Source organism: Chiloscyllium plagiosum, chromosome 39 (genome assembly GCF_004010195.1).
Source record: "Chiloscyllium plagiosum isolate BGI_BamShark_2017 chromosome 39, ASM401019v2, whole genome shotgun sequence".
NCBI lineage: Eukaryota > Metazoa > Chordata > Chondrichthyes > Orectolobiformes > Hemiscylliidae > Chiloscyllium > Chiloscyllium plagiosum.
Window position 1 is genome coordinate 22,132,685 of NC_057748.1, and position 109,886 is coordinate 22,242,570.

A 109,886-nucleotide genomic window follows, 5' to 3' on the forward strand; every position below is an offset into this window, starting at 1 on the left:
GCCACACCTCCCCCTCTTTTACCCCCACCTCTGACCCTACTAAAACATTTAAACCCTGGAACCTGCAACAGCCAATCCTGTCCCTGTTCTACCCATGTCTCCGTAATAGTCACAACATCGAAGTCCCAGGTACCAACCCATGCTGCAAGTTCAAAATCTCTCACCCGTACTTGCCTTATGCCAAAGCTCAATGGTCCAAATATTCTCTTTGCTAAACTTTCTGTATTGCTGAATATGAACTCCAAACTGACCAAAGACTTGCCGCCCATGATCATCCCACACAGTTGTGCTTATCCATCTTCACCCACTGTCACTGATTCCATCTCCAAAAGCATCAAATCCAGTTTGCTTCCCCGTAGTTTAGAGTCATTAAGATGTACAGCACGGAAACAGACCTTTTGGTCCAACTCGTTCATGCCAAGTAGATATCCTAACCTAATCTCGTCTCGTTTGCCAGCACCCGGCCCATATCCCTCCAAACCCTTCCTATTCATATACCCATCCAGATGCCTTTTAAATGTTGCAATTATATTAGCCGCCACCACTTCTTCTGGCAGCTCATTCCATAAACGCACCACCCTCTGCGTGAAAATATTGCCCCTTAGGTCTCATATCTTTCCACTCTCATCTAAACCTATGCCCTCTAGTTCTGGATTCCCCCACCCCAGGGAAAAGACCTTGTCTATTTGGATGTAGGATTGCTCACTGAGTGGAAGGTTTGTTTTCAGACATTTCATCACCCTACTCCGGAGGCTCATTAAGATGTTACCTAGTACGGTGACAAAACATCTGAAAGTGAACCTTCCAGCTCAACGAGCAAACCTACATCCAGAACCTCAACCTGAGCTACAAATCTTCGCAAAACCCGCTAACCTTGTCTATTTATCCTATCCATGCCCCTCATGATTTTATAAACATCTACAGCCACAATATGACCTCTCAACTCTATACTCAATGCTCTGACCAATAAAGGAAGGCATACCAAATGTCTTCTTCACTATCCTACCTACCTGTGACTCTACTTTCAACGAGTTATGAACCTGCACTCCAAGGTCTCTTTGTTCAGCAACACTCCCTACGACCTTACCATTAAGTGTATAAGTCCTGCTAAGACTTGCTTTTCCAAAATGAAGCACCTCACATTTATCTAAATTAAACTCCACTTGCCACTCCTCAGCCCATTGGCCCATCTGATCAAGATCCTGTTGTAAACTGAGGTAACCTTCTTCGCTGTCCACTACACCTCCAATTTTGGTGTTATTTGCAAACTTACGAACTACACCTCCTTTGTTTGCATCCAAATCATTTATATAAATGATGAAAATTAGTGGACCCAGCACCTATCCTTGTGGCACTCCACTGGTCACAGGCCTCCAGTCTGAAACACAACCCTCCACCACCAATGTCTGTCTTCTACCTTTGAGCCAGTTCTGTATCCAAATGGCTAGTTCTCCCTGTATCCCCTGGGATCTAACCTTGCTAATCAGTCTCCCATGGGGAACCTTGTCGAACACCATACTTAAGTCCATATAGATTATGTCCACTGCTCTGCCCTCATCAATCCTCTTTGTTACTTCTTCACAAAGCTCAATCAAATTTGTGAGACATGATTTCCCACGCACAAAGCTATGCTAACTATCCCTAACCAGTCCTTGCCTTTCCAAATACATGCAAGTCCTGTCCCTCAGGATTCCCTCCAACAACTTGCCCACCATCGATGTCAGGCTCACTGGTCTATACTTCCCCGGTTTGTCCTGAGCACCTTCCTTAAACAGTGGCACCATGTTAGCCAACCTCCAGCCTTTCAGCACGTTACCTGTGACTATCGATGATACAAATATCTCAGTAAGAGGTCCAGCAATCACTTCCCTAGCTTCCCAAGAGATCTAGGGTACACCTGATCAGATCCTGGGGATTTATCCACTTTTTAATGCATTTCAAGACATGCACCTCCTTCTCTGTAATATGGATATTTTCAACATGTCACCATCTATTTCCCCACATTTTATATCTTCCATGTTCTTCAGAAAATTTCCAAAAGTATTTACAACATGCAATTTGAAACTTATAGAAGGTGCAATAAAATTTAACTTTTACCTCCACAAACTGAGTTGTTTTCTAATGCCTCAATACATCTTGATATTCCATGTCATGCATACAGTCTGAGGACAAATCATCTCAAATTGAAAATTACAGGAAGCGCAATAGAATTAAACATTTTGTTATGCAACATGTTTCACTTTGGGGTGTCTCAACGTAATTTCAGAACACTTCATTCAATTTACATTCCTTCAAAGGCGCACAATCTGACAGGCTGTACAGTGTCCAGCCCCTCAGAATACCATAGCTGACAGGTCTTAGGAAGAGAACTTTCCCCATTGTGTTTATTATGTCCCAAGCTTCCATGCTTCCCTCAGCACGTAGTCCTGGACTTTGGAATGTGCCATGCTGCAACATTCAGCTGAGAACAAATCTTTGCAGTGTAAGATCAGCAAGGACCAAACAGCATCTTCCACTGAGTTAATGGACCTCCAATCAGAGGGGATGGTTATCGCTGCGCACACTATTCCTAAAGCATAGACGCTTACAGCACGCAGCCACTTGAGATAAACCTCAACTAAAAACTTTCATGGTTTTGTTCCATCTTTTATTCAGAGTTTCCTTTAACCTTATATCCCATCATGTGTCTTACAGTCTGGAACTCTAGTAACAATGTAACCCTTTAGTCCAACCTATCCTTACTGACCATGTTTCCCAAACGAATCTAGTCCCATTTGCCTCAGATCCCTCTAAACCTTTCCAGTACAACCTCAACATAATGTCCCAACTCCCATACTCATTGGTCTGAGCAATGTACCTGCCCAAATGTCTTTAAATGTTGTAATTGTACCTACATCTACCACTTCCTCTGACATTTTATTCCACGCACAAACCACAACCTGTGTGAAAAGCTTGCCCTTCAAGACCCTTTTAAATCTTTCTCCTCCTACCTTAAAAATATGCCCTCTAGTTTTGAACTCACCCACCCTTGGAAAAGGACATTTGCTATTCACCTTATTACACCCCTCATGGTTTTATAAACCTCTACAAGGTCATCCCTCAACCTTCTATGCTCCAGTGAAACAAAGTCCCAGTCTATCTAGTAACTCAAAGCCTTCAGTCCTGGCAACATCCTGAGAAATCTTTTCTGAATCTTCACCAATTTAATAATATCCTTCCTATAGCAAGGAGACCAGATCTGTACACAGAAGTCCAAAAATGGCCTCACCAATATCCTGTACAACCTCAACTTAATGTCCCAACTCCCATACTCATTGGTCTGAGCAATGAAGGCAAGTATGTTACATGCCTTTTTCACTATCCTGTTGACCTCTTAATATAATTTTCAAAGAACTATGTACTTGAACCCTTGCGTCTCTCTGTTCTACAACAGTACCTGGGGCACTATCATTAATGGTATAAGTTCTGCCTTAATTTGTTTTACTAAAAATACAATACCTCATATTTATCCAAATTAAACTCCATCTTGTCACTCCTCAATCTATTGGCCCAACTGATCAAAATTCCTTTGTAACCTTCTTCACTGTGCCACCAATTTTGGTGTCATCCATAAACTCACTAACCATGCCTGCTAAACTCTCAACCAAACAGTTGATATAAATGACACACAACAGTGGATCCAGCAATGCTCCCGCTGGTCACAGGCCTCTGGTCTGAGAAACAACACTCCACCACCAACCTTCATCTCCTACTGTAAGGATGTGGAGGTGCCGGTAGACTGGTGTAGACAAAGTCAGAAGTCGCACAACACCAGGTTGTAGTCCAACAGGTTTATTTGAAATCCCAAGCTATCAGAGCGCAGCTCCTTTGTCAGGTGAAGTGCTTCAAGATTAATTCTACTACAGGGACATTGTGTGTTTTTTTTTAAAATAAGGACTAACTTCTCAAGCCAGAATTCAGAAAGGAAGAATTATCATTTGTTCATAGCTAATGCATTTGTCTTGAGACACAAACCTCTAGAAAGTCAAGAAATATAAGCATATGGCGAAACATTTTCCAAAATAGCAGCTTTCCACTATCTTAAGTATCTAGGTACAATCTAGCAATTACCCATTCTTTCTCTATATCCTCAATTAACACAATATAGTGAAAAAGAAATCATGGAAACAGACACTCCAAAATAATTTCAGAATCAGCCGTAAGAAGAAGAGATACAGCTGTCTTTCATGTAAGGAGTGGAATTACTTAGTGCTCTTTGAATGCATGTTTGTCTTTTATTGACCTATTTATAACAAGCTACACTTCAGAACAAATCAAAATCAATGCATACAACCGACTGTTCAAAAGGGTCACCTCATTCATGGTTCCCGAAACCATTAAAGCAATCTGAAAGAGGATGAAAATTTAATGACGAGTTTTGAAATAAAGATTTTGTTTCAAAACACAATCTGAAATCGTTTTGCTTTATCTTTTATTACAGCTCTAACCCTTGTGGCCCAGCATGAAACACCAAGAGCGCTCACTGTAATTGAAATTTGCTGCTTTGAACCCAGGAAGAAATTGCTAAAATTTCAAGTGATACTCAGCATTATTTGGTGCAGTATTTGTTTTTGCATTTGTTCATCAGACGAATTTACTGGTCTTCCCTAATTGATAAGGTTGTGGTGGTAAGCTGCCTTCTTGAAGTGCTGCAACCCTTGGAGTGTAGAAGCTGCCCCCAGTGTTGTTTGGAAGGGCGTTCCAGAATTTTGACCCAGCAACAATGAAGGAATGACGATATAGTTCAAAGTCAGTATAATGTACAACTTGGAAAGAAACTGGGGTTTGGACTTAGCTGGCAAAGAAGCCTGGATGAATTACTACAGTGTGGAGTCAGTGAAGGAGATAAATGGGGCGGATGGTGGATGAGTGCCGACCAAGCAGTGTCAAACTTTGGATGATGGTCGAGTGTGGTGCTGGAAAAGCACAGCATCCAAGGTGCAGGAGTTTCGAGCACAAGCCCTTTCTGGTGAAATTCCAAGATAGCGATGACTTCCCCACAATTGTGGGAGTCCATTCTTTGATTACTTTGTTGCAGGTGGAGCATAACAATTAAAAATATGTTCTAGCACCAATCATCAGGTGTCATTACTTCACTGAATAAACACAAAGCACTAATGTATTTATGGAACTTTATATACCAACATTTGCAAAGAAACTTCCATAGAACGAAATTATTACCTATTTTCCCAACACATGTAGAAGACCCTACAGTAGCTCCCTGTATCTCAACCCCTGGAATTTAATGATTGATCTGTGATGGATGTGAACATGATCTTCACTTTGATGACAGCATGCATGGTCATCAATTCTTTATTCTCCCATCTCCCCCTGAAAAAAGGCAATGTATGCTGGCACACTCTCAGTTTGAATCTGGATGCTTCTTTTTCCAATACCTATCCAATTTATTTTCAATCTGTGGACCAGCACTGCCATCATTGATTTACTGTCATCCATAGGGCACTTCCAAGGGCATAATGGGGTCAACCATATTAGAGTGGGACTAAAGTCACACACAGGTCAAGCTCAATGGAAGGGAGAAATTAATGCCCATTCATAGAAGTCTTAGAATGTGGAAGCAGGCCATTCAGCCCATCTGACCCACACACTGACCCTCTGAAAAGCATCCCACCAAATCTCACCCTGTCACCCTACATTTCCCATGACCAACCCACCTAGCCTACACAGCCCTGGACACGATGGACAATTTAGCACGGCCAAGCCACCCTGCCCTGCACATCTTTGGATTTGAACAAGCTTATTTTAGTTCAATAATGCTAAATGAAAATACAGATCAAAATGACATGATTCAGTGATAGACAGAGAATGCGGGAGAGTCATGGCATCCTTTATCTCAATGCTAGTACTGGGTGCACTTTCAGGAGATGGGGAGCTCCCAACGCCAGTCGGGGAACCCTGAGGTAAGAAATGTATATCTGCATGCCTGAGAAATACTGAAGAAAGTAGTCAGTTTTTTAATATTAGCAGGCATGGATGAATTTGTTCACTGGGTCTGTTTCTGCGCTACATAACTCTATGACACTATTTAAAGTGTTTAAAAAAAAGCTCAATTCACCTTTTCCAGCTAGTGGAGTTGGTCATTCAAACTAACAAATTGGTAATTCAATTGTAAGGGAGAGGGAGAGACATTCTAGTTTGCAGCCAAGATCATGAGTCCCTCATGGTAGGTTGCCTCCCAGGTTTGAGGGTTTGGGTCATAATGAAACATCTGAGTAAACTTCAAGTGTCATAGAATCCCTACAGTGTGGAAACAGACCCTCCCATCCAATGAGTCCACACCTACCCTCCAAAATGTAACCCACCCAGACCCATTCCATTCCCCTATTGTTCAATATTTACTTCTGACTAATGCATCTAACCCATACATCCCTGAGCACGATGGACAATTTAGCATGGCCAATTCACCTAAGCTGCAAATCTTTGGCTTGTGAGGGGAAATCAGAGCACCCAGAGGAATCCCACACAGACACGGGGAGAATGTGCAAACTCCACACAGACAGTTGCCCGTGGTTGGAATCAAACCCGGGTCCCTGGTGCTGCAAGGCAGCAGTGCTAATCACTGAGCCCCCGTGGTGCTGTAAAGTATGATTCCAACCTGGTGACCACATTGAGCTATTCAAAATTATGAACCATTTTGAATGTAAAGGATATTCTGATCCCACTGGTTGGTACTTCAGTGAACAGCGTTCACAAATTTTAAGGCTGAGCTTAGGAGTGAGCGAAGAGAAACTGCTTTACTTCGAATTGTTCGGATTTGGAATGCACCGCCTGGGAGAATGGTGGAGACAGATTCCATAGGAAATTTAAAGAGAGAGCTGGATGTGTACTTGAAAGTGATGCATTTAGAGGGCCACAGAGATGGGGCTGGGAATGGGACTGACTGGGTCTGACTTACTTTGAGAAGTCAGTATAAGGCAGGTCAAATGGCCTCCTTCTGTACTGTAAATTTCTATAATTCTATAAACACAGCCCCACCTCATACACCATTTGCAACAGACAGCAATCATCATCACTGGGTAACCAACACTAGTGAATTTAACACCCACACGTTCCTTTCACAACCAGACCCAGCAAGATCAGTGGTTGTTACTGAGTGCATACAATAGGTGTTAATAAATGAATATTGTATTTATTGCAGGCTGAAGTGTACATTACTGCGTACTGTTACTGAATAATGTACGCAGAGTACCAATTACATTAATAAATGAAAGCAGAAAATAAGACAAGTACAAGTCTGATAGCATATGGAAGAAAACAGTGAGAATGTTGAGTCCTGCGTATATTGCTGTGTATCGTATTCAGTGCTTATTTCGGATTCAAAATATATCAGTAATAAATGCTGGCTTTGTCAGCAATACTAACATCTTATTTTTAAAATCGACTCATGAGATGAGGGCGACACTGGCTTTGCCAGCATTTATTACACATCTCCAATTGCCCTGGAGAACGTGATTGTGAGCTTTCATGAACTGTAGTCTGTGAGGTATAAGTATATGCACAGCACTATTAGGAAGGGAACTTCAGGATCTTGACCCAGTGACAGTGAATAAATGGCAATATATTTCCAAGTCAGGATGGTGAGTGGCTTGAAAGGGAACTTGCAGGTGGGTATGCTCTCATGCATCTACTGACCTAGTCCTTCTATAAAATTCCAAAGCCCTGGCCATGGTGGGCAAGCATTATGTAAGCCAAAGTGAGTTTTTTTTGGCCACATAATTCCTAGCCTCTTGTAGCCACAGCTTTTATATAGCTAGTTCAATTCATTTTCTGGGCAGTATCAATCCCAGGATGGTGGTAGTAGTAGATTCAGCACAATGAACATCAAGGGACAACAACTGGATTCTTTTTGGAGGTAGTTAGTGTCTGATACTCAAGGGGCAAGTAATATTGTGGCAACTGCCACATCATCAGCCCAACCTGAAAATGGTCTACGTTTTGCTGAATTTGAACATGGACTACTTTCGTACCTGAGGAGTCACAAATGGTGAACATTGTGCAATCATAGTCATATAGCATGGAAACAGGGCCTTTAGTCCAATGTGTTCATGCTGACCAAGTTTCCCAAACTAAACCAGTACCATTTGCCATCATTGGCAAATATCCCCATTTCTGACCTGATGATGGTTACTCATTGATGAAGTAGTTGAAGGTGGTTGGAGGAACTGCAACAACTATATCACCTTCCTTCGTGCAAGGTACAACTCCAAGGGAAGAGATTTTGTCTGATTCCCATTAACTCTAGTTTGCTAATGCTCCTTCATGCCACACCTGATCAAATGCTACCAAAGGCTGTCGCTCACCTCACCTCTGGAATTTAGCCCTTATGTCTATGTTTTGACCAAGGCTGTAACAAGATCAGGAAGAGTGGCCTTGGAAAAATCCAAACTGTGGGTGAGTTAACAAGTGCTGCTTGATAGCACCAATATCACCTCCCATCACTAATTGAGCGTAGACTGATGGGGCAGTAAATGTCTGGGACGATTTTGTCTTGCTTTTTGTGCGCAGGACATACCTGGGCATTTTTCAACATCGGCAGGTAGATGCTAGTATTGTGGCTGTGCTGGAACTGATTGGCAAGTGGTGCAGCAAGTTCTGGAGCCACAATGTTGTCAAGGGCCCACAGCCATTGCAGAATCCAGTACCTCCAACTTTTTGTTGATATCACAGAGTGAATCATATTGCTGAATACTGGCATCATGAAGCTGGAGACCACTGGAGGTGGGCAAGACAGATCCGATTGTTCAGAATGTTTCAGTCTTGTGGACTGCAATGCAGGCCTCACTATCACTGAGCTTCCCCCTCCAGTGAGTTATTTAATTGTCCACTACCATTTACAAATGGATCTGCCAAGACTGCAGACCTTAGATCTGATCTATTGGTTGTGGGATTGCTGCTTGACAATAAAAAGCAGTCCCGTTTCGGAACTTTACCAAGTTGACACCTCATTCTTAGGCATACCTGGTACTGCTGTTCCTCATTGAGCCAGGGTTGACCCCCTTACTTGATGCTGAAACTTTATTGCTGGAACAGCACAGCAGGTCAGGCAGCATCTAGGGAACAGAAGATTCGACGTTTCGGGCACATGGCGGAAGTATGCCATGAGGCTGTACATTGTGTTGAAGTATGATTTTGCTGATTAACATAAAGCCTCATGGATAGATTTGTTTGCGTCTGTCTCATTTAGCAGTAATTGTGCCACTGGAGGGCATGTGAGGACAGGAATTTGTCTCCAAAAGATTGGGCAGTGGCGACATTACAATTATGGAGCAACACATCTACAACAGGGAAGTTGATGAGGACAAGGACAGTCGTATTGCTTTCCTCACCAACTGCCAGAGACCCACTCTCACAGTTAAACCTCGCCGCCTTCTCCCCATCACAGTATATGTTGTGCCTTTGCCATCCTCAGTGCTTCTTCCAGTTGATGAATAACATGTAATATCAATTCATTAGTCAAGAGATGGCAGAAGTCTCCTTGCCTATTTTTGACTTGATGCCTCAAGACATCTTGAATTGATATTGAAGAGTCCTTTAAATCAGTCCCACCCACTGCCGCACAGATGAGACTGGTGATGGTGGTAACTAAGACATAGCCCTAGCTGTAGAATCAAAACACACATAGACAGACAGACAGACAGACAGACAGACAGACAATGTCAGGCTGCTTTGTTGCTTGACTGGTCTGTGAAATGCTGCCCTACTTTTGGAACTAGGCCCTTGCTGGTGGTGAGGAAGACGTTATAGGGTCAACACAGTTGTTGGTGCCTGCGACGTTTCCAGTGGGGGGGGGGGAGTGGGGGGGGGGGTGTCGATGCCAGATCTTGGTTCATCCAGTTTCACTGCTTTTCGACCCTGTAATGGCTTGATACAACAGAGTGCCATGCTCAGCCACCATCAGATGGTAGTTAAACAGAACAGATATAGATGGCAGAAGATTAGTGAAGGAAATAACATTTTATTTATTGTAAAATTCTAAATAGTCATCAGTACTAAGACTGACAACTCCGGCTTTATTAAATGAATTTAAAGTTCACCAACAACCTTGGTGGAATTTGAAGCTATGACTACAGATCACTTGCCTGGACCTTTGTGTTACATCCGTTATATCAGCTGCTCCTTTGAAGTATATTAAAACAGAAATGGTCAGCACCACTCATTTGCAACATACAGCTCTGACTGTAGATTATGTTTCTGAATGATATTCGAATGGTCAATGAGGCCTTTGCTTCAAGTAGGTCGGATAGATAGGGTCATGCATGACAAAGATACAATTCGATCATTTGGACACAAGATCATGGCTGGCCTTTGCTACTTTCCTACCCACTCCCTCCACACATCAATACTCTGTTAGAAATGGAGCCAATCTCAAACTACAGACAGTTATACAGCTATGACTCAACAAAGTCTGATATCATGGCAACAAGACATTTTTATTCTTAAACTGCATTAAAAGTTAACATATTCTATGGCATGCTAACTGCTTGCATGTTAGCCTCCTGTACATATTAGCTTATTCATCTTGCCTATCTTAAAATAATTCTGTCTGTCCAAGCTTTCCCCCAATTACAGTCTATCTTGCCTAGTCACTACCTTGTGTTGGGAATTTATATTCAAGAACTAAGAGAAACTAGAAGGTATTGAACTATTTGGATGCTTTCTCAATTAAACCAGGTTTTACAAGGAAAGGAGGTCAATAAGTTAATGTGAGCTGCAAACCATCTGATTACAAAAAGTCAAACAAAAATTATTAACCAGTTTTGCCACTTGTTATAACACATTCATTTCTAAAACATGTCAATTTCTTTAACTCAAAAGTAATCTGGTGATAGTCTCTTACTCTGGATAGCAGTACACAAGAGCAATAATTGGGCATTGTGCTGATTGAATTAAAACATTTCCACTAATGGCATAGAAGAGGGATACATTGCTTATGCTACAGTCATAAGAACACAAACATCCTGTATTACTTTGCAGCTTCTTTATGTCCTCCCAGTCTTTCCCACCAACCATGGTGAATTTTGTATTTGACTTGGATGAAGTATCAAGTTCTTGCTGGAATGTCAGTTATTTGAAGCATCTATATCATCAACTAGTTACATCCTGTCATTTCAAAAGAAAACCAATTCCTTCTGCTTTCTGTCCAGTTGGTGCAAACAGCAAGGAGCTGATATAGAACGAAGGAGCGCTTGAAGATCTCATGGCAGAAAGAATGACTTGTAATCTACAAGCTGAAAAATCTTGTTATGGCCCTGTCAGGCAATGAGTTCCTGATCCCAACCACCTTTTGGGGAAAATGTTTCTCTCTCCCCACCACTTTTACCTGGCAGAAAGATGAGAGAGCAGTTGCTTTAAATCAATGTCTGTAGTCATTATCCCTTTGCTGAAGTAAATAGACCCCTCACTATTGTTTACATCCCCATCGATCACCTCCCAATGTCCTCTATCCCTGGCAGAACAACCCCAAGCTGTGCAATCTTTCCTCATAGCTGCATTTTCCCAGTCCCAGCAATATCCTTCCAAATCTCCAATGTCCTCAAATGCAATTATATCCAGTGTACAGTTCTAGCATTACCTCCCAGCTTGTCTACTCAGAATCTGCACAATTTAAAAAAAAGGGTTCCTTATTCCTTAACCACCTCCCCAACCTGTCCTACTAACCTCACTTCCTCTTCACCTCTCAGTGCTCTCCAATAATTGCAGATACGTTTTGCCTTGTTTGACTTCCCCAAATGCATTGACTCACTTCTCCCAGTTGGAAAACAATTGACATTTTCTGCACACTTGACCCATCCATTGATATGGCACTGCTTCCTGCACACGATAGCTGGAACACGATGAACAGTTTTGGGCCCCGAATCTAAAGGAGGGAAACACACACCAGCATTGGTGTTGGGGGTGGGGGAGTCAATATCCAGAAAAGGCTCACTGGGGTGATGCGGAGGTGTTGTTGTTGGACTGGGTAGACAAAGTCGGAAGTCACATGACATTAAGTTATTGTTTAACAGGTTTATTGAAAGTCACAAGCTTTTGGAGCTTGATTTTGTTACCCTCCCATAACTGTTAAAGTTCACTTAAGAATGTAACTTTAAAAAAGTTCTGTGATTTACATATGAAAGAACTGAAACCAATATGGTCATTCTAAAAGATGAGACACTGAACAATCCGGGTCCTTTTCGAAATATAATTTCAGTTACATCACACTGTAAACTTTTGCTATAAATTCTGTCTTACGATCTTATACTCCACAACCACCTAATGAAGGAGCAACATTCCAAAAGCTCGTGCTTCCAAATAAACCTGTTGGATTATTACCTGGTGTTGTGATTTTTAACTTTGTACCTCCCACAACTCCTTTGCCATGACTTCTGACCTCTGCTGATTCCAGGTACAGGGTGACAATCTTATGGAGGAGAGATTGAGCAGATTGGACCTGTACTTGGAGATGTTTTCCCTTGTGGTAAAAGTCTAGAAGTAGAGGGCATAAATATGCTTCCCTTACTCTGAGATTAAGTCAGATGAAGGGGAATTTATTCTCAGAGGCTTGCAAATCTGTGAAATTCTTTACTAGAGGGCAATTGAGGCTGGGTCATTAACAATTTATAGGAGAAAGTGAGGCCTGCAGATGCTGGACGTCAGAGTGGAAGAGTGCGGTGCTGGAAAAACACAGCTGGTCAGGCAGCATCCAAGGAAAGATGAAGAGCTTATGCTCAAAATATCGACTCTCCCGTGCCTCAGATGCTGCCTAACTGGCTGTGCTTTTCCAGCACCACACTCTTCAACTCATTAACAATCTATCACAACCTTGAATGTACTTAATCACTAAAGGAGTCAAGGGTTGTAGAGAAAAGACAGGAAAGTAGAATGGAGGATGATCAGATCAGCCATTACCTCATTGAATGGCAGAGCAGACTCATTAGGCTGATCAGAGCTGAAAAATGCGTTGCTGGAAAAGCGCAGGTCAGGCAGCATCCAAGGAACAGGAGAATCTACGTTTCAGGCATAAGCCCTTCCAAAACGTCGATTCTCCTGTTCCCTGGATGCTGCCTGACCTGCTGCGCTTTTCCAGCAACACATTTTCAGTTCTGATCTCCAGCATCTGCAGTCCTCACTTTCTCCATTAGGCTGAACATCCTACTTGTGCTCGTCTTACGTCCCCCTCACCAACCCCACAGTCAATTTCCATGTTGACCATCCCGGTATTTACATCTGTAAAATTAATACGTAATACAAAAAAAAACAGAGGACCTTAGATTGCTTCCTGTAGAAAGCCACTGGAAACAGCCGTCCTGTCGCAAGAACACCCGTCAACAATTACCTGATTTCTTGTCATTGAGCCAAGATACTTAGTTAATATTATCATGTCGCATGGGATTTCATTGTTTTTGAAAAACATTCCACTTGATGAAGGAGCAGTGCTCCAAAAGGTAGTGCTTCCAAATAAACCTGTTGGACTACAACCAAGTGTTGTAATTTTTAACATTATCAAATGTCTTATCGAAATCCATGTAGATCATATCAACTCCACTGCTCTAATATATCATTTTCACTACGTCCTCACAAAATTCAATCAAGTTAATGAGACCTGATCTTTCCTTAACAAATCCACACTGATTATTTTTGATTAATCAGCACCTTGCTATGAGAAAACCTATGGCTCAAATTGATTCAAATAATTTTCTTGAGGTTAGACTGACCGGCTTATAATTGTTCAGTTTGTTTTCAAACCTGGGGGGCGAGGGCCAAAGTGGTAAAACATTCATAATGCTCTAATATTCCAGCATGGGTATACAGAGAGATTCAGAAAATGACTGACTGCAATTAGAACCCCTCCTACCCGGATTCAGAACGTGTTTGTTTGAGGTTGGATTAACTTACCAATCAATTCCTTGCATAGCCACTTGCTGTTCCCTTCTCTACTGAAAAGAAATCCTCAAACCTAAACCCTCTCACTTTAAACCCGAGTCATGTACCACAACACTGACAAACAAACACATGGCTAGACTTTAGTCTCAGTCAGAAAACAAAAAATCAATAACTTTATTCCATCCTTTACGCCTTTTCCTTACAATAAATCCCTCCCCCACCCAATTCTGATTCAGTCTGCATTTTCATTCCCTCAAACTGGCAGAGTTGAGCTGAATGTTGAATTTGGACTGTCCAGATATGGCAGAGATTTCGGGGCCCCTTGTTCCCCTGCCGAAAAACACCTGGCCTTGAACCCCCAGCTCAAGTTGGACACTCAGATCGTGAAACTCAGGCAGCAGCCCACTGCCTCAGTACACTGTTGTGGGAGTGTAACAAAATCATTCACTCACCTCTAAACAAAACAGTTCACCCTGGAAGTGCAGAGAATTTTGAAGGAGACCACACCTCCCCAACACCACCACCCCCTCCCCTCCCCGCCCTCATACAAACAGTATCCAAAACGGTATACTTGTTTTTGAGGGGAATAGCCACAGGGGATTCCTATACTCTCTGCCTACTTCCTAGCTCTCATTGTTTGGGAGTCTCAACACCCAGGCGTGTGGGGCATATCTGTCAGAGCACCTGGGTTTGCTAAGCCTCTGTTTATTCACTGAAGGCAGGCACAAGATCAAAGTGAGATTAAACCTCAGGGGTGAAGCAAGTTAACCTGAGAGTGAGCACAGTCCTCCTTTAGCTGGGTAGCTTTCACCTCTCCCTCCAGAGATAAACGAAACCTGGACCAACAGATTACTACACACATTTTAATTAAACATATTGGTAAGTGCTTAAAGCAATTTTTTTTATTAAAGGTACAGTTAGGATTTAATGAATTCAGCAACACCACATGTTCTGCATCCACAAAGGCCTCCTTTCTGTCTGCCCTCAAGTGGGAGAGAGATTGCCTGGGCTTTGGTGGGTGGAGGGAGGGAAGAGAAAGAGAGACAGACTATACAGGCGTCGGAAAGGGCTAGTGGGCATCTGGAAGGGCCGGGTGGCAGCAGTGCTATCAGGACATAGGGTGGACATTTACTGAGTCACAATCTGATGTCTAGGTTAGCTTTCCTATTCAGTACAACAGGAGATAGGTTTTGATTTCAAGCTGCTAGCTACTTCAGAAACCAAGGCTACAGAAAGTGAGCCCACCCATATCTGACAGGCAGATTCAGTGAACTTGGAATGGCACAAGACGGCAAAGCTTCAGGAGCTGCTCAGGGAGTCAAGTTCCCAACTCAGATTAGTGCAACTGCCATCGGTTATTACAAAGGCCTTCCCCACATCCTGCCATCTCACAGCTTTGCAGCACGACTTTTAGACCATGCCTACAGAGGAGGGTCTGAGGGACCAAACACTGCCAAGCTTGGTCAGACTCCATTCTCTTCCGCTGTCCAGTGTACTGAGTGAGAGAACATGGACCAAGTGTTGCAGCCTGTGCCAGGATGTGTTATAGGGAGGGCAGCTGGGTCAGTGGTTAGTTCCTTCAGTGCAGGAAAAATGGACAAACCAGGATAAAGTATTTGCATCGTCTTTGTGAACTGAATGCCAGTGGTTAATTCCAGAACAGTTAAAACAGAGTTTCACAGAAACTTCAATCTCCAAGACATTACACAGAGGAGAAAACTGCAAAAAAAAACACCTCCCCATTCAAAACACAGCAAAAATCAGCTGCAGTATACAACACTTCCAAACAAACCCAACAGACAAACTCCAGAAATCCAACAGTCGGAGCAAGTGGAAATGTGCACCCTCCTGGGGCACACCAAAGTGAGCAGGATTTTATCCTTTAAATAATTTACAAAAAAAGGGAGTGTCTAGATTTGTTCAGCTTCCTCCTGTTGGGAGGAGCCTTCCCTGGAGATAACTCCTTGGCCCGGGGATCAGCTCCTATCTGGACTCCAGTGCTGCATGCCTATGTCTCTGCGCTATTACCTCTATGTACTTGGCTCACCGTGGTCTTGCTCTGTGTTGACCAGTGAGAGACAGTCACTTGGCAGCTCATCACTGGTGCCACAGGGCGACCGAATGAGGAATAGCTGCAAGCACAGCCCTCAGCACAACGGCCCTCACTATCCTTACTAGTGATTGAAGAGCAAAACGTGGTTGAGATTTGAAAGGAGGTCTGGCCGATCCCAAACAGCTCCTGGCCACAAATGCTTTCATCAAGGCAAGGAGGTGCATCTCTCCAACACACCTCAACTTAGGATCAAGGGAGCTCTTGGTGACAGCAAAGACAAATCACAAATGGATGTCTACCTAGGGGAGGGCAGGGCAGCAGGCATGTGAATGCACCCCTGTCCTCCCATTTCCCTCTCACCCCATGTAGAAACACACTTCAGCAGGCTTGTGCAATCCAAGTGTAAGAGCCTTTGATCAGTGAGGTGGTTTCAGCGGGAACAAGCCACAGTGTGCCCCCACTCCTCACCAGTGAGTATTTCACACCCCTCTCTAACCCAGCAGCAATTGTATATACAACAAACAGACATTTGATTCCTTCACATGACACAGGGGCCAAGGTGCAGGTCAGTCGATCCAAACCCACCGACTGTCATTGGTCTCCACCTCAGCAGTGGACAGTTGGGGGTTCACACAGCCCTGCCAAACAGTGCACTGCACTTCATTCTCACAACTCCGTAGGAGGCAGGGAAGAGAACAGGAGTGAGTTTAGTACTCGAAAGAAATCTTAAAATCAGAATCCAAATAGAAACCATTTTTGCCCCAAACTGAAAATTCTGCAAGAAAAGAAAATCAAAATGGCAAATGGGGTGAGGAAAGGGGTGCTGGTGTCATAGCTGACTCAGTCAGAAACACAGCATGAGGGGTGCCAGTAGTGGTGACATCCCAGACAGTAGATGCTGCACACAGTCGCTCAGCCCCCCTGCTGGGCAGGTGGGGGGAATCACTGTCAGTGGTCACTATGTAATCTTCCCAGTCTGATTATACATCACAGCTCCCTGATCCCAGCTCTCCTTCCTGTACGGATTCTCCAACATGTATCGATACTTGTTAAGGTTTTGCAGCAGGTATTTGGGAGCATACATGTGTTCTTTGGGGTCTGCAGGAGGGTATTCTTGCTCAGTGCCATCAAACCAGCCACCCGTCTGGATTAATTCTCGAATGTAGCTCAGATCTCTTTTTTCTTGGTAATTCCCCCAGCGAGGGAAGTCTCCGTTCTGTGCAGACAGCAGCTTGTAGCGGATGCCTTCAGGTTTAAAGCACCAAGAACAGTGCCAGCCTGCAAAGTGAAGAGGACTACCTACCGCCCAGGGCACCAGGATGTGTCCCGTGCTGTTCTCATACAGCCGGAAGTTTGGCATCAGATAGTACTCCCTCCGCCGCAGTTTAATCCCATCTCCATTGTAAACCATGAACAGCATGGCCACAGTACAGCCCGATATCACTTCCAGGCTCCCTGGCTGCTTCCAGAAAAAGCCGTACAGTGACTTCCGCAGATGGAAGGCAAAGGGCTCGGTCCAACCATCAAAGAGTTTGAGGAACAGCACACCATCGTGAGCTGGGATTTCATCAGCGTCGTTGATGAGGAAGATATCATCATCCCGCAAGTTGATAATCCGGCTCATACCATTCTGGGTCAGGAAAGTCCGTAGGTAATCATCGGCGATCCAGCCATCCTGCCTCCCTCCGCTGGGGAAGTGGTCCAGGAAAACGTACAGGATCTTGTTTCCCATGTAACTGTATGTTCCATTCAGGAGCATCTCGATGAATTTTAAGGGCTTGGGCTCCCCAAAGGCAGTAAAGTTTGACTCACAGATAACGAAGACATCGACCACATCGCCCAGCTCGTGAAACCGGACGTCCAACAGATCAAACTCGTGGTTGATGTTAACGGCGTTGATCACTCTACGAGGCATTGGTCGTGGGCTCAGACGCTCTTTTGTTGGCAGATTGGAATACTGGACCATGGTTGGCACCCCACAATATGACCCATGCCATCCTGGGAGGCAAGGGCATCCCACCCACCTGCGCCTAGGCCTTCCACTGAAACCCTTGTTTGCCACCTTCTGCACCGACGGCTTGTCCATCACACTGCGGTCCCAGTCGACTGCACCCTCCACAGAGGGTGCTGCCATCTTGGTGCCCTGCTTAAAACAAATGGCTCCAGCCTTGGTTTGTATGAAGTACTTTGCCTCGTCATCCTTCAGCTCAAACAGGGCTCGGTGTAATGGTGGGCGGGCTCCGTTCTGAACTTTCACAGTGACCTGTAGCCCAGAGCCAGTATTTACATCCTCTGCTGCATTCTGCTTCCAGAAGAACTGCGAGTCGACAAAGATGGACCGGAGGGAAGGGCTGAAGGCAGACAGCTCATGGGAAAACGTGATGTAGGACAGGGCTTTGAGGAAGTGCATGAAGGAAATGAGACACAGTCCTGCCATACACAGAACCAGAACCAAACGGCGTCGGCGCATCTTCATCCTAAACCAGAGAGAAAACATCAGTCATTAAAAACCCTCCAAGAAACTGCCTTACTATAGCACCTTACACAAACAAACTACCTTTGAATGACAGGCACTCTTGGAATGTAGCTGACAAAATACACGCACTGTAAAGGTTCCAGATATTCTCTCTTTTGGAAGTAAAAACTAAAACGGAAGTCAGACTGCTATATAGCAGAATACCTGGGGAGTTTTGCAGCTTGGTAAAATCACATGGTACACATTTTTAGCTGTGAAAAACAAATGTTGCTTTTTGAAGTGTGGAATTGTTACTTTCAGACTGTGGCACAGAGTGTCTGAGTTAAGGAAATACTGCCAAACAGCCTCAAATTTGTAGCAAACTGCAGGTGCAAGACAGCCAGAGTCTCCAAAGTCAGCAACCTGATTAATCTCTCATTCTCTTTCAACCTTCCCTGTCTCTCCTCCTCCTGGCACAAATGAAAAGATTTAAAAAAGAAAATCTTAAAAAAGGTAGATTCACAACTCAACTATCAGTGAAGAATGACCAACACTGTACAGACAACAGCATGCCATCATTACTTAAATCAAAAGGAGCTGAGAGACAATTTAACTCTTCTCATCCACTCCTGCCAACATCTGCACTAGATCTTCCAAATTTTCTTCAGTCAATATTTTTTCACCCATTGTAATGGGTGTCAAGCTGTCTGTGATCCATCATAATCATGAAAGTTTGTATTTGAGGTAGAGGTTTCTAAAAAAAAAAGGTATATAGTTTAAGTCATCATTGATATGTACAGCACAGAAACAGGCCCTTCAGTCCAACTCATCTGTGCCGACCAGATATCCGAAACTGATCGAGTCCCATTTGCCAACATATGGCCCATATCCCTCTAAACCTTTCCTATATTCATATACCTATCCAGATGCCTTTTAATTGTTGTAATTGTCCTAGCCTCCACCACTTCCTCTGGCTGTTCATTCCATATACGCACCACCCTCTGCGTGAAAAAGTTACTCATTAGTCCCTTTTAAATCTTGCCTCTCACCATAAACCTATGCTCTATAGTTTTGGACTCCTCGACTCTGGGGAAAAGACCTGACTATTTACCCTCACCATGCCCACCATGATTTAATAAACCTCTACGAAAGGTCACAACTCAGTCTCTGAGGCGCTAAGGAAAAAAGACCAATCATACTCAGCCTCTCGCTATAGCTCAAACCCTCCAATTCCAGCAACATCCTTGGAATGTTTTTCTGAACCCTTTCAAGTTTGCCACCACCTTTCCAATAGCAGTACTTCTAACCTGGTCTGCCAACTCTCCAACAACTTGTCAAATGTTTTTCTGGGGTTTCACACTGTCCTCCTTGCAGTATACAATGCTTCCACATTTTATGTCTCCTGTAAACTCTGAAATTACCCTCTCCACACCAAAATTCTGATCATTAATATGTATCAGGAAAAGCAAGGGTCCCAATACTGCCCCCTGGTAGTTTAGTAATCCTCTCTTATCTCTGCCATTTATAAAAAAGTGTTAAAATGAATAGTTGTTTTCCGTTAAGGATGGAACGCAGTGTGCGCTGCTTTAGTTGGAGTCAGATATACACCACAGAAACAGACCCTTTGGTCCAACTCATCCATGCTGACCAGATACCCTAAATTAATCTTGTTCCATTTGCCAGCACTTGGCCCACATCCCTCTAAACCCTTCCTATTCATATACCCATCCAGATGCCTTTTAAATGTACCAGCCACCACCACTTCTGGCAGCTCATTCCATACACGCACCATCCTCTGTGTGAAAAGGTTACTCAAGGTTCCTTTTAACTCAGTGGTTAGCACTGCTGCCTCACAGTACCAGGGACCAGAGTTCAATTCCAGCCTCAGGCAACTGTCTGTGTGGAGTTTGCACATTCTTCCTGTGTCTGCGTGGGTTTCCTCCCACAGTCCAGAGATGCGCAGGTTAGGTGAATTGACCATGCTAAATTGCCCATAGTGTTCAAGGCTGAGAGAGTTAGGTGCACTAGTCTGGGGTAAGTATAGGGGAGGGTAATGGATCTGGGTGGGTTCCTCTTCAGAGGGTTGGTGTGGACTTGTTGGGCCAAATGGCCTGTTTGCTCCCTGTAGGGATTCTATGATTCAAAACCTACTTCCTCGAGTTTTGGACTTTCCCATCCCAGGGAAAAGACCTTGTCTATTTAGGTAAAAACAAGGACTGCAGATGCTGGAAACCAGAGTCTAGATCAGAGTGGTGCTATAAAAGCACAGCAGATCAGACAGCATCCAAGGAGCAGGAAAACCGACGTTTCGGGCAAAAGCCCTTCATCAGGAATAGAGGTAGGGTGCCTGCAGAGTGGAGCTTATCTATTTACCCTATCCATGCCTCTCATGATTTTATTAACTTCTAAGGTCAACCCTCAGCCTCTCTGATGCTCCAGGGAAAACAGCCCCAACCTATTCAGCCTCTCCCTGTAGGCCAAATCCTCCAACCCTGGTAACATTGTTGTAAATCTTTTCTGAAGATGGGAGCTGGGAGACCAGCTGGGAGACCAGAATTGCACACAGTATTCCAAAAGTGGCCTCACCAATATCCTGTACAACTGCAACATGACCTCCCAACTCCTACACTCAATGCACCGACCAATAAAAAACCATACTAAACATCATCTTCACTATCCTGTCTACCTGCGACTCCACTTTCAAGAGGCACTCTTGATCGAAACTTAATCTCCACATTGTACTAAACTACATGATTTCAGCGAGAGCTCCTTCATGCAATAAGTTGGATGAGGGAACAGGAGCAAAGATCAGATAAAGTTTAAAATTACAAGTGAAAGATTCAATAGGGAGAAACCGTTTCAAAGGAATTAATGGTCAGGAACCAGAGGATTCTGATTGAAGATAACTGGCAAAACAAAGAAGCTGGAAGCAGCATCACAGAAGTGTTCCAGCATCGCTGTCACCATGAATAATTTTGAACTTCAACATTATCTACTAGTGATCCCAGCTGGAATTCAAGTGGAGACTAGTTGATTGTAATGGCTATGGGGCAGTTTGGCCAAGCCCAGACCTACCCAATGGAGGGTTCGATGGGAACCTACCAAACAGCAAGCTCAAACACAAACACAAAGCCTCCACACCAAAAGACACACTAACATGAACCAGAAACTTAGCTCCACAACCCCACTCCTGAAGCCACTGTGAGAAGACAACGCCAATCCCGAGCTACACATCAGTCCGCATGTGAATGCGTCAAACAAACCAGTGCTGGAGTCTGCAGAGCTGAGCCAATGCAGACTCTCTAAGAACAAGCCAACTAGTCCCACTCATTGATCTTTTCATCAAACCAGGGTGGAACGGTGGCTCAGTGGTTAGCACTGTTGCTTCACAGCACCAGGGTCCCAGGTTCGATTCCAGCCTTGGGTGACTGTGTGGAGTTTGCACATTCTCCCTGTGTCTGCGTGGGTTTCCTCAGAGTGCTCTGGTTTCCTCCCAGAGTCCAAAGATGTGCAGGGCAGGTGAATTGGCCATGCTAAATTGCCCATAGTGTTAGGTGCATCATTCAGTGGGGAAATGGGTCTGGATGGGTTGCACTTCGGAGGGTCTGTGTGTACTGGTTGGGCTGAAGGGCCTGTTTCCACACTGTAGGGAATCTAATCAAAGAGTCACCAAGACGCCGTGTTAACACTGCTTTCTTGTTACAGATGCTGCTAGACTTGCTGAGTTCTGCTAGCAATTTGTGTTTTTTTTTCTCCTCACTCCCTGTACCTTGAATGTATTATTAAAGGATTTGTCATCATCATCCCAGCTGTGCTCTGGCAATGGGCAAACACACCAAATTACTAAAGCTGACTCTGTAAGATGAAAACTAAAAGACACCTTCATTTCATAGATAATCCAACTAGGGCTACATGTAAATCTAGGGAAGGAAAGAAAGCTTTTCTCCTAACTTTCATACTGTAATTCCAGAAATATGGATTGGATCGTATCAGCTTTGCAGGCTTCAGGAATAATCCCTGACACACTCACGCTTGGCTCATGTTTGGTGTCGTCCCCTCAGTTTTTGCTGGGGTATGGGCGTCGCTGGCTGGCTAGCATTTTTTACCTGTCCCTAATTGTCCTTGAAAAGGTGATGATGATGATAGTGGCCTCAGGAACAAGCACACAGAGATACAAATCCAGCCCACCCACAAATCTCCCACCTGTGCAGATACACCCACGTTCAGAGCCACTGTCCAGTGAAGCCTCCAGCAGCCCCCCCACCTAGGAGACATCAGGAGCAGGACCACTCACACTCACTTCAACATGGATGATAAGCAAACAATCTGATCTGCAGCTGAGGTATTTAAGGAGTAATGATGACTGCCAGTGTCTCTGGGGCTAGCAGCCAGAGATGAAGCACTCTTGTGGAACCTGGAGAATTTTTAAAAAGCAGGAAAATTAAAATTGCACGGCAAATCTCAATCAAAAACTTGCTCACCTTAGTTTAATTGTTGTTATATACATTTTGTGAAGTCTGATTTAAAAAAACCTCCCAGACAATAGATCAGGCTTCCCGTTTCATCCATTTAGAGAGTCATAGAGACGTACAGCATGGAAACAGACCCTTCGGTCCAACTTGGCCATACCGACCAGATATCCCAACCCAATCTAGTTCCACCTGCCAGCACCCGGCCCATATCCCTCCAAACCCTTCCTATTCATATATGCATCCAAATGTTGCAATTGTACCAGCCTCCACTTCCTCTGGCAGCTCATTCCATACCCATAACACCTTCTGAGTGAAAAGGTTACCCCTTGGGTCTCTTTTATATCTTTCCCCTCTCACCCTAAACCTATGCTCTCTTGCTCTGGACTCCCCGACCCCAGGGAAAAGACTGTGCCTCACCCCTCAGCCTCCGACGCTCCAGGGAAAACAGCCCCAGCCTGTTCAGCCGCTCCCTATAGCGCAGATCCTCCAACCCTGGCAACATCCTTTTAAATCTTTTCTGAACCCTTTCAAGTTTCACAACATCTTTCCAACAGGAAGGAGACCAGAAATGCATGCAATATTCCAACAGTAGCCTAACCAATGTCCTGTACAGCAGCAACATGACCTCCCAACTCCTGTACTCAATACTCTGACCACTCACTAGGACATTACCATTAAGTGTATAAGTCCTGCTAAGATTTGCTTTCCCAAAATGCAGCACCTCACATTTATCTGAATTAAATTCCATCTGCCAATTCTCAGCCCATTGGCCCATCTGGTTGGGCAGCTCCCTGGTGAATCCAACACCCTTAGCGAGGGGCGCCTGGGAGCTGACGTTACATCAATGCTAACACAGTAAGAACACTTTATAAATGTGTGTGGGTCATCCTTGTGCAGGAGCCATGCTAACCTTCTCTATATCATTCCAACTTTAGTATACGTGCTGCTGTAGCAAGCACAAGCTGATAGAACGGGAATGTTGCACTCAAAACATCTTCAAATGTTTAAATGCTTCAATACAGTACAACACAGCACAACAACAGGCCCCTCAGTCCACCAAGCATGCACAAAATCTCACCCTTATTTAGACACACTACTTATTGCCCGTGCATGATATCCATCCCTCTGTTTGTCTCCCTTTCACCTGTCTACGAAAATACACCCTAAATGTTGCTAATGTGCCTGCTTCCACCACCTCCACGGACAGTGCATACCAGGCATCCACCACCCTCTGAGCAACACTTTTCCTCACTTCCCTTAAACCTGTGCCCCCTTATTGTTGACCTTTCCATCCTGGGAAAAAGCCTCTCTGTGCCTTTCAGTTTTGTAGACTCTCTAGGTCACCCCTCAGTCTCTGTCTTGCCACTGAAAACAAAATCAGAGTTTATCCAACCTCTCCTCATAACTAAAGCCCTCCAGAGCAGTCAACATCCTGGTACTCCTTCTCTGCACCCTCTTCAAAACATCCACATTCTCCTGGTAGTGCAGCCACCAGAACTGCATGTAATAGTCCAAATGTGGCCTTACTGAAGTTTTGTACAACTGGTACATAACTTTCCAACTTTTATCCTCAATGCCCTGGCCAATGAAGGTATGCATTCTTGACCACCTTATCTACCTGTATTGCCACTTGCAGCGCTATGCGAACCTGCACATCCGGATCCTTGCACAACATGAGTTACTGATCTTCATTCTGAAGAGCACTCTAACACCGCTGCTCTGTCTTATACTGCCAAGGTAGTTTTGTAACCATCTAGCTAGCTCACCCCAGTTCCCATGAGACTCTATCTTCTGTATCAATCTGCCATGAGGTGCCTTATCAAATGCATTACTAAAGTGTATGTAGACCACATTCACTGCCCTCCCCTCAAATCATTCTTGTAACTCTTCAAAACAAAAGTCAATGAAGATGGCGAGACATGATCTTTCTGCACAAACTCATGCTGCCCATCACCAACAAGTCCATTTGCTTCCAAATAAGAATAAATCCTCCTAACTTTGCCAATAGCTTCCCCAACCACTGATATCAGGCTCACCAGTCTGTAATTACCTCGATTATCTCTGTTTCCTTTCCTAAACAAAGGAACAATCGGTCATGTTCTAGCCCTCTGAAATCTCACTGAAGCCAAAGGATACAAAGATATCTGTTCAGGCCCAGCTAATTTCTTCTTTGTCTCCCACAGTATCCTGGGAGAGATCCCATCTGGCCCTGGGAACTTGTTTATCTTGTATTTCAAGTTCCCCAACACTTTCTCCTTGATTATGTTGACCTGCCTGAGTATGTACACACCTTTCCCTAACCTCAATGTCCTACACATCACGCTCTTTGGTGAATTACCAAAGTAAAGTATTCTTTAAGGATCTTACCCAATCCCTCTGACTCCACATATAACCTCTCTCCTTTATCTCTGAGTGGACCTACTCTTTCCTTAGCTATCCCCTTGCTCCTAATACATGTATAAAATGTCTTGGGATTCTCCTTAAAACTACTAGCCAGGGACATTTCACAGTCCCTTTTAGCCCTCCTAACTTCTCATTTGAACTCTTTCCTACATTCTCTATATTCTTCAAGGATTTCATCTGTTTTTAGTTGTCTAGACCTTCAAAATGCTTCTTTTTTTTGACTAAGCTGATCATTTCTCCTGTCAAATAAAGGTTCCCGAATCCTGCCATTCCAGTCCTTCATTTTCACAGGAACGTGCCTGTCCTGCACTATAATCAACTGGTCCTTAAAAGACTTCCACGTCAAATGTGGCTTTACCTTCAAAATGCCACTCCCAATTCACATTCTCCAATTCTTGCCTAATTCTATTATAGTTGGCCTTCCCCCGATTTAACACCTTCATTTCAGGTCCACTTTTGGTGTTTCTCAATAAGTATATGAAAACATATGGAAAGATGGTCACTACTCCCAAAACTCTCCTGCATTGAAACTTCAATCACCTGGCCAGGCTCATTTCCCATACCAGGTCCAGTATGGCACCCTCCCTCATTGGACTATCCACATACTATTTTAAAAAAAAACTCTCCTGGACACATCTAACAAATTGCTCCCCACCCAAACCCCCAGCATGAAGGGAATCCCAGTCAACATGGGGAAAAGTTAAAAATCACACACCACAACCACCTTGTTATTTCACATCTTTCCAGAATCTGATGTATCCCTTCCTCGATCTCCCACTGGCAGCTGGGAGGTCCGTAGAAAAATCCCAGCATTGTGATTGCATCCTTCACATTCCTAAGCTCTACCTATAACGCCTCACTGCAAGATTCCCCAGCAAGTCCTCGCTTAACACAGCTGTGATATGCACAATAACCAGTAATGCAACTCTTCCCCACCTCTTTTGTTGCTTCCAATCTCGGCTGAAACATCAATACCTTGGAATGTTAAGCTGCCAATCCCGTCCTTCACTCATCTATGTCTCTGTGGTTGCAACATCATAATGTCAGGTGAGTCACCACAATAATAACTACCTCCAATGATGGCACATTTATGTATTTCACATTTTAAAGCTGAAGTCATATGTCCTTATTTTTTAAAGGAGAATCTTTCCTTGTCAGAAGCGGGTTCTTTACACAGAGTTGTGAGAGCATGGAATGCGTTGCCAGCAGCAGTTGTGGAAGCGAGGTCATTGGGGATATTTAAGAGACTGCTGGACATGCATATGGTCACGGAAATTTGAGGGTGCATACATGAGGATTAATGGTCGGCACAATATCATGGGCTGAAGGGCCTGTTCTGTGCTGTACTGTTCTATGTTCTATGAATTCCTTTAATGGTGCTCCAATCTGACCACTAGATGCTGATAAACTGTAATAAAATTCCTGTAAATGACTGATCTACATTAAGGTGGTTTCAAACCTAAAAGAACATGGTAAGATTACAAGATTACAGGGTCAGAGTTTTCTAATTTACAATCGGCTTGAAAACGAACTGGTTATAGCAGAACAAACTAGAATCATAGAATTCCTACAGTGTGGAAACAAACCATTCGGCCTGACAAATCTGCACCAACCCTCTGAAGAGTATCCCACTCAGACCTATTACTCTACATTTACCCCTGACTAATGCACCTAACCTACACATCCCTGAACGCTATAGACAATTCTAGCATGGCCAATTCAACTAACCTGCACATCTTTGGATTGTGGGAGCAAGCGGGAGCACCCGGCAGAAACCCACACAGACACAGTCATCTGAGGCTGGAATTAAACCTGGGTCCCTGGTGCTGTGAGGATGCAGTACTAACCACTGAGCCACTGTGCTGCCCTAAATATATTAATCACAGTAGTGTACTTTACGTGGTTTATATGGACTTCAGTAAGGCCTCTGACAACAACTCACATGGAATACTAGACCAAAATGCTAACACTCCACAGGATCCAAGGCAAGTTGGCAAACTGAACCCAAAATGGACTTCCCTTATTAGACCTCCAAAACTACATCATCTTGCTCTTATCAGGATTAAATTTCATCTGCAGTTACTCTGCTCAATTTACTAGCTGATCTACAGACTGTAACCTGAGACCATTCTCCGCACTATCAACAGCACCAATTTACATGGCATCTGCAAACGTATGAATTATACTTCAACATTCACATCAAGCTGCTAAATGTACACAACATCAGCAAGGGTCCCAGCATCAACCCTTGTAGTACCCTGCTGATCATAGGCTTCTAATCACAACCATCCACCAACCTTCATTAGCCAGGAAGTAGAATTTAGGAGTAAATTAATAAATAACATTGCTTAGGCCCCAGATGGAATAGTTCTGATCACCATACTATCAGAAGGACATGATCACACTGGATAGGGGGCAGAGGAGATTCACCAGGATGTTGCTGGTGCAGCATTGAAATGCAGAAGTGTCCTGTAAGTGGATCAGAGATGTTCCACTTGCTGAAAGCATAGAAGATCTTTCTCCAGAGGTATGTGTCGTAACATACCTGGGCAGGCTAACTGAAAATGTTTACAAATTATAAGATGCTCCCGATATCCAAGATAGACCTCACTGGATTTTTTTTTTATAAATAGAATACTGCCACAAATCCCTCCTGAGGCCATGTCACTCAGATCCCTATTAGATTCCACCCGGTCTCCACAGCTCTCTGTCAAAACCCAGAGAGAAGAAGAAGAAAAAAGAAACTTCTCATTGTATTTTCAATCTCTGCCTGATACACCTTATCCTTGAGGAATTAAAAAACAAAGAACCAGAGTGAGATCAAACAACAGAATGCTTGAGAATCTCAGTAGTCTAAGTATCCATGGAGATAGGAACAAAATTAACAGTGAATCTGAAATTACCATTGTTTTTAAAAAGCCGTGTCCCTTTATCCAAGTCTCTCCAACAAGAGGAGTATCTGTCCTGCATCTACCCTGTCGAAGTCCAATCAGCACCATAAACCATAAAAGGATCACCTTTCATCTTCAATGATGAAAGGTTGAACAGGCTCAACCTTTAAGGAATTGGATGACAATTTTAGACAGTGGATTTGGATTGGCACTGGCTTGGAGGGCCTCAGGGCCTGTTCCTGGGCTGTAAATTTTCTTTGTTCTTTTGTCACATAATAAGCCCATTATCTCAGGAGTGATAACAGCAGCACCAGAGCTTCCTAACAAAAGCCTGCAGCAAAACCCATATTGAGTAGCAGCTAAACCCTAACAGAAACCCCACCAAAAATTAATGAGGCTGAAGAAAGTGACAACAGTACCAAGCAGTGAACTCATTAGTATGTTGTGTTTGCCCACATGAAAGTTGCACTAAGAGTTACAGCTTCCTTTTAAAAGGACAGAATTTTCTACTCTACCTAAATTTCAGAAAAGAGATTTTTTTTTTGAAACAAAAGCTATGATATGCGTGCTCAGTCCCGTACGGCACTATGTCAGAAATCTTTGATTACTCCCAGCAGTCTGGATGACCACATCTGCAGGAAATGTCACTTGGCACTGCACTGTGTCTGCTAGGCAGAGTTACAAAGAGAAGGGCTAATGCCCTTCTCTTTGATTCCTGAAGAAGGGCTAATGCCAGAAACGTCGATTCTCCTGTTCCCTAGATGCTGCCTGACCTGCTGCGCTTTTCCAGCAACACATTTCCATCTCAGAGTTACAAAGAGAGCATGCTTTAAAGACGTGGTCACTTTGCAGTTAAAGGGACTGCAGTCAGGGAGAAAATAGGTGGAAGGTAAGCAAGCTGGTAATTGGGAAAGCCCAAGAGAGCATCTCATTTAGGAACAGAGACTGGAAGGTTTGAATTTAAAGTAGTGGCTGAATAGGCTGGGTTTTTTCCCTGGTGTGTATGAGGCTGAGGTTTATAAAATTATGCAGGCATAGATAGGGTGAATAGCCAAGACCTTTTCCCAAGGGTATAGGAGCTCAAAACTAGAGGTTTTAGGTGAGGAGAAAAGGGACCCAAGGGACAATCTTTTCACAAAATAGGCAGTGAATGTACAGAATGAGCTGCCAGAGGAAGTGGTAGAGGAGAGTACAATTATAACATTTAAAAAACATTTGGACAAGTACACAGATAGAAATGTTTAGAGAAACATGGGCCAAACATAGGCAAACGGGACTAGTTCAGTTTAGGAAACCTGGTCGGAATGGACAAGTTAGGCCATACTAAGGGCTTACACCCGCAACGTCGATTCTCCTGCTCCTCAGATGCTGCCTGACCAGCTGTACTTTTCCAGCACCATATTCTCAACTCTGTACACCTCCATGACTCTGAAAACATCTTTTGAAAACAGGAGAGCTACAGTTTCTCTAGAGAATGGAGATAGCCCCACTTCCTCATCTTTGAGGGGGTTGGGGAACACAGAGACACACAGGCAGACAGAGACATTGAGAATAGAAATGAATAGTAAATACAGCAGTAAGCAGGGAAAGGACAGACATTTCTCTGATTACAGACATGACCCTGGGTTGATGTGTTGGAGCCTGAGGCCAGAGTGAATGATGGCACTCTACAGCTGCAGGGCATACCCAATGTCAAACAAGCAAACAGTCAGGAGGTGTAGAACAAAACTTTAGGGAGTGAGGTTGCAGATTGAAAAGCTGGGTAAAAAGGTTGTAATCTCTGGACAGTAAATGTGGAGTAGGCCAATACAGCAGATGAATGCGTAACTGAAGAGTTGGAGTGGAATAGGAGTGAAGGCTTTAAATTCCTGGAGCACAGGTTCCGCTTCTGTTCAGGTCTCACTGTCCCAAGTCCAAAGGGTTGCAATGGAACCAGAAAGGGTGCATAGCATGCAAGAGCTGGTGACAGTATCAGGTAATTAATATGTTGGGAAATGGGATACAAAGAGAGGTACGATGACTAGTACAATAGTTGGCAATGCACAGATAAATGTAGATGAAAACAAAACTCAGTTGGGCCAGCAGTGTATATTATCAAGTTCAAGCATATGGGAGCTTGGCAAAGTTGGATGGAATTTATTTTAATGCAAGGAATACTGAGAGTATTGCAAAAGGGAGACACGCAGAGACAGATTTAAATAAGACAAGACAGGATCCGACCAAAGTGAACTGGGAGGAGGTACCTGCGGGAAAAAAACTGAGTGGACATCTTTCAAAATAGAATCAGAGTGCAGAGCAGGTTTGCAAAGGTAAAGGCTGGGACCAAAAATTCCAGAGAACCTTCAATATTGAGGAATGTACAGGATTAGATAAAGGAAAATTTAAAAAAGAGAAACTTAAAAGTAGATACCAAGGCCTTCAAAACCCAGAAGCCCTTGAGGCATACTGAAATTGCAAGGGGTTGCTTTACAACTTGGGAAAGCAAACAGAGGTCATGAGAAAACATTAGCAGGTACAGAGCAAAATTCATAGGGCAGCTTGTTAGGAAGGAGTAAGAGGATAAGCCGAGAAAAAATGGGGCCCATGCAAGACAGCACAGCCCATCGGGTCCTTTGGCTAACCACATCCATACTGATCACAATGCCAATCTCAACTAATCCCCCCTGCCTGTTCATGAGTCTGTCTAAACACCTCTTAAACATTGCTATCATATCTGCTTCTACCAACTCTCCGGGCAATGCATTCTAGGCCACCTATCAACCTGTCAATCTCCGTTAAACTTGCCACTCACACAAACCTGCACCCCCTTAAATGTGTGACATTTTCGACCTGGGGAAAAAAAATGCTCCATGCATCCACCCTATCAGTTTTATATACTTCCATCACAAGATTGTCCCTCAGCCCTCCAACACTCTTGGATAAACTTGGTTTGTTTTTCCAAACTGTCCACTCCAATCAGGCCACATCCTGGTAAATCTCTTTTGCAACCTCTCCAAAGCCTCCATATCCTTCCACACTGTGGTGACCAGAACTGCACACAATACTCCAAATCTGGCCTAACTAAAATCTTAGTAAGCATGACATTATCAGAGGAGATCACATCTGACAGGTTTGATTGAATTTTGAGAGATGGTGACTAGTTTGGTGTATGGGTAGAGTGCAGTGGATGTAATTTTTTTTATGATTAGATTACTTACAACGTGGAAACAGGCCCTTTGGCCCAACAAGTCCACACCGACCCACCAAAGCGCAACCCACCCAGACCCATTCCCCTACATTTACCCATTCATCTAACACTATGGGCAACTTAGCATGGCCAATTCACCTAACTTGCACATTTTTGGACTGTGAGAAGAAACCGGAGCACCCAGAGGAAACCCACGCAGACATGGGGAGAATGTGCAAACTCCACACCGAGTGTCGTTTGAAGTGGGAATTGAACCCGGGTCTCTGGCGCTGTGAGGCAGTAGTGCTAACCAGTGTACCACTGCGCCGCCCAATCTACCTGGATCTTGGCAGGACTGCTGACAAGGTCTTGCATCGGATATTGCTGAAGACAGTCCAACATTGGCTTAGTGGCTGATAGAGTGTGATGGTTGAAGGTTATTTTTGAGCCAAATGGCCTCTTTCTGCATCTTAACAATTCTGATTTTGTGACATAGTTAGCCAGTCACAGCAAGGAACATGGACTATGTAGTGAAATAGTTATAAACCTCATCCCTACCTGGCATTCACCCCTGCCAAGGCATTGGCTCACGCCATCCTCAGGGTCCTTGCTCTCTTACATTTCCAGGGTGCTCCCCTGTCACTGCCTCATGGATTCTGCCACTTCCCTGCTCCACCTCCCAACCAAACACCTCAAATGGTCAGTTAGATCCAGTCGATCACAGATGAAAGGAGAGTTCCCCATCTTGGGCTAATTGGAGAAATTTCTTTCCAATTGCCATCTCCCACAAGTAGTCTCTCCTCAAAATAACCAAAGCAGGTGAGCACCAAAGCCGATGGAAAGAGGTCACTAAGCCATCACACTTGTGCCATCTTCATCCTGACAGAGCTTTTGATTCAATCCTTACCAGACAGACATTGCCCAATTCTTTCCTTCTCCAAGTATTTATCCACCTTTGAGCTGTTTTGTACCTGCTTCCCTCCCTCCAAGATCATGACATCACGCTACATCATAATGTTCCTTCACTTCATCACATTCAGCCCGAGCCCTCTCATTATCAGCCACAGGGAAACCTTTCCTGCACTATGGAGCTTTTCAGGTGTCTCCACCATGTTTATAACATTAATTATCTGGACCATTCTAATAAATCTTTACATCGGCATGGTAGGGATTAAAAAAAATCTATTCAAACCCTGATCATTCTTCCTGGGCAGCAGAAATTAAAATGAGACAAACCAGCGAGATCCTTGGGTGGGCTGGGGGCATTGATGAGCAGGGAGATTTCAAGTGAAAAGAAGCTAGGGTCAGGCCTCCCCGATTTTGGAGGCCCTAAATAAATCCATACTTTTCTGCCCATCTACAGACCTAAGGAAGGAGCAGTGGAGGGGCTCCAAAAGCCTGCAGTCTCAAACAAACCTGTTGGACTATAACCCTGGTGTCGTGTGGTTTATGATTTTGTCCACCCTAGTCCAACACCGGCACCACCACACCATGCCCACAGACTAAAATTCCAAAGATGTGTCACATTCAATATTTCACAAAGGATTTAAATTTAAGAATTGTGGAAAAAAATGATTTTAAATTTTTCTAAAACTAGTAGGAATGTTTCTTTCAAAAAAGGTCACGATGGAAATTTTTGATATAACGAGACTTCTGATAATCACATGACTGATAAAAACTGCTAGCTTTACTATAGACCCATGCTGGGGCTATTTGAGACTAGTTGGAGTGTGTTTTGGTATCTAGGGATTAGTTGAGAGTCAAGGGGCCAGCCATGAAAGGCTGCCCAGTTGATCTCTCCTGTTTCCAAAAAAGTAAGGCCTAGAATTTATGAGGTGGTAGGGTGGCTCACTGGTTATCACTGTTGCTTCACCGCACCAGGGACCCGGGTTCAATACTATTCTCAGGTAACTGTGTGAAGGTTGCACATTCTCCCAGTGTCTGTGTGGGTTTCCTCTGGATGCTCCAGTTTCCTCCCATAATCCAAAGATGCGTGGGCTAGGTGGACTGACCATGCTAAATTGCCCATCATGTCCAGGGATATATAGGTTAGGTAGATTAGCAATGAGAAATGTAAGATTACAGGAGGAGTGTGGGTGGGATGCTCTTCAAAGGGCCAGTGTGGACTCAGTGGACTAAATGGCCTGCTTCCATACTGTAGGGATTCTCTAATTCTTGTTCAAGCTGAAACTTCTGTTCTTCTGAAAGATTTGACCTTTATTATATTCCCTGAGCAGGCTGTGCCTGCAAAGCTGCCAGAGACCATTATGTGATTAGTGACTTGACCACATGCTGCAGAACATTAGTGACAGACTTCAGGACAATCCACATTTTATCTTTTGCCTTCTAGAATAACCTGTTGGCTTTTTGAAAAAATAAACACTTTAGCCAATCTTTGCAGATAAATCAGAGTAGAGGTGCTCATTTACATGTATGGTTTGTGGATATTTAGAGGGATAAACACTTATGCTATATTACTAACTGTATGTAAACTGAATATTGTTTATTCATTGAACAAGTTTACTTTGATGATAAACCTACAATTGTGTTGATCAAGAAATCAGGTCGGTATGGACATGTGCTGCCTGCAAATACAGGGATTCTTGAAGGGTAACATCAAACCTGACAATAGGTGTGAATTCAGTCAGTCAGTCAGTCAGTCTAGTGATGACAACCAGGGTAATTAACAACCTTCAATATTAGGAGATACTGCACCTCTACTCCCCAGCCCATACCCAACTCTCAGATGCAGAAATAATCCTGTCCAAGCTCTACCCCTGACACTAACCCAAATGTGCCACCCAGCCCTGTGTGACTCCAGTCCCACTGGAGTTGCCAACCCTACAGGACTGGCCAGGGTTTCTAAGTGTTGAAGGTCACCTCCATCGTACTGCTGAGTAACTCAAGGGAAACAAAATATCACAGGTATATTATCAAAAAAATACAAATACAAAATTCGCAGCTGGCAAGCTTTAGAGCCACTCCTTCCTAGCAGGAGGAAGCTGCAGCCACCCATATGCATGGCTGACTCAGCTGTGAGCAGGACGACAGGTTTCCAAGGTCAATGCCTCTTTCAGGCAACGACTGTATCACCACCTCTACCTAGGATTCTGAATAGCATTCTGTTAAAGACTCACCAGTTTGAAATAGTTTCAGAATCTTTGGCTCATTTTATTTTCAAACAGCAACAAATATCTACTCTTGACAAAATTAACTTTCCAAAGTGAGTGAACAGATTAAAAAAGCACAGTCAGAAGGTAACCAGTAGTTACGCTGTAAAAGGGGTGACCAAAGGACAAAAAAAATCTCTAACAAGGACAGTATCCCAATTTAAGTAATATTTATGGGTTTAAATATTCAAACACATTCTACCTACTTAGTGAGATCCCTGAAACAACTCAGGCTAAAACACTATGCAGGAGCAAATTACTGCAGATGTTGGAACCTGTACTGAAAACAAATGCTGGATATCACAGCAGGTTGGACAGCATTCATGGAAGGAAAGCAAGCTCATGTTTCGCAACTAGATGGCTCAAATGGACTCTTGGTAGTGGCCATCTTATAACCCAAACTATTCTCTCAATCTGTGCTGAATTGCCCATTACAACCTCAATGTTTCTCTTATTGCTTACAATATTTGTTACGTTCCTCCCTTTCCCACAATGCACTGTAGATAACTCTCAAATTAGTTTCTACCTGGGCAGTTTCTTCTCGCTGTTCAACACTACACAACTCTCCCCATAGCTACAGCTGGCATCTCATGAACATCACCTGGGAGAAAGTGCAGAAGCTGGAGATCAGAGTCGAGAGTGTGGTGCTGGAAAAACACAGCCAGTCAGGCAGCATCTGAGGAGCAGGAGAATCAACGTTTCGAACATAAGCTCTTCAGCACCACACACTACTCTCATGAACATCACCCGCACCCTTCCCAAATTCCTCGTTAGCCAATGGCCTGTGCCAAATGCTGCCAAGTTACTGTATATACTTGACAGAACTAAACATGGGACAGAATGCTACAATCAAGTCATTTCAAGTCTGAGCAGCCTTTTGGCGAATGTTGATTAATACCAAACTAGCTTTAAAAATTTACCATGATCATGTGGAGTCTCACTCCCTCAGGCTTTAATTACAAATAAACAAATTAGGAGATGGAGTGGGATACTCAGTCCAACAAGCCTCTCCACCACCACCAACACACACAAAAATAAAATCACAGCTGACCTGATAACTCCAAATTTCTACCTAATCCCAAAAATCTTTCACCCTCTTGCTAATCAAAAAATCTACCTACCTCTGCCATAAAAAGATTCAAAGACACTCTTTTCCTCAAGACGGCAGAAGCATTGCTCCAAAGACTCATGACCATCTGAGGAAACAAAAACGGTTTCATCTGTTTTAAATAGACAATGCTGTGCTTTTAAAATAGTGACCCCTCATTATAGATACTCACATAAAATGAAACATTTTCTCCACATCTACCTCGCTCAGACCCCTCCAGGTCCTGTAGGTTTCAATTACTGTACATAGTCGAATAATCGCCAATTTTTTTGACTACTTTTTAAAAGGTTAAATTTATGGGATCAACCTCTACACGGGTATGACTTTTGAGGGACTGAAATTCATGCCTGTCAAAATTCTTACCTTACCAATTAGCAGAAAGCCAGTTGATCTTGAAAAGAAAAAAAATTTTGAATATGGTAATTCTGAAGACCAGGAGTGGAGTGAAGCAGGATGATCAGCACACACTGATTCATAAATGTTGATCTGTTATCTGTGAAGAACTAAGACCGACTTTTACACGAGATAATTGGAAAATTCCAGATCTTTTGGCCAAAATAGGGGTAGGTGAACACAGGTAGAGGGTACAATCTGGTTGGTCAACGGGAGGAATGGATCCGATTGGCAGCTGGGGGGTGGGGGTGCTGTATCCTGCACCCAGGTTGACCTGGAGCAGTTCATCAACTTCACCCACAACTTCCACCCAACCCTCACAATTCACTTGGCCCATTTAGGACAACTCCCTCCCCTTTCTTGACCTCTCCATTTCCATCTCCGGCATCAGTCGCCAGATGGAAGTTTTACTCACAGACTCCCATAACCACTTGGACTATACCTCCTCCCACCCAGTATCCTGCAAGAACTCCATCCCATTCTCCCAATCCTTCCACTCGGATGAGGAGACATTCCACTCCCAAACATCCCAGATGTCCACCTAATTTGAATGTTCTTCCCCATCCAGTCATCCCTCCACTGCACCACCTCCATTCCCCATTCCACTACTCTAAACTCCCCCTTCTCTAAACCCAAAGAAAGAGTCCCCCTTGTCCTCACCTACCACCCCACCAGTATCCGCGTACAATGCATCACCCTCAAACACTCTGCCAACTCCCACTAGACCCTACCCCAATAACATCTTCCCCTCCCCAACCCTCTCTGCCTTCCCCAAGGAAGTTCCCTCTGACAGTCCTTGGTTTGCATCACTCTCCCCACCAACATCCCCCCACCCTCCCAAACCCCAAGTTCCTTCCCCTGCAACCGGAAATGATGCAAAACCTGCCGGAACGCCAATCCCTTCACTTCCGTCCAGGGCCCCAAACAGTCCTTCCAGGTGAGACAGATGCCTCTCCTACACCGTGGGCAGCACAGTGGCAGTGGTTAGCACTGCTTCCTCACAGAGGCAGAGACCCAGGTTCAATTCCCCCCTCAGGTGACTGACTGTGTGGAGTTTGCACATTCTCCCCATGTCTGCGTGGGTTTCCTCCGGGTGCTCCGGTTTCCTCCCACAGTCGAAAGATGTGCAGGTCAGGTGAATTGGCCATGCTAAATTGCCCGTAGTGTTAGGTAAGGGGTAAATGTAGGGGTATGGGTGGGTTGTGCTTCGGCGGGGCGGTGTGGACTTGTTGTGCCGAAGGGCCTGTTTCCACACTGTAAGTAATCTAATCTAATCTAACCCAGTTTACTGTATCCCGATGTGGTCTTCGCCACATTGGGGAGACCAACGTAAACTTAGGGAACAGTTCACTGAGCATCTCAGCCAGGCCTGCAGGAGCTGACCTGACCTCCCAGTCACCATCCATTTCAATTCCCCCAACCACTCCCTTTCCGACATGACCATCCTTGGCCTCCTCCATTGCCACAGCAAATCAGACTGCAAATTGGAGTAACAAAGGCATGAGATCTTCAGATTGGGAGACCCACTCAAATAAGAAACCCAAGTATGACCTTCGCAGAGCTATTAAGACAGCCAAGGACCAATACCGATCCACACGAGATCCAGACAGACACCCGGTGACTATGGCAAGGATAGAATGACATCGCAGGTTCTAAAAAGAGACAGTGCAAGATAGTAGACAATGATACATCCCTCCCAGATCATCTCAATGCCTTCTATGCTCACTTTGAGCAAAATTTCAGCAGAGAAGTAACATCTATTCCGACAAGTTCTGATGAACCTATCCCAATAGTCACTGCATCAGAGGTCAGATCAGTTTTCCTTTGTGTGAATCCAAGGAAAGTGATAGGACCAGACAGAGTACCAGGCCATGCACGCAGAGCATGCACAGATCAACTGGTAGAGGTCTTCTCGGACATCTTCAACCTCTCCCTGCAGCAGGCCACTGTCCCTGCCTGTTTCAAGAGGCCAACATCATCCCTATGCCTAAGGCGGCTCATGCAGCAGGTCTCAATGACTACCGTCCAGCGGCCCTAACGTCGGTGCTCATGAAGAGCTTTGAAAGGCTGGTCATGGCATTAATCAGCTCCAGCCTCCCACTACTCTTAACCCACTCCAATCTGCCTATCAGACAAACAGATCTATGTCAGATGCCATATCACTTTGCCTTTCACTCCTCCCTGGATCATCCTGACATCAAGAACAGCTATGTAAGAATCTTACTCATTGACTACAGTTCAGCTTTCAACACTATTATCCCCTAGAGACTGATCACTAAACTTAGTGATCTCGGACTAAGCCCCACTCTCTGTAACTGGATCCTCCGTTTCCTGACCTACAGGCCACAATCAGTGAAGACTGGGGACAATATTTCATCCTCACTAACACTCAACATTGGAGCCCTCCAGGGGTGGGTACTCAGCCCCCTATTTACTCACTGTATACCCATGACTGTGTCGCCAAAAATCCCACTTACAAGTTCACTGATGATACCACCATAGTCAGTTGAATCTCAGATGGCGACGAAACAGACTAGAGATGGGAGGTGGAAAACCTGGAAAAATGGTGCACTGAGAACAACCTGGCTCTCAATGCCGGCAAAACCAAGGAACTCATTATTGACTTTTGGCGGGATGTTACTCATGTCCCCCTACACATCAACAGCACAGAGGTGGAATGAGTGGAGAATGTCAAGCTCCTGGGAGTGGTTACCCACAAGCTATCTTGGATTCTTCAAGTGGATGCACTGGTTACAAAAGGCCCAACATCTCTCCTTCTTCAGGCAGCTGAGGAAATTTGCCATGACAGCAAATCCCCTTGCCAACTTTTATAGGTGCGCCATCGAGAGCATTCTGTCTGGACATATCACTACCTGGTATGACAACTCTACCATTCAAGATGTTACAGAGAGTGGTGAACTCGGCCCAGACAATCACAAAGGCCAATCTCCCATCTATAGAATCCATCTACCAGGCCCGCTGTCAAGGAAAGGCCGCCAGCATTCTCAAAGATCTATCCCACCCTGGCAATATTTTTCTATAACCTCTACCATCTGGGAGAAGGTACAGAAGCCTGAATACACGCACCAGCCGGTTATGAAAGTTTCTACCCTACTGTTGCTAGAATACGGAATGGACTCGCAAACTCTTAACATTCGCCTGTACCTGTGTTTTAGTTTTTGCCGCTGTTTATCTATTATTTATTATCCATACTACTTAACTCTGATTTGCCTGTATTGCTCACAAGACAAAGCTTTTCACTGCATCGCGGTACACGTGACAGTAAATTCAATATCTCATCTTCCGCCTGGGCGACCTGCAGTCTGGAGGACTCAACATTGAGTTCTCCAAATTCAAAAAATCTCCCTTTCCAGCCCTCCCCTTCCCTTCCCAGCCCTCCCCTCCCTTCCATTCCATTCCAGCTACCAGCCGGGTTAATTTCTCCCATTGACCAACCAGGTCATATCCTCTACCTGCGTTCACTAAATCCTACCTCAAGTTCTCCTCCTTTCCCCACACCTACGCCCACATCTGACATCCAAAACGTCAACATCTCCATCTCCTGATGCTGCATGGCTTGCTGTGTTCTTCCAGCTTCCTGCCTGTCTACCTTGCAAAGTATTTACAGACAGTCCCAGGGTTGCGAATGGATTGTGTTCTGGAATACTTGCAAGTCCATTTGTATGCAAATCAGAACAACACAGGATAATAAAACAGAATCTCTCTGTAATTACAGGAAACATTCATTTTCCAGATCTTTAAAATTACATGCCTGTTTAAAACTGCATACATAGGTCAAACAGTCATAAGCTGGAGACCGCTGACACATTCTTCCTTTATTAAAAAGGTGATCATACTGTACACAGTACTCCAGGGTGTGGTCTCACTTGAATAGCAAACAGCTAAGGTAGTATTCAATTCTCCTGGTCAAAACAAAAGCTATTAACTTACCTAATTACTTATTACATATGCAGCTGCAATTCGTGCACAAATTTCTCAGCAGCTCACGGGCTCTGCAATTGCTCTTTATTTAAATGATACACCTCAAGATAAAAATCACACAACACCAAGTTTTGTCCAACAAGTTTAATTGGAAGCACTAGCTTTCGGAGCTTCCAATTAAACCTGTTCAACTGTAACCTGGTGTTGTGTGATTTTTAAACTTTGTACACCCCAGTCCAACACTGGCATTTCCAAATCAACACATCAAGATAAATCTTTTTTTTAAAAAGTTTTAGCTTTTTTATTTAAAAAAAAGTCATCTTACCCCGATTTTTCTTTAAATTTCTCTCTGTTTTGGTACCCAGTCTAGTCAGTAGCCTCTCTAGTGTTTTGCTTTTAAGTTCCTGACCCCTTCAGCTGCTGTAGTGAGGGACAGGGTAATCAGCAGGCTGTTTTCCTTGCTGATGTCTAAACAGGAGCTCATGAGACCCAAGTCCAGAAACAATTGAGGTCTCCTGGGACAGCTTCCTCCTGACTGTACGCCACTGTGCAGGCACCTGCCGAATGGTACCCAAGCAGTCATTCCTATGCAGTAATACCTTCCAGACAGGATGTACAGATGGCACAAAATCCTGGAACTCTGACCCAAACAATATAAGAGGTCTGCCAGGAACTACTGAAGTTCAAGGCGCAGCTCACCATCGCCTTCGCCAGGGTTTATAGGGATGGGCAACAAATGTTGGCTTAGTCAGTGGCATCATCATCCCACAAACAAAGCTTAATATAACTTTTGCCTAACAGTATCGATCAAAAATCTGTTCACCATAGAATGATCATTAATTAAGTCTCTTACATTTTGAGAGGGTGATCTGTATTTCTGCCATATGGTAAATATGCCATATTTATCTTTTAAATTGTAAAGAAAAACTGCCTGGCCACTTACGTATATTCTTATGTCATTAGATTTTAGATTAGATTACAGTGTGGAAACAGGCCCTTCGGCCCAACAAGTCCACTCCGACCCGCCGAAGCGCAACCCACCCATACCCCTACATTTACCCCTTACCTAACATTACGGACAATTTAGCCAATTCACCTGACCTGCACATCTTTGGACTGTGGGAGGAAACCGGAGCACCCGGAGGAAACCCACGCAGACACGGGGAGAACGTGCAAACTCCACACAGTCAGTCGCCTGAGGCGGGAATTGAACCCGGGTCTCCGGCGCTGTGAGGCAGCAGTGCTAACCACTGTGCCACCGTGCCACCCACACGATGTCGTGTGCATGTAGGTACACCCTGTTTATTGTTAAGGAAGTGATTTCTGATTGGTTGACTGGTTGAGAATCGCCCGCAATTGGAATAGAGCCTGAAGCATCTGAGAGGTGTGTGTGTCATCGTGTCTCATCAGTAGAAAAACTTACTGCCCCATAATGATCCACATGTGCACACTATTGCAGTTACAAACTAACCAGGACCCTGTTATTTGTTGTGGAAATTCTGTCCCTCTTGATTCTGGCCCTCTACTTATTACCTTAGAATGTGGGTTTTTTTTGTACCCAACTGATGCATTGCAATGATCGGTCTACATGGACTTGAAGCTCCACAGTCCAACCTTTCCACTAGTTAATTAACACACCGATCAAAAGGATGACATCACATTTCTAAACAGGGATTTTTCATTTGGCACAGTTTCGACTTGTAATGAAGTCAGCAAATTCTTGACATTTTCTGCTCTCATTCTCACTGCTTATTGTATCACCAACCATCGTTATTGTTAATACATAGACCAAAATAAAGGTCTGACAAAGTCCAGAGTGAATATAGCCAAGCGCCAGCACAGACTGTTCTCGGGCATCCGTCACATCATTCCAGTGCAAACAAACAGAAACCTGTGACTCCTACAATATTCTAAAGTTTCACCAATCTCCAATAAGGACCTGAAGAAACCCAGACCAGCAGAAACTATCAAAAGTGAATCAGTGCATTATTGGTGAGATGACAGTCATTACAACAGCCCTTCAAAGGCCTGAACTCCAATGGAGCTGACATTCCTGCATGTCCATGCGCCTCTCACACACACACCTCTCAGATGCTTCAGGCTCTATTCCAATTGCGGGCGATTCTCAACCAGTCAACCAATCAGAAATCACTTCCTTAACAATAAACAGGGCGTACCTACACGCACACGACAGGAGTGCTGGAAGAGAACAGGTAAAAGAAAAAAGTCAATAGGATGTAGAACAATAAACAGACAGCAGGTAAATATTGAATGGCTTTTGCCTGAAACGTCGATTTCAAAGTGCCTTGGATGCTGCCTGAACTGCTGTGCTTTTCCAGCACCACTAATCCAAAATATACATAGCATTCAGCTCTAAACAGATTCACCACAGTATCCGCTTTCCTGAGCTAAATCTAGCAAATTCCATAATTCTGACACTAACAACTTGCAATAAGATTGCTCTGTAAGCTATAGATGGAGACCAATACTAACTCAACAGCCTGCCTATTGCTGCAGCTTCAGTGACAATATCAAGCAGACTGTCTATTGGTGGCACCTGGAAAGCTGCACTCAATGCAAGTATTCAGATAGGCACACCTACTGAAAATACACAACACTGCAATTACATCTGCACTTAAAACCTTGTTTGGTGTTACTCTGGCTAAAATATTTGCAAGCAAAGAGTCCCAGCTCCAAGACACAGATTGTTCACAGCAGTTGAATGCCTGCCTCATCGTTTCCTATTTTTCTAATCAACCTGTTCAGAGGTATTACTACACATCTCTGGAACAGGTGAGACTCAAACTCAGGCCTCTTGATTCAGGTGCAGGAACATTACCACTGTGCCACAAGATGACAAAAAAAAGGATGGGAAGGCGAGTGCGAGGATGACAGAGTTGAGAGAAGGATACAGACAGATTACGTGAAGGGGAAAAACTTGGCAGAGAGAAGACAATGTGGGAAAACAGAAGATTGTGCACTTTGGCAGGAACAATAGTAGCTCTAAATATTATTTGAATGAAGACCACAAAAAGCTACAGCAAAGAAGGATTTGAGAGTCCTCATTCATGAATTAAAAAATGTTTGCATTCAAGTCAACGGGTAATGGGGAAAGCAAATCCAAAGGGAATGGAGTGTAAAAGTGGGGAACTTGCATTATACAATTCACTGGGTCAGACCAGAGCTGGAATACAATGAACAGATTTCATCCTTAAATCCAGGAAATATCAGCATTGGAGGTAGTCCAGAGAAGGGTTCACTAGGCTAGTCCTGGGTATGGAGGGGCTGTCTTATGAGGAAGGGTTGAAGGTTGGGCCTGTATTTGTTGGCAGTTTAGAAGATGAGGAGCGAGCTTATTAAAACATACAAGATTCTTCAGGGACTTAACAGGATTGATGGAGAAATGTTTATTACTCTTGTACCAGACAGGGGGTCTCAGAGTCAGGGTCACAGATTTAAAACAGAAATGAGGACGAGTTTCTTCTGTGGACAGTGAACCACTGGAATTCTTTAAGAGTTTTCAGAGGAACAGCGAGATCTTGGAGCTTGTCCATAGATTCCTGAAGGCAGAACAAGCTAGAGTAGAGTAATTGAGGCAGAAAGGACACTTTGTCTTGACCAGTCATGGCATAGATTATACAGAGTAGGGAGGTTACACTGGAGCTGTACAGAACTTTGGGTTTGGCAACAGCTGGAGTACTGTGTGTAATTCTGGCCACCACACTATAGGTGACTTCACTGGAGGAGTTACAGAGGAGATTCACAAGAGTGTTGCCTGGGATGGGGCATTTTAGCTATGAAGAGAGGCTGAGCACAGAAGGTGGAGGAGGAGCCAATAGAGGTACAAGACGATCAGGGGCATGGACAGGGTGGATAGGAAGCAGCTGGTCTCTTTAGCCAAAGGGTCAATTACAAGGGGGCATAATTTTAAGATAAAAAGGCAGAGGTCGAGAGGATTTAAGGACATTTCCCCCCCAACCCACCCCCACCAAAAAAGGTGGATGGAGTCTGGAATACACTGTCTGGGAGAGTAGAGGCAGCAGAAAACTTCAACTTTTAAAAAGCTACATGGACAAGCAATTGAAATGTTGTAACCTTCAAGATCACAGGCCAAGTGCTTTAAAGTGAGAAAGGTCAGTGCAGATTTGAAAGGGCAATGGGCCTCTTCAGTGGTGTATGACTATACAACTATGACCAAAGCGGGCTGTGTAGGCTAGGTATTTATAGGTAGGTTTTTAAACATCAGTAAGGAATTCAAGGGTTGTGGGGAAAAGGCAGGAAAATTAGGATTTTCGGATCATCGCAGTGGGTGTGGTGTTACATGCAGGACAGACTGGGTGAGGAAGGCGGTTTCCTTCCCCGAAGGAAATTGGTGAACCAAACAGAATTTTATAACAATGACAGATGCCATGGTAACCACCACTGATCCTAGCCTTTTATTTGAGATTTTATTAATTGAATTTCAATTCTACAATTGCTATTGTAGGATTTGAACCAACATTACAAAAGAGAGCCTAGACCTCAGGATTTCTCATCCAGTGACATCACTACCTAAAGAATTAAAGTAGGCCCATGTAAGTGAAAGAAATACTAGAGTCATAGAATGCCTACAGTGCAGAACCAGGCCATTTGGCGTGACAAGTCCACACCAACCCTCTGAAGAGTATCCCACTCAGACCCATTACTCTACATTTACCCCCGACTAATGCACCTAACCTACACATCCCTGAATGCTATGGACAACTTCAGCATGGTCAATTCAACTAGCTTGCACAAGTTTGGATTGTGGGAGGAAATTGGAGCACCTGGAGGAAACCCACACAGACATGAAGAGAATGTGCAAATGCCACACAGTCACCTGAGGCTGGAATTGAACCTGGGTCCCTGGTGCTGTGAGGATGCAGTGCTAACCACTGTAAGGATTGATGATTACATTTGTGGATGAAATAAAAGTTGGTGGAGTAGTAAATAGGACAGCCTGGAATACAAGAGGCAATCAATGGCAAATAGAATTCAATTTGGATAAATGTGAGATGATGCACTTGGACAGGATAAGCAAGGCAAGCAAATATGAATGAAAGGACCATGGGAAGTACTGAGGGACTTTGTCCTGAGACCTTAAACGGCCTGGTGGACAGGTGGATAAAGTGCTTAAGGCATATGGTATATTTGCCTTTAGTAGTTGAGGCATAGAGTGTACAGGAAGGGAGGTTGTGCTGGAACTGTGTAAAGTGTTAGTTAGGGCCACAGATACAGTTTGTGTGCAATTCTGGAATCCCCATTGATGTGATAGCACTGGAGTGTATGTAGAGGAGATTAACCCAGCTAACATTCTAATGAGAGAGTCTGTTATAAGAGATTGGACAGACTGAGATTGGTTTTCTTAATGGAGTAGAGGAGATTGAGAGGTGACATGATTGTGATCTATAAAATTAGAAGGGACATAAGGTAAATGGGAAGAAACTTATTCCCCACCTTGATCAACGATCAGGGTGCAGAGATTTGAGGGAATGAGCAGAAGGCTTAGAGGAGATGTGAAGAAAATCTCTCTCATCCAGAGGATGAGAGAGTCTGAAGCTCACTGCCTACACAGGCAGAAGCCCTCAGTATTTGAGAGCAGAGAGAGTTCTTAAAGACACGAGGGGCAATATCTTTTACACACAGAGTGTGGATAAGTACGTAAAAAGGAAGGGTTTGGAGGGGTATGGGCAAGAAGCAGGCAGGTGGGTCTAGTTTGGTTTGGGATTGTGTTTGTCATGGATTGTTTGGACTGAAGGGTCTGTTTCCGTGCTGTGTGACTCTATCTATCCTGTCTATGTAAGTATTTAGATGTGTGCTTGTGATGTCATGGCAAACAAGGCCATGGGTCATACTGGCTGTCATCCAGCACCTTTCCTATGGCCAGACAAGCATCTCTACTATTGCCTCCGTTCTTCACTCAACAAGTTTCATCTAGCCCTTGAGATTTACCAACTTTGAAGCTTGCCAGACCATTCAGAACCTCCTATGAATTTCTTGAATTACATCACAGACCTTCTCCCCGATTTCTATTCACACGTTTCCCACCCTCTTCCCCCCCCCCCCCGACATGGAGGGGGGACAACAACACAAAGCATTCATTGAGAACCCTACCTACAATCTCAGGCTCCACACACAAATTACTGCTGTTGCCCTTAATAGGCTATACTCTTTACGTAGTTATCTTTTTACCCTTAAATGTACCTGAAAAACAAACTTAATTTCCCTTTGTTCTACCTACCATTATAGCTCTCCTAATCTCCCTTTTAAGTTACCTCTTGCACATTCTTCTGTTTAAGCAACCTAGCCTACACATTCCCAGACACTACTGGCAATTTAGTATGGTCAAGCCACCCAACCTGCATATCTTTGGACTGTGGGAGGAAACTACAGTGCCCAGCTGAAACCCATGGCAGACACAGAGAATGTGTAAACTTTGAATAGGTCCTGGATCCCTGATGCTGTGAGGCATCAGTACTAACGACTGAGCCATCACGCCACTCCGATCCAATGGTTTGAGAGGGAAGGTATATAACAATAAAGCTAATCAGATGGACAACGTTGTAAGAAATGAATAGGTTGAAGTATTTACACAAAGGTTATTTAATATAATTGTTTTTACACTTTAAAATATAAAAAAAGTGAAGTGCGATTCTGAGAAATTAAGGCTAAAAAACCTCAGGGTCAGGTGGATGTCCCACCACCAGAAGCTGGAATCTCAAAGGGCCATTTCAGGCAGGAATAGGCTCCTGGGTTCAAAACGCTGCAGCGTTAACCTACGTGGAAACAGAGGAGTTGCCAACTCGGGTCCGTGGTTTCTGACGGGGTATGGAGTCGTTATTAGCAGCACAACAGCTTGGACGTGAAGGGCGCTATATCAACGCACGATCTTGCAGGCGGGAGGGTCCGCCCAGTGATTAATGGCGCAGTCCTCCTCCAGGCCTGGAGATCGCACGGATATCCGAGGGAAATGGCTAACTGAAGGAGGTTAGCCGTGTTCGTGTGGGTCGGGGCGCAGGGATGAACTGCTTCTTCGCTGGAATTCAACCGAACGATGCAGTGCTGTGGGTTGGGAAAAGACACAACAAGGAATTCCAATAAGACAGCAGCCAATGAGTGAAGAACACTCAGCCTCCATATCGCATTGCAGCAAGTCGCAGGAAAATGAAAAACAGAAAGCTTCCATCACAGGCACAAAGAATTCAGTTATTGTTCCTTCCGTGTTTTAACAGCGATTGGCTTCTCCGTCAAATTCAGTGCTACACACACACACAATGCAAGCTTTCACTCTGTCGGAGTTACACCCCTCACTTCTGCTGTGATTCCGTGTGAACACATACCCCCAAAACAAGTCAAACTCTAAACAACAGCACAGTGTGTAGCGAGTGAATCACTCACACACTGAGTGAGCAGGCTTGCTACAACGGGGGCGTAGAAATGTCGCCAAACGCGGCATTTGTACATATGTTAGAAAGCGCAGGGTGAACATGAAGTAGATTTCCAGTTAAAGAGGGAGGCACATTTCACCCTTCAGCTAGATAATAAGGCCCCAGCTTTACCTGAAAGGCGAGAGACAGTGAGAAGACTGCTGTGGGATATCAGAAACACAGCCACATTGCTAACAATCTATAAACGCGAATGCACAACTTAGGCAAGTGAAATATTGATTTAATTTTAAATCACTGACACCCCCCCCCCCCCAAATGACAGGTACTGTGCAACGATCATTAAAGACAGCAGCTACTCACACAATTTTCCCCGGTGCCTCAGCCTGCGGAACTTGTCCAGCACATCTCACAACCGGCAGACTCAGCATCGCCTTATCTTCTCTATCAAACTTCACAAGTTTGGACTCGCTCTCAGTGGCCAGCCTCAAATCATCCCCATCGTCACCGTTTGGGCAGGGACAGGAACCATGTTGAAATGGTTACTGTGGTTCAAGATGGGTGATAGAATATCAGTTTAGATCTTGACTTAAAGGCATGTGTTTTTTTAAAATTGTGTATGGGTGTGGGGGTTTAAATGATTAATTCTCAATATTTCTGGAACCATGATTTTTTAAAGTAGTAGTATAAGAGAGCGCGCCCCTGGGGTGATACTGGAATTTGTTTGCATTGGCAGTGTCTTGAGCAGACAGTAAATACGGAGTATTGGCTTGCTTTCAGTTAGAAAACATCAGGAATTGATTTTTTTTTGCTCTAGGGGGGAAAAAAAAGCTTGGAATGCTCTTGTTCTCAGTCTGCAGATGTTCTGCCTGAAATAGGATATACAAAACAGTAACAAAAACAGAAACTGCTGGAAAAGCTCAGCAGGTCTGGCAGCATCTGTGAAAGAACTCAGTTAATGCTTCAGGTCGGGTGACCCTTCTTCAGAACACTCATATGGAACAGTTTTGTCTAAAGAAAGGAGTTAATTTTGAAAAGATGGGAAATAGATTATCTCCATGTAACAGCTTAGTCGAATGTTCCAAACCAGAAGTGTTTGGGTAGAATCCTAAAGGGATTTTCTTTTAATTAGAAAGAACTTGGTTTTTTTAGATTAGATTCCCTACAGTGTGAAAACAGACCCTTTGGCCCAACACGTCCACACCGACCCTCCAAAGAGTAACCCACCCAGACCTATTCCCTTCTGACTAAAGGTGGTTTAAGCTCAGTTGTGAGACTAATCAAGAAAAAGGTTATCAATTTCAAGATGTGATAGAAAAGGAAGCCAACTCTGCTACTGCAGTATTGTAAATTAATATTATTGGGATAGATAGAATTGTATTTCAATTTTTAAATAGTGTCACATATAAATATTCTACTTTATCTACATTTCTTTTGGGAGAAACTTTTGTTTCATTGTTAAAACCAGATGTACAGCATTACAAGCTTACAGTTCAGTGGAAGACCACCACATTACATAACATACAGAAATATAAGACCCATCAAGCCAGGTTTCAGTCTGGGATCTGAGTTGTCGAGTCTAACATTAGATGGGATCGTAACAACACAGCCAGCACTCATTGAAGAGCAGGGAAGCCAAGCAAGTAGTTTCTGGATCCAGTTCACCTGCACAAGCAATTCCAAATTTTGTCACTCTCAGCTTGTACTCTCAATAAGAACATAAAAGACTCTGAAGCAGTACTATGCCTCCGACCATCAAGTTTGCTCTGCCATTTAATATGATTGTGATTGATCAGATGATGATCTCATCTCCAATTTTACATTTATCCTCCCATAAACCTTGACTCCCTTGTCTGTCATAAACCTAACTTAGCCTTGAATAAACTCTATGACACTTGGCTGAAACTCACGTTCTTTTAGTTAAGCTGGAGTTGTTTCAAACATTTTGAAGGGTTTGTTACTGAGGCCGAGCAAGTTCTCACCTTATCTTACCAAATTCACCTCATTAATTGGCCACTATGGCATCTCACACCAATTTCAGCCCCATCTTTCCAGGTGAAGTCACCTGACAAAGGAGCAGCACTCTGGAGCTTGCAACTTCATAAACCTGTTGTTGGAGTATAACCTGGAGTCTTGTGACTTCTGATTTTGTCCACTGCAGTCCAACACCAGCACCTCCACATCATGCCAGCCTGCTCTTTGGTTGGTGTAGTCTCAGCTCTCTGAAAGGCACGGACTTTCTTCCTTCAATGCTTGGTAATGTCCTTTTCCACTCTGCCTCACTCACCATCTCTGCTACAGTACACACTGGATCTAAAAATCTGTTCTGGAGGTTTGCTCCTGCTTTTAGGGAGGTTTTAAACTAATTTGGTGGTGGGGGGGTGGGGGCGGGGGCTAGTGCACAGAGTAGATGTAAAGTCAGGAGCAAGGTCCAATACTCGGAGAGTTCAGCAGGCAGAGGAGACATAGGCAGGCTAAGGCAAATGAGGTGACTGGAAGACTAAAAAGTTGTACTTATTTTAAATGCAAAGAGCCTGACTGGTCAGGTGCATGAACTCAGCAATGTTGATCAGCATGTAAGAATACAACATTGCTCAATCATAGAGGCATGTTTGAAGGGAGGGCAGGGCTGGCACTCCACATTCCAGTGTAATATATGTTTCAGGCATGATTTTGGAAGGGGTGGAGTGTAGAATGTGAGAGAGGTGGGGCATTACATGGAGAGATAGCCAGCAAATGAGGGAGGATGTCATTTGAAGAGCCTATATAGGTAGAAAAATATATTAAAAAAAAAGGTCATGATATGGAGATGCCGGTGTTGGACTGGGATGTACAAAGCTTAAAAAATCACAACACCAGGTTATAGTCTAACAGGTTTATTTGGAAGCACTAGCTTTCGGAGTGCTGCTCCTTCATCAGATGGTTGTGGAGTATAAGCTTGTAAGACACAGACAGGTCTTACAACCTTAACCTCCACAACTACCTGATGAAGGAGCAGCACTCCGAATGCTAGTGCTTCCAAATATACCTGTTGGACTATAACCTGGTGTTGTGTGATTTTTAACTAAAACAAAAGGTGATTACTTTGCTGGGATTACACCACAGACCTCCCAAAAGAGACAGTGATTGAGGAGCAGAAATATAGGCCAGTCACAGAGAGGGGAATAAGGTTCAGTAGGGGATTTCAACTTTGCTAACATTAACTCAGATCGCCTTAGAATCAAAGGATTAAACAGATTTGAATTTTTATAAGTGCATCAGGAGAGCTTTTTGTGCCAGTGCATAGATAATCTGACTAGAGATGGGGGGCAGAGCTAGACCTAACCATAGGGAATGAATCTGGTCAAGTGGTTGAAGGGTAGGTGGGGAAGAGCATTTTGGGGATAGTGACCAAGTTTCAAAGGCATTATGGGAAGGGATAAGGACAGAGCAGAAATTAAAGTGGGGGGGGGGGAAAGGGGGAAAGAGAGGAGGGAAAGAAACCAATTTCGATATCATTAGACAAAATCTGGCAAACTGGAAGCAACGACTTGCAGGTAAGTCTATATTTGCAAGAGTGAAAGGGCAACAAGTCCTAGATGTCAAGATTTAGAAAGTGTGATGAAGAAAAAGGAGGAAGCATACATTAGTAAGTAGATCGTTCAGGAGTATAAAGTGTGTTAGGCGGCTTTAAAGAAATTAGGAAGAGTAGCCATAAAATATCTTCAACAGATAGGATTAAGGCAAGATCCATGCAGTCTAAACGTATGTTTAGAGCAAGAGGATTACCAGGAAAAGAGTGAAGCCTACGAGAAACCAAAGGGCAATGTGTGCATGGAGCCAGAGGATGCGGGGGAGATCTCAAGGGAATACTTCTCATCCAAATTTGACGGAGAAAGATACTGTAACTTGAGATTTCAGTTGGGATAGAGACAGCATGTTAAGATTAATAAAGGAGGAGGTACGATGTTTTAGTGGGCATACAGGTATATAAATCCCCAGACCCTGATGAGATGTATCCCATGCTGTAAGGGAGGAGATTGCTGGGGCCCTGGCAGAGATATTTGATACCTTGCTGGTCACAGATGACAAAAGGAATAATTTTGTTCCTTTATTCCAAGAGGACAGCAGGAATAGGCGAGGTAAATCCAGTTAGTCTGGTATGGAAGTTATTGTAAAACAGCATTCTGAGGGACAGGATTAAACATTTGAAAAGGCAGGAATTGGTCAAGGATCAATAGTCAGCACTGATTTGTTTGGAGATCATATCCAACTCCGTGACTAGAATCATAGAATCCTTACAGTGCGGAAACAGGCCATTCGGCCCGACAAGTCCACACCGACCCTCCGAAGATGTATCCATCCCAAACCCATTCCCCTACCCTATTACTCTACATTTACCCCTGACTAATGCACCTAACCTACACATCCCTGGACACTCAGCAATTTAGCATCACCAATCCACCTAACTTTGCACATCTTTGGACTGAGGGAGGAAACCAAACACTCAGAGGAAACCCACACAGACTCAGAATGTGCAAACGCCACACAGACAGTTGCCAGAGGCTGGAATTGAACCCAGGTCCCTGGTGCTGTGAGGATGCCGTGCTAATCACTGTGCTGCCCTAAATATATTAATCACGGTAGTATAGTTTACGTGGTTTATATGGACTTCAGTAAGGCCTCTGACAACATCTCACATGGAATACTAGACCAAAACGCTAACAGTCCACAGGATCCAAGGCAAGTTGGCAAACTGAACCCAAAATGGTTCCCTTATTAGACCTCCAAAATTACATAATCTTGCACTTATCAGGATTAAATTTCATCTGCCATTACTCTGCCCAATTTACCAGCTGATCTATAGACTGTAACCTGAGACCATTCTCCACACTACCAACAGCACCAATTTACATGGCATCTGCATACGGACGAATTATACTTCAACATTCACTTCCAAGCTGTTAAATGTACACAACATGAACAACATCAAGGGTCCCAGCAGCAATCCCTGTGGTACCCTGCTGATCATAGGCTTCTAAATCACAACCATCCACCAACCTTCATTAGCCAGGGGGTAGAATTTAGGAGTAAATTGAAAACAACATTGCTTAGGCCCCAGATGGAATAGTGTGTGCAGTTCTGATCACCACACTATTGGAAGGACATGATCACACTGGATAGGGGGCAGAGGAGATTCACCAGGATGTTGCTGATGCAGCATTGAAATGCAGAAGTGTCCTGTAAGTGGATCAGAGATGTTCAACTTGCTGAAAGCATAGAAGACCTTTCTCCAGAGATATGTATCGTAACAGATCTGGGCAGGTTGACTGAAAATATTTACAAATTGTAAGACATTCCCAATGTCAAGTTTGACCTCACTGGATTTTTCATCAGATACTACCACAAATCCCTCCTGAGGCCATGTCACTCAGAATCTAATAGGGATCTACCTGGCCTCCACAGCTCTCTACCAAAACAGAATTACACAGAGACTGAAAACCCACAGAGGAAAAGAAACTTCTCATTGTATTTTCAATCTCTGCCTGATACACCTTATCCCTAAGGAATTTTGAAAAAAAGAGAACTGGAGTGAGCTCAAAGTCAAAATAACAACAGAATGTTTGAGAAACTCAGTAAGTCTGAGTATCCATGGAGATAGGAACAGATCAACAGTGAATCTGAAATGACCATTGTTTTTCAAAAGCCGTGTCCCCTTATCCATGTCTCTCTAACAAGAGGAGTATCTGTACTGCATCTACCCTGTCAAAGTCCAGTCAGGGTTTTATCAAAACCATAAAAAGATCACCTTTCATCTTAAATGAGTAAAGGTTACATAGAACATAGAACAGTACAGCACAGAACAGGCCCTTCAGCCCACGATGTTGTGCCGACCATTAATCCTCATGTATGCACCCTCAAATTTCTGTGACCATATGCATGTCCAGCAGTCTCTTAAATGTCCCCAATGACCTTGCTTCCACAACTGCTGCTGGCAACGCATTCCATGCTCTCACAACTCTCTGTGTAAAGAACCCACTTCTGACATCCCCTCTATACTTTCCTCCAACCAGCTTAAAACTATGACCCCTCGTATTAGTCATTTCTGCCCTGGGAAATAGTCTCTGGCTGTCGACTCTATCTATGCCTCTCATTATCTTGTGTTATGTTGTACAGGCTCAACCTTTTGTCACATAATAAGCCCATTATCTCAGGAGTGAGTCAAGAGAGTCTTCTTTCAACTGCTTCTAATGCAATTATATCCTTCTTCAAATATGGAGACCAAAACTGTACACCGTAGTGCAGATGTGGTCTCACCAAGGCCCTGTACAGTTACAATAAAACATCACTATTTTCATATTCCATTCATCTTACAATAAACAACCATCCCCATCGCATTCCCAATCATCTGCTGTTATCTGCAAAGGAACGTTTTGAGGTACACGTATTAGGAAACCCAGATCCTGAGTTCTGGGATCTGTGTTTTATTTTCATTCATGGAGTGAAGGTGTCACTGGCTATGCCAGCATTTATTGTGCATCCCTAATTGCCCAGACAGCAGTTAAAAGTCAACCACATTTGGGTCTGGGGTCACATTTTGGCCAGACCAGGTAGGGCAGTTTCATTCCTTAAAAAGGGCATTATCAGCCAGGTGGGTTTTTACAACATGATCACCTTTAGACTCAATTCCAGATTTTTATTAAATTCAACTTCCTCTATCTGCTGCAGAGGAGTTGAACCTGGGTCCCCACAGCATTACCTGGGTCTCTCGATAAGCCACTGAGCCGTTGCTTCCCCAACTCATACAAGATGTGGATAAACATGAAGCCTGAATGCCAAGGTCACTATTCCTGAAGAAGGGCTTATGCCCAAAACGTCGATTCTCCTGTTCCCTGGATGCTGCCTGACCTGCTGCGCTTTTCCAGCAACACATTTTCAGCACTATTTCATCAAGTCTAACAAGGATTGGATTGGAACCCAAGCATGTCGAACATGACGGATTAGCAGCCCATCACTGTAACCTCTCAGCCACTTCATCATGCAAATTCCATTTATAGAAACACACTGTCATTAGAAAAATACAATGTTCACACCTTATACTCCAGATGCCAAACGTTTCTCCACTCACTTAATCTGTTGAGATCCCTTTGAAGACTCAACCTCCTCTGGAGGACATATTTTCTCATCCACCTTGATCATTAGCAGTTAAGACAAATGCTGGGGACCACACTGGGAAACACACCATCCATGTAGAGTGTGCAAGCTAACATTGAATCTAGATGACTTTTCATCTTTAGCAACTGTATATTCCATCCCACATCTAAATCATCAACATTAGCCATTTGTCACCTGTCAAGGCCCCCAACCCCGATGACTGTGACCTTCCACTGGTTACAGCTGACCAACCTGGGCAGCACGGTGGCTAGCACTGCTGCCTCAGCACCAGGGAAGGGGATCAATTCCAGCCTCGGGTGACTGTTTGTGTGGAACCTGCAGAGTCTCCATGCTGGTGGGGTTTCCTCCTCCAACAAAGATGTGCAGGTTAGGTGGATTGGCCATGCTAAATTGCCCCGAAATGTTCAGCGATGTACACGTTAGGTGAGTTAACAATAGTAAATGTGGAGTTACGAGGATAGGGTGGCATGCCGTTTGGAGGATCAGTAGGCTAAAAGGTAGTCTATCTGAACTAAGGATTCTATGATTCAACCCAAAAGCTCTATTAAACAACCAATTTTTTATCCATGCAATGTTACCCTCCCCTCACACCATATGTTCTACCTTGTATCACCTTTGATGTAGAACCTTATTGAATGAGTTTTAGAAATTCAAGTATACAATACCTACAGGCTATCCTTTCTCCACCTTTCTTGATGCTTCCTCCATAAATAAATAAGAACTACATAGTTTCTTGAAGGAGAAGTGGTGTTATGGTAATGCTTCCTGATCACAATGTTGATCTCTAAACGTCCTGCTACAACCTCTAAATCATGGGGGGGGGAAGGAGAGAGAGAGAGAGAGAGAGAAAGTGGCCAGACTGCTGACCGATGTTCTGGGAATGTGGGTTCAAATCCCACTGCCACAGACAATTAAATTGGAATTCAATTAAATTCTGGAACCAAAAAAAAACTAATGACAACCATGCAACTGCTATGGAATTGTTGTAAAAATCCATCTGGTTCAGTAACACCTTTTAAAAGAAAGGAAATTTACCAGTTTGGCCGAAATGTGACTCCATGTCGGTATCTCTTAGCTACCCCCTGGGCAATTAGGGATGGGTAATAAATACTGGCCTAGCCAGTGACACCCATAAGTTCCATGTATCTGCCAAGAGGCCTAGGCTAATGTTAGTGTTAGTTTTCCACTTTCTAATTCATTTCTGCCTCACAGTGAGTCTGCTGAGATCTTTCCAGAATCCAAAACATTCAGGAGGACTTAACCAATGTATTCACTAGCTCAACAGACACTTCCTTTAAAATCCTAGAATGCAGGCCTATTAGTTTAATACTCACCTTATTGTAGATGATCCAGTTTCTGCCATTTCTACCACATCACTGTAATCTGAAATTCCTCACAAACCACACTGTGCTGCAATCCCAATATTATGTTCCAACTCAGTCCTCCATCTTGGCTGTTCTCCTTCCATCACATTTTTCCCCCGGTCCCCAATAGACCCTCCATCTCCCTCTTTGCATGCCACTGGAGGGCTCAAATCTCCAACTGCTATCAGCCAGAAGACAAGGGCAGAGTGTGGTGCTGGAAAAGCACAGCCGGTCAGGCAGCATCCGAGGAGCAGAGGAATCGATGTTTCGGGCATAAGCCCTTCATCCTGATGAAGACTTTCCTGCTGCTCAGACGCTGCCTGAGCGGCTGTGGTTTTCCAGCACCACACTCTCGACTCTGATCGCCAGCATCTGTAGTCCTTCTTTTTGCCTAGAAGACAAGAGCAGCAGATACATGGGAACACCACCACCTGCCAGCCATTCACCATCCTGACTTTGAAGCATATCACTACTCCTTCACGGTCACTGGGCCAAAATGCTGGAACTCTCTCCCAAACAGCAATATGGGTTTAATTACATCCCCTTGAACAGCAGTGGGGGCAACCTCACCTCAATGTTTGACATGTCCTCTGCCACTTGTGATATTAGAGGGTGAAATCATGCAGCACTCCCTGTGAACAACTCCACTTTTAATGTTTATAAACATATCTCAAAGACCCCTCCATTCCTTTATTTCTCTTCACACCTTTTGAAACAAGCTGGAACAGGAAAAAGGAGCACCACAATAAATCACTCCAGATTTTATGTTGCTCATAGGTGGGCAGGGGATTTTCATTCAGTAACTTTATTAATTAGTGCTTACATATTGGACTTTGACAACACCAAGTACAGTTGTAAATGTGGACATGTTATACTACACTAGAAATGGCAAATCACAGGATACTGTTCAACCATAAGCCAACTAGGCCAGTAGAATGGGCACATCCTCCTGCCTAATTATTTTCCCCAATCCCACACCACCCCAGTCAACCCCACAGCCCCATGCACTTGCCCTACACATTCCCCCAACCACTACAAAGACAAGACCAACTTAACTAAATCTTTGCAAAGCTGCTAGTTAATCATAGGGGATATGCACAATTCCTGATGTTTGACACTGCAGAATAAACAGTATGAACATTAGTGAATAGCCTAACACTTAGAATTGTTTGGCAGCATTTTGGACACACTCCCACCACCCTCCACAGCCCAACCAGCACGCTGCTGCCTGGTGGTTTTGGTGAGGATTCTAGGGCAGTAACCCACAATCCTTCAACGGCACATTGACAATCCGAGACACATGACACTCCATTCCACAGTTCAGTAACCCAACAAATCTGCTGGGGAGTAAATCCGCACTAACAGGTAAACCATTGCTCTCCTCAAAACAGAGCTGGAGTGACACAACATCCAACATGATACAAACCAAAACATAATGATTCAGTGAGTACCACTGCTGCCTCTCAGCACCAAGTTCAAGTACACCCTCGGGCAACTGTGTGGAGCTTGCACATTCTCCCTTTGTCTGCGTGGATTTTCTCTAGATACTCTGGTTTCCTCCCACAGTCCAAAGATGTGCAGGTTAGGGGGACTGGCCATGCCACGTTGTCCTGTAGTGTCCAGGGATGTGTGCGCTAAGTGAGTTAGCCATGGGAAATGCAGGGTTACAGGGATGTAGTGGGTCTGGGTGGACTCAATGGGGTGAACAGCCTCCTTCCACACTGTAGGGATTTTATGATTTATGTAGGGTAGTCCACCTGCAGTCTCCTCAATCCAGTCTCAAGGGCTTTGATTGTAAGAAAGCCACAATAGTCATAGTATTACTGACAATCACCAGCGTACTCCTCAAAATACATTCTGTTCATACATCAAGAATCAAGCAGACAGGACCATGCAGATCAGCTTACTGTTCCAAGGTCAGCTCTTCAACAAGATGTAATTGCTCTGTGCTGAGATGGCGCAGGCCCAGGAATCACAGATCCACAGGACAATTCAAATTTGTGTTATCTAAAATGTCAGGCACTAAAACAATTTAAAATATAAGCAACATCAAAAATTCAGGGTGAGAGGAAATAATCATTCCAGGTTAGAACATCTGTACGAAAGACAAAAAAAGGGGGTAAATAAAACAGGAAAGTAAAGGAGCATTCCTGATTAAAAGAGATTCCAGAATGATGAAGGCTTTTAGACCAAAGAATCAACGGTTTTGTCACAATCTTCTTCCACTTTCCTTAGTCTAGCATGGGGCTGTCCAGCTTTCCCTGCAATACATCAACACTACTCCTTGTAACCACTTCCAAGGGGCGCAAGTTCCACATTCTCACCAATTCCCGAGCAAAGACAGACTTCCCTCTGATTGGATTTACTGCTCATAATTTTGGTCCCTCGTCTGGCTTCCTTCACTTCTCTAGATTACCACATCAAGGGACAGCCCTCTCTTAGCTGGAGAAAGAAGTATATGCCACACTTCTTGGAAGATTCAACTTCACTGTTCTGCTATCATTCCGGGCAATTTTTCTGGACCTTCTCTAATATATCATTAGCTGTTTATTAAAAAATACATGAGAACTGTACATTGCAGAATTAATCAAGCGTCTGCACATCAGATACAACCTGTTTAGGTCCCAAGTCTCACTTTAGAAATACGTGGCTTAAATTTTGTTATGACACCTCAGAGCTTTGTGATTTGAGAAGGGAATTAATATGCTGGCAGGGAGATTTGCTAGAGCTGCTCAAAAGGATTTAAACTATTAAGATGGGGTGGTGGGACTCAAGGAGAAAGTGAGGAAAGAGCTCAGTCTGAGACTGGTACAGTTGGGAAAACAGAACAGTACAGCACAGTACAGGCCCTTTGGCCCTCAATGTTGTACCAGCCTTTTTACCCTACTCTAATATCAGACTAACCTACATACCCTTCATTGTACTATCTTCCATGTGTCAATCCAAGAGTCGCTTAAATGTCCCTAATGTATCTGACTCTGCTACCACTGCTGGCAGTGCATTCCAAGAAGCAAGTCAAACAAAGTCAAGGCAGACAGGAACAAAGCAGAGAACAAGGTAGGACTGCTAAATTATACTGCATTTATTTCAATGCAAGAGGCCTAACAGGGAAAGCAGGTGAACTCCAGATATGGTTGGAAACATGGGACTGGGATAACACAGCAATTACAGAAACGTGGCTAAGAAATGGACAGGACTGGCAGCTTAATGTTCCAGGATACAAATGCTACAGGAAGGATAAAAAGGAAGGCAAGAGAGGAGGGGAACTGGCGTTTTTGACAAGGGGTAACATTACAGGGAAGTTATTTGGGTTGAATTGAGAAGAAAGAAAGGGATGATCGGGAGGAAGCATAGATCAAGTATATACAGCAGAGATAGAGTAAATCCTTAGAAGAGTATAAAGGCAGGAAGAGTATACTTAAGAGGGAAATCAGGAGGGGAAAAAAGGGGACAACTTTGGCAAACAGGGTTAAGGAGAATCCAAAGGGTTTTAAAAAATATATTAAAGGACAAAAGGGTAACTCGGGAGAGAACAGACCCCTCAAAAATCAGCAAGGCAGTGTGGTGTGGAACTGCAGGAGATGGGGGAAGTTAATAAACGAGTATTTTGCATCAGTGTTTACTGTGGGAAAGGTCATGGAATATAGAGAATGTGGGGAAATAGATGGTGACATCTTGAAAAATGTCCATATTACAGAGGTGGTGGGGCCGAATATCTTGAAATGCATAAAAGTGGATGAATCCTCAGGACCTGATCAGGTGTACCCTAGAACTCTGTGGAAAGCTAGAGAAGTGATTGCTGGGCCCCTTGCTGAGATATTTATATCATTGATAGTCACAGGTGAGGTGCTGGAAGACTGGAGGTTGACTAAGAAAGGTGGTAAGGAAAAGCATGGGAATGAAAGACCAGTGAGCCAGACATCTGTGGTGGGCAGGTTGTTGGAGGGAATCCTGAGGGACAGGGTTTACATGTTGGAGGGAATCCTGAGGGACAGGGTTTACATGTATTTGGAAAGGCAAAGACTGATTAGGGATAGTCAGCGTGGCTTTGTGCATGGGAAATCATGTCTCACAAACTTGATTAAGTTTTCTGAAGTAACAGAGTGGATTGATGAGAACGGAGCAATGAATGTGATCTATATGGACTTCAGTAAAGCGTTCGACAAGGTTCCCCCATGGGAGACTGATTAGCAAGGTTAGATCTCATGAAATATAGGGCGATCTAGCCATTTGGATACAGATTACTGCAGGAACTTGATCAAATGGGCTGAGGAGTGGCAGATGGAGTTTAATTTAGATAAATGCGAGGTGTTGCATTTTGGAAAGGCAAATCAGGGCAGGATTTATACAATTAATGGTGAGGTCTTAGAGAATGTTGCTGAACAAAGAGACGTTGGAGTGCAGGTTCACAGCTCCTTGAAAGTGGAGTCTCAGGTAGATAGGATAGTGAAGCCAGAATTTGGTATGCTTGCCTTTATTAGTCAGAACATTATAGGAGTTGGGAGGTCATGTTACGGCTGTGCAGGACATTGATTAGCCCACTTTTGTCATAGTGTGCAATTCCAATCTCCCTCCTATAAGGATGTTGTAAATCTTTTCTGAAGCCTTTCAAGGATGTTGCCAGGGTTTGACGTTTAGGGAGAGGGTGAATAGTCTGGGGTTATTTTTCCTGCAATGTCAGAGGCTGAGGGATGACCTTATAGAGGTTTATAAAATCATGTGTGCAATGGATAGGGTAAATAGACAAGATCTTTTACCGGGGGTGGGGGAGTTCAGAATGAGAGGACACAGGTTTAGGGTGAGAGGAGAAAGATTTTAAAGGGACCTAAGAGGCAACCTTTTCACACAAAGGGTGGTACATGAGCTGCCAGGGGAAATGGAGGAGGCTGGTATAATTACAGGGATCTGGATGGGTACATGAATACCAAGGGTTTAGAGGGATATGGGCCAAGTGCTGCCAAATGGGATTAGATTAATTTTGAATATCTGGTTGGCATGGATGAGTTGGACTGAAGGGTCTGTTTCTGTGCTGTACATCTCTATGACTATAAATGTACCTCTCGACCCCATTTTAGACTCACATTACAAGGAACAGGTACTATTTCTCCTAGTAGAGCACACCGCCTCACACTTCCCTTCAGTAAATTATATTTTCACACTGATTTTGCATTTGCATTCCATGCAGTTTTGCATCATGGTGCAGTCCTCCTCTGTATGAACGAGAACAGCCAATAGGATGTCATTTGCATTCTGAAACTGTACTTTGATTTGTCATTAATATAAACAGTCAACAGTGGTCCCAACACCAATGGCCTGTACAACACGAATTCCTAGATTAGAGTGGTGCTGGAATAGCACAGCAGGTCAGGCAGCATCCAAGGAGCAGGAAAATTGACGTTTCGGGCAAAAGCCCTTCATCAGGAATGAGATCTCTCCAATGCCAGAGGCTCCCTGCCTCCTCTGATGCTGCCTGACGTGCTGTGCTTTTCCAGCACTACTCTAATCTTGACTCTAATCTCCAGCATTTGCAGTACCCACTTTCACCAACAAAGACTTCCCAACCAAGTAACAAACTTCAAACCATTTTGTTTTGTAGCCAGATTGCAAACATTCTCCAACTTGCCCCCTACCTCCCATTCGCCCATTGGAGAGAGGTTGTCAGGCTATTCAAGCATTTATGTTAGGCCAGATTATATCTACATCATCCTTAACTACTCGGACAGTGCTTTAAAAGGATTCAATAAATTTGAGCTACGTGAACCTCCTTTTTTGTAATTCACACTATTACATTTGCCATTTCTTGATGAGTTTCTGCTATGCCTTTGAATAAAGAATATCCTTCCACCAGTGTTTGGCATAATCCACACTTTTAACTCCCTTTTTAAATACATGAACTTCATCCCTCATTCATCTTGCACCATTCTCTTTCCTAATGAATTCTCATATCACAGTGACATCAGCATCTATTTTATTTTTCAATAGACACACATTACAAAAATGGGTGGGGGGGGGAAATAGGTGGTTTTGAGGAAGTGGAAAGGCTGCACAAGGACTTGGACAGGCTAGGAGGTTGTATTCCATCTACCACTTCTTTGTCTAATGAGGACAAGTTTGAGGGTATGCACTTTGGCAGGAAAATAGAGGCATAGACTATGTTCTAAATGGGGAATGGCTTTGGAATTATGAAGCACAAAAGGATTTGAGAGTCTTGGTTCACAATTCTCAGTGAGCACACGGGGGAGGTGATGGCCTACAGGTATTACTGCTGGTCTGTTAATCCAGAGATGCAAGTAATGTGCTGGGGACCTGGGTTGGAGCTCTGCCAATGGCAGACGGTGAAACCGGAATTCAACAAAAGAAAGTGATGATCATGAAACCATTGTTGATTGTTATGAAAGTCCCATCGGGTTCACTAACGTCCATTCTTGCCTGATCTGGCCTACATGTAACTGCAGACTCTCAGCAATATGGTTGACTCTCAACTATCCCCGGGACAGGCAATAAATGTTGGCTTAGCCAGCGACGCCCATGAATGAGATTTTAAAAAAAGGTTTCAGTTGACAATTTAAGAAGGTAAATGCAATGTTGGTCTTCTAGCCCCCTTGAAATGAATGCAAGAGCAGGAATGTATTGCAGAGGCTGTTCAAGGCTCTAGATGGACTGTATTTGGAATACTGTGAGCAGTTTTAGCTCAATTTATTGAAGTTACATAGATCATTGCTTGAAGGTAGCAGCAATGCGTAGCTAAATGAGAGCCATTGCAAAGTGATGCAAAAAGTTACAGCAGCTGAGTGAGGAGATGGCACATGTATAACACCACAGCAGCCGTTCTCTGTCAAAATCTCTAAGTTGCAGCATGACCTGTTATCATACTCTCTCAAATATACTGATACCCTTTCTGGTCTCTCCAAGTATCATGTTTTTTTTTAAGTTTTACTGGCAAATGGTGAAATAATATTCTTTAGTATTTGTCATTTCACCACTATTCCCCTTGAGTTTAATATTGGAACCAATTCACTGCCCTAGTCACTTTTTCATTTGTTTTTGTGCCTACAACAGTACAGATGATAAGTGAACAGGGTTTAGGTGGGTGTTTGGAGTGAAGTGTCGATGAAACAAATTGAGCATAGGGGTTGGTGTTTATGCAGGACCAGTCACTTTGGGAAAGACACTCACTGCCCATTATTTCTCTAAGGTTTCAAAGGCAGGTGGGACTTCTTGTGTTAAAAAAAATCTAAACGAGGAGTAAATTACAGAAATTGCACTGAAGACTGCTTAGAGCATTACCAAACAAAAGCTGCAAGGACATAGCATTAAAGCATTTGATTAATTTAGTTTACAGCTAGCTGGAGAGGAAACAAACACTATTCAAACTAAACACCAAAAAAAGCAGAGGAGCCAAATGAGGCGACTCAGTAGCAGAGATTATAGTAAACAGGAAATGCCAGAATTATTTGAATATTTACAAAAAAACTGGGTTATCAGGTGCAATTCAGTGACTTGAACAGAGTCACAAGGTTCTCGGTATCAATTCTGCAGAGTTATAGCAGGAGGCTAAAGCTTAAGTGCCATTACTCAGCAAGCACTGCACTATCAGGGTTGTCACTTCTCAAAAATGCTCCTGAACCAAAGTCCCACTCTCGTCTGTATGCAAATAACCCCACGGCACCAATGAGAGAAGAGCTGGAGAGTCATTACCAGTGGTCAGGGCCACTATTCATCTCTCAATCAACATCATGAAAACAATTCTGTGATCACCAGCCTGCATGTGGGAACTTGGTGGGTAAAGATTGGCTGCCAAGCTTGCTACGTTAACAGTCACCACGTTTCAGGAAGTATTGCCTTTGGCAAGTTCTGAAGTGATTGATAAACACAAGGCTTTCTTTCCAGATAAGACTGATAGGAGGTTGGGTTAAGGCCTCCCTGTACATGGATGACATCACAATTTTCTGCACAGACTCATGAGCATCTGTGACCAGTTTGAATGGGCCTCGGGGCCAAGGTAAATCGCAGAAACAGCAAGGCCATGGTCTTTGGAAATTGGGCTGACCAATCCTCTATCCCCTTCATCTCTCAGGACAGAACACCTGAAGGTGCTGTATATTTGGTTCGGAGGGGCTGGAACATGTGCCAAGTCTTGGGAGGAGCATGTCACTAAAGTGAAGCTGAAATTGGGCAGATAGGAGCACTGGTCACTCTCCATGGCAGGAAAAAACCTGGTCATCAGGTGTGAGGTACTCTCAGTGTTGTTGTACATGGTGCAGATCTGGCCAATTCCCCAAGCCTACGCTGCCACAGTCACCCAGGCCATCTTCCACTTCATGTGCAGAACAAAGATGGACCATGTCTAAAGAGACACCGTGTACAAAGATCTGTACGGGGGGGGAGAGGAGAAGGAGGAGGAGGAAGGAGAGAGAGAGAGAGAGAGAGAGAGAAAAGGAGAGAGAGAGAGAGAGAGAGAGAGAAAAGGAGACAGCCAGAGACACAGTGAAAAGGGGAGAGAGACAGAGAGAAAAGGAGAGAGAGGGAGAGAAAAAAGGGGAGAGAGAAAGAGAGGGAAAAGGGGAGAAAGAAAGAGAGAGAGAGAGAGAAAAGGAGAGAAACAGACAAGTGCAAGTGAAAAACATAAATTACAATCAAGGAAAATGGAGTTAGAAGATAAAAAAAGGAGAGAGAGAAAGAGAAGGAGAGAGAGAGAGAGAGAAGGAGAGAGAAAGAGAGAGAGAGAGAGAGAGAGAGAGAAAGGAGAGAGAGAGGAGAGCGAGAGAGAGAAGAAAAAACACACACCCAATGCCACCCTCACACTGATGGCCACCTTTGTATGTGCAGCAATAAGCTGTGCATGGATCCCCGGTACGCAAACAAAGCGTCACTATGTACTGAGGTTCTACCTCTCCCCGGTGTTGCGAAAGATTGGCCTAGCCTCGCTGCCATGGGCAGACTATCAAAGTCATTTGGCAGAATGCCTCATTGCCAGTATTTTCAAGCAAGCACCAAGACATGGCTTGGCTGGTGGCCTGAGATCCTTTATGCACGCCCGGACTCTCTGCGCCACTGCACGCTGCCCTTGAAGCAGCTGTGTGGGGTAGAGATTGTTACACATCTCCTTCTGGAATGTGCCTATTGAAAGGAAATCTAGAGAGGAACGCAATGGTATATGTTGAGGTTCGTCCCAAGCAGCTCTGTGACACGTGACTCTGTGCTCTACGGTCTGTTTCCTTGGACGTGCACTGAGACAAACATCAACTGCACCTGGAGGATTATCAGCTCAGTGAGAGACGCTCTTTGGTGTGTGCAAAACTTGCTGATCTCCCAGTTAAAGGAGCTGACCCTGACCAAGTGTTACAGACAGAAACATTCCAAGATCCAGGACTATGTGCTGATGGACACACTAAAGCTTGGTGCCAAGGCACGGTAGGGAAAGACCACCTCGTAAGGTCCTTCTGCCAAAGAATAACAGGGGTCCATTCAGTAATTGGGCCCTGCTGACACTTGGCTGAATGCTAAGAGGTTGACTGTCAATGTAGAGAATGGTGAAAGTCAAGGCCTAATTTGTTCTCCGTAACTAAAGACAGTATAGATCTGAACAGCTTCATTAACTGTACATGTACCAAAGAGTTTTATGAATAAAGTATATTTTTGCAATTAAAAGAAAATCAGTGAGCAGCAGTCAAACATTGACATTGGAGCCAAATGCTGAGTGAAGTAGTCTTGGAACCCCCTTTCTGTACCTTTCTCCTCTTTGCTGAAGATTACGATTGACAAACAGTGTCAATGACCTCGATAGCAGAGAGGACAGAAAACATCAGAAGTCTGACCAATGGGGGGTGGCTCACTTAGACAGAGCTGTTGTCACCTTCTAATTGGTGAACGAGAGGAACCCTGACCCATCCAGAGTAACTGCAGCATGCCAAAACCCTACCAGTGCCGATGTTCCATTTATTCTCTATCACACAGAGAGATAGAGATGTACAGCATGGAAAAAAGCATACCAAATGCCTTCCTCACGATCCGATCTACCTGCAACTCCACTTTCACATGCTCTGAGATCATCAGGGGAACCTGAGTCCATTTGCCAAAAATTAAGGTTCTTTAAAAAGTGTTGATACTGTTCAGAGCAATGAGTTGTATATGATAAATACAACTCCCCCTCACCCCCCCCCCCACCCTCCAGACACTCCTGGGGGTGTCTCTGTCACTCTCTCCCCCGGGGGGGTGGGGGTGTCTCTGTCACTCTCTCCCCCGGGGGGGTGGGGGTGTCTCTGTCACTCTCTCCCCCGGGGGGGTGGGGGTGTCTCTGTCACTCTCTCCCCCGGGGGGGTGGGGGTGTCTCTGTCACTCTCTCCCCCGGGGGGGTGGGGGTGTCTCTGTCACTCTCTCCCCCGGGGGGGTGGGGGTGTCTCTGTCACTCTCTCCCCCGGGGGGGTGGGGGTGTCTCTGTCACTCTCTCCCCCGGGGGGGTGGGGGTGTCTCTGTCACTCTCTCCCCCGGGGGGGTGGGGGTGTCTCTGTCACTCTCTCCCCCGGGGGGGTGGGGGTGTCTCTGTCACTCTCTCCCCCGGGGGGGTGGGGGTGTCTCTGTCACTCTCTCCCCCGGGGGGGTGGGGGTGTCTCTGTCACTCTCTCCCCCGGGGGGGTGGGGGTGTCTCTGTCACTCTCTCCCCCGGGGGGGTGGGGGTGTCTCTGTCACTCTCTCCCCCGGGGGGGTGGGGGTGTCTCTGTCACTCTCTCCCCCGGGGGGGTGGGGGTGTCTCTGTCACTCTCTCCCCCGGGGGGGTGGGGGTGTCTCTGTCACTCTCTCCCCCGGGGGGGTGGGGGTGTCTCTGTCACTCTCTCCCCCGGGGGGGTGGGGGTGTCTCTGTCACTCTCTCCCCCGGGGGGGTGGGGGTGTCTCTGTCACTCTCTCCCCCGGGGGGGTGGGGGTGTCTCTGTCACTCTCTCCCCCGGGGGGGTGGGGGTGTCTCTGTCACTCTCTCCCCCGGGGGGGTGGGGGTGTCTCTGTCACTCTCTCCCCCGGGGGGGTGGGGGTGTCTCTGTCACTCTCTCCCCCGGGGGGGTGGGGGTGTCTCTGTCACTCTCTCCCCCGGGGGGGTGGGGGTGTCTCTGTCACTCTCTCCCCCGGGGGGGTGGGGGTGTCTCTGTCACTCTCTCCCCCGGGGGGGTGGGGGTGTCTCTGTCACTCTCTCCCCCGGGGGGGTGGGGGTGTCTCTGTCACTCTCTCCCCCGGGGGGGTGGGGGTGTCTCTGTCACTCTCTCCCCCGGGGGGGTGGGGGTGTCTCTGTCACTCTCTCCCCCGGGGGGGTGGGGGTGTCTCTGTCACTCTCTCCCCCGGGGGGGTGGGGGTGTCTCTGTCACTCTCTCCCCCGGGGGGGTGGGGGTGTCTCTGTCACTCTCTCCCCCGGGGGGGTGGGGGTGTCTCTGTCACTCTCTCCCCCGGGGGGGTGGGGGTGTCTCTGTCACTCTCTCCCCCGGGGGGGTGGGGGTGTCTCTGTCACTCTCTCCCCCGGGGGGGTGGGGGTGTCTCTGTCACTCTCTCCCCCGGGGGGGTGGGGGTGTCTCTGTCACTCTCTCCCCCGGGGGGGTGGGGGTGTCTCTGTCACTCTCTCCCCCGGGGGGGTGGGGGTGTCTCTGTCACTCTCTCCCCCGGGGGGGTGGGGGTGTCTCTGTCACTCTCTCCCCCGGGGGGGTGGGGGTGTCTCTGTCACTCTCTCCCCCGGGGGGGTGGGGGTGTCTCTGTCACTCTCTCCCCCGGGGGGGTGGGGGTGTCTCTGTCACTCTCTCCCCCGGGGGGGTGGGGGTGTCTCTGTCACTCTCTCCCCCGGGGGGGTGGGGGTGTCTCTGTCACTCTCTCCCCCGGGGGGGTGGGGGTGTCTCTGTCACTCTCTCCCCCGGGGGGGTGGGGGTGTCTCTGTCACTCTCTCCCCCGGGGGGGTGGGGGTGTCTCTGTCACTCTCTCCCCCGGGGGGGTGGGGGTGTCTCTGTCACTCTCTCCCCCGGGGGGGTGGGGGTGTCTCTGTCACTCTCTCCCCCGGGGGGGTGGGGGTGTCTCTGTCACTCTCTCCCCCGGGGGGGTGGGGGTGTCTCTGTCACTCTCTCCCCCGGGGGGGTGGGGGTGTCTCTGTCACTCTCTCCCCCGGGGGGGTGGGGGTGTCTCTGTCACTCTCTCCCCCGGGGGGGTGGGGGTGTCTCTGTCACTCTCTCCCCCGGGGGGGTGGGGGTGTCTCTGTCACTCTCTCCCCCGGGGGGGTGGGGGTGTCTCTGTCACTCTCTCCCCCGGGGGGGTGGGGGTGTCTCTGTCACTCTCTCCCCCGGGGGGGTGGGGGTGTCTCTGTCACTCTCTCCCCCGGGGGGGTGGGGGTGTCTCTGTCACTCTCTCCCCCGGGGGGGTGGGGGTGTCTCTGTCACTCTCTCCCCCGGGGGGGTGGGGGTGTCTCTGTCACTCTCTCCCCCGGGGGGGTGGGGGTGTCTCTGTCACTCTCTCCCCCGGGGGGGTGGGGGTGTCTCTGTCACTCTCTCCCCCGGGGGGGTGGGGGTGTCTCTGTCACTCTCTCCCCCGGGGGGGTGGGGGTGTCTCTGTCACTCTCTCCCCCGGGGGGGTGGGGGTGTCTCTGTCACTCTCTCCCCCGGGGGGGTGGGGGTGTCTCTGTCACTCTCTCCCCCGGGGGGGTGGGGGTGTCTCTGTCACTCTCTCCCCCGGGGGGGTGGGGGTGTCTCTGTCACTCTCTCCCCCGGGGGGGTGGGGGTGTCTCTGTCACTCTCTCCCCCGGGGGGGTGGGGGTGTCTCTGTCACTCTCTCCCCCGGGGGGGTGGGGGTGTCTCTGTCACTCTCTCCCCCGGGGGGGTGGGGGTGTCTCTGTCACTCTCTCCCCCGGGGGGGTGGGGGTGTCTCTGTCACTCTCTCCCCCGGGGGGGTGGGGGTGTCTCTGTCACTCTCTCCCCCGGGGGGGTGGGGGTGTCTCTGTCACTCTCTCCCCCGGGGGGGTGGGGGTGTCTCTGTCACTCTCTCCCCCGGGGGGGTGGGGGTGTCTCTGTCACTCTCTCCCCCGGGGGGGTGGGGGTGTCTCTGTCACTCTCTCCCCCGGGGGGGTGGGGGTGTCTCTGTCACTCTCTCCCCCGGGGGGGTGGGGGTGTCTCTGTCACTCTCTCCCCCGGGGGGGTGGGGGTGTCTCTGTCACTCTCTCCCCCGGGGGGGTGGGGGTGTCTCTGTCACTCTCTCCCCCGGGGGGGTGGGGGTGTCTCTGTCACTCTCTCCCCCGGGGGGGTGGGGGTGTCTCTGTCACTCTCTCCCCCGGGGGGGTGGGGGTGTCTCTGTCACTCTCTCCCCCGGGGGGGTGGGGGTGTCTCTGTCACTCTCTCCCCCGGGGGGGTGGGGGTGTCTCTGTCACTCTCTCCCCCGGGGGGGTGGGGGTGTCTCTGTCACTCTCTCCCCCGGGGGGGTGGGGGTGTCTCTGTCACTCTCTCCCCCGGGGGGGTGGGGGTGTCTCTGTCACTCTCTCCCCCGGGGGGGTGGGGGTGTCTCTGTCACTCTCTCCCCCGGGGGGGTGGGGGTGTCTCTGTCACTCTCTCCCCCGGGGGGGTGGGGGTGTCTCTGTCACTCTCTCCCCCGGGGGGGTGGGGGTGTCTCTGTCACTCTCTCCCCCGGGGGGGTGGGGGTGTCTCTGTCACTCTCTCCCCCGGGGGGGTGGGGGTGTCTCTGTCACTCTCTCCCCCGGGGGGGTGGGGGTGTCTCTGTCACTCTCTCCCCCGGGGGGGTGGGGGTGTCTCTGTCACTCTCTCCCCCGGGGGGGTGGGGGTGTCTCTGTCACTCTCTCCCCCGGGGGGGTGGGGGTGTCTCTGTCACTCTCTCCCCCGGGGGGGTGGGGGTGTCTCTGTCACTCTCTCCCCCGGGGGGGTGGGGGTGTCTCTGTCACTCTCTCCCCCGGGGGGGTGGGGGTGTCTCTGTCACTCTCTCCCCCGGGGGGGTGGGGGTGTCTCTGTCACTCTCTCCCCCGGGGGGGTGGGGGTGTCTCTGTCACTCTCTCCCCCGGGGGGGTGGGGGTGTCTCTGTCACTCTCTCCCCCGGGGGGGTGGGGGTGTCTCTGTCACTCTCTCCCCCGGGGGGGTGGGGGTGTCTCTGTCACTCTCTCCCCCGGGGGGGTGGGGGTGTCTCTGTCACTCTCTCCCCCGGGGGGGTGGGGGTGTCTCTGTCACTCTCTCCCCCGGGGGGGTGGGGGTGTCTCTGTCACTCTCTCCCCCGGGGGGGTGGGGGTGTCTCTGTCACTCTCTCCCCCGGGGGGGTGGGGGTGTCTCTGTCACTCTCTCCCCCGGGGGGGTGGGGGTGTCTCTGTCACTCTCTCCCCCGGGGGGGTGGGGGTGTCTCTGTCACTCTCTCCCCCGGGGGGGTGGGGGTGTCTCTGTCACTCTCTCCCCCGGGGGGGTGGGGGTGTCTCTGTCACTCTCTCCCCCGGGGGGGTGGGGGTGTCTCTGTCACTCTCTCCCCCGGGGGGGTGGGGGTGTCTCTGTCACTCTCTCCCCCGGGGGGGTGGGGGTGTCTCTGTCACTCTCTCCCCCGGGGGGGTGGGGGTGTCTCTGTCACTCTCTCCCCCGGGGGGGTGGGGGTGTCTCTGTCACTCTCTCCCCCGGGGGGGTGGGGGTGTCTCTGTCACTCTCTCCCCCGGGGGGGTGGGGGTGTCTCTGTCACTCTCTCCCCCGGGGGGGTGGGGGTGTCTCTGTCACTCTCTCCCCCGGGGGGGTGGGGGTGTCTCTGTCACTCTCTCCCCCGGGGGGGTGGGGGTGTCTCTGTCACTCTCTCCCCCGGGGGGGTGGGGGTGTCTCTGTCACTCTCTCCCCCGGGGGGGTGGGGGTGTCTCTGTCACTCTCTCCCCCGGGGGGGTGGGGGTGTCTCTGTCACTCTCTCCCCCGGGGGGGTGGGGGTGTCTCTGTCACTCTCTCCCCCGGGGGGGTGGGGGTGTCTCTGTCACTCTCTCCCCCGGGGGGGTGGGGGTGTCTCTGTCACTCTCTCCCCCGGGGGGGTGGGGGTGTCTCTGTCACTCTCTCCCCCGGGGGGGTGGGGGTGTCTCTGTCACTCTCTCCCCCGGGGGGGTGGGGGTGTCTCTGTCACTCTCTCCCCCGGGGGGGTGGGGGTGTCTCTGTCACTCTCTCCCCCGGGGGGGTGGGGGTGTCTCTGTCACTCTCTCCCCCGGGGGGGTGGGGGTGTCTCTGTCACTCTCTCCCCCGGGGGGGTGGGGGTGTCTCTGTCACTCTCTCCCCCGGGGGGGTGGGGGTGTCTCTGTCACTCTCTCCCCCGGGGGGGTGGGGGTGTCTCTGTCACTCTCTCCCCCGGGGGGGTGGGGGTGTCTCTGTCACTCTCTCCCCCGGGGGGGTGGGGGTGTCTCTGTCACTCTCTCCCCCGGGGGGGTGGGGGTGTCTCTGTCACTCTCTCCCCCGGGGGGGTGGGGGTGTCTCTGTCACTCTCTCCCCCGGGGGGGTGGGGGTGTCTCTGTCACTCTCTCCCCCGGGGGGGTGGGGGTGTCTCTGTCACTCTCTCCCCCGGGGGGGTGGGGGTGTCTCTGTCACTCTCTCCCCCGGGGGGGTGGGGGTGTCTCTGTCACTCTCTCCCCCGGGGGGGTGGGGGTGTCTCTGTCACTCTCTCCCCCGGGGGGGTGGGGGTGTCTCTGTCACTCTCTCCCCCGGGGGGGTGGGGGTGTCTCTGTCACTCTCTCCCCCGGGGGGGTGGGGGTGTCTCTGTCACTCTCTCCCCCGGGGGGGTGGGGGTGTCTCTGTCACTCTCTCCCCCGGGGGGGTGGGGGTGTCTCTGTCACTCTCTCCCCCGGGGGGGTGGGGGTGTCTCTGTCACTCTCTCCCCCGGGGGGGTGGGGGTGTCTCTGTCACTCTCTCCCCCGGGGGGGTGGGGGTGTCTCTGTCACTCTCTCCCCCGGGGGGGTGGGGGTGTCTCTGTCACTCTCTCCCCCGGGGGGGTGGGGGTGTCTCTGTCACTCTCTCCCCCGGGGGGGTGGGGGTGTCTCTGTCACTCTCTCCCCCGGGGGGGTGGGGGTGTCTCTGTCACTCTCTCCCCCGGGGGGGTGGGGGTGTCTCTGTCACTCTCTCCCCCGGGGGGGTGGGGGTGTCTCTGTCACTCTCTCCCCCGGGGGGGTGGGGGTGTCTCTGTCACTCTCTCCCCCGGGGGGGTGGGGGTGTCTCTGTCACTCTCTCCCCCGGGGGGGTGGGGGTGTCTCTGTCACTCTCTCCCCCGGGGGGGTGGGGGTGTCTCTGTCACTCTCTCCCCCGGGGGGGTGGGGGTGTCTCTGTCACTCTCTCCCCCGGGGGGGTGGGGGTGTCTCTGTCACTCTCTCCCCCGGGGGGGTGGGGGTGTCTCTGTCACTCTCTCCCCCGGGGGGGTGGGGGTGTCTCTGTCACTCTCTCCCCCGGGGGGGTGGGGGTGTCTCTGTCACTCTCTCCCCCGGGGGGGTGGGGGTGTCTCTGTCACTCTCTCCCCCGGGGGGGTGGGGGTGTCTCTGTCACTCTCTCCCCCGGGGGGGTGGGGGTGTCTCTGTCACTCTCTCCCCCGGGGGGGTGGGGGTGTCTCTGTCACTCTCTCCCCCGGGGGGGTGGGGGTGTCTCTGTCACTCTCTCCCCCGGGGGGGTGGGGGTGTCTCTGTCACTCTCTCCCCCGGGGGGGTGGGGGTGTCTCTGTCACTCTCTCCCCCGGGGGGGTGGGGGTGTCTCTGTCACTCTCTCCCCCGGGGGGGTGGGGGTGTCTCTGTCACTCTCTCCCCCGGGGGGGTGGGGGTGTCTCTGTCACTCTCTCCCCCGGGGGGGTGGGGGTGTCTCTGTCACTCTCTCCCCCGGGGGGGTGGGGGTGTCTCTGTCACTCTCTCCCCCGGGGGGGTGGGGGTGTCTCTGTCACTCTCTCCCCCGGGGGGGTGGGGGTGTCTCTGTCACTCTCTCCCCCGGGGGGGTGGGGGTGTCTCTGTCACTCTCTCCCCCGGGGGGGTGGGGGTGTCTCTGTCACTCTCTCCCCCGGGGGGGTGGGGGTGTCTCTGTCACTCTCTCCCCCGGGGGGGTGGGGGTGTCTCTGTCACTCTCTCCCCCGGGGGGGTGGGGGTGTCTCTGTCACTCTCTCCCCCGGGGGGGTGGGGGTGTCTCTGTCACTCTCTCCCCCGGGGGGGTGGGGGTGTCTCTGTCACTCTCTCCCCCGGGGGGGTGGGGGTGTCTCTGTCACTCTCTCCCCCGGGGGGGTGGGGGTGTCTCTGTCACTCTCTCCCCCGGGGGGGTGGGGGTGTCTCTGTCACTCTCTCCCCCGGGGGGGTGGGGGTGTCTCTGTCACTCTCTCCCCCGGGGGGGTGGGGGTGTCTCTGTCACTCTCTCCCCCGGGGGGGTGGGGGTGTCTCTGTCACTCTCTCCCCCGGGGGGGTGGGGGTGTCTCTGTCACTCTCTCCCCCGGGGGGGTGGGGGTGTCTCTGTCACTCTCTCCCCCGGGGGGGTGGGGGTGTCTCTGTCACTCTCTCCCCCGGGGGGGTGGGGGTGTCTCTGTCACTCTCTCCCCCGGGGGGGTGGGGGTGTCTCTGTCACTCTCTCCCCCGGGGGGGTGGGGGTGTCTCTGTCACTCTCTCCCCCGGGGGGGTGGGGGTGTCTCTGTCACTCTCTCCCCCGGGGGGGTGGGGGTGTCTCTGTCACTCTCTCCCCCGGGGGGGTGGGGGTGTCTCTGTCACTCTCTCCCCCGGGGGGGTGGGGGTGTCTCTGTCACTCTCTCCCCCGGGGGGGTGGGGGTGTCTCTGTCACTCTCTCCCCCGGGGGGGTGGGGGTGTCTCTGTCACTCTCTCCCCCGGGGGGGTGGGGGTGTCTCTGTCACTCTCTCCCCCGGGGGGGTGGGGGTGTCTCTGTCACTTCTCCCCCCGGGGGGGTGGGGGTGTCTCTGTCACTCTCTCCCCCGGGGGGGTGGGGGTGTCTCTGTCACTCTCTCCCCCGGGGGGGTGGGGGTGTCTCTGTCACTCACCCATCTCCCGCCGACGGTCCCTCACATTCGGCTCGAGCCGCCGCCGCAGAGAATCCGCACCGTCCCCTTAAAGGGACCGCCCACTGCCTCCCTTAAAGGGACCGCCCACTGTCTCCCTTAAAGGGACCACCCACTGCCTCCCTTAAAGGGACCGCCCACTGCCTCCCTTAAAGGGACCGCCCACTGTCTCCCTTAAAGGGACCGCCCACTGTCTCCCTTAAAGGGACCGCCCACTGCCTCCCTTAAAGGGACCGCCCACTGCCTCCCTTAAAGGGACCGCCCACTGTCTCCCTTAAAGGGACCGCCCACTGCCTCCCTTAAAGGGACCGCCCACTGTCTCCCTTAAAGGGACCGCCTCCCATCCGCCTTAAAGGGATCGCCTTCATTACAGCCTTAGTACAAACATGGATATGAGGGTGAGGTCAGAGTGACAGCCCTTGACATCAAGGCTATTTTGACCAAGTGTGGCATCAAGGAGTCCTAACAAACCTCAGTCATCTCAGCTTTAGCTCATCTCTGCAGAAGTTCCTCAGAATAGTATCCTACACCCAACAAATTTCAGCTGCTTCATCATTGACCTTCATAGAATCAAAGAATCCCTCCAGTGTGGAAGGGATTCAGCCTATCACCCCAGCACTGACCCTCTGAAGACCCAAACCTAGCCCTTTACCCTATCCCCGTAAACCCGCTTTAACCGTAGCAAATCTACCTAACTTGCACATCCCTGGACACTACAGATAAGTTAGCATGGCCAATCCTTCTAACCTGCACATCATTGGACTGTGGGAGAAAAAATGGAGCACTTGGCAGAAACCCACACAGACATGGGGAGAACATGCAAAATCAACACATCCTGGGGCTTATCGTTGACCAGAAGCTCAATTGGACTCACCACATAAATAACGGTGGCTACAAGAGCAGGTCAGTGATTCAGAATACTGTGTCAGTAACTCATCTCCTGACGCCTCGAAGCCTGACCATCATCTACAAGGCACAAGTCAAGAGTGTGATGGTATGCTCCCCACTTTCCTGGATGGATGCAGCTCTAACAACACTTGACACCATCCAGGACAAAGCAGCCCACTTCATTGGGAGCACATCCACAAGCATCCACTCCCTACACCACTGACACTCAGTAGCAGCAGTGTCTACAAGAAGCACTGCAGAAAGATAGCACATTCCAAATCTATGACCACTTCCATCTAGAAGGATAAGGGCAGCAGATACATGGGAACACCACCACCTTCAAGTTCCCCACCATCCTGACTCGTGAATATATCACTGTTTCTTCACTGTCGCTGGGTCAAAATACTGGAACTCTCTCCCTAAGGGCATTGTTGGTCAACAGACAGCAGGTGGACTGTAGCAGTTCAAGAAGGCAGCTCACCACCACCTCCTCAAGGGCAATTAGGGGCGGGCGATAAATACTGGCCAGCCAGCGAGTCCACATCCCACAAATGAATGTTTAAAAATCTAATTAAAAAGAATTAAATGTCTGTCTAATTGTCAGATGGGTGGCAGGTATTTTGCATCCACATCAGGAAGAGAAAATGTATCCTAATCCCAAGTGAACTCAAAGATTCCCCCTCAATAATCTGTGGGTTCCTACCAATCACAGTGTTACATTTCCCACATTCAGCACCCCAGTTTCTCCTAGTGAGCACCTGACCTATCCACAGTCTGTGCCAGGACAGATATGGAGCCTGTTGGGTAACAAACCACCACACAGGCTGGTCTCCACAAAGACCCCCTCTCTGGTTGTGCCCACCTCCAGATCAGTTGGGAGTTTTTTCCTCTAATTTGGAATATGTGAAGATTCCCTCAGCTCCTGCCAGAAAGATTTCATGAACCGTGACTGTTACCACAACACCATTGTGCATCCAAAAATACCTGACCCTAAACATGTCCCACTCTGAGGAATCTCCTTCTAACATCCTGTTATTCATTTCACACAAGCTCACAACATATTGTTTTATCAGATCAGTGTAGCCTGTATTCCCAGCCTCAAATTCAAGATCCCTCCCTGTACTGTAGGCAAGAATAAAGGATGAACAAATATCTTTTTGAACAGTCATTGATTTTATTCATTGCTGAATTTATGAGAAAACCATTCAAGTGGAGGTTTTGTAGGAAGGTCGGGATCTGCTGGCTCAGGTTAATGGACCAACAGGAGTTACAAATACACACAGGTAATGATAGTCCCCGTGGGTTTTTACCTTTAACATTGAGGGGTTTTGTGCAGTGGTAGTGTCCTTACTTCTGAGCCAGGAGGCTCATAACATCTTCGAAGAAGTGGATTAGAAACAAGAGCCTTCAACATTTAGGGGAACAAACAGTAATCAGAGGTACAGCAGCAGAATCTTACAATCTGACCCAGTGTCCATGACCTCCATCAACCACAGTCATCCACACCTTCCCATTTCCTGTGCTCTGAGCTGTCCCTCTCCCCTACTACAAACCCCCACCCCCACCACTCCTTTCCATTTCCTGGTCTATCTCTCTGCTTCAAACATTTAAAAATCCCAAAAGTCCCTGCCCCGCTCTGGTAAAGCATTCCTGACTTAACTAACCTTTCCACTCAATCTGACAGCATTTTAAAATGATGGCTGGTCGTTGCTGATCAAAAGGATTCTATCTTTCCCTGCTCAAAACTTGCATTATGTGTCAAGCCTGAGTCAAAATTCTCCTTTACCTTCTCCTGAAATAACTCCACAGAGGCTGGTATCCTGCCACCAAGTCACCCTTTATTTACAGGTGGAAAGTCCTTGACTCTGGCACAGTCTCGTAAGAGTCAGCACCCAGAGTGTCAGAATCTCTGTCACTCCTGTTTATATCTTGTCAGCCAGGGCTCCCTGATTGGACCAGATTAACAGCCCCAATCAGGGAACTCATATTCTATGAGATCCAGAGGGCTGACCTCAATGCAATCACCACACTCCAACTCCAGTGAACTAGTCCCAGGAACTTCTTGTACTGTGTTCTGCACACCTTTTAATAGCCTTAAGGCCTATTCAGATGGAAACCCATGGAACTTAGGGGAAAATGGATATATTAATAGAAATTGGCTCAACGTTGGGTGGTAGGTAGATGTTCTTAGACTGATACCTGCTTTGACATGGTTTTTCAGTTCAATAGCTTTTGCAACTTACAGTTTCAAAGAGCAGCATTATAAAGTTTGTAGATACAATGAAACTTGGCAAAGTAGTAGACAGTGCTGAGGATGTCAAGCTTAATGGTGAATGGGGCAAAACATAGCTTCTGCAGTCCAGTGTGAAAGGATGCAGACTGGGAAGTAATATGTAATTTGACAATGAATGGGATTCTGCAAATTGAACATCTCTGGTGGGACCTCAGCTGTGAGGCTGGGGACAATTCTAGGCAGGAAATGCAAAGGAGGACTAGTGGCGTATTGTCAGCAATAAGGGCTTGAGTTTAGAGAAGTTGGAAAATGTTAGGAAAATGTTAGAAAAGAGCAGTGTAAGGAATGACTTTGGGATGACTTTGAGATGACTTTTGAATGATGGGATGCAATGATAATTAGGAATTATGTATTCATTGACATTAGACAAGACAGAACCTAGACCTAAGTGTGCTCTCTCTTAAAACCGAATGTAAAACATGTTAATGTTTTTACAAACCTGATCTGACTCCAAAGCTGAGAGGTTTAGTTAGAGTTTAACCGTTCCCACTGGGGATTGGGTCACTAACCAAAGATCACAAATTTAAAACCTTTGATCAAAGGCTCTTAATCAGAGATGAGAGGATTTTTTTGTTTCACTGAGATCTGTTGGGATCTGGCAAACTCGACAAAAAAATGTCAAGAACCTAATTCCGTCTAGAACTTTAAGATGAGGTTGGACAGGTTCTGCACAATGAAGAATGCACCCAGGATCACCACAAATAGGAAGGATGTGTAGCAAAGCAACTTTGTTCCTTCTAACAGTCACAAACAAGACAGGTTTCTGTGTTGTAATGTTTCTGTGTTACATGAAACTTCAGACAGTTGCCTAACTGCTTCCTATATTCATTTATCATTATATTTTTTACTGTTCAAAAAGCGATATCCTTTTATGTTCTGTATTTTTGATTGTGTGCTAAAATGGGAAAAGGACTATTTTAAAACCAAGGATAGTGAAAGGTATTGCAGCACTCTTAAAAACCAATTTACTGAAACTCTTTGTGGGTGGTAATCAACTGGGAGAAAATAAGGACTGCAGATGTTGGTGTGGTGCTGGAAAAGCACAGCAGGTCAGGCAGCATCTGAGGAGCTTGAGAATCAACATTTTGGTCATAAGCCCTTCATCAGGAATGAGGCTTGTGGGCTGGGGCACTGAGGGATAAATGGGAGGGTGGGTTGGGGTGGGGAGTTGGTGGGTAGTCGAGAGCACCCCCGGCCCACAAGCCTCATCCCTGATGAAGGGCTTATGCCTGAAACGTCGATTCTCCTGCTCCTCAGATACTGCTTAACCTGCTGTGCTTTTCCAGCACCACGCTCTCAACTCTTTGTGGGTGGTGTTTACACAGCTACTTTGTTCAAGCAGTGGGAGAAGCTGTTTGTAGATATCCCACCATCTGGGCGAGGGAGAGGGGGCAAGCTGGGGGGGGGTGGGGTTTAGGGATGTGTGTGCAGAGTGTGATTTGTTTGGCAACAACTAGCAGATTGGTTTGTACAATTGTGACCAGTCGTGGATGCCAGAGGTGATCAACCTGAAGACAATGCTCTGGTTCCGTGGACACTGACCAATTTGTGGACATGAGTTACAATGCAGTGAGTTACAATACAGCCTTTGGACTGACTATGTGTATGTGTCTGTGTGCTTGTGTGTCTGTGTGCGTGTCTCTCTCTCTCTGCTGTAAAAATACCTGAGAAAAGCCAATTAATTTCTCCCTCCAGTTACTGTAAACTGTTCCCTTAAGCAGTAACTAAGAGACTTTGCAGTTAGTGTGCCCATCCCCCTGTGTCTCCTATGAAGCAGTGGAAAGAGCCTGGAGAAGGGGGATTGAAGAAATGAAAGTCTTGATGTGCTAAAAGATCATTTCAGTGGCCCTATGGTTTTTGTATGTTATTCAACTGTGGTTTCTGGTTTTTTTTCTCTTTTCCCTCCACCCATAAAACTAATATTTGATGTTTATCTATCTGTATGTGTGTTTAAGGGTTTTAGAAGGGGTTCAGAGTTGTTCATTTGAGCTACACGTTAATAGTTGTGATGATGCTGCTCCTTTAACAAGGTTAGGTTGGCCTTAATTTATTTTTTCAGAGAGGTTGTAAATGCATAGGTTCTGATGTGTCTGGTGTTGCATGAGTTTTAGGGCCAATTTGATTATAGCTGATAGGTAGTGCCTCAGCAAAAAGGCTTTCAAGTTTAAAAAGAACATTTGTACAATGAAAGGGGCATGGTCAGTTCTCCCAGTTCAGTTTTTTTTTAGATTAGATTCAATTCCCTACAGTGTGGAAACAGGCCCTTCGGCCCAACAAGTCCACACCGACCCTCTGAAGAGTAACCCACCCAGACCCATTTCCCTCTGACTAATGCACCTAACACTATGGGAATTTAGAAAGGCCAATTCACCCAACCTGCACATCTGTGGACTCTCTCTGGTTTGGTTTGGTTTTAACAAGCAGTTTCTTGATGCTGCTGTTCAAAGAAACACTTCCATGCTGATTCTCTCTCTCTCTCTGCCAACTCTCTTCCTGTAAGAACCAGTTTTTGATTTTTCCTTTTTGCCAAGGGGGTGTTTATAGAGACTGTTGCAAGCATTTGGAACAGCATCATTAAGTCCGGATAGTCGGTTGGTTTTCGGATCGGTTGTTATTCTGTATTCTGTTCTCTCTTGTTCGTATTTCATTTGGTACCCTGTAAAGAAAAATTCTCTTTTGTTTAAAATGGAGTGGTTGGGCCAGCTGCATCACTCCTGGTACATACACTGTTCACCTGCCTCAAATAACTAGGCAAGTTTGGGTTTGGACTACCTTTTAAGGGGGTCTGGCCTGGTCCATAACATGGTTCATAGCTGTTTATCTGTGATCAGAATTTACTGCTGTGTTCAGGAATCCAGTCAGCATCTTCTGTTCACATGATCCCATCAGGCTGGTAAATTAGGGACTTTGCATACTTACAGGGCTTTTGCCTGAAACGTTGATTTTCCTGCTCCTCGGATGCTGCCTGACCTGCTGTGCTTTTCCAGCACCACTCTGATGTAAACTCTGGTATCCAGCATCTGCAGTTCTCACTTTTGCCTCGCCACTTTGCATATTAAGATATCACTTCTCCAAGTATTTAGCAGTTACTCTCACTTCTCCACATTAAACTATATCTACCATCAGTCTTCCCATTCTACAAACTTTGTCTCTGTTAACAGTTCTCCTAAAAACATAGCAGTAGGAAAAGACCATTCAGCCTTTCAAGCCTGACCTGCCATTCTAGATCATGTTGTTCATCCATCCCAATGCATTATTCCCATGCTAATCCCTAACAGTAGCAACTAGAAATCTGTCAGTCTCCTTCTGGAAAACATTCTCTCATGAAGATTCCACAGGCGTTGCGCAGAGGATTCCAAAGATTCACCATCCTCGGTGAAGAATTTTGTCCTCACCTCAGTTCCAAATAGCTTGCCCTGTATTCTGGGACCATGATGCCTGATTCTGAGCCTCCCCGGCCAGGGCAAACATGCTTTTTGCAACCCCCAGTCTAATTTAAGAATTCTCTCAGTACCTATGAGATTGCCTCTCATTATTCCAGATTGCAAAAAGTACAGGTCTGATCTTGTCAAATTCTCCTCACAGGACAGGCACGCCACTCCCAGGGAGTAGTCGAGTCAACCTCTGTTGCAATCCCTCTTCAGAGAATATTTCCTTGTTTGGCTAAGGGAATCGGAACTCTATGCTGTACTACAAGTGTGGCTGCACCAAGCTGCTTTACAAACAAAGCCAGGAACCTTGTCCCTCAGATCCTTTTGCAATAAATGCAAACATGCCTTTTACCTTCCAAATTGCTTGCTGCACTTTGACATTACCTTTCACTGAATCATCCTATGACATTAAAAATCACACAACACCAGTTATAGTCCAACAGGTTTAATTGGAAGCACTAGCTTTCGGAGCGCTGCTCCTTCATCAGGTGGTTGTGGAGGGCACAATTGTAAGGCACAGAATTTATAGCAAAAGTTTACAGTGTGATGTAACTGAAATTATACATTGAAAAATACCTTGATTGTTTGTTAGGAGAGGCTTAACAAACAATTAAGATATTTCTCAATGGATAATTTCAGTTACATCACACTGTAAACTTTTGCTATAAATTCTGTGCCTTACAATTGTGTCCTCCACAACCACCTGATGAAAGAACGGCACTCCGAAAGCTAGTGCTTCCAATTAAACCTGTTGGACTATAACCTGGTGTTGTGTGATTTTTAACTTTGTACACCCCAGTCCATCTCCGAATCATCCTCTGACATTCATTTGGACAATAACACTTCCAAATCTCTCAGCATTTAGACCATACTGTGTCCCTTAGTTTAGGATTACATTTATTTTATGACAGTACTGTGAGCACTTTGTTGTCGTGCCTTGAAGTAGATTGCTTGACTTGTTGCCGTGCCATTATTTGGGAAGCTTGACTCATTCGATCCTGCTGTGGAAGACTGGACCCAGTAAGTGGAAAGAATATGCTACTTTTTTCTGGGTAAATGACATTGGGGCAGAAGAAAAGCAATGAGCAATGCTTCTGATGGCTTGTGGATTCACAGCTTTTTCGTTTATTCGGAGCCTAACTTTCCCAGAGATACAGGATACTAAAACCTTTCAAGAGTTAGCTAAGGAATATTATGACTTCAAACTCCCTCTAATTCTGAGACGCTATCGATTTTACTTGGCAATTCAACAACGAGGGGAATCTGTATTGGGACTTTTGATCAGTTTAAGACAACTGGCAGAGGCATGGGACTTTGGTTTAATCCCAAATGAGATGATGAGAGACCGTTTGGTATGTGGGATTAATGATGTAACCATGCAAAATGCCTACTAGCTGCAGCCCAACTGAACTTCAAGCAGGTGCTACAACTGGCTTTGATATTGGAAAATGCAACAAAATGGACCATTTGAGTTGCAGGGTATTCCAATGGAAGTGGACAGCCTTGCCAATCCAACTGAGCTTGGGGAACACCTCTGCAGTTGAAGGCAATTGCACAGCCTCACTCAGGACATCTCTTGAACAGAGGGACTCTTGGTGAGCCCACAGCAAAACCCCAAAACAAAGATAAGCTTTGGCCAGACGGTTAAAATTTTCCCAGGATCCTGGCCAGCAGGCCATTGTAGTTGCTGCCAGCAAAGGAGTCCCACTGGATCTAAACTGCATAAGAGAACTTATAGGGCAATATCCAGGAGAGTGCACACTCTGGAAAGTCCACCAAATCTGTCTTGGAACACTTAAATTGCTTAGCAACATCCAAATCAGAATGAATCAAAATAAATGCCTGATTAAGTGGTCTCCGTTTCTAATGGAGGTCGATACCAGCACGGCCGTTTCAGTGATTGTAGAATCAGTCTTTAACAAAATGTGCTCTGGAACTAACCTTTAAGTTTGTGCAAGACCTCTGTCAGACTGATAACCCATACCAGGAAACCTTTACAGATTAAGGGTACAACCCAGGTTCGGTCTCTTATGAGAAGCAGCTGGTTCAGTTCCCACTGATTGTAGTAAAAGGCTCAGGCCCGAGCTGGATGGGGTGGAGTTAGTTGAGAAAGATTCACCTTGATTGGTTCAACATTTTTCAGTTTGAAAATTGCTGCTTGAGAGAAGTCCTAATTAAATTCCCAGACGTTTTCAGGAAGGTCCAGGGACAATCAATGGAGCCAAGGGCTTGCATGTTGACCAGGAAGCGATTCCACGATTTTGCAAGGCCTGACCAGTGCCCTTTGCCTTACGGGCAAAAGCAGAGACAGAAATCAGGAGACTGGAATGCAAAGGAATCATCAAGCCAGCACAGTTTGTGGAAGGGGCAGCACCGGTCATACTGAGTGTGAAACTCAATGTGTCGGTTCACCTTTGTGGGGATTTTGCACAAATAGTTGAACAATCACAGCTGGATAAATACCCAATCCCTCGCACAGAGGATTTGTAGGCAAAGTTGGCAGGGGGCTGTCCTTCACAAAGCTGGACATGAGCCATGTGTGCTTGCAATTGCGGCTAGATGAAGATTCCCTGACGTATGTGACAACTAATACCCATTAGGGTTTACAACAGCATATGAGACTGCCATGTGGGTGTCATCAGCTTGTGTAATTTTTCAGTGGAGAACGCAGAACATTTTATAAGTTCTACTCCAGGTCAGCATTTATCTCGATGACATGCTAATAACAGGCAGACCAATAAGGAGCACAGAGAGAACTTAGGCATAGTCCTTAGATGTTTCTCCCAGGTGAGTGTACACCTTAGAAAGCAAAAATATGTGTTCCTAGAACACTAAGTGATCTACTTGGGCTACAGATTTGACAAGACCAGGCTACACCCATTGGAAGATAAAATAAGGGTGCCACATCTGTACTGAAGCTTAGGTCTTGAGCTGGTGAATTATTATGGAACGTTAATACATAACCTGGCTCCTTTACTGGCACTTTTGCACCAACTCTTAAACAAGAGTCAGCCTTGGAAATGGTCCCGTAGCCAAGCCATAGCTTTCAGGCAAGTGAAGAAAGAGCTCCCATTCTGTAAGGTGTTGGCACACTATGATCCAAAGTGAGATCTGATATTGACATGTAAAGCCTCCCCGTTTGGCATTGGGGTAATATTAGCTCACAAGCAGCCCAATGGAGAGGAATACTCAAGAGTGATGGGCATCCAGGCCTTTGGCCAGTGCAGAGTGTAAAAACGCCCAGATCTTTACGGACATAAGTTTCTAATAATAATTGACCACAAACCCCTGCTAAGTCTACCTAAAGAAGGCAAGTAGTGAATGTTTATGTACTGAGCCACCTCCTGCTGCCAGATACACTACTGGTGATACTGCCACTGGAAGAGTCCGTAATGGTTTTAAATTTTCTGGACATGCTCCAGTCACAGCTGACAATATCAGACTTTGGACATGGAAAGATCCAGCCCTGGTAAAACTGAAACAGCTGGTGGTGATGGGGATACCAAAGAGCTGTCACTTCCAGAAGTGAAACCATTTTGGACCTGGAGTAGAGGATGATGTTATTATGGGCAGCAAAGGTGATTGTCCTGAGCAAATGTCACTGCCAGATATTCGCTGAACTCCACAGGGTCGTCCAGGAGTTTCCAAAATGAAGATGTTGGCGAGAGGTTATGTCTTTTGGCTAGGATTGGATGCGGATATAGCCGCATTCGTGGGCAGTGGCCAGACTGCTAACAAGGACAAACCTTCCCGCTAGCAACTCCCCCACATTTGTGGGAATGGCCTGATAAACCCTGGACTGGGTTACACACCGACCATGCAGATCCTTTCATGGGCTCAATGTTCTTAGTCATTGTGGATGCCCATTCAAAGTGGCTGGATGTGCATAACATTCATTTGTCAAACATGGGGACAATGATACAAAAAACTGTAAACACCTTCTGGACTATGTGGATTCCTGGAGGTGTTGGTCACAGACAATGGGCCATCATTTACCATCAGGGAATTTGAGTATTTCCTGAAGTCAAATCATATTCAACATATAAATACAGCTCCATATCTCCCATCATCCACTGATCTGGCAGAAAGAGCAGTTCAAACTTTGAAGGCAGGTTTAAAACATTGGAGGAACAATACCTTATCTACCGTCCGGGCAGCCTACAGCCAGGAGGACTCAACATTGAGTAATCCAATTTCAAATAACCTCCCTTCCCATCCCAATTCCCTTCCCAACCCCTTCCCCTCTCTTCCATGTTGCCTGCCATCAATGGAGTCATTCCTCCCATTGACCAACCAGGTTGTACCCTCTACCTGTCTCCACCTATCTCCATTTCACCACCCTGCCCCCACCACCCCCTTTATCTGCAGCTCCACATCCCCCCACCAACCCCCACCCCACCCCCAGTCCTGGAGAAAGGTTACACCCGAAATGTCGACCTCTCTACCTACTGATGCTGCCTGGCCTGCTGCATTCTTCCAGCCTCCTGCCTGTCAATTAAAGAAACAGCCTAAAGTTTTACTAGATACTAAGCTTCCTATTTGATTTTTGAACACTCCTTCATCCAATTAAACAAATAGCTCCTGTAGAGTTGCTAATGTGGAGAAGACTCTGTACCAGGTTAAATCTGATCATCCCGGATCTGCCTCGCCCCTAGTTCCTGATCACTGACTGATTTTGAGGTAGTTCATCTAAGGGGTGTGACTACATCCTGAAACACAGCGTCCAGGTTACCCTCCCTCTCCCTGATGTGTCGCAGTGCTCAAAGCTCAGACTCCAGTTCATCAACTCTGAGCCAGAGTTCCTCAAGCAACCGACACTTGCTACAGATGTGGTCACTCTGAACTACAATGGGGTCCACCAGCTCTCACATCATGCGGCTGTTTGCCACATTTTTAAACTCCTTCCCTTACTGGTTCCTTCTGGGTATCATTATCAAAGTCGCTGCCCTGCAATGCTGCTTTACAAACCTAAGTAATATCCGCACGGTATTTGAAATGTAATCTCAGCAAGGCTGTGCCTGCACAATTGAAGCATTATATCTTTACTTTTATGTTCACTTCCTCTCAGCTAAAGGACAGCATCTCATTAGCCTTCCTGATTCGGAGCTTTATTGTGGCTCATTCACCAGAACACCTCAACACCCCAGAATTCTGAAATCATTCTTTGTTTAAATAATAGTTTTTTTTTTCATTTTTCCTGCCACGGAGAACAACTTCACATTTTCCCACGTTCTACTCCGCCTGCAAGATTATTTTTGCACAGAACCTCTCTGTGTCACTTTGTTATATGTCCCTACCTAGCTTTGTGTCATCTGCAAATATAGCCACCATCCCTTCACTCCCCTCATCTAAGACATGTGAACCTTATTCACGTTCCAAATTGTAACCTTTTCTGTTGCTGACTAAATGTCTCCTTATTCATCGAACTGTACACTTGCTATTTTCACATGACCTCACTTTCAAGTATGTGCGTAAGACACGTCTCACTAATGGTTAGGGGAAAAGCAACAGTCAGTGAGATAGGGCATCAATATCACATGGCAGTTAATGCATCTATCAGGATATCATGTCTGAGTGTGGTATAGTGAGGTCTCTCAGGAACAGCAGTAGGTTGAGAGCAATGCTGAGGAATCTCCCTTCTGACCATTCCATCATCAGTAAATGTTGACTGCCTGCACACAGACTGCTCAGCTACCCTGAAAAGCTCAAGCACCCGGTAGGACAACGATGGGCCTGCGTGATGTGCAGTCAGGGGAGTGTATATGCGAGCTGCCATTATGCATCTCAAGTGACAGAGTGCACCCTTGCAAGTAGAAAGAATCGCTTCCAGCAGAGACGTGTGCAACTCTCACTGGTTCCCTGCTCTCGCTCACAAGGTGGAATGACGTGTCCCAGCCAGGTCTTGGTACACTCCCTACACATTGTATTTAACCTTAGTAGTCTCCACATTAATGTGTAACCTTTTAGCTGTCATCCACAATAGCAGCGTTCCGGGTTCCCTGATCTGTGAGGCTAGTTACAATGAAGCCATCAGTCTCTAGTGAGGAATGGGCCAAGGCTTGGCTGTGACAACTTCCCTGGGATCTCTGGGATCTGTGAAGAGGCTGTGCATCTCTCACTTGGGTGTAACTTCACCAGGTCCCACAGTGAACATTACACTGTGGCAAATACTTAAACTTCACAGGTGAACTGATATCCATAGAAAGTGCCAGTCTATCTACAATGACACCTATAATACCCTGGTAAGTTGTATTCTTCCTAAATGCAGCCACAGATGAGCTGGGGGGAGCCTGCTCTGTGTTTGACCCTTTAGGCCTGGAGGACTCAGCTGGTCATCCCCAGGGGGAGTTTGGGTCCAGGGACTCAGGCCTGCCCAGATGTAGTCCTTGGCTTGGACTTCTGCAGTTGTCAGCGTCACTTAAGGAGGGGGTTGGGAGCCTTTGTAGTGTCTTAAAAGAAAGCCACTGGGGGCCCTGTGTGTGGTTCCTCCTCAAGATCCAGAACGGTCAAAGGTAGAAGACAGAGAGTGGAAATGGAGGGATGTTTTTCAGACTGGAAGCCAGTGACCAGCGGTGTGCCACAAGGATCTGTGTTCGGTCTATTGCTTTTTGTCATTTATATAAATGTGAACATAGAAGGTATAGTTATTAATTTTGCAAACGACACCAAAAATAAGCTGGTGTAGTGGACAGTGAAAAAGATTATAGAGTACAATGGGACCTTGGTCAGATGGGCCGAGGAGTGGCAGATGGAGTTTAATTTAGGTAACTGTGAGGTATTGAATTCTGGTAAGGCAAACCAGGGCAGGACTTATACAGTAAATGGTAGCGCCATGGGGAGTGTTGCTGAACCAAGAGACCTCAAGATTCATTAAAAGTGGAGTCGCAGGTATGCAAGGTAGTGAAGAAGGTACGCTTGCCTTTATCAGTCAGTGCATTGAGTATAGGAGTTAGGAGGTCATGTTATGGCCGCTTTTGGAATACTGCACACAATTCAGGTCACTCTTCTATAGGAAGAATGCTAGGCAAAAGTGAGTACTGCAGATGCTGGATATTACAGTCAAGAGTGCGGTGCTGGAAAAGCACAGCAGGTCAGGCAGCATCTGAGGAGCAGGAAAACTGACGTTTTGGACAAAAACCCTTCAACAGGAATGAGGCTGGGAGCTTCAGGGGTCCACCAAAATGTCAATTTTCCTGTTCCTCAATGCTGCCTGACCTGCTGCACTTTTCCAGCACCACATTCTTGACTATAGGAAGAATGTTGTTATACTTGAGAGGGTGAAGGAAGTTGCTGGGACTGGAAGATTTGAGGTATGGGGGAAGCTGAATAGGTTGGGGCTATTTTTCTGGATTGTAGGAGGCTGAGGGGTGACCTTATAGAGGTCTATAAAATCATGAGGGGCATGGATAGGGTAAATAGACAAGGGGAGTTCAAAGCGAGAGAGCAAATGTTTAAGGTGAAAGAGGAAAGATTTGAAAGGGATCTAATGGGTAACTTTTTCACTCAGAGGGTGGGACGTGTATGGAATGAGCTGCAAAGGAAGTGGTGGAGGCTGGTACAATTACAACATTTAAAAGGCATCTGGATGGGGATATGAGTAGGAAGGGTTTAGAGGGATATGGGCTAAATGCTGTCAAATGTGACTAGATCATATTGGGATATCTGGTCGGTGCTGATGAGTTGGTCCAAAGGGTCTGTTTCTGTGCTGTATAACTCTACGACTCTATAAGTCAGGAGGCTGCTGTCACCATCCTATCTCCCTGAGAACATAGGCCACTTCCACTGAGGTCGAACACCCTTGTCTGCTCTCTCGCTGAGCACCTTTGGTGACAGCTCTAGTGTGCAGGACTGTGAGCATAGCTGGCAGACATTGATGGTACTGGACTAGGCTCTTCATGATGGCTGCTGACCTCTCCGTGGAGGTCACACGTGCTAGAAACTGTATGAAACTTGTAACATTAGTGAATTACTCCATCTCTATCTCCTCTAATGTGAGCAGAAGACATGTGAGAAGGTGGTGAAGTACGGTCTTTCAGAGTGGAGTGAAGTTGTGGTGGTGTCCCCAGTGATTAGTGTGAGAGCCACGGTTCTTCTTGATGAATATTAATGATTGACTGGGTTTACAAGAGAAACTTTCAAGGCTTGCAGGTACAAAATTTGCAAAGTTGTAAATAGTGACAATGTTATAACAAACGTCATGAGGTCGTAGACATCTAGGTTCCCCATACAGTTGATGCTGATAGAGTTTAACACATAGGTATGAAGGGATGGACTTTGTCAGATAGAGACATTCAAACCAAACTGAACTCAGGGGGTGGCTAGACATGCATCAGCACTTTGAAAGTAGCAGGACAAAGTTGAGAAGGTTATTAAAACATCAAACAGCATAAATAGCCTTACAAACAAAGAGAAACAGTGCCAAAGCACATTTGTTAAATATTGAATAATCTGACAAATTCTGGACAAGACACATTACAGAAGATGAAGGCCTGGGGGAGAGTGCAGAGGAGATTATAATAGAATAGCTGCAGGGATGATGGGCTCTAGTGAAATGCAAAGATGGAGAAGCTTATGGGAAAAGCATAAAGGAAGATTTCCCAAGCACCACCAGATCCCCACCCCCCCCAGCCAGAGTGAGAGTTCCAGCACAGGTGGGAGCATAGACATGTACATTCTGAAGGGAATCACTCTGGAAATCTTCAGCTTTGATTCCAGACATGGAATCAGGTCAAACATGGACAAAAAATCTTCCAGTGATTAATACATACCACCTCCTCTTCCTCCATGTTGAACATCAAAAAGCAGAAGCATTGAGGGTGGTAAGGACACAGATGTACTCTGGGTCGAGGATTTCCTGGCAACCAGAAAGAGTGACTCCAGAGCTGTACTGCTGTCTGAACTGGTCAGGTCTTAATGGGTGTTGCTGCAAGATTGGGACTTTTTTAATACACTCATGGGATGTAGGTGTTGTTGGTTGGGCCAGCATTTATTGCTCACCCCTAGCTGCCCTTGAGAAGGTGGGGGTGAGCTGCCTTCTTGAATATCTGCAGTCCATGTGCTGTAGGTAGACCCACAATACCATTCAGGAGGGAATTCCAGGATTTCGATCCAGTAACAATGAAGAACCAGCATTATTTTATCAAGTCAGTATGATGAGTGGCTTGGATGGGAACTTGCGTGGGGTGGTGTTCCCGTATATCTGCTGCCCTTGTCCTTCTAGATGGAAGTAGTCGTGGGTTGGGAAGGTGCTGTCTAAAGATCTTTGGTGAATTTCTGCAGTGCGTCTTGTAGATAGTAGCAGCAGTGTGTACTGATTGTCAGTGGCGGAATGAGTGTGGATGTGGTGGTAATCAAGTGATTGCTGTGTCCTGGATGGTGTCAAGTTTCTTGAGTGTTGTTGGAGCTGCCCGCATCCAGACAAGTGGGGAGTATTCCCTCACACTCCGGACTTGCGCCTTGTGGATGGTGGACAGGCTCTGGGGAATCAGGAGGTAATTTTTTTCCACAGTATTCCTAGCCTCTGACCTGCTCTTGTCGCCGCTGGGTTTACATGGCATTGAGTTTCTGGTCAATGGTAACCCTCAGGATGTTGATAGTGGGGGATTCAGTGATGGTAACACTATTGAATGTCAGGGGACAGTAGTTAGATTGTCTCTTATTGGTGATGGTCATAGTCTGGCATTTGTGTGGCATGAATGTTACTTGCCACTTGTCAGCCCAAGTCTGCATATTGTCCAGATCTTGTTGCATTTGAACATGGACTGTTTCAGCGTCTGAGGTATTGCAACTGGTGCTGAACATTGTGCAATCATCAGCAAACACTATGGTGGAAAAAAGATCATTGATGAAGCAGCTGAAGATGGCTGGGCATAGGACACTACTCAGAGAAACTCCTGCAGAGATACCCTGGAGTTGAGATGACTGGCCTCCAATAATCATAACCATCTTTCTATGTGTCAGGTATGACTTCGACCAGTGGGGAGTTTGCCCCGATACCTATTGATTCCAGTTTTGCTCTGGCTCCTTGATGCCACACTCAGTCGAATGCAGCCTTGGTATTATTGACTGCCTGTCTTTTACAAGGACCTGATCACTGTCTGGAACATGGTCGAATCACGTCACGCCTACCCTCTGGCAGGAGTAGCGGCTGTCGTCAGGGAGCCGTTGCTCAGGAGTCCGCACCTCCGTACTCGCGGGTTCGAGTGGCTGTTGGAGGGGAGGGCCGTGGTGGCGAGGGTGACCAGGGTCAGGGACGTGCTGGGTGCTGGGGGCCTGGGCTGGACGCTGCCGCAGGACATAGCGAGCAGGGCAGCGGTAGACGTCCGGTACGTGGCCACCGCCATCTGACGCCTTAAAACGGCAGTGCTCAGACCCGACATAATGCACCAGTTGGAAGATGCTCAGGTGTGCGGTGGGATCCTGAGCGCACACCCCTACCCGGACGGAATTTCACACTGGCCCCAAGGTCCCGTACTTCCCGCGGGAGCCTGTGCCCCACAACCTGAGTCGCTTCCGGAATTTTAGTTTTGTCCCTTTTAAGGACATAAAAAGGCGGGCCCTGTGCCGACTGCTGCTGCACATCGTCCACCTCTTCTCCCTCATCCATTGCCCGGACACGCCTTGGCGTGCCCATTTGACACCGGGGGGGGGGGGGGGGATCCCCAGTGGAGGGCTCTCTACGCGGGAGTCCTCCCCCTTTCTCTCTGGGATCTGGGGTGGAGGGTGCTGCACGCAGCGGTCCCCTGCAACTGCAGATTGCAGTGGTTCACGGACTCCCAGCCCAACTGCTTGTTCTGTGGCGCTGTGGAGTCTGTGGACCATGTATATATTGGGTGTGGGCGTTTGCACTCCCTTTTTGATTTTCTTAAAAACCTCCTCCTCTGCTTTTGGTTGCACATCAGTCACATGCTCCTGATCTTCGGGCACCTGGTATGGAGGAGGGAGGGCAGATCTGAAGACCTCCTCGTGGGTCTGCTCCTGGGCCTGGCCAAACTGGCCATAAACAGGTCCAGGCAGCAGGCCGTGGAGGGTGTCGTTAGGGCCGACTGCCTGCCCCTCTTCCACGGTTATGTTAGAGCCCGGGTGTCTCTGGAGAAGGAGCACGCAGAGTCCACCAACACCCTCAAGATTTTCAGGGAGAGGTGGGCACCGCAGAGAGTGGAGTGCATTATTTCCCTCTTGTTTTGATTTAATCCCTGCCCTCCTCTTCACTGTTTGATCATGCAGCATTGCCCTCTGAGAAGGGCACTGCTTGTCACTGGCCACTTGGGTGTCCCCTTTCTTCCTGGCAGTGGAAATTGAATAAAGATTGGCAGCCTTGATGTCAAGGGCTGTCCCTCTCCCCTCACCCTCTGGAATTCAGCTCTTTTGTCCATGTTTGAACCGAGGCTGGAATGAGGTCAGGAGCTGAGTGACCCTGGGGGAACCCAAACTGGGCGTCACTGAGCAGGTTATTGCTGAGCACGTGCTGCTTGATAGCACTTTCTGTCACTTTACTGATGATCAGGAGGAGACTGATGGGGCAGTAATTGGCTGGATTGGACTTGTTTTGGATGGGTTGGATTCTGCTGACATTAACTGTGAAAAGCATTACAGAAACTCATGTTTCAAGAATTATTTCGACTGAGTAGCACAGAAAGCTGACATCAAAAGGACCACATCAATGATTCTGCTGATGCCACATTACTTAACCTCACTCTATCAACATCCATGTAATCCCTGTCTCCTGGTGCCAAAGTCATGATAAGCCAGGACCAGATTTCTCTGCTCATTTCCCCACATCTTGAGTTTGACCCCATCCAATTAGTCACGGGAACCTCCCATTTGCCAAGCATATGACTGGAGGAAAGAGCAGAGAGTTCACTCGCTTGTTACCGTTCTCTCAGGAGCCTAAAGGAAATACGGATCCTCTTCCTGAATGATCCTCTGTCTTGATGTTCCTCAGGTTTAGATCCATAACTTGCTTCTGCCATTGGTTGTAAATGCTAATCCGGAACATGGGACCTTTCTCTAGGCCTGAGGTGGCTTACAAAATAATCCTGATCCCCTTTCATAAGGCTCATGGAATGTTTGCCTTTATGACAAGAGAATTTGAGAATGCGAGTTTTGAAGTTGCGCCTCAATTCTATAATGGGTCGGTTGGAGTGCATCAGGAGGTGTGTAGAGTTTTGGTTTCCTAATCTCAGGAGAGAAATTATTGCCTTAGAGGGAGTGTAACAAAAGTTCACCAGACTAGTACGCCGGATGGTAGGACTGCCCAATGAAGAGGGATTGGGTAAAACAGGCCTGTATACTCTAGAGTTTCAAAGAATGAGAGGTGATCTCACAGAAACTTACAAAATAGGTGGAGGAGACAGAGGTCAGAGATTCTCCGGATTGGGGAATCTAGAACCAGGGGACGCTACTAAAAAATAAAGGGGGATGCCACTTAAAGCCAAGAGGGGGAGAATTTGGTTCACTCAGAGGATTGTGAGGCTTCAGAATGCTTAGCCACAGAAGGCTGTGGAAGTTCAGCCTTTGTGTACATTTAAGGTGAAAGTGAGGTCTGCAGATGCTGGAGATCAGAGCTGAAAATTTGTTGCTGGAACAGTGCTGCAGGTCAGGCAGCATCCAGGGAACAGGAGAATCGACGTTTCGGGCATAAGCCCTTCTTCAGGAATAAGGGCTTTTTAAGGTGGAGATTTCTGATTCCCAGTGGGTACAGGGATTTGGGGATGGTGACGCTAAGAGGAAATGATTAACATGCACATACTGAAAGGCATGGCCAGCCCTAATGTGCCTGTACACAACTATGTCTCTCACTTCAACCACTCTTTGGGGTAACAAATTTCTCATTCAAATCACTCACTCTGAAGATGTTTCTCACAAATCCCCTGTTGGATTTGTATTTAAGGCCAAAGGGTAGGGGTGGGGCTGGGGCTGGAGAAATTGGGCGAGGGGAACTGAGGGACACGCCGTGAGGGACTGAGGGGCGCAGTGAGGGAATAGAGAGACAAGTGATCCTTTGTTTCCCTGAAGATTCTTTTCTAGTCAGCTAGCTCAGATAAAATGATCCACAGTGAGCGAGGAATGCAGCTGTTCCTGTGACAATGGTGGCTGTCTCAAATCCACATCTGTGCAGGAAGCTGACTGAAGGCATCGTTTGCAGGAACAGAAAGGACAGTCAACGTTTGACACAGTGAGGAGAGAGGAGCCGGAGGAGAGCACTGTGGAAGAGAAAGAGCCAAAGATGCTGTTCATTGCAGAGAGTACGAATGGAGGAAAGTGTGAAGGAGGGGGACAGGCCTGTGTGAATGGCAATGATCCAGCTAGTCAGATATACAATTAAACTCTTTCAGAGCAGACAAGCAACTGTAGTCACCGACCCGAAAACCCTTTAATTCAGCAACCGTTTAAATTATTAATCCGTCACATTTCAGTATCTTTCTCAGCACTTCATTCATGGCTAGCTTCCAAAAGCAGATCAAAACCTGATGCAGTTTAATATAGATTCAACTCCTGGGCAGAACAAGATTTACTCAGCAGATTCTCATCAGGTTTGTTAGCCACACATGAATGCACTCAACTGTGAACATTTTTCTGAGACAGGGATAGCAGTAGACAGAGAGGAGGGTTGTTGGAGAGATGAAGCAGAGGTTCAGGTGAGGACAGAATGGGACAGAGAGAGTTCATATCTACAAAGTGCTGGAGAATCTCAGCAGGTCTGGCAGCATCTATGCAGAGAGAAACAGAGTTAACATTTCAAGTCAGATATGATTCTTCATCAGAACTCAAAGGGATTGGAAAATGGTAGTTTTTATATTTTTGACAGAAGTGGAGGTAGAGTGAGAGGTTTGGAGGCTCCAGTGAAAAAGATAAAGAGGTTGTTCATTGTGATGAAAGAGAAGTAAAGATGCTCTGAAGTTGTGCAATTTACTATTGAGACCTCCAGGCCACAAGTTGGGCTCCACTGGAACATTGTAGCAGCCCAGGACAAAAATGTTAACATGAGCAAATAGAATCATAGAGGTATACAGCACGGAAACAGACCCTTCGGTCCAACTCGTCCTTGCTGACCAGACTGAAGGAAGTACAAGTGAATCACTGCTCCATCTAGGCCCTGGACACTGAGGAGGGAGGAGGTGAATGGGTGACTGTACGGGAAGGTACCACAGTTGTGGGTGGGGGGGGAGCAAGGAAGCATTTGGAGTGAGAGTGGACCAGGGTGTAACAGAGGGAGCGGTCCCTGTGTAAGACTGACAGCATTGACGAGGAGGGGAAGATGGTTTTGGCAGTGGTAACCTGTCGAAGGTGGTGGAAATGGCAGGGATGATCATTTGAATGCAGAAACTGGTAGGGTGGAAAATGAGGACAAGAGGAACCCTCACATTGATATGGGAGGGTGTGGAAGGGGTGAGGGCAGGACTGAGAGAGACGGGTCAGATGTGCCTGAGGATCCTATCCAGAGGGGAATCCAGCATTTATGATTTACCCTAGGAGCATGGTCATTGGCTATTCACCTTACTCCCACTACCTCCCATCCCTTGGCCTCCCTGCAGTCCCATGCAAATCCTGCCAGCTCTAATGCCCATACTGGGTTGGGGTCCTGAGGTCAAACAGCATAGAGGCTGTGACTGGGACTGGGTCAGGGTTCATTGATTGTCTTCTCACTGCCTGCTCCCCTCCTACCTGCTCATGTCTACGTGATCCCAGCCCCATCTCCACTCCAGTACGTTCCACAGCAAATAATTGCTCAACTCTGCGATTTGGTAACTGAGGAAGTTGCAAGAGTTGCTTGCTTTCTAAAACATAGTCACGATTGAATTTAAGCCAACTGTAGAAGTCAATTGTAGTTTACTCTTAGTAATAAATCAGCTTATATCTGAAGGCAGCTACAATTAGTTAGCTAGCTGGTTAAACATTGTCTAATTAACCTTCTGAGGAATGTTATTACCCATCTCCATTGCAGGTGGAAATTGAACTCAGTTCAGAGGTAGGGATACTACCATTGTACCACAAGAGTGCACCCCTAGGTAGGTTGCTACAAGTGGTCCCTTAGCAAGCTGCAACTGCCTCAGCTCACTAGAATGAATGTTTGTGTAAATGCAAGCTGGCAGATGTAGAAGGGAAGCTGTAAAAAGCTGGAGTCAGATTGAATGCTGAGATAAAAACAAAATACTGAACATGCTGAAGGTCTACAGGAACAGTTAACGTCCTGAGTCCAGGCTGCCAGATCTGCTGAGTTTCTCCAGCATTTTCTGCTTTTATTGCTTAATGGTGGGACTTTGGTACACAATTACAAGTGTTACAAAGGAGGTAGAACAGTTCATAGAAAGAGGCTTTTACAACAATGCTGTTATCAAAGAGAGACAGCCATTGTCCCTGGCACCTGATTGCTGAGTTCAGGTTTTGTCCTTATCTGAGTATTACATCAAATTCATTATATAATGCATTAAACTCCCTAATAAAACGACAGACAAGGAACGTGAAACTAAATAGCGGAGAGAGGGCTTACGTGAGGGAAATGTGAAAAGTTAAAGAGAAAGAACAAAGCTTTGGCACAAGGTAGGGAAGATGGTAATGACAAACTATTGTATCAGAGATGGGCACAGTCTATAAACCGTGTTCCTCCCAATGAGGTCAGATCGGAGAAACAGACAGAATTAAAGAGGGGCTTTTGCCAGAAATGTCAATTTTCCTGCTCCTGACCGGCTGTGCTTTTCCAGCACCATTCTAATGTAGACTCTGATTTCCAGCATCTTCAGTCCTCATTTTTGCCTAGAGCCGGAATTAAAGTCAAGGGTATAAATGATTGGGACCTGAATATTCAAGGGTATTGACAGATCAGTACAAGGGATGAAAAGGAAGAGAGATTGTTCTGTTAATAAAGCATGACAGAGTGAGAAACTAACTTGGTTCAGAGGATCAAGAGAATTTTTAAAAATAATTCTATGATTCACTGTGGGACAAAGCAAGAACTATGAAATAATGGGGTCTTGTAAAAAAGCTTTTGTAATAATCATCAGAAATTTTAATCTTTATGCAGATTGGATGAAACTAAGGTACCCTGCAGGGTAACAGACTTTTTTCTATTTTTAAGAATAGGTTCTGGAACTGATTAGGGCATGAGCTATTTTGAATCTACTAATGAAGCAAGATTAAGCAAACATTCAATTTCTGAGTGAAATTATAAGAAGGAATTACAAGAGTGTGAAGTTAGAGCCGGTTAGAGTGGAAAATTAAGTTGAAAGGTAGGATGGTGGCGAGGTAATGGTAAACAGTTAATATTTTGCACAACTCAACAAAAATATGTTCCATTGGGAATGAAAGAATCAATGAGGAAGATGAGTATCTAAGGTTAACTAAGGAAGTTAAAGGTAATAACAGTTGGAAAAAAATGATGCACAATACTACAAAGGCTAGTGACAGTCCAGAAATTTGTAAACATTGTAGAAACCAGCAAAGGATGATTTTCAAATGGGAGAAATCAGAGTATGAGAAAAATATAACAACAATAATAAAGGTTTCTACCAGGATATAAAAAGGAATGGAGTAGCTAAAGTGAGTATTGGACACAGAGAAGGTGGGACTGAAGAATTAATCCTGGAAAGACAGCAATGACAGAGACACTGAACAAATATTTTGTCTACGCAGTAAGAAAAAAACCTACAATACTAGCAAGGCAGGGAAAGGGGAACAAAAAGGGAGCTAAGAGCTGAAAGCATTGATTACTTGAGATGAAGTATTGGGAAAACTAATGGCACTTGGTTTACAAAATCCCTAGGAATGCATCCTCAGGTCTCAAAAGAAATAACTACAGAGATAATGGATGCATTAGTTGTAATCTTCTAACATTCATTAGATTCTAGAAATATTCAAGAGGACTGAAAAACTTCAACACTTTAGAAAGAGGAAGCAAGGAGCAATAGGCCAGTTAGTCCAGCATCTGTCATTGGTGAAATGTTGGAATCCATTTTGAAATAAGATATAAAAGTGGGATAAAAGGTTGGCACAACATCAAGGGCCAAAGGCCCTGTACTGTGCTGTAAGCATTGAGTTTGAGAGTTTGGATTTTGAAACAGCAGTATGTTCAGTTTTAGTGTGTGACAAAGGTCTGGAAGGGTTTAATGACTGACTCCTCAGTACGTCTGGGGACTTTGTTTTACAACAACACAGTATGAGAGAAAAAGAGATACCCTGTATTGGGAAGTTGTCTGTATTGGGAGAGTTTTATGAATAGAGAGAGTAAAATTTCAGGAGCACTGCTGTTTGGAGGGTTTGAGCAAAAGGAGAGGCTGAATAGGTTGGGGATATTTTCCCTGGAGAGTCAGAGGCTGAGGGGTGACATCATAGAGATTTATAAAATCATGAGCAGCATTGATAGGGTGAAGTTAAAAATCACACAACACCAGGGTATAGTCCAATGGGTTTATTTGGAAGGAGAAGCTTTCGAAGCACTGCTCCTTTGTCAGTAGCTACCTGATGAAGGACTAGTGCTCCAAGCTTATACTTCCAAATAAACCTGTTGGACTATACCCTGGTGTTGTGTGATTTTTAACATTGTACACCCAAGTCCAACACCAGCACCTCCACATCATTAATGGGCTGAAGAGCCAAGGTCTCTTCCCATGGAGAGCGCAAAATTAGAGGGCATACATTTAAGATGAGGGAGAAAGATTTAAAAGGGATCTAAGGGATAACTTTTTCACACAGAGGGTGGTGCATGCATGGAATGAGCTGCCAGAGGAAGTGGTGGAGGCACCTGGATGGGTATATGAACAGGAAGAGTTTAGAGGGAAAATAAGCCATATGCTGGTAAATAGTACTAGATCAGTTGAGAATATCTGGTCAGCATGGATGAGTTGGACGGAAAGGTCTGTCACCATGCTGTACAACTCTATGAGCTTCTTTAAGTTAGAAGGATCAGGAATTGATTTTATTTTTGCTCAGTTTCAGTTCAAAAGATCCTGGTGAAAGGAAGAAACATTTTCTGCTGATTAAGAGAGATCATTTAGCCCAGTTAGGAAGTGGGTTATTGTTAAAACAAAATCAGCAGCATTGTGTTTCGGTGAAAGACAGCCCTCATTGAATGAATTTTGAAAATGATCTTTCAAGCCAGATTTCAGTCAGGGATCTGCCTTGGTCAGAAATAACATCAGCTGGGGCCATCACAGTTGATAGAGGTAGTAGCAGCATACTCAGAAAATCATAATACAATTGGACAGAGTCAACATGGTTTTGTGAATGGAATGGGGTGGCATGATGGCACAATGAGTAGCACTGCTGCCTCACACCACCACGGTTCCAGGTTTGCTTCCAATCTTCAGTGACTATGTCTCCCCTTGTCTACATGGATTCCCTCTGGGTGTTCTGGTTTCAACTCAACAGTCCAAACATGCGCACCTTAGGTGGATTGGCCATGGGAAAAACCCCATTGAATGGCCTCTTTCTGCACTACAAGGATTCTATTCTATGAATATCGTGTTTGATAAATTTATTATTCTTTGCAACTGTTACAATCAAGGTGGGGATTCAGGAATCATCTACACACAGGACAGGGAATGGGAAATCAGCTGGAAGTAGGATGGGGAACGGGGAATCGACTATGTGCAAGTTGTGGAATGGGAAATGGGAAAATTACCTGCAAGCAGCTTGGGAAATGGGGAATTACCTAAATGCAGGACAGAGGATGGGGAGTGGGAATTAGCTATATGTAGGATGGGGAATGGTGAATCAGTTGGAATGGGACAAGGTATGGGGAACTGTCAATGTGCCAGATAGGAAATGGGGAATTGTCTAAATGCAGGACAGGGGATGGGCAATAGGAATTAGCTATACGCAGGATAGGAAATGGTGAATCAGCTGGAATGGGACAGGGAATGGGGAACTGTCAATGTGCTGGACGGGAAATGGGGAATTGTCTAAATGTAGGACAGGGGATGGGGAATGGGAAATCGACTATTCACAGAATGGGAATAGGGAATTAGTTATTCGCAGGATGGGGAATGGGGAAATATCAATAGGCAAGTTGGGGAATGGGGAATGGGACAGGGAATGGGGAACTGTCAATATGCTAAAAGGAGAATGGAGAGTTGTCAATAACTAGAAGGGGGAGGAAAATTGACGTTGAAATGTTAGGCCATGGTCAAAGTTTCACCTGCACATCCACCAATATCATTTATTGTATCCCTTGCTCCCGATGTGGTCTCCTCTACATTGGGGAGACTGGACACCTCCTAGCAGAGCACTTCAGGGAACACCTCCGGGACACCCGCACCAATCAACCCCACTGCCCCATGGCCCAACATTTCAACTTCCCCTCCCACTCTGCCAAGGACATGCCGGTCCTGAGCCTCCTCCACCGCCGCTGCATCACTATCCCACGCCTGGAGGAAGAATGCCTCATCTTCCACCACAGAACACTTCAACCCCAGGGCATCAATGTGGACTTCACCAGTTTCCTCATTTCCCCTCTCCCCCCACCTTATCTCAGTTCCGACCTTCCAGCTCAGCACTGTCCCCATGATCTGTCCTACCTGCTAATCTCCCTTCCCACCTATCCACTCCACCCTCCTCTCTGACCTATCACCTTCATCCCTACCCCCATTGTACTCTTTGCTACCTTCCCCCCCACCCAATTTATCTCTCCACCCTGGAAGCTTCCTGCCTCCATTCCTGATGAAGGGCTTTTGCCCAAAACGTTGATTTTGCTGCTCCTCGGATGCTGCCTGACCTGCTGTGCTTTCCCAGCACCACTCTGATCTAGACTCTGGTTTCCAGCATCTGCAGTCCTCACTTTTGCCTAATAGTTAGAAGGGGAATGGGGAACTGGCTAGAAGCCTTATTTGTCATGGCATATGTAAAAGATGTAGACAAGAGTTTTGGAGGATGAATATGAAGGTGCACTAGAGGGAGTGCTTCCTCTATGATGAGAGGCTGGATAAGCTTGGATAGTTTTCTTTGGAGCATGAAGATGGAGTAGGACTTGAAAGAAGTGTATAAGATTATGAGGGGCATAAACAGGGTGAATAGAAAGCAGCTGTTCCCCTTATGAAGGGTCAGTAAGAAAAGAGCACACTTGTAAAGCAGGAAGGCAGGTGGCTTAATGGGGATTTGAAGACAATACCTTTCACACAGAGGGTCAGGAATGCACCATCTGGGAGGGAAGTTGAGGTGGGCAACAGCACAACTTTTAAAAACTAGGTGGCTGGGCACTTTAAGTTGTCATAAAACTGCTCTTCTTTTTCCAAAAGCTGTTCCTTTTCTCAAGGATACTGTGCCCTTGGATTTTTTCAGAGGGGTCATAAACTACTCAGGCTCCAAATCAACTGGTTTGGTCCAGAGATGAAAGGCCTTTCTGTTTACACATAAACTGATGAGACTTTAAGCCAAAGCTTTTGTTTTTAGAAGCAACCTGTATAACTCAAGGGGGGGGGAGGGGGCAGCTCTCCAGCTGAGCAGTTCAGTTCAGAACTTTAGTGAGGAGTTCAGCAGTGATGCTGTGTGACAACAGGCTGCTAAACTCGCTCTCCTTACGCCCTTCTAACTTCAACCTGGAAACCTTGGTTTCATTTTTACTGTGTTTGAGGGGTTTCTTTATTGGAACTGTGGTGCATATTCGGAACAACATAATTAAGTCTAGTTTGGAAAAGGGTTCTGCAAGTGCTCTTTATTCTTTGTGTTTTATTCTGTAATGTTGTGAATATATTTTTGTCTGTTTTAAAAGCTGGTGATCAACCCAGCTAACTTACTCCAGGTAATTTTCACTGTACACTTACTGAAACAAATTGCAAAGTTATAGACAGGGCTGCCTGCTTAAGAATGTTTTGAGTGGTCTTGGTTAGTCCATAACAAAGTGTCATAAAATTGAAGACTAAGGGCCTATGTCTGGAGAGTGGGATGACTGTAGATTTAGTGTCATTTTGGCAGCAGAGTCAATATGCCAAAAGGCTTCTTCTGCATTGTATGATGCAACGGTGGGCTGTACATAAGATAGAGAATGGGGGACTGTTTTGGAAGTAGGATGGAGAAATCCTGGAATGGAATATTCGCTTGTATGATAAGGGCTGTATAAAAGTCAGGAAGTTGTGCTAAAGGTGCAAAAGGCGTCGGTGAAACTGAACCTGGAATACAGTGCACAGTTTGGGTCCATTTCTTAACAAAGGCATGTACATTCCTTGGAAACAATTCAGAGACCTTTCACTCGGATGACTCCTGAAGGTGATTTAGGAGAACCTACAAATCAGATGGTTGAGAAACCCATGGTCTATTCCCCCGTCCTCAGAGGGTAAAGCAGGTGGATGTTCTGACAGCAGGCAGGCTGGACTACTGTCCCTGTTCACAAAGAGACGGGTCAAACACCTACCCCCCCCCACCGCCAGTCACAGAGAGGCGGGTCTACCGCACCTCCCTGTTCACACAGAGACGGGTTTATTGCTCCGTATACACAAAGACAAAGGTCTAATACCTCCCTGTTCACAGAGAGACGGGTCTATTGCCCCCTGTTCACAGAGAGACGGGTCTATCGTCCCCCCACCCCCCTGTTCATAGAGAGGGGGGTCTATCGCCCCCCTGTTCACAGAGAGACAGGTCTATCGCCCGACCACCCCTGTTCACAGAGAGACGGGTCTATTGCCCCCCTGTTCACACAGAGACGGGTCTATTGACCCTGTTCACAGAGAGACGGGATCTATCGCCCCCCCTGTTCACAGAGAGACGGGTCTATCACCCCCTATTCACAGAGGTCTGAAACCTCACCACCCTCTGTCCCTGCCCAGGACTGTGCTGAGATCAATGCTGTTGCGTGGCATATAGAAAAAACAGCCATTTCTCCTTTGAGAAAAGAGGATATAAAGATTTATGGTTGAAACATAACATTTTGAGGTTGCTTGAGGGATTGATGTTGAAAGTTCCTGTTAGCAAATTACAACTGGGAGAATGGCTCCAAAATAAGGAACCTCTCACTTAACATCAAAATGAGGAGGAATTTCCCTGGAAGATTGTTCATCCTGGAATTCCCAGTCCCAGATTGTTGATGGGGAAGGGAATTTGGGGCAGACAGGAAGTAGAGTTAAGGTCACAATTAGATCACCAATGATTCTGATGACTGGTGGAACTGGCTTGATGGGCTGAATGGTCTACTCTTGCTGTCTGGTTTTGAACTGATTTTAGCATGAACGTGACTGAGTAGCAGATGGAGTTTCGTTGTGATAAATGTGAGATGCTACATTTTGGAAATGCACAGAAGGGCAGGACTTATACACTTAATGGTAAGGTCCTGGGGAGTGTTGCTGCACAAAGTTATCTTGGAGTGCAGGTTCACAGCTCCTCGAAAGTAGAGTTGCAGATAGATAGGATAGTGAAGGCAGCTTTTGGAACACTTGCCTTGATTGGTCAGTGCATTGAGTAGATGAGTTGGGAGGTCATGCTGTGGCTGGACAGGACAATTGTTAGGCCACTATTGGAATATTGTGTGTAATTCTGGTCTGTCTCCTATCGGAAAGATGTTGTTAAATTTGAAAGAGTTCAGAAAAATTTACAAGGATGTTGCCAGGTTTGAAGGATTTGAGCTACAGGGAGAGGTTGAATATGCTGGGGCTGTTTTCCCTGCAGCGTCAGAGGCTGAGGGGTGACCTTACAGAGGTTTACAAAATTATGAAGGACATGGATAGAATGAATAGTCAAGGTCTTTTTCCCCAGGGATAGGGGAGTCCAAAACTAGACAGCATAGGTTTAGGGTGAGCGGGGAAAGATATGAAAAAGACCTAAGGGGTAACTTTTTCAGGCAGAGAGTGGCAGAGGTGGAATGAGCTGTCAGAGGAAATGGTAGCGACAGGAACAATTACAACATTTCAAAGGCAGCTGGATGGCTCTGTGAATAGAAACGATTTAGAGAGATATGGGCCGAATGCTGGCAAATGGGATTAGATTAATTTAATTTAGGATATTTGGTTGGAATGGATGAGTTGGACCAAAGGATCTATTTTCATGCTGTACATCTCTATGACTCTGTGGTCCCTCTCATGCTTGGAGTAAAAATTAGCAAACTTGGATGCTGGAAATTGGAAATAAAAATTGAAAAGCCCGGAACTCCTCAGTAGTTCCTGCAGTCCCTGTACTGCACTGTCCAGTGAGGCTCAATCTGAGCTGGAGAACAACCGTCGAGTGGATACTTAACAATTGCAACAGAATTCAACAAGTTCCAATTGTAAACCCTGACCCGACTTCGTTACTTTTTCTTGTTTAAATTTTCTTTTCCCAGCTCCCAGTAGATCTGCTCTTTGGACTTTTTTTTTGTTGTTTCTTTTCTTGTTACCTTTCTATTCTCTGTCAAGACTGAGGCTTTTGTACAGGGTCTGATCATGACGTTCAGGGTAATTGGCTGACTGGGGTAATCTGGCTGGAGAGGGGTAGCTGTCATCTTCAGGAGGGTATCAACAGGCTGGTCAGTGGGTAGAGCAGAAGCAAATGGAATTCAACCCAGAAAAGTGTGAGGTAATGAACTTGGGGAGGGCTATCAAGGCAAGGGTTTGCACTATAACTGATAAGACCCTGGAAAGTACTGAAGATCAAAGGGATCTTGGTGTGCATATCCACAGATCCCCGAAGGCAGCTGGAAGCAAAATAAGGTGGTTAAACAAGCACAAGGAATGTTTACTTTTATTAGACGAGGCATAGAATACAAGAGCAGGAACACGATGTTGGAACTGTGTCAAATGCTGGTTAGGCCCCATTCGTGTACTGCACACTGTTTTGATCACCATATTGTACCAGAGAGGAGACTGAACAGGATGCTGCCTCGGCTGAAGGGCCTAGATAAGCTGGGGCTGTCTTCCTTGGAACAGCGAAGATTCAGAGGGGACCTGATCAAGATGCATAAGATTATGAGGGGTTGGATAGGGTGGATAGAAGACACTTGTTTCTATTAGTAGGGGGTGTTAACCAGGGGAGTTAATGAAAGAGATAGAAGAATATTGCAGATCTCCCATGATCTTACTGAATGGTGCAGCAAGCACAAAGGGCAGAGTGGCCTCCTCTTGTTCCATGTTCAAGCTAAGGGGAGAGCTGAGGACACGTATTTCACTCAAAGGGCTGTGGGGGTCTGGAACTCACTGCCTGAAAGGTTGGTTCAGTCAGAAACTAGGCTGGAGGGCATGAGCTATGAGGAAAGGTCAGATAGCCTGGAACTGTTGTGCTTCCTGCAGTGAAGTTTGAGAGGAGAAGGGTGTATAAGATTCTGAGGGTCACAGAGCGGGTGTGGATAGGAAGACACTTTTTCCATTTGCAGAGGGGGGACAATTGTGTGTGTATGCATGGATCTAAAATAAGAGGTAAAAGGCTGAGGAGAGTTGAAGACAATGTCTCTCACCCACAGGGTAGTGTAACTCACTGCTTGAAGAGGTGAATGACTCAAACCACAGATGCATCAAAACAGTATTTTGATATTCACTTATGTTACCATAGCGCCTGGAGCTTTAGACGAAGAGCTGAAAAATGGACAGAACACAGTCAGATCTTTCTTGACTGGCTCAGAGACGATGGGCTAAGTGGCTTCCCATCTGTGCTGTAAAAATACACGAGTCACTATCTCTGCTGCCATTCACTTGACCATGAATCTTCCTTTATCTTGCTCACACACAAGCCTTTGCTCAAGACTATTTACATCTGTAACATCCCACCGGTCAGACCAAGGGTTCTGAACCAGATACCTGAACGGACTCCTTCTCCCTGCAGAGGCTGTGCAACCTGCTCAGTACTGTACATTACAACCCCAATTACCCGAGTTTCTGATTATCCAAATAAGGTGTTAAGGTCCCGATGCTTGGGTAAGCTGTGTTATCCGAACATCCGATTATCTGAACAAAATATTCCCCTCAGTGTCGTTTGGATAATCGAGGTTGCCATGTAATCCCAGCAATTTCTGTTTTTCTCACAGCCATCCGGGTCCCAGCAATTGCCCAGGTCCCAGGGACCCCGGTCCCTCCCCCGCCCGGGTCCCAGCGACCCCACACCTCCCCCTCCCCTGCCTGGGTCCCAGGGACCCCAGCAGGACCTGTGAATGGAGCCCCACATAAATTAAAGTGACTGCCAAGCCGAACACAATTCCAAGGGATCCAAGGTGCCGCTATGAAGTGTGAGCCTTTGCCACCCTCAGCTCCATGAACATGACCCAGAGGGGCTTGGTGCTGTGCTGCTCATTGGCCGGTCTACTCCAGTTTAATGTCCACCTCCAAACTGTGTCTCAAAGTTTCTTTGTGGAGAGAGCAGATTAAGAATGAGCTTACACATCAAATCATCCTCCCGCAGATTGAGTTCTGGTTTATTTGGAGACCTGACTGCCTGTGCAGGGTATGTACAGATCATTTATAAATAATTCATAGATCGTTAAAGTTTAATTGATGCAGTTGGAGGAAAAGAAACCCTAAGAACAGGAAGTTTGATTAATGAAAAAAGTCAACACGAAGAGGAGACTGAAGTTGGTAAATTGCAGGATTTTTAACCACAGAAGAACACCCTTAAATGCAGAAAACACGTTATAAATACATGCTAGGAACAAAATCAAAGTAAAGCGATTGGCAATGAATCAATCAGTGGAATCGATAAACAGAAAACACAAGCTGCACTGGCTCAAGAGGGAGGAAGGGCAGATATGGAGAAACTCCAGGAAATGCAGAAAACCTTAGGGAAGGTCAGAGACAGATAAACCTTTCAAGCCCAATGGGCAATAGCAGAAGACATGCCATTATAACAGCCAGAACAGACAGCAAATACAGAGTTACAGACAGGCTACAAACCAAGCTGAACCCACTATAGGAAAACTAAGGGCAGCATGGTGGCTCAGTGGTTAGCACTGCTGCCTCACAATGCCAGGGCCCCGGGTTCGATTCCAGCCTCGGGCGACTATGTGTGGAGTTTGCACGTTTTCCCAGTGTCTGCGTGGGTTTCCTCCGGGTGCTCCGGTGTCCTCCCACAGTCTAAAGATGTGCAGGCCAGATGAATTGGCCATGGGAAATATAGACTAATAGGGGGGGGAATGGATATGGTTGGGATTCTCTTCTAAGGGTCAGTGTGGACTTGTTGGGCCACACTGGAGGGATTCTATGATTTCAACATCCCAATTGTCATTTAGAATAGACTGGGGGAAGCACATTCTCTCTGGAGCAAAATCTCAACCAAACTCTGGCCAATCTGTTTCTGTAACAGTGCCCCTTCAGGACTGTCACGTCCTGTGCCCCAAGACCAACCCTTTCCCCACTCGAGCCCCCCCTCTGCCAAAGGGTGCATCTCTTTCAGCTCACATCCATCAGGTGGCAGTAGACATCCTAATGGAACGTGGAGGGCATCATGGCTGAAGCTGGTCTGTCCCTGATGTGACACTTTCCCTCTGCCCACAGAGTGCGGAGTCCAATGTTAGTGCCCTTACCAGTGGCCCTGGCAAACTCAGTAAGGAACCAGCCAGTATGACAGCAGCTTACCCAAACGGCACTGAGAGTGAACAGGAGGGCCAGCACATCGAGCTGAGCACTTCTCAGCTGGGTTTGAGGTCAAGGCTGCTATGTCAAGACGCACAGAAAACTTCTGAACAAATCTCAGGTGCCAAGATGGCAGGGCTCCCTGACATACAGCACCACCTGCAGCTTCAGTGTCTGTGGGTCCAGGAACTCGCTGATTATGGATTCCTCTTCTGAGGACAGCACTGACACAGAACCCTCAACCGCTCAGTTGTTCAGGGGACCAGTCAGCAATCAGGGGATTGACTTACTCATTCTCCAACTTGGAATTTCTCAGAGGTTTGTAACAATGTCCTTGAGAAACAAAACCACAAGGGAACTTTAGCTGCCGTTCAGCTCCGACTCGTCACTGGGAGCTCAGGGTGAGAGCTTTTCTGGAAGCGCAACCCAGACTCTCCCAGCAGCTCTAGCCGTACCAGAGGCAGTGCTCAGCACTCTCTTACTGGCCTCCAGCCACCGTCTGCTCGCAGTGGTCCATGGTCCAGAGGCGATAGAACTCCAGAAAGTCGACATACGGCTCAACACGACCATCCTGGTCAGGTTGCAGGGTCTGAGGGAGTCGGTGACGGTGAAACAGGTGGCTGTGCCCATCACCCGAGCTGGAGCTGCTGCTGTGAGTGTGTGTGTTGGTTGACTGCAGCGTTGCAGTTGGACTTTGACTGTAAAGAAACCACAAGCTTATCAATATATGTGTTTTGCAGGATTAATTACCTTCCTACACTTTGAATCGAACCTTCAGTATCCTAACAATAGAGTAGAGATTCAGGCCATTTAGTACAGCTGTTTAATTACTTCCTTTCACTACATGGAGTAACAATCTTCCTCCTTCAGCTATTGATCCATTTCCCTTTGAAAGCTGCTCCTGCACCTGTTTTTATTGCTCATGATTTCAGACATTTCCAAATCACCTCTCAGACTTCTCTCCTCAAAGGAGAACAATCTGGGTTCTACAGTTCAACCCAGGATTTGGAAGCATCTCTTGCCCAGAGAGTACAAGCACAGTGGCTAAGTTACTGGAGGAGCAATGTGCACAATGGGGAATTAAACCTCAATGCGCTGGACAAGTTAATTTCAGATAATTCAGTAAATCCAGAATAAGACGTTATGACAATAATGGTGATCAGATTGTAAGAAAAACCTGTCTGGTTCACTAATGTCCTTTAGACAAGACTCCTACTATCCTTACCTGGTTTGGTTGACATGTGATTCCAGACCTACGGCAACATGGTTGACTCCTAATTGTCCTTTGAAATTGGCTAATAAACCACACAATTATATCAAAGTACTACATAAAAGCATATGACCCAAATGAGCCCCTGCTATCAGAGCTGGGCCTGGCAAAGGCCCAGTCAGGCCATCAAAGTTCTCCCGATTAACAGTTGGTAACATGTTATGATTGGGAGAACTTCGGGGAAAAAATAAAAACAACAGCACTTTAAAAAGGAGGAAGGAAGACAAAGGCAGTGACCACATGGGAAGTGATTCAAACAGAGAAAGAAACCTACACTCCTGTGAGATCCAGCAGGGAATCCACACAGCTGCTGCCTTTGCTGTTTGGTTCAAGTACCTCTGGACATTGGAGTTTGTTCTCAGAAAAATAACCACACAGCGAAATTCACAGCTGACCTTGGAGAAACCGGTGTGAGAGAGCTCACTGCAGGGGAACAGCTAAGTGTTTAGTTTTTAACTGTAACCTTACTGTTTTTTAAAAATCTATGATAGTGAGCAGAGTGGGCTCTTTTCTGATTGTATGTTTTTGTTGAGATCTGTCTCTTGACTAAACTTTAAAAATATTAAAAAAACATAGATACAATGTTAGCCTGAAGATTGGTACATCACTGGAACCTGATATTCTACATTTCAGAATTTTAAAAGACATAGCTATGGAGATGGTGGATGCAAAATCTTCCAAAATACTGTATTTTCTGTACATTGGAAGATGGTGAATGTCAACCCATTATTTAAAAAGGGAGGGAGAGATAGAGATAAACTAAGGAACAAATCAATTATAAAAGATGAAATAAATGGAAACTTGGAAAATAATGATCTGATTGGGCATAATCAGCATTGATTTGTGAATGGGAACTAGTGTTTCTCAAACCTGCCCAAGTTTTTGTTTTGCACACAGACTTATCAAAATGTTGTTCTACCCATCATACAAATGAGTAATGTGGTTTGTTAATTGTTGGCTTTCAGGGTGGTGCACTTGCACATACTGGAAACTTCACATTTTAAGACATCGGGCCCTGATTTTTGTAGATAGAAAGAACATGGACACACATACACAGCTTGTTTCAACAAAATAGTTGACAGCCATTTGTTGAGTCATTTCTGAGGGTAATTCCAGGATCAGAGTCAATCAACTTGACTTAAAATTTAAACAAAGTCTTACAGTTAAAGGTCAATCACCATCCAACTGAAGCATTCTCCAGCGGGAAACCAAGTCCACTTTCCAACCAATCAGCACTCTCCTCTCGGAATTGGGCTTTTCTCCCCCCCTTTACTCTTGTACTTCTAGCAAAGTGACGAGTGCAAGGTGAGAAGCTTTAACAAACCCCGTTTTTGTTCAATATGCTAGAGAAGTGATTGCTGGGCTTCTTGCTGAGATATTTGTATCATCGATAGTCACAGGTGAGGTGCCGGAAGACTGAAGGTTGGCAAACGTGGTGTCACTATTTAAGAAGGGCGGTAAGGACAAGCCAAGGAACTATAGACCAGTGAGCCTGACCTCGGTGGTGGGCAAGTTGTTGGAGGGAATGCTGAGGGACAGGATGTACATGTATTTGGAAAGGCAAGGACTGATTTGGGATAGTCAACATGGCTTTGTGCGTGGGAAATCATGTCTCACAAACTTGATTGAGTTTTTTGAAGAAGTAACAAAGAAGATTGATGAGGG

At 46.4% G+C, this 109,886-nt stretch overlaps 2 protein-coding genes and 1 non-coding gene across 8 annotated transcripts in view; all 3 read right to left on the reverse strand.

The window, feature by feature from the left end:
* Positions 1–14,772: 14,772 nt before the first annotated feature.
* LOC122542342 (beta-1,4-mannosyl-glycoprotein 4-beta-N-acetylglucosaminyltransferase-like) lies at positions 14,773–73,966 on the reverse strand. 6 transcript variants are annotated; one of them, XM_043680012.1, is made up of 3 exons: positions 73,872–73,940; positions 35,655–35,729; positions 14,773–18,453 (listed from the first exon to the last, which is right to left on the reverse strand). In XM_043680012.1, exon 3 carries the CDS (start codon positions 18,450–18,452, stop codon positions 16,935–16,937), a length of 1,518 nt encoding a protein of 505 aa, XP_043535947.1. In that variant the 5' UTR covers position 18,453; positions 35,655–35,729; positions 73,872–73,940; the 3' UTR covers positions 14,773–16,934. The 6 variants fall into 6 exon arrangements, with proteins under 6 accessions (XP_043535947.1, XP_043535948.1, XP_043535950.1 ...); XM_043680013.1 differs by lacking the exon at positions 73,872–73,940 and adding an exon at positions 47,743–47,761; XM_043680015.1 differs by lacking the exon at positions 35,655–35,729 and having other exon boundaries at positions 73,872–73,966.
* On the reverse strand, positions 23,754–23,862 carry LOC122542383. The gene has a single exon (XR_006309794.1). It is a non-coding gene; the product is annotated as a U6 spliceosomal RNA (small nuclear RNA).
* Positions 73,967–105,777: 31,811 nt separating the features above from the next.
* Positions 105,778–109,886, reverse strand: part of tab1 (TGF-beta activated kinase 1/MAP3K7 binding protein 1) — a 45,036-nt gene continuing 40,927 nt past the window's right edge. Inside the window, exon 10 of the mRNA XM_043679324.1 lies at positions 105,778–107,649. Within this exon, the coding sequence (XP_043535259.1) occupies positions 107,430–107,649 (220 nt within the window). The 3' untranslated portion in view covers positions 105,778–107,429. The remainder of the gene's footprint in view (positions 107,650–109,886) is intronic.

Coding starts and splice junctions, on each gene's coding strand:
- LOC122542342 (XM_043680011.1), bottom strand. CDS start 47,810: ATGCTGAGTCTGCCGGTTGTGAGATGTGCTGGACAAGTTCCGCAGGCT. Junction 18,454..47,742: donor GAGGCACCGGGGAAAATTGT/GTGAGTAGCTGC, acceptor TCTCTGGTTTAG/GATGAAGATGCGCCGACGCC.